Source organism: Panthera uncia (assembly GCF_023721935.1).
Source record: "Panthera uncia isolate 11264 chromosome D3 unlocalized genomic scaffold, Puncia_PCG_1.0 HiC_scaffold_8, whole genome shotgun sequence".
NCBI lineage: Eukaryota > Metazoa > Chordata > Mammalia > Carnivora > Felidae > Panthera > Panthera uncia.
The window spans coordinates 39,440,692-39,584,870 of record NW_026057586.1 but is presented as its reverse complement, the minus strand read 5'-3'; the positions used below and the strand labels follow the sequence as shown (position 1 = coordinate 39,584,870).

At 40.5% G+C, this 144,179-nt stretch overlaps 1 protein-coding gene across 1 annotated transcript; it reads right to left on the bottom strand.

Annotated features, from left to right (window-relative positions):
* Window positions 1-31,505: 31,505 nt before the first annotated feature.
* KLHL14 (kelch like family member 14) lies at window positions 31,506-134,638 on the bottom strand. The gene is made up of 8 exons (XM_049620238.1): window positions 133,632-134,638; window positions 105,860-105,981; window positions 57,613-57,702; window positions 48,919-48,997; window positions 41,837-42,027; window positions 41,597-41,755; window positions 37,481-37,638; window positions 31,506-33,760 (listed from the first exon to the last, which is right to left on the bottom strand). The coding sequence occupies exons 1-8, from the start codon at window positions 134,579-134,581 to the stop codon at window positions 33,620-33,622; spliced, it is 1,890 nt and encodes a 629-aa protein (XP_049476195.1). The 5' UTR covers window positions 134,582-134,638; the 3' UTR covers window positions 31,506-33,619.
* Window positions 134,639-144,179: the final 9,541 nt, after the last annotated feature.

The window sequence follows — 144,179 nt, the reverse complement described above, 5'->3', positions numbered from 1 at the left end:
ATTAGCCTGAGTCTGGAGGGACAGCTGACAAAAATCAGCCACATGGGTGGTCAGCCATGTCTTTGTGACCAAGGCCATTAAAAACTCTGGACACCAAGGCTCGCAAGAACTTTTCCAGTTGGCAATACCCTGTGCGTGTTGCCATGTGTTGCTAGTGAGAGAAGTTAAGTGCTGTCTGCATGACTCTACTAGGGGAGGACAACTGGAAGCTCTGTGCCTGTCTGCCCTATGAACCTTTTCCTTTTGTTGATTTTAGTCTGTGTCTTTCACTGTAACAAACTGTAATTGTTAGTATAATGGCTTTTCTGAGTTCTGTGAGTTTGAGCCAATTCTTGAACCTGATTTCTTGACCTCTGATTCTTGACCTCTGATTTCTGTTGCTGCAATCCTGAACTTCCTAAACCAATGCATCCTATGCTTCTGGCTTAAGTGACTGGATACAGTTCACCAAGAGTGGGAATTGAGAAGGAATAGACTAGGGGGAAGATGCTAACTTTGTTTCTGTGGCAGTTGGATATGTGTTTAGAGTCCAGAAACCAGGTATATTCGTTTGCTAGGGCTGTCATAACAAAATACCACATACTGGGTGGTCTTAGGCAACAGGAATTTATTTTCTCTTGTCAACGTTCTTCTGAGACAACACAGTGACTCATTTTTGTCTTTCATTTTTACTGTATAAAATAAATGAGGATTTAAGAATACTAAAAACTGCTATGATTCTTGGGTAATTTGAATCTGCTTTTATTCAGTGAAGTTGCTGCTTAAGTTTCCCCCCTTTGAGTAAGGGAAAACCTGATAAATTTGCATGGCATGCAATCCACGCACGGTTATGCTTCCTCAATATTTAGCTAGCTTTCTCTTTCTCTCTCCCCACTGCCCTGGAGCAAATGCTGAATTTTAATTTTGTAATTTTATATCTAAATTTTAGCTATAGCCCATTCACAGTTATGAATATGTGAATTCTCCCCCAAGCCCACCTCCAGAAAAGAAACATCAAAAGTCAAAACAAGCTTTATGTAAATTTGCCTTCTCAACTTTATGCACCTGAGTTAAATGAGGCTCATAAGAACGGTTGCAATTTGGTTAATGTTTTCCTCCTGACGCAGAATTTTAACTTGGAATTGTATTCCTGAAAAGGTGGTACAATTTAGGAGGCTAACAATTTAGGAGGCCATTTAAAATGATGCCTTCTCTATTAAGGATAGTAGGAGAGCTTCTTTTGGGGTATTAACTGGGCCAAAAGTTCACCAAGGTCAGGGAGCAACAAATGTCCTTGACACTGAAAAGGTCTGTTTGGAAATCCAGGAAGTATTTAAAGCCCTAGTTGTTGTTTTTAATGTTGTTAATGGGTGACAGAATGCTAATTAGTCAGATTAACTAAGTGGCTGAGTCATGCTGTAACCCTTCTCAAAAAAGAAGTGCCCATTTTGAGATGCTAAATGAGGCCATAAAGGCAGCCAACCATACCATTCTTGAAAGATAAGAGAGTACCAGTGAGGCTGTTAACATAGCAAGTGAATTAAGTTTCATGAGTGTTGTGTGTGTGTGTGTACCTGTATTTATATACCTGTATACATTAATATACATATATAGAGAGGGGATAGTTTTCATATCTAATAATCACTTAAATAAATGCTGCAATAAGCTTAGGTTTCCAAGATATTTAATCAGATCAATTTATTCTTTAAGGAAAATATATTCACAATGTTCATCTGAAATAAAAACTCTAAAACATAAAAACTGAATGATTTTCTTGAAAATCGTGCTTTTGGGATTTTCAGTAGAGGGGCCAGAATGGTGGAAGCGGGTTCTGAGGCAGGGCTGGGTCTCAGATAAGGGAATTTTAGGGGTTGGTCACACCTTCTTGGGAAGGTTACCTTTGCAAGGATTTCTTAGACTTTCTTCAGGAGAATCCAAACTACTTAATTGTTCATTTTACAGTTTGCCCCCCACCTTCTCTTAGATGTTTCGGTGGTTACCCAAACAAAAGGTCTTTAGCTAGAATTTTTTCTGGAGGCATTTGGTGGACAACCCTGAGGTCATGTTTGTTCTCCACAGGTGGGGCTAGGTTTCAGTTTTTCCTACTCCTTGCAAGGTAGGGGGGTTAACGGGACCACAAATGGAGACTTACTGATGCCTCCTGACTGGAAAAAAAAAAAAGAGGGAGAACAAAAGCGGAGCTTTGAAAGGAAGACCACGTGATCAAGTGTTCCCAATCCTCCTTGTCTACTGACAAGCAACACTGGGAAACAAATATTTTTGCTTAGGATGACCTAGGCTAAAGGTATGCTTAATAAATACTTTTCCTTCTTTTCCCCTCCATAGCTCTAGCACCCTCTTGGGAAAGGAAATGCTTTCATTTTATCAAAAGCGAGTGAGAGAAGGAGAAATCATGGAGCAAGGACATACTAGTTTGTTTGTTTTTTTCAATATTTATTTTTGAGAGAGAGAGAGAAAGAGAGAGAGAATGCGAGCTGGGTAGGGGCAGAGAGAGGGGGCAACACAGAATCTGAAGCAGGCTCCAGACTCTGAGCTGTCACCACAGAGCCCGAGGCAGGGCCTGAACCCATGGGTCTGTGAGATCATGACCTGAGCCGAAGTTGGACACTTAGCCTCCTGAAACCACCAGGTGCCCCAAGGGCATGCTAGTTTTGGTGAGAGGAAGACAATAGTGTGTGCCGTGGGAGGGCGTCTTGGTGGGAGGGCGTCCAGTAGACAGAGTGTGGTTGGCAGTGTCGACTCATTGACTTCCTGATAGGACTGGTGTGCCCCGGATCATCTTTAAGTCTCCTCTGATAGGTGGAAAATGAAGGCCTGGAGAGAAGGTGTGCACACGCCTGCAACTGGGGGCTAAAAACAAAATAAGACAAAACAAAAAACCGAACCAAACTAAACCAATTTGGCCTGCTATACTATGTGTTTCTTGTGCCATGTTAAGCCATTTGGATTCTGCTGTTTGAGGCCAACGTGATTTTGAATAAGGGAATGATATGCTCTGGTTTTAAAAAGATCATTCTAGCAGCCAGCAGAGTAAAGGAGCTGAAGCAGAGAGCACTGAGGGAGAGAGAGACGAGTGGGGAGGAAATTAATATCGCATAGGTCAGGGGTCTCTGACCACAGTGTCTGCTGGTACTCAAAGGGTGATGGCCGCCACCAGCAGCACAGAAATTCCTGGAAGCTTGTTAGAAATGCACATTCATAGGCCCTGCCCTGCCTGTGGCATCCAAATCTCTCCAGATGGGGTCCAGGAAACTTTTCGCATGCCCTCCAGTAGATTCTTAGGCACATTCAAGTTTGTGGACGTTGCTCTAAGATGCTCATGGGGAACTGCTGTGTTCTTCTCTGGTCACCTGCGTGGGCTCCTCGTTCCATCCCTGTGCTCGGGTTCCAGAGAAGTGTACTCTTCAGGGTTAACTTTCCATTCTCATGCGATGAGGGAATGCTTTTCAACGATCAGGGTTCCACTTGGAAAACCACAACTTCCGGGGAATAAATCAGGCCACCTGGGAATAGTTTAGTCTCTTTACTTGAGAGGAGTGTTTCATCAGCTTTGATTCATCAGAGGATCTGGCCTGCATAGTAATAATCATCATTTCGATGACAACCAGCATTTGTTTAAGGGGGAATGGATGATGGCAGGGTATGGAGGCCTTAAGTGTTGAGCAGCAATAACTCCTTTCTCTTTGTCTTTGTGGGCTAGGATAATACTAATCCTTCTCTTCTTCCTTCCTTCCCTCAGGGCTCTGCCTAGGCAGTAAAAAAGCAGACAGCAGCCCAGGGAGGGTGATTTCAAGGGTACTACAAAGACCTCCAGGAAGGCCTAAAATCTCTCCTGTCTGCCAGTGTTCATCATATACTGGTTACTCTGAAATTCTAGTACTTTCCTTTATTATTTAAACCCTAGTTACTTAAAATATGAATTTCCTCTGAAGAGGTTTGTAATTTTATGGTGCCTTTCAATGAATTTGAAGATGACCCCAAAATATGTGTCTTGACCTTAAAATATGCATAAACGATTATACCTACATTATATATATTATACTAATGCAAAAATAACAATAAAACATAAATGTGTACAAATTTTACATTTTTTCCCAATCCCCAGTGGATTGGGTGATAGATCCTGCTTCATAGATTCCTGCTCTAAACCTGGGAAAATCCATGGACAGGCTCCAAATGGTCAGTTGGTCCCCTGAAATTCTATGTGAAATTGATAAGCATTTTCTGGAGAGGGGTTTTCAGCTCAAAAGCTATTATATCATTACAGGTAAGGGAAAGAAGGATCTACAGATAGGATTTTGCATGGGAGTAGGAGAGAAAGACACGAATGAAAGAAATGAAGTTAATGAGAAGGTAATGCAAATTAGACATTGTCTCTGGGATTCTGACTTACCTTCTCTCACTTGACTTGCACGAGTCTTAGTGAGGTAGGCATTACTATCTCTATTTTATAAATAGGCAAACTGCGACTCAGGAAAGTTAGATGATTTCCTAAGATTAACTCTGCAGGAATGGGATGTATCTGGTTTTGTAGAGAAGGAGCAGTGGGCCCCTGGAGCTAAAGGGCTTTGAAGTGGAGAGGGGAGAGATTAAGGCCGTCACAGAGACCCTTCCCTGCTCAGGTCTCCAGGAACGTGGAGGCCCTGCACTTATCCAAAGCTAACCCCTCCAGGTATGCCATTTATTCTTCCTCCTCCTGCTTCTCCTGCGACCATCTCTCTAAAATATTCCCTCTCTCTCACTTACAGCTTCAGTCTCTCCTGTTGCACCCATGGTCTTCAACGGAGCTCACTCTCAACACAGAGGGTCAGCAAGGAGTATGGGATGTGTGGTTAAAACAAAGCCAAAGCTTCTCTAGGTGATTCTACCACATCCACCTCATTCTCTCCCCCCCAACTGCAAACTATTCTCTTTTCTCTGCATTTATTCTCCATCCTTCTGCATGTGAGCATCTTTAGCGTTCCCTATTATAAAAAAAACATTGTCAGGAAACTGACCCCATGCTTCTCTTTCTCTCAGTCTCCCTCCCCTGCATTGGATTCTTAATACTCCTAAAGCACAACCCTTTTCCTCTAACTCTGGCGCAGAAGCACCTTCCATTAAAGTGCATAGCATATAATGAGATAATTTGTTGTCTGCCTCTCTTTCTCCTTCAATAGACCATGAGGATGCGGAGTGGGATGTTGTTCGGTCTCCTTGGGCCTGACATAGTGCTGAGAATGAAGCATGGTAACACATATACAGTGAAGGAATGGCTGGACTCTATTGTTTACAGTTGCAAATCAAACTCCATAGGGTATAAGATGAACAGCTATTCTGGTTTGCCCAGAGCTGAGGTGTGGCACTCTTAGTGCTAACACTGGGCTGAGTTGGTCACCCTATGCCTTACCCTGATGCTCTAGACTCAGTGTGATCTGGCCCCCAGAGACTTTTCCAAGGTCAACTTGCGTTACTTCCTCTCAGACATCCTATGTTTCAAAAAAGAAAAGAAAACGGAATGTGTCCTGGTAGTCCCCTGAAGGTGGATCATTTGCTAAGCCTGTGATGAGAATGTGGGGCCCCCGCTGAGTAGCGTGAGAAGATGGGGTGCTACTTTGAGTGCATTTGGTTCAGGTTGCAGATGGAGGTCATGTAAGTGGAGCCGACCCAGATTGTACAGAAACTGGTATAGCTGGATGGAGTAGAGGGGAGTGTGGGATGATGAAAAAGAAAGGAGTCTGGTGTAGTGCTGGGGTTCTCAAACTGTGGTTCTTGGACCAGCAGTGCTAGCATCGCCTGGAAAATTATTAGAGATGCAGATTCTCAGTTCCTATCCCAGATCTACGGCATCAGGCATTCTGGGGTACATCCAGCAATCTGTGTTTTAATAAGCCATCCAGGGCATTGTGATGCACACACCAGTTTGAGGGCCATTGTCTGGTGAAATGGACGCCTTACCAAGAGTCAAAAAACCTGGATTGTAGCACGGTTCTCATGGATTATGAGTGAGATTATGAAGGCCCTGTTTCTCTATTAACTGAGGAGGTTGGTAGAGATCATCTCTGAACTGTCATCCTCTTTACAGAAAGTCTTTCATCATGAGTACCCAAGGATACATTAACGAAATATTCTTCGTGAAATAAAGGCTTTCACGAAAATGTGAAAGCCAGGGTATAATTCTATTGTGCCAAACCTGATCAGGACTGGGATTCAGTCTCATTATGGCTCCAAAGACTGCTTGGAGAAGACAGTGGCTGTTCTCTCTACTGTTTGGGGGAACAGAAGTACCTTTCCCCAAAAGTCTCTGACTTCCTCTTATTAACCTGTATGCACCTATAATCCTTTATCTTACTTTGTGTCAAAACATTAATTTAATTAACAATTCGACTGTCTACCCATTGCATGTCTATTGCTCTGCTGGCACGATGCTGGAGGGGTGTTGTGAACTGACTTCCGCCAATATAATCATCCACATTAAGCTTTTGGGGAAGGATATTGGCAGCCTCCATTAGCCGAAAGTTGGGAGGGTGATAGATGCCTTAGAGTAGGACAACCATGACATCAGGTTTTAAGGATGGGGCTCAGATCGAATTCTGCTGAATATACAAACATTTTTTAGCCAGGAGACACAAAAGGAGTCCTATAACCTGTTCTATGAGCTTGATAAAGTCCCAGCTCTAGGTCCCTCTGAGTGTTGCAACTGCTCCTTGCATGGATAGTTCACTAGAGGCAAAGAGGCAGTAATTTAGCAGCAGGATTCAGCTAACATTCCAGCCAGATTCAGACAAGGCGAATTCTCTGAGTCAGCAGCTGGACCCAGGACAATTTCCGAATCAAGCCTCGGGCACCGCTCCTAATTGCATAGGCTGTTGGGCTCGTTGGATTCTTACGCCCTGTTCACGCATGAGCGGGAATGCCTGTACCATATTCCGGTCGATACACACATCTTGATCACCACTCATTTCACCAATGAGAAATCATTTCTCACATCCATTACCCTAACAAAGAAAGTCTCTGGAGCTGATCAGCCTAGAGCCTCACATAGAAGGTGAGGTGTCCATTACAGTCTTTCAAATTCCGACCGCTTCCAGAATGAGTATTCTCAGGCCTCCATCCTTGCAGCTAGATGGAAACTACCTTATAAACCCTGTTTATGGGAAAGTATTTTAAAGTAAATCATAGGTCACATGCCTGGGAAATACAAAGAAAGATAGTATTACAAATTTCACTATTGTATGAAAATGATGTATTTTTAGGTCAGAAATTTCTGGTTGAAGGTTGGTAATCTCATAGGCTTCATCCTTGAATGTCTCTAAGTACATTGTGCTGTCTCTTTGTTTCTCTGCTCCATCTTTGCTGCTATCCTTGAATGCCCCACCTCCCCATAGACATTGACCTTTGTGCTCTGCCTGAGATGGTTCTGTCCCAGTCCTTTTCCTGCTAACTGCTAGTCATACTGTTCATCCTGAGATATTGTTACAGGGAGCTCTGGGCTCTCCAAATAAGCCAGGTGTTCCCCTAGGGCACCTTAACATCCTCTGCTATCTGCCTTCTGAGCAGTATGTTGTGGATCCTCTGTTAACTCCTTCTTCTTGGCCCCTAGGTCTTGAGCTCCCTGAGAGCTGGGCTAGACCTTCTTAAGTGACTGATAAGAGCAGAAGGCAGCAGACAGTGCCATATGCTTGGCAACATGCATCCTTGAGAAGTTGTCTTGGGAGGTGATAAGGTTAACCTGTGAGAGAATAATGTCTGCAGTGGAAAATACAGGACACAGTACTGTTAGGTGCTACATGTTGAGATACAGTCTGTAAGGGTCATGAGCAGTTAGGGATGGAAAAATGAAGGTGAGGCTGATAGAAAGCCAATGAAAGACATTTCAAGGATGGGGAGATGAGCCCCTGTCCTAAGTCTCCCAGTCCTAAGGGACTGTGATTCACCCACTGGGCTCCAGGGGGCCAGTCTCTGCAGGACAGTGGGGCTCCGACTGACCTCAGAGAGAGCTCTGGGCATCACCAGAACTGTGCAAGGGTGACAAACAGAGGGATGAGGGAGGAATAACAATAGCAGTTACACCAATTAAAATAGAAATGATATCAGCTGGGATCACTCAACCAATTAGCATACAATTTAGTGTAATAAGAAATCAGAGAGAGGGAGAAAGAGAGAGAATGAGAACAAGAACACATGCGCCTACCAAGAGGAAGAGAGGAAGCAAAAGACCGAAACTGCTGGATTTCAATGTTGGGTAGATCTCTCTCATTTGCCAGCAAGAATTGCCCCCAAGAAGGAAGATAACTGCTTCTCTGCCATTTTGGAGCCCAGCATATTATCTATCGGAGATTTTGACATCTTACTTAGACCTGTGTCAGTCTGATTTTAGGAAGAGTGTACATTATTTACATGAAAACAAATATGAGCATTAGGAGGCATTTTTCCCCTGCGTGCAATTCCTACTAAAGAATTTACATTCTTCTAATTTGCTGCTTTACTGCACCACTTAGTACCCGCCTGAGATGAGCACAATGTCCTCAGTGAGGAAGGTGCTGAGGAAATTTACCCTTTTTGCACTGAATCACTCGCTCTCCTCCTTGAAGCCACCAAACTCTCACTCACTTGAAATTCCCCTTCCTAAACATCTCTTTTGTTTTGTAGGTATCAGCTGATCCCCTAGTCACGATGCAGCTTTGGGTAGATGCTTGATTTTGACGTTTAATTCTGAGCTTACTGTTGCAGTATTTCTACTCTGATTGAAAATGGCCTTTGCAATAACAAATACAGAGGCATGTGTTTTATTTACGTTGCAATTGATGAATTCTTCTTTAAAATGGGGACTCTGAATGTATTTCAGCGACACACAAACATGAATACCATATGGTGAGCTGCTTCCCGCAGAGTTAGGATAAACATCATGAATAGCATTAATGTAAACCACATGTATTAGTTGTACCCACACTACCAGCTCGATACACTTATAGACCGAAACCGAACCAGGACAGTGTCTTAGAAAGCCAAGCAGTGAACTTCTGTGGGGTCTGGAGACTGTAGTGTGTTTTCCTCTAGGAAAAGGAAGACAAATCTAGTCTTGCTTTAAACACACAGGAATACTAACATCTATGCTTTTGTTTGTTGCGTTTAGATTTTTAGGAGTATGAGTGCTCCAAGAGGCAAACTTTGAAGGAGGCTTTCGATGTGATTGTGGACTTGTGTCACTCACAAATTCTATTAAAATTGAGAGAAATACAGAAAACCTTTGAAGGTCTCTCAGGCACCGTAGGCCTGTGCATTGGTAGCTGTGTTCATTGCACTCAACCTGAAAGAGTAACTCACTGGCTCATGAAGGGTTTTTGTGCTTATTGAGGACGAATTGTAGAGGCAATGCTGATCTTCATCAGGACGGAGCATAGGGCGAGGAAGAGCTGGCCGGGGTCCCATTAATGGAGACTGATCTTTGTAGCTGAGCTTTATTTTCAAATGCCAGCAGGGAGCAAACTTCTCTGCTGTGTTGCTTTTGCTCAACATTTTATGGATCTAATGTGGCTTGGCCAGATTATTATAATCTATGGGGGCTGTATCTGTTACTGCAACCTAGATTTTCTAAAGCGGGAAGTCTTCTCTGTGGTGTTTGTTCTTTCACTGTGTCTGTCTCCTGCTGGGTAAAATCCCCCACAGACATAGGGAGATGGGAATAGGATATCCCTTGCCCTCTACTGTCTATTCCTCTCTGCCTTCTTATTTATCGAGTCTCTACTACATGCCAGATGTTGTGTTGGCTGATTCCCATTGTTCCTGCATTAGCACCATCCTTGTTTTGAATTTCACCTCTTGTGTTTAGTTGCACTGTTGCCCATGGGGAGGAGGACTTCCCATCCTTTTTTCTGTTTTGGCCACCTGCTCCCACTTTCCTGTCTCTACACTAAGACCTCCCAATGTCTTGGTGATGTTAAAATTCATGTCGATCGGGCTGGCCATGAGTTACTAATTGTTGGTGCTGGGTTAAAGGTATATTGGGATCCATTATACCATATTTCTACTTTTATGTAAGCTTGAGATTTTTCATAATAAGAAGTTAAAATAATCCATGTTGAGGACCCTTCCCAAATTCTGGTTTTACAGTTCCTGAATATGATCTTTATCTTCACTTCTGGACTTCAACATCACTCAGATTATTTCTCCCTCAAGATCTCAGACCATGACATTTCCTTATCTGGACTCACTTTCCACATTCCCTTCTCCAATCCCATTCACCGACTGAATTCGTTACTGACCAACATCCAGATCTCACATCCCTTTAACACACTCAGTTCTCAAAATCCATTTGTTTTCCTTTTGGCTTTAGTTAAGTTCCTGCTCAGCCTAGTTCCCTTGGATTGGGCAATGAAATGATTCTCATAACAGCATACTTAATTCCCTACCCACCTGTCTTTATATGGCACCTGTTCTTCCAATCTTCATACCGTGGAAGCCCCACTACACATTTTTCTCTTGTTTACTTGCATAGCAAATATACCCTAGGCCACATTACCTGAGTGCAGTCTTTATGCCAGAAAATAACAAATTCCTTCAGGGAATATTTTATGAGTTGTCATCATTCTATTATTTTAACTCACATCTTAGCCATCTACAGCAGCACTGCCCACTAGAACTTTCTATGATGACTGAAATGTTCTGTGAATCTCTACTGTTCAAAAAAATGGTAGTCACAGGCCACATGTGCTGTGGGACACTTGAAAGGTGACTAGTGAGACTGAGAAACTGAAATTTCATCTTAGTACATGTTCATTGATTTAAGTTTAAATAGCCACATGTAGCTAGTGGCTACCATGCTGGACAGTGCAGCTTTAGAGCTGGGGGATTGCCCTCATTCCAGCATCATTGCTGCTACCTGGAGAGTCTTCCTGCCAAAGTGGTACGTGTCCTTCTCTCCATGGGACCAGCCCTTCTGTATTGTGCATACTTTCTCTCTCTGTGCTGCCTTTGTTGTTGTCTTTGTGATAGGCCGACTTGATACTGGGTACAAAGATTGAAAAGTCTGGGTTGTTTGCCCTTGCTCAACCCTCTCCTTCTGCCAGGCCATCTTTTATGCTTTATTTCAACACCAAATGCTTGGAACTCCATCCTTTCTTTCCTGAACCCCTGCAGTGGCCTCTGGCTAGCTTCCTGGCTGCCATTTTTGTTCCCCTACTGTCCATTCTTCATCCAGCAGGTAGAATGAATGCATTAAAATGAAATTCAGAGTTCTTCTCCTCTTGCCATTTCAGGGATGTTACAAATGGTTTAGCCCAGGGTGTTCCCCTTCTGCTCTTTTGCACAGCTAGCTTTCTATCCTTTCTCCTTAGAGAGGTCTTCTCTGACCAGGCTAAAGACCATCCTCATTTCATTGTCTCTGTTTTTTTTTTTTTTTTTTGGCCTGCCTTGTTTTTTTATTTTCTCATGTGCAGTGTTTGTTGCTGTTTTATTTGTTTAATTGTCCTCTTCTATAGAATGTCCAAGATATCAAGGATTGCAGTGGTTTTTGCTCTCTCTTCATTGGATATCTAGTATTTAACATATAATAATCACTCATAAAGAATTGTTGGGTGAATTATTGAATCATTGACATTTTCTTTTTTTTTTTTTTTAATGTTTTTTTATTTATTTTTGAGACAGAGAGAGACAGAGCATGAACGGGGGAGGGCCAGAGAGAGAGGGAGACACAGAATCCGAAGCAGGCTCCAGGCTCTGAGCTGGAGCACAGAGCCCAACACAGGGCTCGAACTCACGGACCGTGAGATCATGACCTGAGCCGAAGTCGGATGCTCAACCGACTGAGCCACCCAGGCGCCCCAAATCGTTGACATTTTCTAAGAGAGTCTGATAGGCTAGTCTCTTCCTTTTCAAAGTCTGGTCAATGGACCAGCAGCATGACACCATCTGAAATTTTGTTAGAAAGGCAGAGTTTTGTTAGAAATGCAGGCCAATTATATCACTGTATGAGTCTGAGCAGCCCTGCTCCAGCAGACTGAGAGAAAGAATGGGTGCCTCTGTGAGTGCCCTCTGTGTTCTACCCAGTAGTGGTTGTCTCTCTACGCAAGGGGAATAAGAATTTCTCCCCAACAACAAAAATGTCCAGTCTACTGACAATTCCCTGGAAGTGAGGCTGTGTTTTTCATGTCTTAGTGTGTTAGCCAGCTACATGGGCTCATCCAGGCTGGACTACAGGAGTGCTGATGAGGGAATCACGAGTTAATGTCCTGACTAGTTACTTACTGGCCATATAAGATTGGGCATATTATTACCTCTCTGTGTCTGTTTGACATGTGCATTAAAAATATAGCCAGGTGGCACAACCAGGCAATAGTATATTATTCAACACCAAAAAGAAATGGGCTCTCAATCCATGAAAAAATATGGAAGAAACATACATTAATAACTGAAAGAAGCCAGTCTGAAAAGGCTACCTACTGTGTGATTCCAACTACATGATATCCTGGAAAAGGCAAAACTATGGAGGCAGTAAAAATATCCATGATTATTAGGGTTGGGGTGGAGGCAAGGGATGAATAGATGAAGCACAGAGGATTTTTAGGGCAGTTAATATACTCTGTATGATCCATGATGGGTACATGCCATTCGTCCAAATCCATAGACTTTGCAAACACTAAGAGGGAGCCGTAATGTAAACCGTGGACTTTGAGTGATTATGAGATGTCCTTGTGGGTTCATCAATTGTAACAAATGTACCACTTTGATGAGGAGTGTTGATCATGAGGGAGACCCTGTGTGTGGCGGGTCAGTGTGGTGGGGGCAGGGGATATATGGAAAATCTATGTGCCTTCCCCTGAATTTTCCTGTGAATCTAAAACTGCTCTAAAAGTTGTTTTAATAGCAACAAACAAACTTAGCCAGCATTTATGGAGTACTTACAGTGAATGAGGCACTACACTAAATGCCTTACTTAAATTCAAACTTAATACTCACAGTGCCCTATTAGATCCCCTTTTGTGACCCTTATACTGTAGACAGAGATTTGGGGTTTAGAGATGTGGAGTACTCTGCACAAGGTCACACAGTTGGCAAATGGTTAAGTTGGAATTCTAACCTAGGAATGCCTGTCTCTAGACTCCGGTCCCCCAGTGCTATGCAGTTCTTAGATGATAGTGCTTGAGGTTCATGTGATAGCCCAGGGGAATAAAACAGTGTTTATAAATGATTAAGCCCTGTGTAAATGCTAGTTGACATAATTGGGAGCAGGGACAAATGGCCGAGTCCCTCAGCACATGGCCATCTTGTACATATGGTCCCAGACCAGGCAGGGCTCCCCTGGCTACACCCTATCTGCTGGTGTCCAGAGACCCCAGCCTCTCCTGGGGAAGTACAGCTCAATGACTGCAGGGATGTTAGTCCTCTCCCTGTGCTAGGTGAGAAGCAAAGGGAGAATTGCTGTCCTCTGGGTGCTGCACACAAGTTCAAGATTGGACCAGTGCAGGATGCTGGCTGCTCTGTTGATCTGCACCTTGTCAATGGGAGGAGAGAAACCAGCGTCAGCAACCAAAGTGCTCAGGCCCCTACAAACAAGGTCTCAAAATGCTCACTGTGTATCTATTCTATGCACTTCTGTCATCTCTGGAATCAGCCCAGTATCAAAAATTTATCCCCTTTCCACACCTGGGGAAACAAGTAGAAAGAGGTAAAATCATTTGCCTAAGGTCACGGACTTCGTCATTGCTAAGAACAAGGACCAGGCATTCAAATATTTCTATACTCCAAATTCAGAATTTTATCTAGTAGATGCTTCTGCAAAAGGAAAAAAAAAAGCTGGTGTTTCAGTTCTTTTATGCTAAGCTCCATTTCAGCGTTTCTTCTGATGTATGGCTCAAATTCTGCTTCAGTGGGTCTTGTTCAAAACTCATTTCTTTGGTGAACCAGCCTCTAATCTCATATGACCACAGGCTCTCCTTAGACCAAAGCTCCCGGACATGGTCTTTGAAAAATGACATCATAATCCTAAAAAGAAATGAAGGAAATTGAAACCAATCTTTGCGACACACTATTTTTATTTGGTTGCTTGTGCTATTTAGATGAAGAGGGTACTGGATAGGGACTATATCTTTTCCATGTTTTATACCATGCTTAATAAGTTCTCAGAATATAACAAATGTTTCACAGGCCAATGAAAAATTCCAAAGCACATAACCTACTGGGGAGGTTGTAAAATTATTCATGGCTGACACTGATGAGATCAGAGTTTTTACCCTACAGGGAGAAGACACTGTGACACCCAGAGAAGCCAGGAGTTATTCTTGGGAAAACCAGATGTGTAGAGTATTTCAATGCAAACTGTTTTCAGAAGGAATGTTAATAAGGCATATACAAGTGTACATAATAACAATGTACTAATTTATGTTACTCTAGGATCAAACTATAGTTGGTGCTGGTTATTTATCATGCGATGCACTGATTTTAATATGGATTTTATTTATTTATTTATTTATTTATTTATTTACATGTGTATTTATTTTTGAAAGAGAGGGTTAGAGAGCGGTGGGGGGCGGGGGGGGGAAGGATCTGAAGTGGGCTCTGCAAGGCTCAAACTCACAGACTGTGAGATCATGACTTGTACCAAAGTCAGACGCTCAACCAACTGAGCCACCCAGGCACTCCTTCATGTAGGTTTTAAAAGAGGACCTTTAAAATGCTATATTGCTGATCAAATGAGATAATATATGTATAGGAGAGCATATGTATATTATCTGTTATATAAATCTAAATTATTATTCCTAATGATGGAATCATTTCAGTTGTCTGAATAAGTGAATGTGCTTTGTGAAATTATTGGGAAATAAATGTGCAAAGCTGTTGGACAAATACACTTTGAAATGGAAACATCCACACTGTGTGACAGTTACGTGGGATGTTGGAGATAAGATTAGGCAGCCGATTCCCATGCCTCCACACTCTAGTGCTACTCGTCAGGTTATGTATGAAGTAATCCCTGGCAGGAGAGTCGGCCTAGATGTAATCAGAAAAATGAAATCCCTCCACTCCATAACCTGATTTTACTATTTGTGGTTGATATTGTTCATGTTCACCAATATATCTGGTGCCCTCTCCAGTCACATAGAAGATTAAATTTCCCTTGTCCCCAAAGACACAGCCGTGGAATTTGCTTTGGCCAATGACATGTGAGCAGAAGTGAATTGGGTAGAGGCGCATAAATGTTAGCGCGCTAATTTCCACACTCTGCGTTGTTCCACCGGATTGGAAGATCATGTGTTCCAGAAGGTACGAATGTAGGAAGGTGGAGCTTTGGCCAGCCCGGATTAGTGGATTGTTTCACTGAGTTTCCTCACTCAGTGTCTGAGAGAGATTCCTGAGGGTCACATTCAGCAAGTTTTGAGTGACAAATAAATTTCTGTTCTGTTAAGCCACTAAAATTTGGGGAGGGGGGTGCTTATGACAGCGACATAACACTGTCTGTTCTGTTTGCTTTTATTTCAGTTGAAAACTTTTTTGTTTTTAGATGTGGGTCTTTTTGTAACCTTTGACTTATTTTTACCATCAAGTGTTGTCTATGGACTCTTCATGGCATCTACCTTTTTGCTGAAATAAAATGACTTTTTAAAATAACATTATTATTTATGAATCTTATGAATTTCAGATGAGAGTTGAATTCAAAATATAAGAAATGCCTCTATTAAAATCCTATATGGGTAATATTCTGTAAGACATACCCAGTACCGTATTACCGTCAATGCTCCAATGCTTTATATTTCTTTTTACTGGCAAAATACAGTCTACAGTTTTCCTGTTGTCCCTAATTAAAGTAAATTTGATTTTCAGGTAACATGACATTTGTATATTTAGTAGGAATATTTTTTTTTAAATTATAGGTGTGAGTTAAAATTATATATTCTTCTGGAACTATTTTTCTTTTCTTTCTTTCTTTTTATTTGAGAGAGAGAGAGAGAGAGAGAGAGAGAGAGAGAGACTGAGCGGTGACAGGGGCAGAAGGAGAGGGAGAGGTAGGGAGAGAATCTTAAGCCTCCATGCAGGGCTTGATTTCACGACCCTGGGATCATGACCTGAGCTGAAATCAAGAGTTGGACTCTCAACCAACTGAGCCACCCAGGTGCCCCATCTCTCTTTTAAGTAGGCTGCATGCCCAATATGGGGCTCAAACTCATGATCCTGAGATCAAGTCACATGTTCAACCAACTGAGTCAGCCAGGCACCCCACTATTTTTCTTTTTAAAGGAATTATTTCCACTAAATTGCTAAATCTCAAGGTTTGCATTAATTAAAATATGCATTAATACATTCACTGTAGCTGGGATTTCAATGTTAGACCCTTTTGGATGATAAGGAAGTTGGACCAAAACTCACAGATTTGGACCAGTTTATTGCTTATAATCTACTGTCTGTTTTCTTTCAGTGAGTAATTCACATGCTAAGTAAAAACAGATTAATAAAAATTCAGGTTCCACTATATCATCAGTAGACTGGATGACTAAGATGAAAGGCTGACCCACAACAAGGGCAAAAATTTCCAATGAGATTCTGTTTATTATGTAATTTACAAAGAGTAAGAGGAGCAGAGTCTTTTCTGGGGTGTTTTTATTTGGAGACCCAGAGAAGGAAGGTAGGAGACTGTTAAGATTTTTCCTGTAGAAGAGCTCCCCTCCCATCAAACACAGAAAAGATGGGTCATTCAACAAGTCTTTCTTTCCTCCCTCCCTCCCTCCCTCCCTCCCTCCTTTCTTTCTTTCTTTTCTTTCTTTCTTTCTTTCTTTCTTTCTTTCTTTCTTTCTTCCCTTCCTTCCTTATTTCCTTCCTTATTTCCTTCCTTCCTTCCTTCCTTCCTTCTCCCTCCCTCCCTCCCTCTCTTTTTCTTTCTTGCACTTGTCAATGAGTAAGCACAATGCTATGCTCTGCACAAAACCGTGGAAGTTAATGTTGAGATTACCCAAATGGTGAAGAAATTGGTTTTATCTCGTAGTCATGATGACCAAAAGAATGGTCTTTGTCCTGATTCTGTTTACACTTTCTTCTTCCAGGTTCTGTCTCTTTTCTGCATTAGTCCTCCTTCTTATTTCTGTCCTGCTCTTTCCCCTTCCTTTTTCTTCCCAATGCAGCTCTGCCTGACATTCACTTTCATGCTCTTCCTACCTCTTAGTTTCTTGGGGGAAATAGGATGAGAAGTTTTAAACTTCTCTTTGGCAGAAAGAAGCATGCTTTCTGAGCACCCTTTCCCACCCTTTGACATAGCAGCTTGTTGGGGGATCTGAACAAATAGATATATTTTAAAAATGGGAATGATAAAACGTACCCCAGCAAAATAATTTAGCAACAGACTAGTTTATGTAAGCATATCTTACTGCTGTACACAAAGGTCTACATTACATGGTAAGAAAATTAGAAATTAAAAATTGTTCCTTCAAGATAGTATGTACAAAATAAAATGGAATAAAGAGTGATTTGCTTGAGAGCAGAATTACACCATTACCAGAAAAATTAAATTCTAAACCTTTCAGCTTTCCCTTGGGTTCATCCTGAGTACACTTGTTTCTCTTTCAGCTGATTTCTCTTTCCTGCTCAGTGTCCTCTGAGAAATCACTTTCTGCAGGTAGTTTGCTAGTACAGCCATTGATGCTCTAAGCAGGAAGTCAAAGTCAAGTGTAGAAGTTGGATTGTCAAAGATGGGGCTTGTGGATGGTCTCCAAAATTCCCCTCCAGTGTTCTTTCCAGTACATCATGTGGTCTATAATGTCTACTTGGTTTGGAATATAATTAAAAGCTTTAGCCTTCTCCACAGGTGCAGGTATGCACCCACACACAAACAACAATCTTTTGTACACACATGCACATATTCCATTACTTCAGGGTATACACATGTTCACACACACACACAGGGTGTATACACACACACACACACACACACACACACACACAGTATTTTGTTACAAGGCCTCTGTGTAGGGGCATAATTGAATCAGGCAAGGAAGGACAGAAGGTCCCGGGTGATCATAAACACTACTTTCAAAACATGGACAACCCACTTACTATTAAGTAGGATTAACATCAATTATTCAACTATTGGGTTAAGTCCCCAAATGAGAATAACTTCTATGTTTTCGCCTTTGCAGATTAGTTGCTTCACTAATGGTTTCTTTCTATCAGTTTAATATGCATCAAGATAACAGAGCAAGAATTCTCTCAGACAGCTTACATTTGGATTTAGAATGTACTATAAAAGTGTGCTTATTTTGTAAAACCTGTGTAGCATATTTCCCATTCTAGTTATACATCATTTTCACTGATGTGAAAATCAGATTATATTTCCTGAGCACAATTACCACCTGAAATTGGAGAAAGGTGGTCCAGGATTGTATTGAATGCAATGGGAAAACAAAGGGGATAAAAACATTGCCTCAAACAGAAATTTCCTCTTTTTGTGGTGGCTGGAAGGGTACTGAGGAGGACTATGGGAACACTGATAACTTTTTTAAAATTATAAAATATGTACTTGTTTAACTGATTTTTTATTATAGGAACACTAACTTATTTTCAACAACTTATTTTCATTAGAAAAGTAGCATGTATCGTATAGAAAAAAAATATAGTATATGTGCTGCTGAAGCAAGCACTAGAAAAAATATAAATAAGCACATCTAAAAACTCACCTCAGTTAAAAATATACTGGAATTAGGTATGCAGTGAAGGATTTCTACCATGTATTAAAAGTAACTCTCCTGGTGGAGGGATTGCTAGTATGGTCTCTCTTTGGAGAGATCCAAAGAGTTGCTTTCAAAGTGCTATTGAATTAGACCTCTGTGGGGCATAACTAGAAAACACTTTAAAAAGAAGAAAGAACAAAGCACAACAAAAAACTGAAAGCCTAGCAGTGAAGTACTTGGATCGTGTCTGAAATTCTTTAAAAAAATGTTTTTTAATGTTTATTTATTTTTGAGAAAGAGAGAGAGAGACAGAGTGTGAGCAGGAAAGGGGCGGAAAGAGAGGGAGACCCAGAATCTGAAGCAGGCTCCAGGCTCTGAGCTGTGAGCACAGAGCCCCACGCGGAGCTCGAACCCATGAAGCGTGAGATCATGACCTGAGCCATGGTGAGACGCTCAACTGACTGAGCCACTCAGGTGCCCCATCATGCCCCAAATTCTTTAAGCTTTTAATTTTTGCTTTAATGAAGAGATCTGGTGATGGTAGACAGCACATTGTGAGTGTCTCTGCAGCCGCACGGAGCTCTCCCAGGTCCTGATACTCAAAGAACAGACTGTGATGTCATGACAGCAGATTATCAAATAAATGTAGGTGTGTATTTGAGTTAGGATAAAATCTTTAAGATAGTTTTGTGTTATCCCTTTTTTTTTAAAGCTTTAACTGACTTTTTCAACAACTCATCCTAAACTTTCTTTCCACTTTTATTCTATCGAATGGTAAGAAAAGAAATCTAATCAACTCCAGGCAAACTTCACACCCTGGTTTTCTTACGCTATCAGATTTTTGTCAGTGAAATGTTTTATGGTGAGGTAATTGTACACTTACATGGAGTTGTAAGAAATAATGCAGAGAGATCCTGGGTAAAGTATCCTGGGTATCCTTTACCCAGTTTCCCAGCAATGGTAACATCTTGTGAAAGTAAAATATCACGGCCAGGATACTGACAATGATATAGTCGAGGTACAGAATATTTCATCACCACAAGGATCCCTCATGTTATGTTGCCCTCTCTCCTCCTTCTCCCACCTTCTCCTTAACCCCTGACAACCACTCCTCTGTTCTCTAGTCTTTAATTTGCCATTTAAAAAGTGTTCTATAAATAGATTCACATAGTACCTAACCTTTTGAGACAACTTCTTTCACTCAGCCTAATTCAGTGGAGATTTATGCAGGCTGTCACATGTACCAATAGTTCATTCCTCTTTGTTGATTCCATGGCATGGATGTACCACAGTTTATTTAACATTACCTCCTGTGAGACATTTTGGCTGTTTCCAGTACTGGGTTATTATGCATTATGATGCTGTAAACATCAACTTTCAATGAACAGAGACAACACAAAGGCTAACTTTTGTTGAACACCTAAAATATTCTAGGCAATGTTCCAGGAGCTGACCCAGTGTCTTGGTTTGCTTATGCACTTGCAGTGGTAAAACTGTAAAGATCCCAGGGAAATTGGGACACTTGGTCACCCTGTCACATCTAAGTCCAAGCAATCTCTAAAGTAATTTACAGCCATTAAATATAGAACACTGGGACTTAGTAAAATACAGTCCTCAAATAATAAGAGTACTTAAGAAGTTCATTAGCTCTCTTTAATACCACTGAGTCCCCAGGTCTTCATAAATTCCTTTTAGGGCAGCACGTTCTTTAAAGGTGCTATTTATTTATTTATTTATTTAAAGTTTATTTATTTATTTTGAGAGAGACAGAGAGAGTGCGAGCAGGGGAGGGGCAGAGAGAGAGGGAGAGAGAGAGAGAATCCCAAGTAGGCTCTGTGCTGCTGGCACAGAGCCAGACGCAGGGCTCGAACTCACGAACCATGAGATCATGACCTGAGCCAAAACCAACAGTTGGATGCTTAACTGACTGAGCCACCCTGGCATCCCAAAAGGTGCTATTTAAATGACAAAATCTGTGTTTTCTTAACCTGTACAATAGGCCAGGATTACAGAGCGCTAAATTTACTTCTTTACTTGGGAATAGAGTTACTATTTGTTGAGGTTTCTCAGGCTATTAAATACATCACCTCATTTAATTTTGACAACAAACTTTTGGAGTAGAAATTGCTATTCTCATCTGTAGATGAGGAAATTGAGGCTCAGGAGAGTGAAATAATCTACTTCAATTCACAAATAAGAGGCAAGGCAATGAACGGTGCGATTGCATTTCCTTTGCCTCTCGTGAGGCTGTATTAAAGGTGTCTCTCAACAGAGAGATCTGATGTGAGCAAGGTGTGTCTAAAACATATATGCCATGGTTCTTCAACCAGAATCCTACCTTCAGGCTTCCCCAGGTTGAGGGAAGGTATCGTTGCTCTCTGTGGTCCCTATCTCAGTGGTGACATGCATTAGGTTCTCCCAAGGATGTTCTTGCTTTCTGCTCTGGAAGCAGTGTTTTACAGCAGGCACGATAGCTTGGGGTAGGAGGTATGGATCTTAGCTTCTACTCAATCAGATGATTCCAATTTCCATGAATGTCCGAGGGGAGATGAAATGCCTCAGCACTCTCTTGCCTACAAATTCCCTTTGAAGATCTCCCTCTAATTAATTTATAGTCCTTGCTTTCAGAAGTGCTTGAAGGTTATAGTCACTGGATCAGTAAGCCTCCTTCTGAGTAAGTCCTCTGGGGATATGACACGCACATATAGAAAATGTGGTGCAGCAGCCATAAAAATGAGCCACTCAGATCCTCCCCTGTAGGGAGCATACTTGACTGACAGGCCCAGCTGCTGCACTCTGAATCTATCACTGAGTTTATGCCAGAGCTACACTTCCCACAGATTGCTTCCAGCCAATGACCAAGTGTGTCAGGGATGCTCAGCTAGGCTTGTTCCTATGAGGTGGAGAACTTTTCTACAGTAATTTTTGGCTCCAGAACTTCCCGTTGGCCTTCCTCAAAACTTAGACCTTTGCTGTGGCCGAGAATCTTCCTGCCCAGCCCTCCTTTCTTCCCTCGCTCCTTCACTGGACTGCAGTGAAGTCCTGAAGTTAGATCTGAACTGCAGTCTCAAGTCCTGTTTTCATTGGTGCTCTCCCCTTTTCCCTAATAGGCATTTACCCCAATACATCTCTTTCATGTCTACGCCTGTCTTGGTGTTTTCTTCTTAGAGAACCTAAACTAACACGTATTTGTACTAAATACCCACTGTCTTCAGTTTTGAAGATTTAGCCGAAATTTTCATTTGAAACACCAGAAGAAAATCCATTTAATATCCCCCTACATAAGCCATGGGTTCGAATTATAGAAGATTTGATTTAATGCCAGATAGCTGAAACTCAAACTTTGGGCAGGTGGGAGAGGAGGTAGATTTGAATCAACAGAACGTTTGAAGAAAAATCACTTTAGTCTAGATTCCTGGGATAATTTCGTAGGTTTCTAGCTCAGTTTACATGTCTAAATGGAAACAGAGCAGTAATAGAAAAGGATTGATTTGAGGCTCTGAGCCCAGTTATGTGACTCCTAAATTTATCTCTCTTACTAATGCCGGTCCTGAATACAATACTTCATCACTGTAAAAATAATGTTATTACTCCCATTTTGCAGATGATAAAACTAAGACTAAGAGAGAAGAATTCAACTGGCCCAAGTCAACCTAGTTAGGCAACAACAGAATCTAGATCTGGATAGGACGGTCAGTGGCTACAGTCTTGACTCTTTTCATCTAGTTAAAACTGCATCCAGTCATCTTTAAGATGTCTCCAATTATTAACTTGATGGATTTATACACTTGAAATTAAAAGATAACACTTTGTCTAAATTCATATTTTAACTGCATGGATTTTCTGTCAGCGAACAACCCTACCTTATTGGGTGATTTTAGTTTATTTTTCATTGGCTGCTTTACTGAGCTTCATCAAATGTATTTGCTTTGCAGAGCTGCAGTGGATTAATTCTGAATAAGTAATTTGGAAATGTTTTTATTCATTTCTGTGGAAACCATCTATTTGGATTTTCATATATCAAGATCATAGAGATTTGTCCCAGTCCAATTGCAATCTTAGTTACAGCAGTGCCGGCTTACATATTAAGGGCATAGATTTGCTCTGATGGCCCTTCAGAAATCTGTAATTGGTGTGGAACACTGACACTAACAGAATGTGTCTTATGAGGTCCTATGAGTTTGACTTCTGCGGATTAAAGGAATCTTTCTTGATGGAACAAGCCCTTTGGAATTTATTAACACTATCTGCCTCTCCCATTAACTACTCACTTCTCACACAATTCATTTGATCTGCTTCTCCTGGCATTTTAGAGTCAAACCTGAATCTGAGAGTCTAACTGATATTCGAAGTAATATATACCAGACATAGTCCTTGACTTTTTACCCCCAAACAGGACTTTTGTTTGTTTGTTTGTTTTTGTTTTTGTTTTGGGATGAATAATGCTTCCTTATATATTTCCTTTGTACAGAACAAGGTTCTATCTTTTTATTCTCAGGAAATGTCATCCTGTCTCCATCATTATTTTATGCCCTCCACCCCTACACTCAGTTTTGGGATTTTGGGGGGCACATGGTACCTTTTTTTCCTAAACATTACTGAGAGGGCTGTGTTTGTATGTGGGTAGATATTGGGGAACAGGCAGTGCAGACCTTCTGGAGACTAGGGACCATGTTTAAAAAAAAAAACCAATGCTGTGGGGATGGTCTAAAGATCTAAATATCATGTTAGAAATTTAAGTTGCAGATATAAATTGAGACAGCTTATAATAAATATTTAGGATCTCGTTCTCTCTCTCCCTATTTATCTATCATCTATCTTTTTTCCTGTCTCTTTCTTTCCTTTTTTCTTTCATGTTAAATAATTTTTGTACACAAATTGTTTCTTAAAACACTGATTAGTTACAATTAATTAATACTATGTAAAACCATTTATCTAATATGGCAAATATCACTAACCCAGAGGTGCTAGTCTTACCCATTTTGATGAACTTTTAAAACTCTGCTTATGTTTATATTATACCTAGTGGTATTACAGCTATACCAGCTTTCTTTTGGTATATTCTTACATTTAAATTTTATCTCTTGTAAGCGTTATGACAAACATATTCTTTTACTTAGAATAAATTTAGTCCATTTACCTTTAATGAGATTACTGATATATTTCATTTTTTATCTCCCATCTTACTATTTGCTTTTTATTTCTTCTGTTTTATATCCACTTTTCTTTCCTTTCTTGCTTTTTCTTGAATTAAATATTTTCACTATACCATTTTTCGCCTATTCATTTGTTATTTTACATTTTTTCTTTTTCTTTTGATGGTTAACCCAGAGAGACCACATGTCTCCTTGACTTATTATAAATGATTACTTTTATCTCTTCCCTAATACTGCTAGAAACTTAGAACATTTGAACTGTATTTACCATTCCTTTTTGTCTTTCAAATTATTCTTATTTTACAATTTAGTTATCTATATATTCTAAATTTCCTAAGAATTCACAATTTTTTTGTGTGGTCAACATTTATTTATAGTTACCTGCATATTTATCAATACATATGTATATTACCCATATATAAACTTTTTTCTATTCTTTTTTTCTTTCTTCTCTCTGTGCTTCATTTGGATATTTTCTTTTTTTTTAAAGTTTATTTATTTATTTTGAGAGAGAGAGAGAGTGGAGGAGTGGCAGAAAGCAAGGGAGAGAGAGAATCTCAAGCAGGTTCTCTACTGTCAGTGCAGAGTCTGATGCAGAACTCGAACTCACAAACCGTGAGATCATGACCTGAGCCGAAATCAAGAGTCAGATGTTCAACTGATTGAGCCATCCAGGCACCCCCATTTGGATATTTTCTATTAATCTTTCAGTTTACCAATCTTGTATTCTGCTATATCTAATTTGCTAATTAGAAAATTATCTAATTAACTCCATTCATTGGGTTAATTTAAGATACCGTATCTTTTTTTCTTTTCAGTTTTAGACTAGCTATTTGATTCTTTTAAAATACAGATTCTAATATTTTGGTGAATTTTCCATCCTTTCATTTATATTGTCTACATTTTCCTACATTTTCTTTAATATATTGATCAAAGTTATTAGTTTGGTAACTCAAAAATATGCATCAATAGTGCATTTATTTGTATTCTCTTTTTGTCTTTTTTGTTGTATTGATTATAGATAACATGGTCTTGTACTTTTTCTCCTGTCTAGTAATTTTTGACTTAATATTGCTTTTTTGTATAAAAGAACTGTAGTGGCTCCATATAACTTTATTTTCCATTAGGAAAAGTTTCCTCTGAACTATTTTGTGCAGACAAAGTGAAGAGGTGATTGTCTCAATTCATTCAGGAATTGAGGTTGGCTGGGGCTCATTTCAGGATTTTTTTTTTTTTAATGTGTACTGATTTTTGAGAGAGAGAGAGAGAGAGACAGAGAGAGAAAGAGAGACAGAGTGTGAGTGGGGTTGGGGCAGAGAGAAGAAGACACAGAATCCGAAGCAGGCTCCAGGCTCTGAGCTGTCAACACAGAGCCCAATGTGGGATTTGAACTCACGAACCAGGAGATCACGACCTGAGCTGAAGTTGGATGCTCAACCAACTGAGCCACCGGGCACCCTCCATTTCAGGATTTCTTAGTCTACCCTTAGTTCCTGTTCCTAGGGCAGTGTCTCCTAAGCTCTTGGCTGAGAGTCTGGTCTTTGTATCCTCAGTCTGAAGTCTGATGAAGATTCAGTTCTTTCTTCTAGTGGCTTTCGGCTTTATTTTTTAATCTTCTTGACTTGTATACCTTTAAAATTCACAAATGTCTTAAGGGAATGAGGAGTCATATATTTTAAACAGTTCTGTTTACCTGGCAAATCTTTAATTCCTAAGCACCGTGAGATTGTGGAAACTTTTTCCTGTCTTCTAAAAGTTTTTGGCCTAGTTTCCTATTCTCCTGAACTCCAAACATTTCCTGTCAAGGAAAACTGGTTGTGCGTTTAGGGTTAGGGTTGTGCCTTAGTGATAAAAGTTTTCATTTTGTCACTTCAGTTCTGTATGACAGCTAAAAGTTTGCTTGTTTCTCTTTCCCACAGTGGATTCTCTGCCTGGGCCAAGGTTGATCAACCTGTGTCCAGGACTTGAAAATGTCCCAGGGAAAAATTTTACTGGTCATCATCAGCTCACTTTAGAACACTGTTCCCCTCTTTGGAACTTTAGTTCATTTAGTCTTAATTGCTGTTAGTGTTCTCTGATGCCTCACAAAATATTTTAAAAACTTAACTGATTCATTTTTTGTTAGTTGCCACAGTGAGTGTCTTGGATACTGTGGATTACTTCATTCTATGTAAACATTAAAAGTCCTTGCCCTCACACTTTTTCATTTTCTTCATAATTTATGCCACCATTCAGTACTCTACTCTGGAGAAGATTATAATATATTTTATCTAGCAGTTTTCCATATGAAACTAAATTAGTTGTTATTTAGCATATTTTCAAGAGTTACCTCACAAGCATTAATTGAAGAAAAAAATTCAATTTATTTTATACCTGTTCTTTGGACTGACTTTATATATTCCCTCTGCCCTGTCCTTCCCTGATACCCCTAGTTGGACATAAACTCTTCCTTCCAGGAACTCTCACATCACCTTATTTATGTGTCTTTATTGCACATATATCTTGCATCATAGTTATGTATATATTCTTTATATGGCACATCACAGAGCTTTGTCCATCCCAAAAGGAATAAATGAGGAAAAAAACTGACAGCATAATACTGGAGATGCTCTCTGGTATACCAAGAGAATTATTACCTATTCATCCTCATAATTTGTGAAGAGATCCCCTAAGAAGCAATATTTGTGAATGTTTTCTGAACAGAGGCCAGAATTGCACCAGCACTATCTTATTTGTGTACCGGGGCAAAGATTTTTATAAAAGTAAGGGTTTAATGCAACTGAACAAGGGTTTTTTCATTAAAATTCTGGCTTTCACAGTCATTAAATAGAGGAAACATGGTTAATATGACAAAGGCAATTAGCTCGCCCACACTTACAAACAGAGGCCATCGTGGAGTTTGTCATAGTGAAAGCAGTCAGAATTGTCCTTGAGAAAATCATGTACAACTTACATTTTCAAGATTATGACCATAAAATTTCGGAGTCAGAAATGACTTTACTACTCCACAGATTCTAATACCTCAAAAATCAACCTCTTCCCATTTATTGAGCACAACTGTGGGCAAAACACTGTGGGGAAACACAATATTTCAGGCATTGTCCTTTCTGCACCAAGGAGATTAATTAAAACAAGGCATAAGTATGTCATATAACACCATCAATATAATAAAATATACGATGGATGCTATATGAATGTATGTATAGGTAGTAAATATTCTAAGGATTTAAAGGATATGATGACCAGCCTATGAATGGTTTAGTCAGAGACTTGAATTATATTTTCTCATCGGACATGTAGCCCCAAGGGCCTTTGGTTTTAAAGTTCTTTCTTTTCCTTTCATTTTTTTTCTTTCCTGTGAGTTGGATTAACATGGCCAATCATGTTGGAAAATAAACAAATACATTTAATATGGCACCCTATCTCAGCTGGTTTTAATAGTCTGAATTGCTTTTAAGAAGTACTTGTGAGACAAGTAAAGATCTTCCTGCCAAACTATATGAATACCATGTGTCCTGAATTGGGATGTTGGTGGCCTGAGTCCATTTGCAAGGAAAGTATAAGTTACCACAACTATTCTGGAAGAGCCTGGAGGTGGGGGGGCGGCAGGGTGGGGGGCGGGCAGCAGCATTTCTCACTAGAAATGTTACATGAAGAAAAGGAGCAGAGATGAGCTGAATAAACAAGATCTCTGGAGAGCCAGGGCTTTTATGTATTTCAAAGTGTTTGTTATAGTGAAACAATATTAGCGGTGGGAGGAACTGAACTGAAGAGTGAAATTGGTGAGAGGGAACCAGAAAGAACACGTAAGAATGCTGGTTGAGGATCCTGTGGCACCAGTACCTAAATCGAAACTTGCCAATGCTTGAATGTTCCTCTAGCATACTATGACCTTATTAAAAATTACCATAAAGACCACTTAGTCACATGGAAACAGGGTTGTGAAATGCTAAAAATTTAAGGCGTCAAGATATAAATTTAGTTGCATAGAATGCAAAATGTTAAATGAAAAAGACATGGGTAAGAGTTCAGACCCTAAAAGATAGCAATTATTGTGTTGTACGGTGGACTAAAGGTAATCTTTTTTTCCTCCTGTATTTCCCCAAATGTCCATAATTTGGTTATATTACATTGATAATTAAAGAAATATTACCTTTCTTCAATAAGTATTTTATGGCATTATGTTTTTTCAAAGGCACATTGTATATTATCTCTCCCCTCAAGGAACCCCGAATCTAGTAAAAACCTCACAAATAGTATGGAATAGATAAAGTAAGAAAGCCATAGTAAGTCAGATGAAAAATATCACACAAGACTGTTGTGATCATGAAGGCTTAATGAAAGCAGTAGAGGTTGAACGGGACCTTGAAGGACATGATTTTAATAGATAGTGTTGAGCATGAAATGGCATTCTCTGTGGAGAAAACGCACAAGCGAAAGGGCAAAGATGGAAAAGCATAGCTGTGTTTGTGGAAAAGCAAGGATTCACACTGCTTAATGGACACCGTAGTAAAGAAAAATGTGACCTAAAGGGGGGCTGAGGCCAGATTTTGAGGTATCCTGCAAGGCAAGTTGAAAAGTTGGACTTTGTCCTTGCATCCTGATAGTTGATCTGCGTATTTTACTTTGGAGTTTACCAGATGCAAAGCATTTTCACATTCTTTATCTATGATTTTCACGATAATGCTTTGAAGAAGAGATTGTATCGCCCTAAGTACAGATGACAAAGTGGAAATTGGAGAAGCTAAATGACCCTCCCAGGTCACAGAGCAAGTTCCTTTTGCCCATTCTTGCACTTCCCTGTAGTTAATTTACACCAATAATGTGGCATTTGTCATGCTGCATCACCATCAATTGTTCCCTTTCCCCTCCAGCACAGCCTCTTCATATATGGCAAATGCAGACCATTCACCTGGAGTTTCTACATGACTTCAAATGGTCGACTTAAGAAGTTTCTTTGTTGTCAGGAGAAAATGGTGGTTAGAAGATGACTATTCTATTCTAATTGATCAATTAATTAATTATTTTTAAGTAGGCTCCATGCCCAGCGGTGTGGGGCTTGAACTCATGACCCTGAGTCAAGACCGGAGCTGAGACCAAGAGTGGGAGGCTTAACTGACTAAGCCACCCATGCACTGCAGATGATGACTGTTTTAAAGCTTTGGTTTGAATCCTAGCTCCACTGCCTATCAGCTGTCTAACCTTATCAAATAGTTTACCCTTTCTGAGTATAAGTGTCCTTACCTTTAATATATGAACAATATTTACCTCATAGAACTTCTCAGAAGAATAAATGAGAAAACATGTATAAAATATCAGCATAATACCTGATTCATAATAAGCATTACGTTACTGGAAGTGTTACGTTGTTATGTTATAATATTGTTGACATAATAATTTTGAATTAATAATTAAATCCTATTTCTTTTATTCCTTTTTCCTAATTTAATTCAATCAGTTCCCAAATGTCTTGAATTTGAGTGACTTGATTGGAAGCCAGAAGCCTGCCGTCTCTCTAAATGTAGGACGACTTTGTCCTGCAGTCAAATGTTTACCTCCCCCTATCCTCCCCACCCCCTGCCTGCCTAACCCTGTGTGTCATTTTGTTGTACATGGGGGTTTGGAAGGTCAGAGAGGAAGAGTCAGCCCAATACATAAAAGCAAAACAAAACAAAACAAAACAAAACAAAACCAGAAGGGGAGGTTAGAATCAAGGATCACTTTACCTGAAGTTATATAATTCTTCTTAGACTGAGGAGTAGACAGTTCTACTGTCTACATGTTAACTCCCTCCAGTCATCTTGTTTTTAGCATTATTAGTGAGCCAAAACACTAAAGTAATATTACTCCTGCTAATGTTAAGAATCGACATTTAGTGAGTCCTTAATATATGCCGGGCAATAACCTGGAATAAAATAAGCCACTCAAACTTCAATTTGTAGAAACTTTTTTTTTAACGTTTATTTATTTTGAGGGAGAGAGAAAGCATGAGCAGGGGTGGGCAGAGAGAGAGGGAGAGAGAGAATTCCAAGCAAGCTCCATGCTCAGTGCAGAGCCCAGTTTGGGGCTCTGTCTCACCACTGTGAGATCATGAGCTGAGCCTAAATCCAGAGTTGGACACTTAACCAACGGAGCCTCCCAGGCACCAGAACACTTTTGTCTTATTCTTATGCCATTGTGTTGCATTCTTGAAGCACGTTTTTGGTATGCATCTGTAGAACTGAACCTTTTGTTATTGCACCATGCCTGAAAATGCAACAAATGTAGAATACTCCATCAAGAAACCCCATCCACTACTTGGCCCATGTTTATTGTACTAGCCAGGGCAGCCCTATACAGCTATAGCTACACAAAGCAAACATACTATTTATATTTTTTTTTTATATTGACCTTTCTGTTTCTTATTGCCATTTTATTTTCTATCACAGTTTCAACATCCTCTAGGTCAGGTGCTTCTAGGACGTCAGGCTTGATCAGTCATGATCTTCCTGCTACCTCATCTATGGGAACTCAATCTATCAAGGGATGTTTACCAAACTTATTTTAGCTCATTTGCTGTTTCATCTAAAAAATGCTTTGACCTAGAGAACCAAGTTTAATAAGAACTCTGGCATTTATAGTGATGCCTTTTGGGATATGTTCAATAAATACTTGATACTTACAATGTCAATAATGATGACAATTTTTTAAGTGATGTAAGTGTCATGCAGCTGGGAAAATATAAATTTGGCCCTAACCGGGAAGCACAAATGCAGGCACTAATTTTTAGCCTATAGACACAGCTTAACTGAAAAACCTGGTCCCTACGCTGACTCTCCCAGTTTTTGCCAGTCTAGTTATGGACTTAAGTAGGTGGTTTCATGGGATTAAGAAAAAGACAAATTTTTGTTTAACTGCCCATGATATTTGGTTAGTACTGGAGCTTTTGGGGATTCAGGCCATTTGGAAGAATCCCTACAGCAACTAGCCAATTGGCTCAGGAGAAGATGGTAACAGAGACTACCTCACAGCAAGCATGGAGAGGTGAAGATTCAGTAGACAAACACAGAAACCCCATTTCTGTTGCTTTCATGGAATACTAGGAGGGATCAAATGATCCCCAATTGTGAGTTTAGTCATCAACAAAGGTACATTTGGCTGGGAAAAATTCAAGTAGGTTCTTCTAACTTGCAGGTTTCAGGAAATAGCTTCCAACCCTTCATACCTCTTTGCCTAGAAGGTTGACCAACTTCTACCTCCAGTGACATGCCTCAGTTTCCCCTACTGTCTCCCACACCCTTTCTTTGCACTGCACTTCTTTCTCAGATTTTAAAAAATAAAACACAACTAAATACTATGTATTTAGATAATTGTTCTAATTAGCGTGTGATTCACTTATTCTTTAGAAAGTGTGACAGTGCTGTTTAATACATATGGTACTTCTAATAATTTACACAAAGAGTTATTAGATCTTAGATAACTTATGCCACTCTTGCAGTGGATAAATCAGATTCTAATCATGATTTTTTAAAAAAGCTTTTTAAGTCAGCTCTACACCCAACATAGGGCTTGAACTCACAATCCCAAGATCAAGTCACATGTTTTACTGACCGAGCCAGCCGAGCCACCCCTCTACTCATTATTTTTAACACATTTTTTCAGAAGCATTCCATAATTTTTTGCATTGTCCATACTGTATACATTTATATATTCCAGGAAGCTAAATGAACGTATAAAATGTATCAGCAGAATAAAAATATTTAGGTATTTACATATTGTAAACCTTTAAACAATTCAGTGTAGAGATTTATACATATGCCTTATAAGTAGGAGTATGAGACAGTTGAATTAGTACATAAAGTTTTTATTTAAAGTTTTCCCCTTCCAAGCAAGCTTCATTTACACATTCTAATACTGTACAAAATTTACAATCTCTGTGACTTACTTATTCACTATTCACTTCTAATAGTTTGTGCCTTTCTGAAATACAGAAAGCTTTACTTACAGTTCTCATAAATGCTCTTATTTATTTTGGCTAGAAATAAAAAATAAATGAAGAACAAGTCTAAGGAAAGTGAATATCCTTGTATAAACTGTGACTTTCAGAAGAAATGGTGACAGTTGACAAAAAAGGTTCTGAAGCAGACCTTGTTCTCTTCGTGACGTCAGCTGGGATTTTTCCCAAGTACTGTAACTTTTCTTTCCTATATATATGTTTTCAAGGAAAAAGAAATGAAAGTTGATTGCACTGAATATATATATATATTTATATATATATTTTTACAACGGATCCTTTGGATCTGAACATACAAATAAATACAAAAACAACAAAGATTGCACTTTACTGTAGAAACGGCATTGGATTCCAGTACACCCATCTATCTCGACATGCTCCACGGTGAAAGTTTATCACCAAGGCATTTTTAGTCTGTGGCTTCCCCATGTTGTTGTTTTGAATGACACTTTTGTGGAGGGATTCAACAACACCTCTGGGTAATTAAAAAACATTTTAGGCTACAATTTAGTATTAACTGTTGTTTCAGCTCTGAAGCGCTTGAAAATCAAATTCATGTTCCTTCCAGTTTTGCTCTTTTGAGTGTTCACGTTGAAAACTATCTCATGCTCTCCTGACCTTCTGCTCCTACATTCCTCATGCTTCTAAAGACAACTAGCAATTGTTCAGCTAACTGATCTCAGGCATCTTTGGTGATAACAAACAAATATGATGAGTTGAAGAATAATCAGGGTAAGTCATGTGCTTTCCTAGAGCCAAATCCAGAGCCATTTCTAGAGCCAGAGGTGAGGAAGAGGGAGACATATTTGTTAAGAGCTATAATTCGTTCTTGTGGCTCTTTTAAGTGGTGTGTTTTAGGGAAAGAGAGACAACTGGGATGGCACTTAAAAGAAATTTTTTCTTTCTTTTCATCCCTGAATTCCTGAAAGCAATCTCCCAGTTTCATCATAGGTTAAGTTTGGGTCAGACGTGTTATCCAACAGAATCTCTTCAATATTGTACGAAAACTTTGTCAGTCCTACCTTTTGAAGGAAATAACAGATGTGTTCACTACTTTTTTATATACTGTAAAAAAAAAAGACAAAACATGAGCTTCTGTGGAATGAATAGTGACATAGTATGTTTTGTCTTAATCTTTCATATAAAATTGAGGACACAAATTGTGACTGGCTAGCCTAGAGCCCACAGGGCAGAAAGCAATTGCTATGAGAGCCAACATCTTCCTCTTCTGTGATCCCGTGAGGTGCTGTAAGGGGCAGGCGGTACATGAAATGAAGTTATATAGAAACAAACATGTTCCCCTTTAATCTTATATGATTTTCTATAACTGTGTTGCCTATGGAGTCTGTGAAGGAGCCACAGGTTAGGAATATAGAATCGAGTGGCAATTTCTGTAATGCAGTGTAAGTATTTCAGTGGGTCGAATTCTGGATCGTTCATGAACACAATATCCCCAAAACTTCAACATAGGTCACATGCAGGTAGACTACAATGCACAATACTGATCTTAGGTCTGTCTGGGGCACTCTTCTGTATTGTATCTTTCTCCTTTTGAACGCTAAGATCCATATGAGGAGTTTTCGTAAAGCTGGGACAAGTTAAAACCAGTCTGAAATGGAAGAGTCTGTCACCACAGGAAGTTTGGTGTGATCCGAGTTGCAGACACAGTATCTGTTCAAGAACAGGTCTTTTTCTTTTGTCATTACTTGTAAATCATTAGAAACCAAGGGCGGGTTTCGGCAGTTGTGCCATTAGATGCACTGTTCCTAGTACAATAGTGATGTCAGCTGTCATTGTTTCCTAGAATGTGAGAGTGTTCATTCCAGGGTTCCCTGGCATTATTTGTTGTAAGGTACACAGGCGGGCAAGATAACCGGTGCGCAGGCAGGACCTGCCAGTGGCTCTGCTACATCCCCTTCCAGTTCTGTCCAGGTGCCTTTTTCCGGGCAGTAGCATATTGTGGATGATTTGTAGGCCCCCTGTAATGGCAGAGGGGGGGCGTTTAGGGAAGAATGTTCCGAGAAGTGCAATGGCAATCCTACTTCTCACATTTACATTGGAAAGAAAATGTCAATTCTCTGCTCTTGCTAAAAAGTTCCAAATGAAAGCGGTGGATTTGAAACTGTTTTTTCTACAGGCAAATCTGAGATTTGCAAGATTGCAAAATCTGTGTGTGTGTCTGTGATTAATAATAAAAGTCGAGCGCCTTCAGCACCTAGATGATCAGCAAAATCCTTTAAAATAATGGACCAAAAATTGGAATTTATCCAGCTGGTTTCAGTTAAAAAAAAATTCATCTTAGATTTTCAAATAATTTGGGTCAAACAATTTGGTCAATTTTAAATCATTGCCTCACTTTTCTGGTTTTATTTTACTACTGTAGGGAATAAGAGATAAGATTCAAAACTAGTTCAAAATAAGCCGGACAAGAGGGCTTGTCAACTTCTTTGCACATTGATTTATTTTCAAGTGGCCACATGAGAAATTAAAAAAAAAATGTCTTTAATCTCGTTTCCTTTGTCAACCTCTGGGGGTAGTGCTTGTATGACATTTCGCTTCTAAAACCAAAGTAATTTGGCTTTTAGCACAGGCAAAACCCCAAAATTCCAACCAACCTGGTCATCATTTTTTGAAAGTGTCCTCCTGGTACCTGGTTCTAAATGTGTCCACTCTTGCAGCTAGTAATGTGCACCAGTGAACAAACCCCTTATGAATATGTAGTTCAATGTATATTTGCCTACATATAACTAATACCTTTTTAAAACTCACCCCAAACATTATACAAGAACCTCGTTTGATGCAAAAGAAATAAGCTAATATTATTAATACCCCAAATTAATATTAAGAAACCAACACCTATAAATCAACAGTCATCATTTAAAAAGTGAATGTGTAGACCATAAGGCCATACGTGTCTATGTGATGTAATGTGATGTAATTCGAACTACATGGCCACCTCCTCAAGTGTTCTTAACAAAAGAGAAGAAATAAGGAGCACAATAAATTTAAAAAAGAAACAGGCTGAACTTGTGTTAAGTCCTTATGTCTAACTTCCAGTTTTAGAGGAAATATGGAGACAGAGACTGTATTAAATGATATCGCAAGGTAATCATTAGCTAATTCCAGAATGTCAGCTTTTCTCTCTAATAACTGACCCTGTTTTTTTCAACAAGTTAATGGCATGGACGAAGAAGTGGAGTGGGGTGATTTTCCAGATTGCAAGAGATGGATGAGATATAATAACCAAATACAAGTGAGGGTATTGGATTCTGACTTGAACATATCAACTTAAAATATATATATATTTAAAAAATTTTTTTAAATGTTTATTTATTATTGAAAGACAGAGAGAGACAGAGCATGAGCATGGGAGGGCCAGAGAGAGAGGGAGACACAGAATCCGAAGCAGGCTCCAGGCTCCGAGCTGTCAGCACAGAGCCTGATGTGGGGCTCGAACTCACAAACCACAAGATCATGACCTGAGCTGAAGTCGGACGCTTAACTGAGCCACTCAGGCACCCCGAAATATATATATATTTTTACAAGTGAATAGGAGAACTTTGAATGTAGAATAAGGGAATTATAGTTAATTTTGTTGGGTGAGATAACAGTGTGTTTACATAAACGAATACTTTTTTATTTTTTTAATTTTTTTTTTTTTTAACATTTATTCATCTTTGAGAGACAGAGAGAGACAGAGCATGAGTGGGGAAGGGGTAGAGAGAGGGAGACACAGAACCTGAAGCAGGATCCAGGCTCCAAGCTGTCAGCACAGAGCCCAACGTGGGGCTCGAAGTCACAAACTGTGAGATCATGACCTGAGCTGAAGTCGGACACTCAACCGACTGAGCCTCCCAGACACCCCCATAAACGAACACTTTTTTAAAGATAAATACTGAAGCGTGTAGGATGAAATACTTCAGCCAAAACTTTTTAAGGGTGAATAGATGAAGTATGCTAAAATTTTGATGGATGTTGAAGCTGGATGCTGGGTTAACAAGAGTTCATTGTACTCTCAATTTTTGTGTAACCTTGGAAATTTTCCTGATAAAGATGGGGGAAAGTGAAAAGCCATGGAAAATTATATATCCTAAAGGGAATTTGTGGATATTTAACAGGTTCAAGTGTTTATGCCTTACTGGTCAGAAACTTTTCAGACAATTCAAACAATTCAACAAACTATTCAAACAATTTCAATGCAATATTTGTAAAACCACTTCAGTATCTTTACTTTAGTTGGAAAGCCAGAATCCCAAAAGCATGGCGAGAAGAGAGAAGTAGAGACCTACTGCATTTGGGGATATAGTTGATCAGACAGCAAGACAGCTCAATAGCAACCACACCAATTCTATTTTATTACTTAAAGTAACTTACTCCTAGCATACAAGCATGATACTCTTAAAAGGTTTATGTGTGAAAATAAATTCAAAATGGATGAAAGACCTAAATGTGAGACAGGAAACCATTAAAATCCTAGAGGAGAACATAGGCAGCAACCTCTTTGACCTTGGCTAGAGCAACTTCTTACTAGACACGTCGCTAAAGGCAAGGGAAACAAAAGCAAACATGAACTATAGAGATGTCATCAAGATAAAAACTTCTGCACAGTGAAGGAAACAACAAAACTGAAAGGCAGACTATGGAATGGGAGAAGATATTTGCAAACAACATACTGATAAGAGTCAGTATCCAAAATCTATAAAGAACTTATCAAACACAACATCAAAAAAACAGACAACCCAGTTAAGAAATGGGCAGAAGATATGAATAGATCCTTATCCAAAGAAGACATCCAGATGGCTAACAGGCACATGAAAAGATGCTCAACATCACTGACCATCAGGGAAATCAAGATAAAAAACATGATGAGATATCACCTTACACCTGTCAGAATGGCTAAAATAGACAACAGGTGTTGGAGGATGCTGAGAAAGGGGAACTCTCTTGCACTGTTCATGGGAATGGAAACTGGTAGAGCCACTCTAGAGAACAGTATGGAAGTTCCTCAAAAAAGTGAAAATAGAATTACCCTATGATCCAGCTACTGCACTATTAGGTGTTTACCCAAAGGATACTAAAATACAGATTCAAAGGAGTACCTGCACTGTTTATAGCAACATTATCAACAATAACCAAACTATGGAGAAAGCCCAAATGTCCACTGACTGATGAATAAAGAAGTTGTGGTATGTATATACAATGGAATGTTACTCAGCTATCAAAAAGAATGAAATCTTCCCATTTGGAATGATGTGGATGGAGCTAGAATGTATTATGCTAAGTGAAATAAGTCGATCAGAGAAAAAGAAATACTATATGATTCACTTATATGTGGAATTTAAGAAACAAAACAGATGAACATATCGGGGTGGGGGTGGTGGAAAGAGGAGAGAGGAAAAGATACCACAGAAGACTTTTAATGATAGAGAACAAACTGAGGGTTGATTGAGGGAGGTGGGTGGGGGATGGGCTAGACGGGTGATGGGTAGTAAGGAGGACACTTGTTGTAATGAGCACTGGGTGTTGTATATACGCGATCAATCACTGAATTCTACTCCTGAAACCAATATTGCACTGTATGTTAACTAAATAAAATTTAAGTGAAAAAAAAAAAGGTTTATGTGTAGGTGGTAACATTTAGAGGGAAACACAAAGTAAGCACAAACAGAAGGAGAGGATGAGGAAATGTGGACACATACCATACTCCAGCTGTAGCCACCCACAAGGTAGATGCTGTCATCAAGCACTGCACAGCCAGGGCCACTTCGACCTTCCAAAATGGGAGTTTGGAGAATATTCCACTGGTCACCTTTTGGGTCATAGCATTCCACAAGCATTACGTCAAGGTGGGAAAAACCTAAGTGACATAGCAAAATGGAACCACATAAGAATAAACTCTCAGGGTGGCTGCCTGAGTGGCTCAGTCGGTTAAGCATCCGACTTCGGCTCAGGTCATGATCTCACGGTTGGTGAATTTGAGCCCCACATCAGGCTCTTTGCTGTCAGCACAGAGCCTGCTTCAGATCCTCTGTCCCCCTTTCTCTGCCCCTCCCCCACTCCCTCTCGCATGCTCTCTCTCTAAAATAAGTAAACATAAAAAAAATAAAAAAGAATAAACTCTCAGGGTCCCAATTCAGGGCTAGGGCTTCTCCTTCTCCTCCTCCTCCTCCTCCTTCTCCTCCTCCTCCTCCTCCTCCTCCTCCTTCATCTTCTTCTTCTTCAAGTTTATTTACTTATTTTGAGACAGAGGGAGAGCACAAGCTGGGAGGGGCAGAGAGAGAGGGAGAGAGAGAATCCCAAGCAGGCTCTACACTGTCAGCACGGATTTCCGACACATGACTTGAACTCACAAACTGTGAGATCATGACCTGAGCTGAAACCAACTGAGCCACTCAGGTGCCCCAAGGCTAGGAGTTCTTTTAAAAATAGCTCTAGGGCTACAAAATAGATAATTGTGTTTTTAAAGAGACAAAGGTATAAGTTTACTAGTGAAATAGGGAGACATGTTACGAGAGACCTAAAACAAACTCTGGGTATGTCCAATTCAGTCAAAGCAAGAATGTCTGACTCAATGTCATTGGTAAATGTTGATTACATGGGGGTATATCTTATTTTAAAATGTTTATTAAAACCTTATTTAAAAGGTTTAAAATAATTAAACGTAAGCATTTTATAGAGTGCTTACAATAAGCTGGTTGTCTTCCAAATGCTTTCTGTAGATGAATTCACTTAATTCCTCTCAACCACCCCATGAGATAGTTATGCCATTATATTCATTTTAGAGAGGAGAAAACTGAGAGCAAGAGAGAAATAATGACTTGAGTAAGTCACACAACCAGTAAGTAGATAGGCTGAGGTTTAAACTCAGGCAAACAGGCTTCTGAGCTCATATTATTACAGGCTAAACTGTATTGCTTTTCCTAAACGAATATTTAACTCTCAAAATGTTTAAAAAAATTTTTTTAATGTTTATTTATTTTTGAGAAAGAGAGAGAGAGAGAGTGTGCAAGCTGGGATGGGACAGAGAGAGGGACACAGAATCCGAAGCAGGTTCCAGGCTCTGAGCTGTCAGCACAGAGCCTGATGTGGGGCTCAAACTCACACACTGTGAGATCATAACCTGAGCCAAAGTCAGATGCTTAACCAACTCAGCCACCCAGGTGCCCAATCAAACTGTTTTAATTAAATGATGTTCAGAATCTTTTACCTTTTTCAACAGTTTATGTTTATAAGCAACTATGATGAAGTGAATAGTTTCCAATATCTACTAAGGATCAAGGTTGAGTAGGGGGCTAACTTTCACTGAGGGCTTCTTCTCTCACCTCTGATGAAGTTTTTCAGTGACTGGGGCAGTAAGTGGGTTGCAGAGAACAACTTAAATTCTTAGACTCCACTGGAGCCCTGCCTTTAATTTAGAAAGTCAAAAATCTGGAGGGGGAGTGCTTCCTGGTCACTGAACAGACCAAATCCTTGATAATGTTTTTCTTCTCTTTACATGTGTGCAATGGATATTTGCTAGCTGACAATTACAATGCGTACACTCAATCAAAATCAACCTACTGGACTCTTCAAAGTAATTAAAAAGATAGACCAAAAAGTAGAATAATTTTCATTCTTGAAGAAGCGGACAAATTATTTCAGGCCACTAACTTCTTACATAAAATAAATCACATAGATTTGAGAACAGTAGAGTGAAGGATTTACTGGAATTCTGTGGTATATTCCTTTCCTGTAAGATTATTGATGATAATTTCTGAAGCATGGATAATTGGAATGAGGACTGGGGAAAATTTCCAGTTCTGAAGTTCTAGTGGCATCATAGGAGGATACGTATGCCTTCTTGGTGCCCGCTACACATATGACATATGTTGATGATAAGCCTCAAAAACTATAAGGAAAAGATAATTACCCCTCTTTTATAGACATGGGATTAAGTGTCTTGAGTAAGACCACACAACCACAAGTGCATAACTGGAACCCAGATCCATACCCTTCTCTCTACACCATAATGCCTTCCTGAGTTGACCTAACTTTGATGTGTGTGTGTTCGCATTTAGGTTGTCATTACCCTGTGCAAGTATAACCTCAAATATTAAAGCTTCCTAGAATGTGGGGCAACTGGGTGGCTCAGTTTGTTGAGCATCTGACTCTTGATTGCGGCTCAGGTCATAGTCTCATGGTTCATGGGGTGGAGCCCCATGTTGAGCTCTGTGCTGACAGTGTGGAGCCTGCTTAGGATTCTCTGTCTCCCTCTCTCTCTCTGCCCCTCCTTCACTCGCATTCTCTCTCTCTCTCTCAAAACTAAATAAACATTTTTTAAAAATTCCTAGAATGTTTAGTCATCATTATGCAAAATAAATTAGTAGAAATCACATTTTAATGTAGAAAGCTACAAAGTTAATACTGCATACAAATATTTTGATGAGAAGGAATGGTGTATGGCTTGAGATGAAAGAGAAGCAATGAAAGAAAAAAGAATAAAAAGGGAAAAGTTGCAGCAGCAAAGGTAATCAATCCCTTCCCACTGGGGAGAGTACAAAGGTGAGCAGCATAGACTAGGTAGGGTATTGACGTTTCTGATTGAATACGAACTTGGAAATATTTACATAAAAATTACACCTGTGTGGTCTTTATTATGTTAGGGGTATATATGTATTGGGAGAACCAGAAAGGAATGTCTACATCTATCATTTTTTAGATGGTTGTATGATGGAAAAATAAATGCCTAGAAGGCCTTATCTACCATACTTGGATGGCCTGTTTCACATTTGGTTCAATTTCAAGGATCATGGCAGGTCAGAGCTAGAGGAGATTTTAGAGATCATCTATACCAGTTTCTTCATTTTTAGGTAAGAAAACTGAGGCCCAATGCAGTTCAGGGATCTTAACAACACAGTTCTCTCTGCTTTCCTGTCAAATTCAGTGTGATATGCACGTAGATAGTTACAGACATGCACGTAAACTACAAAAAGTTGTAGTCAGGGGCACCTGGGTGGCTCAGTGGGTTAAGCATCCGATGTGGGCTCAGGTCATGATCTACAGTTCGTGAGATCGAGCCCCACGTTGGGCTCTGTACTGACAACTCAGAGCCTGGAGCCTGATTTAGATTTTGTGTCTTCCTCTCTCTCTCTGCCCCTCCCCCACTTGCGTGCTCACTTTCTCTCTCTCTCTCTCTCAAATGAATAAACTAAAAAAAAAAGGTGGTAGTTATACCGATATATGGAGAGGAGAGGAGCCCAAACAAAACTCTAAAAATATCATGTGGTTTTTTTTTTTTTTTTTATTAAAAAAGCAAGTAGAATTTGAGAAGCATAGGTTTGGTGTTCAACTCTTAAAAGAAATAATTCCAAATTTAGACATGAAATTCTACTAAATGTTTTCTTTAAGAAAAATCACGTATTAGCTTCTTTGTGCAGCTATGGCTGAAGTTCTTTATGATCACTACAAAAAACAATTTTCTGGAAAAAATTTATTGCTATAACTTCGGAGATAGGGAATAATTTATTTTACTGAATTCATTGTTACAACAAATTGTTTGTGCTTTCAGTTATTAATGTTTCCGTTTTTTACTTTCTGTTGACATCATTATTCATTTCTTTAATGTGTGTGGTAACTTAAAAATAATCCTATCTGCAGAGGAGCCAAAATAAATGCCTGCCCAAGGGTACAGCTAATTTACACAGAGTAGATTTTATTTGGTCAACATGTTTTTTACTTGGTTAACTATGATTATCTAACGAGAAACCCCCTTAGCAAGAAACATGAGATGCAAATGATATTGTGATTTAAAAAAAAAAAAAAAGAAAGAAAAAGACCTTTCAAATGATTTCCTCCAATTGCATACAAGCGATCATTCATTACAGCCAAAGTGTGGATGGCGCGTTTTGTGTTCATATCTTGTTTTCGAGCCCAGACATCCATTACAGGGTCATAGCAATATAGCCATGGGACATACTCTCCATTGTGTACACCCCCTGTGAATTAAACATATACATACAAGTCAAGAAAGTGCCTTGGAACTGAAGTTTGGAACAGAAAGTGGAGGAATGACTTGCCTGAAATGTATATCTTCCCATTGTGCACTGCTCCTGCGTGAGCAGCCAGAGGCTGGGGCAAAGAGGACACATAACGCCATTCGTTCGTTTCTAGGTTATAGCTCTCCACGCTGGACAAATAGCCGGTTTCGTTCCTTCCACCAATAACGTATAAATGCTTGTCCAACCGACATGCATAGAAACTGGCTCTTCTACAATGAAAACAACAACCCACCATAAATCACAAAAGGGGCTCCGTCAGTTAGGGAAAAGAAGGTACATCCCGCCCTAGAAAGGGTTGCAGAAATTTGGAAATAACACACACAGCTCCCTTCTAAATCTGAGACCTTTACAGTAATTGTACGCATTGCCTGTTCTGGTTAGCAATTTCATATTAAAGTAACAGTAGAGGAGAAAGTCACCAACCCTGTTTCAGCTTCTTTTATCTTGCTTTTTTATACACTGTTAAAGTGTTCACTAATGTTTGGGATATTTGGTACCTTGTACAGATATCACAGCTTAGTAAGACAAAGTGAAAAATGAGGTAGATAATGTAACAATAATAAATTATCTTGACATTCACTTTTTTCATGGTCCTTCAAGGGTCATTGTTCCCAATTTATAAGAGAACTACATCATCAAAATTTTTCTTCAATTATCATTTTTTTTCTTCCCAGTACTACCACAAATAGAGAAACTTTTGTGAACTGAATAGAGTGCTGAAATTTTGTTCTTATACAAACTAATCGTAGGAATTTCACTGATAGAGCTTTTAGTGTTGTTTCTTACAAAGCTACAGGATATTTTTTAGTCTCTTTTCAAGAGAGGCAATTCATTAAATTATCCCATTATGCCTTCAAAGATAAAAGACACAAGCTGTGTTGAAAGGGAGACCAATCCTGAGGTAGACCATAAAATAAGAGTGAGATATTGAGGACCTGAAGTAGAGTTTTATGGAAGACACAGAAGAGCTGAGCAAAAGATATTTTAAAGGACGATGTAAGACTCAGTAACTAGTAAGACATGAGAGCTGAGGGAGAATAAATGTTCAAAGGGGACCTGAAAATTTGGAGTTAGGATGACTAGGTTGATATATTAAGCAAGTCCTTAACCCTTTGCTTCTTTTTTTCTCATTGATGCTACTGGAATAATACACTTTATAAGGATACGATATGAATAAGTACGATTGTTAAGTGCCAGGCCCCTCAGAGAATATAATTTATGTTTGATAAATGTATGGTCTTCATAAAAATAAGGGCCAAGACTCTTGGGCAATGTCAGTAGCAAGATCAAGAGTCCTAAAGATTTTTATCAGGAGATTTTCCAAGTTGTGTTTACAAAGTGCCAAAACCTCTAGGAAGCAGGAGACAGCGTCTTGATTAACAGTTTGGTCTCTGGAACAGATTGCGTGGCTACATGACTTATTGGATGTGTGACCTTTGACACATTAGTTAACCCCTCTCAGCCTCAGGTTGCTCATTTGTAACAAGGGGATGCTAATGGTACCTTTTTTTACAGGGTTATTTGCAAATGCATATGTAAAGTGCTGTCATAGTGTCCAGCTTTTTGTTCATGTGTCAGAACCATCAGTTACCATGATCCAGGTAAAAATGTTATTAAAAATCAGCCATCAAGATGTTTGCATATAAACTTTGCCTAGCCATATTTTAAATGACAGTGAAATTTTTTAATGTTTGTGTAGGTGATTTATTACCAGTAGGTATGGTATATGTTATAGATGTTGATGTATTCAGTTTTATTTTTTTCTAGCTTTTTTGAGGCATAATTGGCAAATAAAGTTGTAATATATTTAAAGTCACAATGCAATAATTTGATATATAGATACATTGTGGAAGGATTCCCACAATCAAGTTAATTAACACATGTATCACCTCACATAGCTATTTTTTTTGTTTTTTTTGTTTTTTTTGTTTTTTGTTTTTGTTTTTTGTTTTTTTGTTTTTTTTTTGGTTTTCTACTCTCTTAGCAAATTTCAAGTATACACTACAATATGAACTATAGTCACTATGTTATATATTAGATACACAGAACTTCTGCATCTTATAATTGAAAGTTTATACCTTTTGACCAGCCTCTCCTCATTTCCCTCATCTCCTGGCCCCTAGCAACCACCATCCATTGTTTCTTTAAGTTTGACTTTTTTCTTTTTTTTTTTTTTTTTCCAGATTCTACATATAAGTAACTGTGTTTCTCTTTCTCTGTTTGGTTTATTTCACTTTGCAAAACGACCCTTAATTTCATCCACGTGGTCACAAATGGCAGGATTTCCTTCTGTTATGGCTAAATAATACTCCATTGTAAAGATATGCCCCCTTTTCTTTATCTATTCATCTGATGACAGACACTTAGGTTGTTTCTATATCTTGGCTTTTGTGAATAATGGTGCAATGAACATGAGAGTGCAGATACCTCTTCAAGATATTGATTTCATTTTTTTTGGATATAAAACAGAAGTGGGATTGGTGGATCATATGGTTTTTATTTTTTTTAATAGTCCTGAAAATCATGGATAATTTTAGAGCAAAATTTTGGCTCTGTTTGTATTTTTTCCTGTATTTTCCTGATGCTTTTGAAAGAAATATGTGCTGTGGAAAATTCAGAAGGACGATGAAGAACAGGAATGATGGAAAAAGAGGAAGGAGGAAAGGAGGAAGGAAAATAAAGAGTAGGTGTGGCAGATTTCATAGAGTGAGTCTGGTTAACCTGGGTCTTCCGAGCGGTTCATGAAGCTCTGAAATTGTAATAAAATTGTAATAAAATGTTGCATATATAGGTCTTGCACGTATGCATTGTTTGGAGAATATGTTTGGAGAAAGGTATTAGGAAGAAGCTTTTTAATCAGATTAATCCTTAATCTAAAATTTTTGAGATTTCCTGTTACAGAGAAGTAAAACCCATTTAAATATAAAATCAGACTAAAAACAGTTGCAAAATTAAGTGCCTGCAGATGTCCATTGCTTCCTTCTATTTATCTAACCAGATTTCAATTGCTTTCTCATTGAATAAGATAGGTCAAGGTTGTCTTAATAGTGGTTTTACCTTCTCAGTTAAAATGTGTCATTGAAAAGCCTGACATTCTATAAAAATAGGCAAAAGTAACAGATATTTCTTCGCGCCGACACAATCCCTCTTCCATATGATGATTCTATAACAAGTTTTAGAGCCTCTGAAATAATTAATTTACCAATCCTACTAACGGGCCATCTTTAAATAATTTGGACTGTGCGGGCCGTAAGGTGTTCAGTTCTTCTATGCGCGAGATACTGGTCTACAAGAGAAAATGCCTGCTAGTCATGACAAGTATGAAAACCCTCCACCAAATAAGTGTAGATAATGGAGAATAAGAGCAAAATCTCCTGGTAGTAGTGTGCACTCCTTTCATCTAGTCTAAATTTCAGTTTTCTCACTTTTTTCTATCCTGGTTCCTTCCTTCCTTACTGACACTGAGTGAGCCTGTCAGAACTTGCTGTCTTTCTAGCCAAGATTTTCTTAATTTGATGCTTCGTGTGTACTCCTAGCTTTATCCACACAGTGTCACTGTTAGGATCTAAATGGAAAAAAAAAAAAAAATCAGTAGGTTCCGCTTCCTGACTAAAACTGCATTTTTATGTAGAAACTCCAATAGTGAAGATTCTGAGCCTATGACTTATTCCCTTGCATGTCCAAAGTGAGAATTCATGAGATACATTATAGGAACACTGGATAGTTAATGGTCTGTCAGCAACTGTGAACATTTGCTCCAGGCTAAAATTTTACCATACCAGGTCTCTCTTGGGAGTGCTCCCTGCCCCTCCTCCCCACATGAAGAGCACACATAATTAGGCTATTTGGGTGTTTTGTTTTGGTTTTTCTTTGGAAAGTAAGTTCAAGATTACTGAAAATTTTTAAATGGGATTACACTACTTGTATTGCAAGTTGTTCATCTCCCCCTCCTCCACCCCTCCTCCCCCAATGCCAGAGGCAATAATAGTCAATGTATTGTGAGAAGTTAAAAAAGACTACCAGTTGCTGGTAGTCAACTTCCACAAACACATTGTGAACACTGCATATTGTACAGGTCTTTCCTAGTTCTTTCTGACCCTTTGGATGGTCAGTTTATATTCTAGAGCATGAGATTGAATTACTATAACCTTAGCTTGAAATCTTGACTTTCACCATCATGTTAAAAACAACAAAAGATTTTTTCAGACAGAATATTGTCTCACACTGTTTCTTAAGGCTTGTAGTAACCATTAAAATTTGGAAACATTTTTTATGTATTGCTTCTAGCTTTTGTCTTACTCTGTGAAATATAAGCTTTGTTGTCCGTGCTTTCCAAACTGCTTTTTCTTTTTCTTTTCTTTCTTTTTTTTTTTTTTTTCTAGACTAGCTAGGGGTAAGAGCTCCAGATGAATCACACCTACAATGTTTACTTTTATTGAAGAAAAATGTAAAGTTACCAAAGCATTTCTATTGATCTTAGTTTTAATTTTTACCCTCTTCTTTTTCCTGAAGAATCAAATCCTACATCTGAGACCACAACAACTCAGTAGCATTACATTTAAGCGTGTATTTTCCTGTAATCATTTCACAGATAGTAGGGATGCATTTTATGAGTCGGTTGAGTAAGCTTAGAAGCAGTGTGCCCATTTCCCTGCTGAACTGGGGGATAGTCTGCGCTTTGATTATAGCACTCCTTTAGAAGCTCTGATGAGGTGAGATATCCTAAGAATCTGTCCAGCCGGCTCGAAGAGTGGGTTATCCCAGAGGTGGTTTTCAACAGGCTTCTATTATTCTCGGTTTGGTAACTTCTCAGCAGTTTGGTACCAAGAATGGAAGGAGGGAGGTGGGGGAACTTCTGGTGAGCCTGATTCATGATCTATACAATGTACAATTAATTCAATTAAATGTTTCAAGAAACTTCAGATCTGAAGGGTGTCTCATATATATATTTTTTCTTTTTTTCTTCTTCTTTGTGTGCTCACCAATTAAGCCATGATGGTAACTGACTGTATTTGCTACTTAGAATGGAGGCTTGGCAATGACAGAAAAATTTCATTTTAGGTTATGGATTGTTGCCAGGGTCAACCAACCCATAGGAGATAGGGAGCTAGAAGATTGACTGGGCATTTGTGAGATCTGCCTTTTCCCACTCAGCTCTGTAAGGAGCTCTTTATTTGGTCTATCGAGTTGATTGTTCTAAATCTAAAAAAAAACTTCTTTTACTAGGGACCTGACATGATATACCATAATGACTTAGAAAGAAACGTTAAACAGTCCATCCTGTCAACGGTGGCTGCCGGGCGCCGACAGACCATGGCAGGTCTTTTTATCAGGTCAATGAGCTGCTAAAAATTGTCTAAGTAGGACCCTGCCATGATAGGCCATAGTGCCTCAGAGGAAGTCATTATAGAATATCAAGTAAACAATACACATTTAAAAAAATTACTAATTAGGTTTTGCAGCAATACTTCTCATCCTTAGGGGCTCTAGAGTGAGATAATTGACCGCGACGTGAGTTATGCCTCCCAAAAGGAAGGCGTGAAGGTTAATTATCGTGGTGTGCAGCCCCCCAGCAAAGGGGACCGCGGTGATGAGATGCTGACATTTCCAATAGATTATTGATATTCATTTTTAAAATATGTTTCTTAAAGAAAACTTTTTGGAATGGTTTTGATTAAAGGGTAGAGTGATGCAGCCACAATAAGAGCAACCAGGAAATAACCCCAAAGGGAGAGAAACAAGGTGCAGTGGAGAGGACATCAGGCGGCTTTTATGCAGGCACGTATGCACGAGAGGAGGACTGAGAACTTTGTCTGGATATTAACTGACTTAGAATCATTTCTTCAGGTACCTTGGAACTGCACATTCCCAAAAGTGTCTGTGGTTCTTACATTGTGCCTCATCGTTTCCAGTGTATAGCTTTTAGTCTCCCGAAAGAGGGTTTTAATATTTTTATAGAGAAGAGAGGGTTAGATAGGGAGCTTTCTCATACCGTAGATTCATACTGTCCTGCTGCAGGAATGCACATTTTTGAATAAATGATATTATCCGAAAACTTATTTTTAACTTGGAATTTATGAAGGACCCCATTGGATCTTAGTGATGTAATTCAATCTAATCGAATGTTTATAAACAAGATGTTAAGGTGACGAGTCGTGAGGGAAACAGGAAAGAAAGTTATTTCTTAAATACTTCAGTTGAGAAGAAGCAATAGGTTGCAGCTTATTGCAATTATATCGGATACTTTGCTCAAGAGGATGCTGAAGTATTATTTGAAAAGAATCAAGGGCTCAGAATTTAGCATGAGAATTTGCATATGCATATTAAAGTGTGGCCTTATGTAGGTAACAACCAGGAGAGGCAAAATATAGTATAAATATAGTATAAATATATAGTATTTAAATAAATACTATATAAATATAGTATAGTATATATATAGTATATATATAGTATATATAGTATATATATAGTATAGTATATAAATAAATTTATAGTATAAATATAGTTAGTAGTCACTCGTCCCTTGGCCGCTAGGAGACTGGGGTGAGATGAGCACCAAATATGTAAAAAACTGAGATGATACTTTGCAAAACTCTTTTTTTTTTTTTTAAAGCTAGCAAATGACCTGTTCTTGAATGTATAATGGGAGGATAGTTGAGAAGGCAAATGTACAAGATTTGAGTTAGTGAGACTTGAAAATTTAAGACTGAAATTTCTGCATCAAAATGCATACCATTGTAAGAATGGTGGGTTTTTTTTTTTCCAATTATAGGATTTAAATATATTATCACCAAGAAAAGTGGGATAGGCAGTGAGATTTTAGCTCCACTTGCCAACAAACCAAAGTAATATAATAATGGAAGACAATCATACATTTTTTCCTCTTCCTACATTAGGACCAATAATTGATTTACTTGATTAGTTTTCCCCATTGAGTTAACAAAGGAGTTATTCCAAATGGGCCAGGCCAAATTTTGTATTTTGACTCGTATGTCTTTCCTTGGCTCCATTTAGCATAATTTGTGATAGGAAACCATTCAGCATCTATGCTTCCTGTAAAGTAGCCACAAATGTTTCAGACATAAGAAACAAACACTTACCTTTCTTGCATGGGTGGAAGTTGTATCCAGCTATTAAATCGAGGATCATATCGACTGACAAAATTTGTACTGTGTTTTCCTGTAAAAATATATGTGAGACATTTAAAACTTAGTTTCCTTTGTTGTTTTGCACATCTAATAGTGTTTGTAAGATGTGTCTGTTTTCAGGTTTAACACACACATGAATTAAGTAGGGGGACTAGTTAGCCCAGTCTGAGAAGCAGTAGGTCAGTAGAAGAATAAATGTGCCACCTCAAATATTTTTCCTTTTTCTTCTTTTCCACTCCATCTTCTCTTTCTTTCATTTTTTGGAATGAGTCAGAACAAAACTAAATCAGCCATTATGATAAAAGCAAGTATGTTTACCAAACCAGTTTTACCACAAAGTTAGGGGGAAATTTTCTGAATTTTGGTATTTTTGTGTTTTAAAAATAGGAACTTATTGTCTGTAAATAATCAGTTCCAGAGACTTTTTAAAAAGTTTTTTTTTTTTACATTTATTTATTTTTGAGAGACAGCATGAGCAGAGGAGGGGCAGAGAGAGAGGGAGACACAGAATCAGAAGCAGGCTCCCGTCTCTGAGCTGTCAGCACAGAGCCTGATGTGGGGCTCGAACCCATGAACCATGAGATCATGACCTGAGCCGAAGTTGGACACTTGACTGACTGAGCCACCCAGGCACCCCTGTTCTAGAGACTAACTTGTGTAATATCTGTGGTTAGATCCTTTTTTTTTTTTTTAAATGATCCAAGAACCTAGCAGTGGTTCTTGGGGAGTGGTTCTTAGCCCTCTCCCCATGGAAATAACAGCAATCACTTCAGTGAGAGTTTGCATTAGGAAATCAGTTTTAGTCCATTCACGTCATGTAAGTTCTGTGTGTGTGTATTTGGGGGAAGCATGGTTGCAGGTACATGTGCTGAAGTGGGAAACATGAGTCCTCATAGCTGGTGAACCAGCTTTTCCCCTCTGTTGTGCCTAGGAAGCACAGCAGTGCCTTTAAGGTATTAAAATGAATCCTATTTTACATATAGATTGACACCAAAGCAAGAAATGGAAATGAAAGACTGTATTCCATTTTCTGTGTAGCACCTGAGATGACAATCATCTATAACACTTGAAGTGTTAACTCTGAAAATGTTTTTGTTCATATATGTAAAACTAAACATTGAAATACAGGTACTAAACTTCACCACAGGAATAAACAGATAAGAGAGAGAGTGTGTGTGTGTGTGTGTGTGTGTGTGTACATGCTTGTGTCTATCCAACACAATTATTAATTGCATAAATATATTTTGAGCATTTATTGTATGTCTTATGTGCTCCAGGTTCTGAGAATATATTGGTGAACAAAAAAGGAAAAGTCCCTGTTCTTGTAAATGAATAAAGAAATATATATTTTCAAGTAGAGACGAATGTTATAAAGCAAGGATTGATAGGGGGCAGGCTAGTTTAAATAGAATGGTTACCTGCCTACAGATGTTCTCTGCAGAATGAGCCTCTCACACAGTGGGCTTGGTGAGTAGGAAGTCCCAGGGGTTGGCCATGAGTTCAAATCCAGCAAGAATACTGGGGTGACTTAGACAGAAGTCAGAAGCATATCAAGGACCAGAACACAGTGTGCCTTGTGGACTGGTGCAGGATTGTGTCTTCTGTTATAAGAATAGTAGGAAGTCGTTGGAGGGTTTTGAGCAAATAAAAAACATGGCCTAATTTATCTCTTACAAAGATCACTCTGGCTATTGTGTGAAGAACAGACTGTAAAGGGGCCACTCTGAAAGCAAGGGAGCTATCAGGAGGCCATTATAAAAGTCAAGGCAAGGGGTGCCTGGGTGGCTCAGTCGGTTGAGCGGCCGACTTCGGCTCAGGTCATGATCTCGCGGTCCATGAGTTCGAGGCCAACGTCGGGCTCTGTACTGACCGCTCAGAGCCTGGAGCCTGTTTCAGATTCTGTGTCTCCCTCTCTCTCTGACCCGCCCCGTTCATGCTCTGTCTCTGTCTCAAAAATAAATAAACGTTAAAAAAAATTAAAAAAAAAAAAGTCAAGGCAAGAGCTGATGGAGGCTTGAATGAAGGTGGAGGCATTAAGATATGTTGGGATCTATTGTATGGGCAGTGCCGATAAAATTTTCAGATAGACTGAGTATTGGTATGAGAAAAAGTAAGCAATTAAGGATGGCTGCCAGATGTTGAGCCTGAGTAACTAGATGGAAGGCCATGAAATTTGCTGAAGTACGGAAGACCAGGCAAGAGGAATTTGAGGATTAGGAAGAGAAACCATTAGTTCTGTTGTGGACTTAACCTTGAGAGACCTATAGGGTCTCAAAGTAGAAGTATATGGTAGGCCACTAGCTCAATGAGGCTGCAGATGCAAATTTTGGAGCCATTAGTCTAGAGATATTATTTAAAATCATAGAACAAAATAAAACCCTTTAGACAGAGGGTATGGGCATGGAAAATAAGAGTCCTGAGAAAGAGCCCTGGAGTACAAGAAGAAAAACCAGCAAAGGAAAGGAATTGTCAGAGACAGGAGCGAAAAGTATGATATTTTGGAAGCCATGTCAAATAGTACTTCAAAAAGAGGAGCGAACAACTGACAATTGACCATAGTATTTGGCAACATGGAGGCTGATGGTAGTCTTGACAAGATTGACTAAGATCTAAGAAAACAGATGCAAGAGGAAGGCAATGCTTCTTAGGATTTTGCCACGGGAAGGAGTAGATTATAGCTGGAGGATGCAGCATCAAAAGTAGGTTTTTTTGGTAGTTTGATTGTATTTTTAAGTCCAGAAATACTGGAAAGTCCTTGAGGGACAAGGCAAGAGGGAATGAGAAATAGGTCTTAGGTTGAAGCAGAAACAAAAATAGGAGGGAAGATAAAATACATGGGTAGCAACGGTGGGAAGTGAACAGATTTGGTAGTAGCAAGATGAAGATTTTATCTTCTGATTGCTTCTATTTTCTTTGAATTAAGAGGCAAGGCCATCAGCTGAGAGTGCAGAGAGAGGTTTTGGAGAAAGAGGCATTTGAAGAGAGAGAAAGTGTGAGAGAGTTAACCTGGAGGGTGGAAGAGTATATTGACCAGGGAAGTTTAGTGGAGTTGGCCAGTAGTGAGCATGGTTCATTAGCAGCCAGTGTGGCTCTGTGGTTTTCTACATCCACATTTAGTTGCTCAGGAGAGGGAAGAGGTGGAAGGGAGTTGAGTTTAACCAGGGCCAGGGCTTTACCAGGAGAGTATAATGAAAGGAGAGGTGGATGCAAGGACTGCAGGTATACGTGCTAAGGTGATCATAGGAATGGGCACTAGACTATAAACCCAGTAAGGAGGGAGGTAAGGACATCAGAGGATGATGGACAGTGAAAAACTAGTAGGGTAGAGTGAAGGAGGTGTCATTTCCAGGATAACTGTGGCTAGCTGCCACATGAGAGAGCAGAAGGTAAAAAAAAAACCCTGAAGATATTCTTTACAGTGGTGGGTTTTAAGGTTATGGGAGTGACAATAAAGAGATAGTAGAAAAGCTACCTGCCTCCAATAATAAGAAGTTCTGGGCTCAGGTGGTGGAGCCATGCAGTCCCCATTAGAGAGGGTGGCTGGGAAAAGAGTATTCTCAGAAGATAGCCAGGTTTTGATTAGAAAAGAATGGAAGCGATCATTAAGAGGAGAGTTGAAGGATTCTGAGGATTTTGTGGACGTGATATTATGAGTTCTAAGGATCTTGTGAGAGTCTGGATAGTGTGATTGGATGGTAAATTAAGTTTGATTTGGAGGTGTACAGAAAGAGTTAAGAGTTCCAGGAGTGAGAATGACCCCCAAAATTTGGATTCCACAAAGAGAGGCTCCAGCTCAAGGAAGAATTATGTCTAGAGTTGGTTTCTAAGGGAGTTTTTGCAGAATTTGTAATCACTTTATTCTAGAAAAAAATATTCTTAGTAGGTTTCAAGGTTCCAAAAGAATCTGAAGATAAATGCTGTTAATAGGAATGTAGAGCATACCCCCCATATATAAGAATGTTTCTTTTTGAAGTTTGGTTTAGAATTTCCACTTAGAGGAAGACATCTGCCTCCTTTTATTTTATTTATTTTTATTTTTATTATTTTTTTTTAATGTTTTATTTATTTTTAAGACAGAGACAGCCACAGCATGAGTGGGGATGGGCAGAGAGAGAGGGAGACACAGAATCTGAAGCAGGCTCCAGGCTCTGAACTGTCAGCACAGAGCCCGACGCGGGGCTCGAACTCACGGACCATGAGATCGTGACCTGAGCCGAAGTCGGACGCTTAACCGACTGAGCCACCCAGGCGCCCCGACATCTGCCTCCTTTTAGCAATGGGGCAGAGTGCCTTCACATGCTGAGCAGTGGTGGCAGAAATTAGCAATTGTGCTTTGGTTGTATTGGTAGTGGCCTTCACTCAGAGAAAAGGCTAAGCAAGGACTGGTGTGATATGGATGTGGATGTGGATGAAGAATTTCCAGGGGCAGAGTCATTGGTGTGAAGGAGAGGTAAGGATGGAGGACTGGGGACAGAAAAAAAAGGAAGGCATTCTGGAGATGGCAAAGGATGTGGTGAGGGGTAATGAACCTCAGATGAAATGAATGTGGTAGAGTGAGGAAGGTGAGCTCAAAAGAAATTACTTGTTCCTTCTTATGGCTTCTATTGGACTCTACCAGCAGCTTAAGAATTTTTGGTTACTTCACTCCTTTAGTTCCTTCTCATCTTTTCTACTTTTTCCTAATTCTTCCCCCAATTCTTCTCTTTTTTGTGGTGATGCCCTGTCACCAGACAGGTTTGTTGACTACCCCTTAGGTGATAGGTAAAATGGAGCATGGGTGGCAGTTTTCAGACATGGGGGAAAAAGAAGGAGGGGGGAGGGAAGGAAGTTCCCTACAGGCAGTGTTTTTGGGAGCCAATCATCAGTAAGTGACAAATGTAAATTGGTTTTCTGTAAGCTGGGGCAGTGAGAGGATAGATGCATATGTATTAAAATATTATAATGCATTCCTATCACTAATGATGTGAAGGGAGTTAATAGGAGTTAATATCTCTAGCTGAGTAGAAAAAAAAATGGGAGCACCTGGGTGGCTCAGTCAGTTAAGTGTCAGACTCTTGATTTCGGCTCAAGTCATGATATCACGGTTCGTGATTTTGAGCTCTGCACTGATAGTGTAGAGCCTGCTTGGGATTCTCTCTCTCTTCACCTCTCTGCCCCTACCCACCCCTCTCAGAATAAGTAAACTTAAAAACGTATGTATCCTGCTTAAACTTCTAGTAACTAATATGTTTTATGATTTCAAATTGTCTTGTAATTAAGACAATAGATAAATGAAATTATATTTGTATTTTATGAGTACATATGTGTTTTATGAGCATGTGTTAAATTTAACAATTTTGAATTTCATTCAAAGACATGCATCTCAGGCACCATTTTTGTAAGAACTAAAGTTTAACTTAAGATTTCATCTTTGGAACTGACATATCCAGAATATTTGAATTCATGGATTTTTAATTTTTCCTCCCTGATAGCAATGAAATTAAAGCATGTTATATATTATCATCGGATTGTTACTCTTTATAAATTTTGGTATTAACTGCTTACTTTTTAATTGCAAAATGTATTATAGTAAGAAAATCCCATTTTTTTGAGATGATTGAGCCCCTTCGTGGTTCTCTAAATCAGAAGTGATGAAGATTCTTTGAGAATAAGGGCCCTTTCCACTGCAATACAACACTGACTTTATTTCAAAATATCAAAGGCAAAAACGTGATTGTTATTTAATATTAAACAAAATCCGTATGTTTGCGTGAAGGGCAATTGTCGTGCAATATGGCTCTGGAGTCAGACAGACCTACACTGGAATCAGCCCATCTTCGTTCAAACTGTACGTGCTGGCCAGTTATTTCCCCTCTTCAGGCTTAGACTCCTCATAGTAAAACTAGAAGAATCATGGGACAGACCTCTTGGGATGGTTGTGAGACTCGGTAAAATGGTGCAGGTGAGTGCTTAGCAAATTTCTGGGAAATAATTAGTACTCAACAAATACTACTGCTAATGGTTTAAAAAGAAAAAAAAGAAAAAGAAGAAAGAGTTGGCTATGGTTGACCAGACGGTTGTCGTCCAGGTTGCTCATTGTCACCGCCGTTCCCTCTCTGGAGAACCGCTCTCAGCTGTACAGGCCGTGTCCCTGCCTGCCCTCCTCCCTGATGTGGGGGGAAGGCCCCCGCCAATGACTGAATGATTGACGGGAAGACTTGCCCGCTTGCCTCCTGATGTGACCAATTCTCTGTTTAGGGGAGCCAAATCAGTGGTTCATCAGCATTTGCCCAGCTCTATACAAGTGACTTCACATGCCACACATGGCAGGGACAGAATGACTCAACTTTGCAGGTAGGACTCCCACAGCTCTAAAAGGGGGTCTTACAGACACAGAGTTAGCTGCTAGGCCCATATTGAGAGTAAACATAAAATTAAAATGCAGTAATGAAAGTTTTACTAAAATTCAATTCTGAGTCTCCTAGTGGCTAAAGCAAAAAAGGAGGGACACGGTAAACCATACAAATGCATTAGTGGTAATTTTCAAAAGCACACAGTGACTCAGTGTTGTGGTCTGGCAAGATTTTGTCACATGGGTCTCCACATGGGACACGCCGAGTGGTGAGTGACAGATGTCCCTGCAGTAAATGCGATGCTGTGTTTTCTACAGTATTTTGTCACAGCATATTCACTGAGGCCTTTAAAATGAATTCCTGTTCATCTCAGGCGTGGGGGGAAGCAAGTCACTGAAGTCCAATGGCACAGTTTTGTGGGACTCTGAATTAGTTCAGAGATAACACCTGGACTCTCCAGCCTAGAGGAAGGAATATGTCCATGATGCTATTCCTTATCGCCCCACCCAACCTCTCAGCTGTGTTTGATAGAAAGTTGAACAGTAAGCAGTTATAGGTTATTTTGAGGAGGAGAGAGCATAACCCGGGGAGCAGGTTTTCTGTGTTGCTGAAAAAGTCTGTCTTAGAGGAATGGGAAGTTCATAGTGTTTTGTGAAAACTAAATGGTTGCACCAAGACTGGTACCTTTTAATTTCATTTCATTTCATTTCATTTCATTTCATTTCATTTCATTATTTTATTTTACTTTATTTTTATTTTTTGAGAGACAGAGAGAGAGAGAGAGGGAGCAAGTGTGCGAGGGGCAGAGAAAGAGAGAGAAGTGGGGCTCCCCCAAAGTGGGGCTCGTGTTCACCTGAAGCAGGGCTTCGATGTGGGACTCGAACTCACGAACCGTGAGATCGTGACCTGAGCCAAAATCAGATGCTTAACCCACTGAGCCACACAGGCACCCAAGACTGGCATTTTAAAAGAGACCTACAGGAACTGGGAAGGGAGATGGGCTAAGAGAACAGTGTCACCAGAAAGAGGACTATGCAGCCTTCTCTTGTCATGTGTTCATTTTAATCTGGCCTTCAAAAAGAATGTTCTGTAGATACTTTGCTTAGATAAACCTGATGGCTGTGCACTGTTGACTTACAAAGACTCTATTCAGTTCAAATTACGTTGGAGGGAGAACAGGTGAAATAGCAATGGGGAGTTACAGTGGATTGTATATATGCCAGTGGTGTTTTCGGGGCGGGGAACACGTCAAGCCTGTCATTGCAAAGGTAAGTTAGAGGAGAGATATTAAATATCATTTTTGCTCCTGTTCTAAACCTGTGTCTCACAAAGCCCAGGAACTGTCCTCTTTGGATAGGAACCAACAAAGCTGCAGGTTTTGGGAAAGAACGTCCTGCTCTCTTCAAAGAAATGTTCTTGGAGGGTGGCCGGGTTGTTTTCCTTTAAGATTTTCTAGAGTGAACAGATGTAACAATTTTCTATAATTTGCCTTGGTGCAGATGCTGAAAGAGAGCATTCACAATAAAATATATGCAGTATACGTAATTTCACTTGGATGTTCTGGGGTTTTAAAGTAAAAATGTGTACCTGCAAGCTGTTTTACGGTTTCTCAGTCATAATAATCTCTGTTACACAGAAGGCTACAACTGCAACCCCTCCTTCACGTGCAGGAGTTCCAAAAATATCTTGATAATTTTGCGTATTCGGCAAGGCACGGTGTTCTCCCTGGGCTGGCTTGGGAGCGGTGCTAAACGTGTTCAATTTCTCTTTGCGAGGAATTTATCAAGTAACCACATCCACAGGGAGGATGGTGGATAGTCTTCGAAAGGAGCCCCAACTAGAATGGGTCTCAAGTAAGAAATGCTGCAAGAGACCTTGAGCTGTGAAGTTCACTTCAGTTCGGACTGCACATGACGCTTATCTACTGAAACTGCGTTATTACACTGATAAAACGGGAGGAAAGTGGTGGAGAAGGTGGTGAGAATTCTTAATAGCTGCAGCTTGCTACCTGCCTCTGGGGAGTCTGTGCTTATGTTTGTGACGTTCCTCAGGGGACGGATAAGGAGAGGGGCCGGGGCGTCACTGCAAAGCCAAATCCCCAGACGGTCCATGAGCGAATGCTCCACTGCGCGCGTCCTCTGCCAGCTCAACGGTTGACCCTCCCTCCAATCGTCAGCCCAATTTACCGACTGCTTCGTGTGTCCCTGCGCACAGAAGTGCATTTCCCACAGTAATCACAAAACAGGCTGCCACCAGTGCCTTCCACGACGCACATGCTCGTTGCGCACCTACTATTGAGCAGTTCAATAGTTACCATTGGGGTTCCATTGGTCCTCTCCACCCAGCACAAACAAGAAGTTTTCTACCTCCACAACGCAGTGGTGGGCGCTGTTGTACGGCATAACTGGAATGGAGGGGGGAGAAAAGAAAAGACACATGAAATTCTCCACCTTAGGACTTGAGACCTTGGCTCACTAGTTATTTGCTTCCACCAAAGGGTGTCAAATGTGAGAGTAAGTCGGAAGGAAGAAGACAGCAGCAGCCACAGAGCGGGACACCCGCCGGTCTCCAGTGGTTCAGCCGTGTGTTCACAGCAATTTCAAACCCAGCCCCTTTTGATTAATTTTACATAATGTTATTCCACAAATTAGTCAAGAACAACCTGTCTTGCGGCTTTCGAGTCTTAAGTTGTCCTCACCTGCCCGATGATGGGGATCGCATTCTAAAGCAATGACTGATAGTCCCAAATGGTCAGGGCTGGGGGTTACTTCTTGGAAGAAATAACCCTGCACGCGCTTGGAGCCGTTAAGATGCTCTGCCCAAACTTGGTTTGCTGGCAATCTTTCCATAAACAGACTCAGGGTGCTTGGTAGCTTTCTATTCCACAGCAATGAGCAAGCTGAATTTCCATACAGTTTTAAGTTTTTAAATTAAGGTCCTGCTGATTTAATGCCTTCTCCAAATGTATACGCTTAATTTCCTGTACAATGTCATTAGCAGCACAATCACACATTTTCTATCTATCTGCTTAGGAGCTCTTCTGTAACGAAGATAAAAACTGTCAGGAACATCACAAATATCCATCCGTTCCCCTGGTCTCACCCTTCGCCCTGCCCCAATGTGGTTGGTGTCAGGAGGGGGGTGTTATTCAGAAACCCACCAAAGCCCCGGTTGCTCTGTGTTTGTTCTCATTTACATTTTCTTTTGGGAGACACACACAGTATGAATAGGACAGCCCTGTCACCCCATGTGCTGTGCAGTGTTGGTGGCTGCTATTGTAATATCATATGGCAAATGTAAACTCGAGCAGAATTAGTTATCACATCACATGCAGTGGTTTGGACCCAGTGACACCCAGTAGGAAAAATGATGTCCTTGTTCGGCTCATCATATGGGCACCTTAAATCTAGGTGAGGACAAATGGGGAGGTGATGTGCATGTTCAGGCAGAGAACTTATTGCTTGACACGGATCAACAGAGCACTTAAGAAACCAGTGCAGTGGGAAATCAATATGAGTCAGGGCCAGCTCTTCCTCTGTGCTCTTTTGCCAATGCCGAAAGAGACAGAGCCTATCCTAGACCCAACTTATTTGGGATGATATATGTCTCTCATTTCATTTTGTGTTTATCATCTTTTCTTTTTCTCAGAATGCACTTATGCTGGCTAACATATGTAAATAAAATTAACAAGGGACAGGCACAGCTTCGAAATCTATAACACAGCTTCGGAAAGAGCGAATCAGATCATTTAAGCTTCTTACTAAAGGATTTAAGGTGTTTGGGCTGTTTTATGAGTTATTTATTTTTTACTGTGCGTATTCATTGTTTTTAAACTTATATTTCTAATGCTAGAGGCCTTGGTATGGAAACCCCTGAATTCTGGGACAATGTAGAAATTGGATGTGCTATGGATTTGTGCGGTCTATTAATTAGGTCATTGACGTAGGGAGTCATCTTGGGGATGCCCTTTTGCCCCTCAACCCTCAGTTATCTCTTTGGAAAATGCTTTTAACCACATAGCTCTGCAGAGATACCATACAGTTTCTCAGAATCTACTCGGACAGAATATATGTTGAGTTCACTGACCAACTAAAATCAAATACATTTTGAACACCTTTTTTTTTTTTTTTTTAAACTAAACATCATTGTTTGGATTATGATGCTGGTTCCAGAATAGCAAATAGCAAACTATGCTGCTCATATATGATGTATATTGTGTATATTGTGAACAGTCTGGTGCCACTCCAGTTCACCATCATGTCAGCTGGGCAGTGTAAACTCACAGCATGGGTTATCATCTGCATGTGTCTATTCACATGGGACCTGAGGATAGGAATAGGGCCATTGACTATAACCAATGACTTTATGACTGCCACTCTTTCAATATTTAAATTTTTGGTCAGTTCAAGCCCTAAATCTTATAAAAATGAAAAACTGCATTATCATCTGTTTAACCAGAAGTCCTGCTTGATAATGAAGCACAATCTCTGAAAATATAACAACACTTGTGTTTTGTTCTTGCCATTTATTTGCTCCCATGCAGGCAAGCAGAAATTAAGTGAAGGAAATAATACATGATTTATTCTTAAGCCTCTTTCTCATTTGATTACCCCTATTGTTATGCTTTATGCAAACAAATGAAACTATTGCACTAAACTAACTATTGGAACCTTCAAAATAAGAGAGAAGGTCTTTGCAGTCCTAATATAAAGGCTGTTGAAGGCATCCTCATTTTTTACTCTTGTTTTTAAACCTTGTATGCTGTATTTCTTGGCTGCGTATTTTAGTACTCTCGTTCCTGAATTATTGTCTTTTCTAAATTATTACCGTGAATCGAGGCTATAAATACACACAAATAACTCTTTGAAATTATTCTGAATGTGAAACGTTCCAAATTTATTAGAAAAAATCTATATTAAATCAATGTTTGAGTTTTGTAAAAGACCTCATTTGACTTCGGATTAAACCTGAAGGAAAGCAAAATAAATAGGGCAGTAAGCATGAGCAAACATCTGTTTAAAATGGCGCTGGTACTGCACGTATTTGATTACTTTTTGAATAACAAGGGATACATGCATGACCCTTTCCAGATTTCTCGAGAGGTGGACACCAGCCTCGCCCTCACAAGCAGGAATTGGAGGAGAAGTTTGTACTCATGTTCATATACAGCCCAGTGCGAGTTTTTAGCGTGTCAGTCAGTGAGTTAGAGGGAAAGGGTAAAGAGAAGCTAATCAGGATGAAATGAGATTAAAGGCTGTCTAATTTTACAGCAACTGTGATCCATCAGCCACTGTGAAAGTGACAGTGGAAATGAATGATGGAGACAGACAGGTGGGGCTGTACATTTCACTGATTTATCCTCAAATGCACTGGGCCTTATTTTATTGAGTGAACATGACCGCATTTATCATGACTGTCATCTAAACCCACTTCCCTCCATTTAAAAAGGTCACTTTACTCGGAGGGAGTAGGAGAGAGGCACTTTCAAATCAAATTTAAAATCTCATAACACGTGTTTATAAGGCCCTTTGTGAGAATTCTAAACTTTATTAAACAAACTCGAAATGCCAGAAGGAAAAGGAAGGAAAAAAAGTCAGAAAACTGAAAAAGAAGAAACCTTTGGTCACCTGAAGGGATACGTTCATTTAGTCTCTAAATTGGAAGCAATTTGTATCATTTTCCCCTTTCCCGCTCCAAACACGTGATACTCTATTCTAGTCTGGGGAGTTAAATAAAACATTTACATTTAGTATTTTTAATTAAGAAAGTAGGAAGCAGGTAGTACTATAAAATTAACTTGGAGAGGATATTAAGTCACAGTATTTACTCTGCAGAATGATTAATCATCACCCACACAGTAGATGTTAGCAATTGTTACAAGCTGTCACAATTTACTTATGTACCTGTTAATTGTTTCCCCATAATTTTAAGGCCATAAAAAAAAAATCTCAGTTACACAGATTCTTTTACCCTTCCCTGTACCAGTGCAATAAAATGTCCTGGAGTGTTATGTACAGAGTTGGTCTTCGTGGATATGAAAATGGAGAGTCAAACCCTCAGAGTATTTCGTGTTACCTTTCATAATACTAACCACCATTTACCAAACATTTACCATGTGCCAGGCATGGTTCAGGTGCTATAGATATAGATAAAGAAATGAAATATGTCATGATATTCATGTATAGTTACCTATATTGTATCTCCGAAAATGTAACACTTGTGTTTTGTTTTTGCCATTCCCTTGTGTCCACTCAGGCAAGCAGAAATTAGGTAAATGAAATAATATCTGATATTATAATGCATGATAAAATATAATGCCTGATAAAATGTACCAATATTTTATTTACTGATATCTTTGATTTAATAAAACTAACTCCAAGGGAGGTATTACTCATTCACTTTATGAAAAATACTGAGGCCTTGAGAGGTTAAGTCACTTGTTGAAGGTCATACTCAGCTAATGAACAGCACAGAGAGAATCCAAACACAGGGATAACTGGATCCCAACCCACGTTCTTGTCCATTTCACTCTACTGATTTTCAATAGGTATGTTCATCCAACCAGCAAGTAATTACTGAGTACCTGCGTGTTCAATGATGGTGTTCCTGAAATTTCTGCATAATTTTTTGCATTGAATCATGTCTTAAAAGTTTATTATTTTCATATTGGAAGGAACCCTTAATTAGAGCAAGTGGATACTCCTACAAAATTTTCTTTTTATAAATCCAGATATTCAAATAGTTGGTTTTCTTAAAATAAGATATCGTTGTTTCATAAAGCCAGGAAAACACTGAACAAGTTAGCCAGTTAAGGATTGGTAGAGTCTACTGGCAGAGAGCTTTCATTTTTTTAAAAAACAATGAGGTCATAGTTTAACCCTGTAAGCAGGCACACAGGCCCTTTTCCTGACATGCAAAACATGTAGGGGGCTTGTATTTATGAAGGTCTTATTCTGTTAAGAGATCCACACTACTCTGTTTTCTCACATATATGTCAAAGCAATATATATCTCTTCCAGCAGAAAGTATAGGTATCATTCTTAACCACAGATGGTCATGAACATCCAAAGAAGAGATTGCACATGGCTAAGCCAAGTTTAAAGGATTGCTAAATAAATAGTTACTGAATGCTTATCATTTTGCTGTAACATTTATGGGGGCCTTGGTTTTCTGTTGGCCTCAAAAATATAGACTTGCAAAACTGTCAACTATGACATACTTCTTAGGTAAAAAAAAAATTAATGCCCATGGTAAAAATACAATCTTATAAAAAGTAAAGATATGCAGGACCAGTAAGTTTTCCTCCTATGCCTGTGCTTCCGGTTTTCAGTTCCTACCCAGAGAGACTATCACCATTACTATGTTCTTGGATTTTCCTTTCAGAGAGTTTATATAGATAGGAGTCATTTCCTTTAATACAATGGACATACTGTTTAGTACCCTTCTTTTTGCACTCAAGAATGCATTCACTTACTCTTTCTCTGCCAATCAAATATTTGTCCAGCTGCTACTCTATGCCAGGCAATGTCCTACCTGCTGGGGTGGTCGTAGCGGAAAACAGCATCAAGGAACATGCTAGTCAGGGGAAGCACATAGTGAACAAGTACACAAATAAACAGACACTTTTGTTTCAAATGATAGGTGCAATGAAGACAAGTAACGCAGGGTCAGAAGAGAGAGAGTGACAGGGTGGGGGGATGGTGATAGTGGTTAAGGAAGGCCTTTGTGAGGAGACTTTTGACTCATCTCAAACTGCCTGAGGAGAGCCAGGAAACCATGCAGGGTAAAGGTGCAGGAATAACAAACACAAAGGCCTTGAGGCATGGGCGTGGAATGATTCCAGAACACAAGACCAGATCAGAGAGGCATTCAGTAACTATTTATTTAGCAATCCTATAAACTTGGTTTAGCCTTATGGTATCTCTTCTTTGGATGTTCATGAAAATCTGTGGTTGAGAATGATACCTACTTTGTACTGGAAGAGATAGATATTGCTTTGACATATATGTGAGAAAACAGAGTAGTGTGGATCTCTTAACAGATCAGACCAAGATGAGGTCTAGGTGGGAGACCAAGGGCAGGCCAGGTGCAAGGATGCAGGCCTCCTCTGAAGAGAATACTTGGGTTGTCCACCACTGGATTCTTTTTTTTTTTTTTTTAATGGCCGCACAGTGTTCCGTTTGATGGGGATCCTATAATGTATTCCATTCTTAATTCATTCACCAAGCATTTATTCAACATTCATTATGTGCAGACACTTTTCTGGTTGCTGATAATGCAGCAGGGAACTAAGCTCGCATAGAGCTTACATTACAGGGGAAAGAAGTATGTAAACAAATACATAATGAACAGGAACACGGCCAAATGAAAATAGATGACATCAGGAGAAAGAAAATGGGATGATGTGTTACAGAAGGAGTGCCTGGTTATTGTTCCACCCGGGGTGGCTGGGGAATGGCATTTAAGATAGAGTATGAAGGGTGACAGGGAGGTGCCACTCTAAAACAAGGGCCAGGAGTCCATGCAGAGACCCCGAAGCACAAATGAGCTGGATGTGCCTGAGAGGCCCACGGAAGCCTCTGTGTCTGGAACTCTGAGGTTATGGGATGGAGTCAGGAGGCAGGCAGAGGCTGGGTAGATAGGTCTTCATAGGCCAAGGTAAGTGGTGTGGATTTCATTCTTAGCATGATGGAAAGGCATTGGGGGGTGGGGGCGGTTTAAGCAGCTGAATGACATAATCTGGTGTATGTTTATAAACATTACTCTGGCTCCTGTAGATATGGGAGTGAAAGAGGGGAAAGAGGGAGACTGGGTAGGGCACCCTGTCTGTCACTGGGGTGAGAGATGACAGACACCTGATTGGGAAGCAGTGCTAGGGATGGAGAGAAGGGACATGTATTGAAGGGTTTTGCTCCAATGGTGCCCTGCTATGTCCTTGTAGGACACAGCATGCATACACAGGAGTTCATCTGTAGGATTGATTTTCTTCCATGGAAATTTCTGGGCCAAACTATGGCTGCATTTTAGATTTTGTTGGATATTGTTACACTGTACCCTTTTTACATTTGTATCTTTGCCAATATGGTAGGTGAACAATTGATACCAAGTTAAAATGTAAATATGTACATATTTCATTATGCTAGAGGTTGAACATCTTTTCATAAATTTAAAATCTGTTTTTCATATATTATTTTTTCTGTTGAGTTTTCCATTTCATGATATCAGAATTTATGTTACTTATAATTATGTGATTTGTGTTTTTGATGTGTTCTTTTCTATGGAGCTATCTAGACTGGCAAAATAAATGATATTCTGGAAGGATGATGTTGCTAGAATATATATTTGTAAAATATTTATTCCTTGAAGCAAATTCAAATAGCAATTACATGCTGTTGAAAACAAATACAACATAAAAGAAAGACGCCCCACTTTAATAATATTGAATGAATATTCCTTCCTTGCCATAGGATTATATAGGAATTTTTAAAAACAATTTCTTCAACTTTATCATAAATGGAATTGGGAAACATAAATAATTTAAAAACTTATTAGTTTAATCCTACCCTCTGTGAAGACTTAGCAACTTGGCCAATGACTCCCTGGTGACAGAGACAGATACATAATAAAACATCTTGGATGAAGCAGGTGTTTGATAGATACTATTGAATAAATAATCCACATAAAAGGCTCTATTACTTTTTTTTATGTCCTATTTGGACTGTTCTATTTCTGTAAACTACCAACAGTAGTTTGTGAATTTGGGGAACACTTGATCACTGTGGACAACTAATCTGGAAAATTAAGCCCCGTAAGAAGTCTACATGGTCTGAGTTCAGTGGTGAGTGGGTCGATGCTCTGAATTAACCCAAAGGTTACCAACACTTTCTCCCTCATCCCCAACTTGTTCTGCACACCCTGAGCCAGGATCCCATAGTCCCATAGGAAACAAAATTATTGGAGTGAGTTATTTATATTTATATATTTTTTTTTTCTGAAAAAAGTACATGTGTATTAGGTTTTGGAAGTTGTGCAGGAACCAAGAGAGGCTGTTTTCAGTTCAAAATTATAGCTCAGGTAAGAGTTTTCCTGACAGTGAGCATTGCTTTGTTACTTCCCGTACCTTGCAACGATGGTGCTAAACGCATGCCTTTATTGTACACTTGACAAGTCATGACACAGTATATTAAAACTGCCTGTCTTTTGTTTGTTACCACTAAAGGATCTGTGAGCAACTTGAGGCCAGACTGTGTCATCTTTATAGCTTTATGCCCAATACATAGTACCCAGGCATTGCCATAGCTTTTATACCTAATACATTAATTAGAAATGCTGGTTAATCAATAAATGTTAGCAGCATGAATGAATGGATGCTAACTAAAGGAGATGGTGAAATTTACTTCTTTGGTGGATGTGAAAAATGTGAGTCCCAGAAGATGTGGAGGAGAGAGGGGTTGAAGGAAGAAAGGGAAGAGAGAGAGGAAGAGGTGCCTTAGATGACTTTTGGAAGAGATGTCACCCTATAAGCAATACTTATGTTTTACACAAAGAAGGTTTGTAAGTTCCTCAAAAACTGTGACATACTTCTTTAGGAGCTATCATAGATTTAATTGTGCCAAGGTCAAAGGTTTTCAATAAATCCTTGTTGATTTACGGTTTTAGTTCTGAGCTCTGGGGACACACTAACAACCAGCTTAAAATAAGACTTCTATTATCTATTTAAGCAAAACTGACTTTCAAAGCCTTATTTTTATTTTAATTAGAATATTTTCACTAATTTGTTCCTAAATCATGACTGTGTTTTACCATATCAACTATTCAATTTTGGATACTTCCTGGCATGTTAGTTAGAAATTAAATGTAGTTTGATTTTCTCCTTTTGGAAAATAAAAATATCTTTGGGAATAAAAGTTGCAATCTCTTCCAATAGTTTTGTGGGTTTTTTTTTTTCTGCTTTATAAAGTATCGTGTTTTCAGGGACAGGTTGATGAAACATGTGTGTGCCTTGATGTTTACCCCTTCCTATGAGCCAATGCAATGGTTTCCTGATATTATCTTTCGGGGGGGGGGGGGGGCGGGGAGTGAGAAATTGCATTTTTCATTCTACACCTAAAAAGTCTCACTAAAAAATTAGTAAGCTCTTTAAATGAATTAAAGTAGCAGAGCACCACATATTATTTCAAGCTGTGAAAATAAGACCTTTGATGAAAATCAAGGGAGCCGCAACTAATTACTTTGGACAGTATGACAATAGGGTAGCAAATATGATTGTCAAATAATTTGAAGTCTTTTAGATGATGGCCCCCTTGTCCCAAATTACTGAGGGCAGGAGGAAGGGAATGGGTGTGGTCCGTATGATGAGGATTTACAAAGAAGAGTGTTTTTGGTGTAGATCACATAAACTCAATATTGGAAAGTGAGCACTAGTGGTTCGCATTAAAACCCATGAGATATCAAGATCACTTGTCGATCAACTATTTTTTCGTTGATTTGATTCAAAAACATGTATTAAAGAACTAATAGTCATTGTGCTAAACTCTGGGACGCCATTCCTGTATTCCAGATCTCACAGTGTAAGAGAACATATGAACAGGGAAACAGGACACACGGTGCTCTTGGAGAAGAGCAATAGAAGTTCCAGGGAGGAAATGACTAAAACTTCAGGGAGAAAGAGAGGCTTAAGCTAAATCATAAGGCTAAAAATGCATTTTCCAAGTTGTCACAGCAGCCAAAGTCATTGTCAGAAAAAGGAAGATCGATTCAAGACATATTTATTGAGCTCTTCCCATGTGCCAGAACCTGGACTAGACACCGGTGACGTTATTTTTATTTTTGTTAGAGTATTTTATAAAAACTGATTATTAAAATTAGATCAATTTCCAAATTGAGGAAACGTGTTTGGGGAATGTGGGAACAAATAAAAGGGATGGGCCATTATCTGTGCTGTCTTTTTAGGCAGCTGTCCTATGGCCCAACTCAGATTCCCTCTGCAGCACTCTCTCCTTAGACAACCGGCAGTAATGGTCTCTGCTCTAATTAAGTCTCTCCCAACATTTGCAGTCACCTGCTAGTTCCAGAAGCAGTTGGTAGGATTATCAGAACAGCCAACAATACTTTTGTTTCTTGCAGACCATCCTTCACTGCATTTGCTCTTGTGTTATTATGCTATTGCACTTATTTGACTTCAAAGGAAATTTCACTGCAAGGATTCAGAAGGATTTGCTATACATTCCTTCCATGGCCATTTCATGGTGTGTGTCTGTGTACATTCATACCAGGTTGTGTGTGTCAAATCTGGGAAATACTAGGGCAGTTGAGCCTAGCAGTGACAATTACACAAAGTCAATAGCCTATGACACACAAAAGAAATTAAAGTGCAGCCCATGGTCTTAGGAGATGAGCCCAAGTTGGGTGGTATTTGCCATGGAAAGGCACCTAGAACTGTCTTGAGAAAGTTCTGAAATCTGTATTTCTGGGGAAAAGTGGAGAATTGTAACAGTGTGGATCTAAAGAGAGAGACCGGTAGGGAAAAACTATGAATACTGAAGTTGCCTTTTCACCTTTTTTTGGCACCATTTTTTACTGGCAAAACTAGACAGTCATTGGATGCTAAGTGATATTTACTTATAAATATATTTATGAATGTGCATGAATATTTGGCACTTTTCCTGTCTTGGAATTTAGGCTGATACCCTAAGGCTGAAGCTAATCTAAAGATATATTCCAGGCCATCTATGCAGGACTAAACTTGTTCTGTCTGGTTACATGTGTATATACACACACACACATGCACACAGACACACACATGCACACTTGGACACCCCTATTTAGCCTGCATGTACAATGAAGTGGAAGACTGTTAGCAAGTGGGGAGTTTTCCTTGAGAGAATGTTGTGGGAATTTGTGGGAACCTTGGACATTTTCCATCTGCAGGAGAACAGAATACTCCTTCCTCCCACCTCCACCCCAAACACAAATCAAAGACTGGTGGAAGATTCTTGGGCCAGATGTTTCTTTGTCTCTTGGGGTTTGGCAGGCACAAGGAGAAGTCTGAAGGCAAGAAGCTGGTAGGAGCCATCTGGGATGGGAATGTGGAGGGAGAGAGCTGGGTCAGAAGGGGCCTGCATTTGTGGATTTGGTGGGGCAACAGTACCTACTACCTGCCTGCGCACTGAGCTGGTGCTTGGGAAGCTTGCTTGGCTAAAATTGCCATGCAAGGATCCAAGAATATTAATTTCCAGGTCAAGGTGACCCTAATAGAAGCTGTGTGGTGGACAGCTCATGGTATAGTGGAAAGTCTTCAGAAAGAGGTTTATAACAGAACCCATAAAGACAGCTCATCAAAAACAAAGTCAGCTTAAAGCATTTGTCTCCTGAAAGCCAAGTTCTAAAAACACTAGGCAAATAAGAGCTTTTCTCCCTGTGCCTTCCCCTCTGCCAGATCTATTCCTGGTAGAACCAGGTTACTCAGGATGGCCGAGTTTTCCTCCAGGGCTGGTCAGCCTTTCTCACCCTCATGGCAACGCTGGTACAGGAAAGGGCTAACCCAGCAGGCCTGAGACTGCTACCCATAGAAAAGCCTGGCCTTTCTTAGAAAAGTTGACCTTTGGCTGATATCAGGGAATTTAGATTTTAGAGTTGTTCCCACTACCTTAACTAAGAGTGGCTATTTGTGCCCAAATTGAAAAACAAAGTGGTTTATCCTTAACACCTGCCTTTTTTCTGGGAGTATGGAATTTTGGACGTCTAGCTGACCAGCACTGAGTCTCTAATGAGCTTCACTGGTAGACAACATTTCACCGTATTACTGTAATTGGATGCTGGAGGAAATAAGTGTGTCCAGGGGGACTCTACTGGGAGAGGACTCTTGGAAGCTTGCACCTGGTTTCCTCCAGACTTTGCCACGTGCACCTTTTTCCTTTGCTGGTTTTGCTTTATATGTTTTCACTGTAATAAATCCCAGCTGTGGGTACAACTATATGCTGACCCTGTTAGTTCTTCTAGTGAATCACTGAACCCAGTGTATTGAAATCTCTAATACAATAGGAGACACAGAATCTTCAAGTGTATTTAATGAATAAGGTTTTGATTTAACATCCGGTATAACTGAGGAGGCTTTAAGAATGTCTTGGGGCGCCTGGGTGGCTCAGTCGGTTGAGTGTCCGACTTCAGCTCAGGTCATGATCTCATGGTTCGTGAGTTCGAGCCCCGCGTTGGGCTCTGTACTGCCAGCTCGGAGCCTGGAGCCTGCTTCGGATTCTGTGTCTCCCTCTCTCTCTGACCCTCCCCCGTTCATGCTCTGTCTCTCTCTCTCTCAAAAATAAATAAACATTCAAAAAAAAAAAAAAAAAAAGAATGTCCCGAGGTTGAAGCCCCAGGGAGGGGTGTGACATCCAACAGAGAGGTTTTGAAAAATCAGTGGTTGGGAAAAATCAAGTTGCTTTTAGTGAAGTTCTTTCAATAAACTGATTACGGATGCATATGTTTATGACAAGACTGCTTCTGGACTTCTGAGGAACCCTCTTGGCTGGAGAGTCATGGGTTCCATATTTCCTCTGGTTGGAATCAATGTGTAAATCTCTCCTGAGGATCTACTAGTGGCCAAGTCTGTCCTGTCAGAGGTGCTAGAGGATTTGTCAAATTGACACTGCATAGACATATTTGAGACCACTTGGAAGGAATAATGCAGTGGTGAAGGAGCTTTATGTCAAAGAAATCTGAAGAGGGAAGAAGTCCCTGAGCCTCGGCTTAGGTGGTGATGTGCTTCTGCCTTCCATGTCTCTCTAGCCATCACTTCCTTCTACATCTTCACAGGGTGCCTTTCATATCTTAAAAAAAAATCCAGAAATGGGGCACCTGGGTGGCTTGGTTGGGTAAGCATTTGACTCTTTTTTTTTTTTTTTAATTTTTTTTTTCAACGTTTTTTATTTATTTTTGGGACAGAGAGAGACAGAGCATGAACGGGGGAGGGGCAGAGAGAGAGGGAGACACAGAATCGGAAACAGGCTCCAAGCTCCGAGCCATCAGCCCAGAGCCTGACGCGGGGCTCGAACTCACGGACGGCGAGATCGTGACCTGGCTGAAGTCGGACGCTTAACCGACTGCGCCACCCAGGCGCCCCAGCATTTGACTCTTGATTTTGGCTCAGATCATAATCTCATGGTTTGTGAGTTTGAGCCCCATGTCGGGCTCCTTGCTGACAGCCTGGAGCCTGCTTGGGATTCTCTCTCTCCCTCTCTCTCTCTCTTTCTCCATCCCTCCCCTACTTACACGTATGCGTGCATGTGTGCTCTCTCCCACGATAAATAAACTTAAAAAAAAAAGAAAAAAACCAGAAAATGCAAACTTCTTTCATCCTGCTGGCCCTTCCAGCTCTCCTTAGAGCAACCCAACTCCCTGGACCACAAAGCTGGTGAATGAACACAGTGAATGATTGGTCCCATGTTGGTCCCACGACTCAGCCAGTCCCTTCAGAGGGGTTTTCGAACTGGAGCTGACAAGAGGAAACCTTTTCTTACTGACCACGGATCCTGGAGCTGCTTGTGGCAACAGAGAAGCAGTTCTGAACAAACGAGCTTGTGCAGTGAGGAGAAAAGAGACTTACAGAGAAAGAATCCTGATAAGATGTCAAAGTTTTGTTTCTGAGTCGTGTGTAAGGCCATGTGCTGCCCTGCCCTCCTGGTGATGTGGACCCATGTGGTCTCTTTCCCCTGGGCTTTTCCAGTATCCTCCTGCCTCCCTGCTTTTGCTGTTGTTCCTTTTTGGCTTAGTCTTTCCAGAACACTCACAATTATCCTTCCATCTGAGTCAAGTCAGATGATGACACTCATTTCTATTCGGTCTTTTCTTTACATCTTGTCACCCTTAGAATAAACGTTCAAGTTTTCAGAATGGCCTACAAGGACCATATGGCCTGGCTGCTGGCCACCTTCCTAACCTTCTTTTCTCTCACTCTCCCCTCCCAGGGGTGCTCCAGCCATACTGGCTTCTATGTGGTCTCCCCACCCCCACAAACACGTTCCTGTTTGAGGGCCTTTGCACTCTGTTCTCTCTGCCTCTATGTTCTTCCTTTGTGTATTCTCATGGCTCGCTCTGTCACTTTATTCAGGTGACTGCTAGAAAGAAAGACCTTCCCTGACAATCCCATTACAAAAGGACTCCCTTGCTGTTCACCACTTCTTTACCCCGCTGTAATGATCCTGATAGCACTCGATAATGCCTACCGCGATATAGGTTTTTTGTTTGTTTATAAACCATTTCTATACTAACAAGTAGGCCTTATACTAATATACTAGCTGCATGCTGCATGACTGTCATACTCATCACCAAATCCCCTATGCCTAGAACAATGTCTGGCACATTGTAGGCACCCGGTAAATATTTGTTGATGATGAAATAGTTTAAGTTATGTTGAACTGTATTTCTGTGACTCACAACCAATACTTCTAAATTTCAGATGGAGAATGTAAAGCAATATGGTTAAGGTGAAATAGTAATTCAATAAGCATGTGGCTTTAGCTACTAGGTTCAGTAGTGGAGACTTATGTGCAATTTACGTCTTAAAAGGGAAGATGGTACATTGTCACGGAGATCTAGGTTTTATCTCATTTAACCGTGTGAGCTTAGGTGGCTTGATTTCTCCATCAGTAAGATGTAGATTATAATATCTACCTCAAAGGGCTATGGTAAGGATTCAATTAAGTTGGATAACTTACGTAAAGCACCAGGCTCATTATCAACAAGCTATAAAAGTTAGTTCTTTTATTGTCCCCTTTCCACTACCAAGTATTTGTACATTGTTTAATTTTACAAAAGACAAAGCATTTCCAGACAAGCAAAATTCCATTACTTGTGATATTAGCTACCTAATAAAAGTATGGACTTGTTAAAGCATAGATTTGATATAGAATTGACTTAAAATGTAGTTTTGACATATGGGAGTCAGAATGTGTGGTTCCCAGAAGACCACATCTGGATATGTGGATAGGATGAAGTGGTCCAGGTCTCCACATTTTCAAGAGTCATATCGGTGGTGCTTACAGTGGTTTAAACTAACTTCCTAAAAACACACAGTGCATGAGGGTAAGAGATTTCAGTTAGTTTTTACTTAACATGTATCACACACCTACTATGTGCTGTGTGTGAAACAGAGAAGAACATGAGCACAGACCCTGATCACACCCATCAGAGGAAAAATTTACACACATATGTACATTTAGTGCAAAGCAGACTATAGTTAATGATATGACAGAGGTCCAAAATTCAGGGAAAGACAAGACAAATGAAGAGTAATTATTTTAGTTGTCCTGGGAAATTATTTCAGTTGTCCTGGAAAATCCACGCAGGTGGACGTGTATTGGTTCTGTGCAGGAAGAATGGGAAATGAACCGGTGCAGAGGGGCTCAAGGAATTCCAGTCAATGCCATCTGTGTGCAGAGAGGCATGGTGGCTGGGGAACCGTTAGGCAGTTTTGTGTGGCTAGAGTGTAAAGTTTGAGCAGCAGTGGGATGTCAAGTTGAAAACTTAGCAAGAGACAAGGTCATAGAGTTCCTCAAATACCAAAGAGTCTACCACTCTTACCAGGGAAGCACGGAAGGTTTAGGGAGGGGAGTAAAGCCTGAAGTGTGTGAACAGGTAATAGATCCTCTCTTTCAATCTTGCTAACATCCTTGCCTCACTTGGGTATATATCTGCTAAAATAAAAACAGCCATCATCTTAAAGCTCATAAATCCAACGAAAGAGAGAAGGTTCTATAGGGGAAAAAACATGAAGAGTAGGAACACTTTCAAGTGTCTACCCAAGGAAAAGTAAAACATAACCACGTGTAAAGGCTAAGAGGCAAAGCGAGACATCAAAAGAAAAAAAGAAAGACCACTAACGATATAAGCATTATTTGTGGAGAAAGATGGGGCAAGAAAATTTTTACACAATCCAGGAGAAGAAGAGAGGAAATAGTTCTAATAATTAAGAAACTAGGCATAACGGTAAGCAAGGTTGTCATTCAAACACTACTTCCAAATTGGATTTGCATTATCTTTCCCCTCATGTTGATACAATAGGGAGTAATATTACATCTACCCTACAGAATGATGACTGCTTTGTGCATTGTGACCCAACAAAGTTTGAATCACTATTTAGCTCTGACTCTTCACTAAAATAGCTAATGAATTGTCCTCTTTCCTCAGAAGGAATATCTCAGCATCAAAGATTAATAGAAAGGCTAAATCCATTAAGCCCACCTCCTTCTCACTGTCCTTTGGAGCCCGTACCCCTCATGTCTGCACCTCCCCCCTGACTCAGCTTAGACTTCATTGCTCATCTCCATAGTCATTTTCTGGCTTATGTACTCAACTCTCTTGTTCATACTTGCGGTGCCAAACCAGATCTTGGTTATGTCCAGCCCTATGTCAACACCCACACAACTGAATGTGACTGGAGATATTTATACCACCACGTGAACAGTCCTCATTTTATTAATTAATTTATTTTTTTCTTTGCTTAATTCACCCTTCATCTTAGAAACTTAAAAAAGATATACAGGAAGGGTATGTAAAAGGAGAGGCCTCCTTTCCCCTTCCCCCAACCCTCCCTCTCCAGGGGTGGTATCCAGACCAGCCCTCCCACCATCCATTTTCAAACTTATACATAAATAAGAGGCCAGGTTTGGGTTTGTTTCTTTTAGTAACCAAAACCATGCTATATATATTGTTCTTCAATGTGCTTGTTGAAGATGTTCCCAACCCAGCACACTCCTTTTTTTTTTTTTTTACTTTTTTTAATGTTTATTTATTTAGAGAGAGAGAGTGTATGAGCAAGGGTGAAGCAGAGAGAGAAAGGAACAGAGAGAGTTAGAGAGAGAGAGAATCCCAAGCAGGCTCCTTGCTGTCAGCACAGAGCCCGACTTGGGGCTTGATCTCATGAACTGTGAGATCATGACCTGAGCCGAAATCAGGAGTCAGATGCCTAACCCACTGGGCCACCCAGGCGCCCTTCCCAACCCAACACACTCCTTTCATCCATTACATGTTCCCCAAAATTTGTGTCACCATTTGGGTTGCTTCACTCTGTGGTTTAAATTATCCCCACTTTTCTGCACACATTTAAGTACAGGGGCTGGAATCTGAGGGAGAGTCTCAGTTTGAGTCTCTGTTGATCTGAGGTGAAGGCATGTTGACTTGGCGTTAAGTAGGTGGCAGGCAGTGCACGCTGACTTGGGCAGGAGGGTGGCTGGACTGTAGATTTGGGACCGATAGGCTGATGGCACCATGTGTGACAGGGAAGTGGCTGGTTTTGCTCTGGGTTTAGAACCGGCCTTATTTTATATATATATAGATATATACACACATATCTATATCTATATATATAAGTTTTTATTTAAAACATTTATATATATAAATAAAACTTGTTTATATATATAAAAGTTTTATTTAAGTTTTTATTTATTTCATGAGAGACAGAGGGAGTGAGTGGGGGAGGGGCAGAGATCGAAGGAGATAGTGAATCTCAGGCAGACTCCACACAGTCAGCATGGAGCCCTACAGGGGTGGGGGGTTCATATTCACAAATCCAAGAGTTGGATGCTTAACTGACTGAGCCACCCAGGTGCCCCAGAACAGACCTCATTTTAAATTCATGATATTGTTGCCTGAAATTCCTACCATGTTTCTCTAGACTATTCATGATCTCATTCTTTTAAGTCAAGGGTTCACAAACTATGGCCCTTGTGCCAAATCTGGCCTACAGCCTCTTATTGTAAATAAAGTTTATTGAAACACAGTCACACCCATCAGTTTATATATTGTCTATGGTGGCTTTCATGTTGCAATGGCAGAGGTGAATAGTTGTGACAGCTACCTAACGGCCTGCAGATGATAAAATATTTACTCTCTTGCCCTTTACAGAAAAAGTTTTCTGACCTCTGTCCTAAATGATGATTGCACATCGTGTTCTCTCTCCAACTCTTTAACATCTGCTCCTTGACTTGCTTTTAGCTGATAACCTTGTTTTCTATTTCGCTAAGAAAATAGAAACATTTAGAAAAGAACTCCCACAGGCTCCCAGCATCATACCTACCAAATTACCTATACACTGCCTTTGCTTTTGTTTCCTTTTGTTATTAAGGATGGATGGGCTGTCGCTGCTCCTTTCTAAAGTCAAGCCCTCTATTCGTGTAGTGAGTTCCATTCTCTCTCAACTACTCAAGGATATTTTCCCAGCAACATTATCATGTCTCATATCATCGGTCTTTTCCTGTTTATCAGATCTCTCCTAGCAGCAGAGAAACATGCTGGTAAATTGCCACCTTAAAAATTTTCCTTGGATCAGTATCCTCTTCTTCCTACCCATCCCATTTCTCTGTTTCTCTTTACATAAACAGTCCCTGAAAGAGTTGTCTTTACTCAAAGTTTCCAATTTCCCCCTTCCATGTCTACTTAAACACTTTCCAGTTAGGCTTTTAGCTTCATCATTCCCCTGAAACAGCAGTTGTTGCGTTAACATCCAGGGCTCATCTCACAAGATCGATCTGCAGCATCTGACACAGTAGATCACTGCCTCTTCCCCATGTATCCTCCTGGGAGACTATTCTCTCTGGATCCTCCTTCTACCCTCTCTGCCATTCTTTGGTCCTACTCCTTACTGCTTCCTTCTCATCTTAGTGTGTAAACGTTGGCATGCCCCAAAAGTATGCCCTTTAAATCTCCTCTCACCTCTACCCATACTCACTACCTCGGTGGTCTTCCAGCCACATGACTTTAGAGCTCCACGTGGGTATCAGATGGGCTCTCCAACGTCACACGCTCCCAAACAAATCCCTGGTTTTCCCCTCCAAACACTCTGCTTTCCAACTAAGTCAATGTCAACTCTGTCCTTCTACTTGCTCAGGTCAAAAAACTAAGTGCACATTTTTGGCTTCTTTCTCTCATATTATGTTTGATAAAATACAGTATTTATTCCCCTTGGGATTAAAAATATCCGTTTAGACTTTTTCTTTGCCTACTCACAAATAGATAAAGGTGGATCATGACATATATGCTTTTCTAATCTGCTCTTTTTCACCGTGAATATATGGTAAACTATTTTCATTTCAAAAAATATAGATCTTCATTAATAGTTTTTAATAAACTATTGGTAAATGGTAAACTAATGGTAAGCTATTGGGGGGGGGACAAATAAATTAAAATTTATTCGGGGCGCCTGGGTGGCGCAGTCGGTTAAGCGTCCGACTTCAGCCAGGTCACGATCTCGCGGTCCCGTGAGTTCGAGCCCCGCGTCGGGCTCTGGGCTGATGGCTCGGAGCCTGGAGCCTGTATCCGATTCTGTGTCTCCCTCTCTCTCTGCCCCTCCCCCGTTCATGCTCTGTCTCTCTCTGTCCCAAAAATAAATAAAAAACGTTGAAAAAAAATTTTTTTTAAAAATTAAAAAAAAAAATAAAAAAAATAAAATTTATTCAACAATCCCTGTCAAGCAGAAGTTTGAGCCCAGTTAATTGCTGTGATAAACAACACTGAAGTGACTATCTTTGAACATGAATAATTATCTCCTTAGAACAAATTTTTAGAAGTAGGACTGCTGAAATCAGGACCATTATATGTCTTTAAAAAATCTATCTTTTTAATGTAAATTACATATAAATATAAATATTTTTTCAAGGTCCCTAGGTGAGAGTGATATACCTGTATTTATTGATGAAAATTGTATAACACCATAAGCAATTGATAATTTAGTAATGCTCTTTTACTAATTACATTTGAATTGCAATTATGAATCCAATGTATGTAGATGACATCACAGATTCAGTCTACAGAGAAAAGCCTTGTGAGGTGAATTCAAGGACCCTCTGCAATGATTCCGTGGCTCTCCAGGAGTTCACAGACTGGCAACCACAGCTTTGGTTGATGATGATTTAGACACACAATTCATTTAGCATATGATCACAAATGGAACCTATTTCCTCTTTCATCCAAGTTGCTTACTTCATGCTGTAACAAAGTATTACAGGAGTAATATTAATTCCAGTACTAAGCAGGCAAGAAAAAGTTCTCATTAAAGCAGAGTAATTATAGATACATATCGGAGTAAAGTAGGATTTTAACTGTGGGCTATTTAAATTAACTTCCTAGATTGAATCTTTTTATGTGCGGTGAGGGCTTCCCCCTGGAATTCACGGCAACCACTTCGGTGTTCTTCAGGCTCTCGGAAATGCTGAAGAACTGCCTGTCAATTGCCATGGCTGCACTCACTGCTGCTTCCTGCTCAAACTCCCCTTCCTTCGACTGTTGCAATTTTGAGCGGAGCCACTAGATGGCGTACACTGTTCTTTGCTTGCCCCCCAGAAAACGCACCAAGAACTATGCTCAGATATGGGGCTCTAAGTAAGGCCAACAAAACAAAGAGGGAAACTACAACAGTAAGCTGACAATGCAGAGAAAATTCTGGCGTTCAGAGTAATCCATCTTTAAACTTCATACACCTCAGTGCTGAAGGTAATGTGGTTTATTTCCTCTTTCAGAAACTCACAAGGACAAATAGCAGTGATACTCTATGGTAATAGTATTAAAAGGGGATATTAAAAGTAGGCCAGATTCTCCAATAATTAAAAGATCTGCAGATAAGTCCTGCGATGTTTATGTGGCACAGATGTAATGAATTAGAATTTACTGCTGTCCTTTGGTCTCCAAGAAACTTTGATCCATGCATCAGTATAAACTCGTATTTCTGTATATGGTGTACACATGGTTGGGGAAATGATCTGATTTTCTTTGCTTTTTAGGGAATAAATCCATACAACATTTTTAAATGGTAAATTTCTGTAAGAAGCAAACTTTTTAGAGAAAGTGAAGGAATAAATAAAGTCCTTTGCCTTACCTTAAAATTCTCTCTTGGGCTTTTACAAATACACAGGCATTTAACTATGGATGACATTTTTTTTTAAGTAGCTTCAATATTTATTTTACTCTTTTAAAAAATATGTTTATTTATTTATTTTGAGAAGGGGGAGGGGCAGAGAGAGAAGGAGGGCAAGAACCCAAGCAGGCTCCACACTGCCAGTAGAGCTGACAGAGCTCCTGATGTGGGGCTCGAACACAAGAACCATGAGATCATGACTTGAGCTGAAATCAAAAGTCAGGGGCTTAACCGACTGAGCCACCCAGGCGCCCCTCCTTTACTCTTTATTGAATTCATTAAAAAAATTTTTTTTAATGTTTACTTATTTTTGTGAGAGAGAGACAGAATGGGAATGGGGGAAAGGCAGAGAGAGAGGGGGAGACACAGAGTCCAAAGCAGGCTCCAGGCTCTGAGCTGTTAGCACGGAGCCCCACGTGGGGCTTGAACCCATGAACCGTGAGATCATGACCTGAGCCAAAGTCGAGCGCTCAACTGACTGAGCCACCTAGGCGCCCCTATTGAATCCATTTTTTAAAAATAGTAAATTGCTTTCAGTTAGGAAGCAAACATTCTAGGGGCGCTTGGGTGGCTCGGTCGGTTAAGCCCCCGACTCTTGATCTCAACTCAAGTCATGGTCTTGCAGGTTTGCGAGGTCTGCACTGTTAGCGTGGAGCCTGCTTGTGATTCTTTCCCCCTCTTTCTGCCCCTCCCCCGCTCACGCTCTCACTCAAAATAAATAAACAGACTTAAAAAAAAGAAGCAAACATTTTCGTGAAGAAAACAAACAGGGTTGCTGGGGAGGAGGTGGGTAGGGAGATGGGCGAAATGGGTGATGGGCAGTAAGGAGGACACTTGCGATGAGCACTGGGTGTTGGTATGTAAGTGATGAATCCCTAAATTCTACTCCTGAAACCAGTATTACACTATATGTTAGCTAACTGGAATTTAAATGAAAACTTAAAATATTAAAAAAAAGAAAGAGTAAAAAAAAAGTCCTCCCCCTCACCTTAAAATACTCTCTCAGATTTTTACAAATAACACATCCATTTAAACTATGTTTGATCCTTTTCTCATTAAGTAGTTTCAACATATCTCCTACTCTTTCTTGTCGTATTAACCTAGGTCCTCTATGAATTATAGCTCCTCATCTCAGTAGCAGTTAACTTTCTGAATCGTTAATAGTCACAGATGACTATAGCAAATCAGTAGGGGCATCCTTTGTGGGGAAAATAGTCTTCAAACCAATCAGGGCCCCTGAGCTGACAAGAGCTGCTCAAAGTTCATTTCTTCCACACCGTAATGAGATGAAAAAAAACGTCTATAGGTGGATCTTCACTTGGAAAATCTAAAAAGTCAGTGAAATTACTAAAAGGCCTTAATGGTGCTTCTGAAAACAGATACTAATTTTATGTTCTCATCTTTTGAATTACAGTCATCTGACATTTAGAAGTAATTTTAAGGAAAATTTTTTTATTAGCTGAGAGACGAGATTTCTTGGACTATAATGATAAACGATGACTGTATTTTAGGAATATGGTCAACTCATGATTATTCAGTGACCGGTGGTCTGGTTCATATATTATTCCAGTATTATTATTTCTTCTGTTACCTCCTTTCAGCCTGTCCTTTGGTCATTTAATTCTTCAGAGAGTGGGTAAAGCCAAAGGGCAGTGGTAAATGCAAATAAATTGATCATGTATTAGCCATGAAAGGCTTTGCTCTTGGGCGGGGGTGTGTGGTGAAAGAATAGGATGATAAGGTTAACATTTTATAAACTGTGAAGTTTTTAGTTTGCTGGAATTTTAACAATCAATTTTAGACTTTTATTTCATATAATTAATATTTAGAAATTGTTTTTTCATGTTGTTTTGTATCTAGTTTGTACTTTAATTTGTTTTAAATATTACTTTTATAGATATGAACCTTTTACATTATAACTCCTGGAAGCTTTAGGTCTAATTTATTATTTACATATAGTTTGTCCCGCTGTCCTCATCTGCCAGTCTATGCTGGGCCTATAAGAGAAAAATCAACTCAGATTGAGATTGAAATGTCCTCTCTCTCCAAACTGGCCTTCCCTGTTGATGGTCAAGGTATTGGACCAATAACTCCAAAACCTCTTATGCATCGTGTTGCATATACGAGTCATAGTAAATGGAGTAGAGTGAATATTTTGGTTCTATTTGGCCCACTTTTAGTGCATGGAAAACTGTTATGAAAAGTTCCTGTCACTGTTGTAGTCTTAAGGAAATAATAATCTGTTACAACTGCAGTTTGATGATAGATTTCAGTAACTGGAAAGAAAACATGTGGAAGTGAGAAGGACAAGGGGAAGAAATTCCTCATGGTGGCCTGAAATTTAGGCATTACAGTTCATGGTTCCTCATATAGCCAGAGGATGAATTACAGAATTAGTCTATGGGATTCAGACAAAACACTTCAGACCAAACAAAGGGCTATTACAAGACTCCTAACTGTACTTCCTTTACTCCTGAAAACTTGGTATTCATTCATTCCTCCATTCATGTATTCAACAGATAGCTCTTTATTGAGCCCTACTCTATATGCATTGGACGCACATAATCCTATTTTCTTAGAGTTGAGTAATTAATTCTCTTTTGCCTCCATCTCTTCTCCCTTTCAGATCTCAGTGATGCTATTTGCTTAATGCTGACTTCAGAATTTGTATTTCTAGCACTCTCTTCTCTGTCATATAGACCAATTCCAATCCTCTCTGGATACCTCCCCTTGAATATCTCCCAGTCTTTAATTCTCCCATTCTTCATTGATATATTCACCAAAAATGTATTGAACATCTGTAATTGTACAGGCACAGGTCTGGATATGATAAATATAGACACCACAACATGGATGTTCAAGACCGCACTGATTTTCCTGTAAACTTGCATCTTCTTGGTTTCTTCCTCTTTTGACCAAAGGCCATCAGCTCAATTTGAGCAAGCCCCACCATCTCTTATCTCCTATTGCCCAGCATTACCAAATGATGTTTAACTCTATTTATAAAATGAGTTCTAATTTTACCATTCTTTCATTGTTTCCATAGCCATTGCTGTAAATCAGGCCCTTATTATGTCCTGCTTGGGTTATGCATAAATGATTAGCTTGTCTCCAATCTTCCTTTTCCAATTCGCCCCAATTAGCTTTTAAAATACAGGTTTAATTATGTTATTTCCCTGCTCAAAGATTTTTGGTGATTCCCCACTGACTGTAGAATAAGATCTAAATGGTTTCCACTTGACCCTTTACACCTGTTCTCAACCCACCTTTCAGCAGTTCCCAACTCTTTGCGGTTTCCTCAATTTAAAATGAAGTGTCACACACCTTTGTTCATGTTGTTCTCCCTCTGGCCAGAATAAGAACTCATCACCTTTGCAGGTTACTTGACAGTTTACAAGGGACTTTCCCAGGCACCTTCTGTGAGGTAACGCAGGGATTATTTTCTAGAATTTAAAATGGGAAGAACTGAGACAATGAACACGTAAATCGTTTACTGAGGGTCATATGATTAGCAAGAAAGCCCGGATACTAAACATCAATGGACACTAGCACCAAAACAAAAACAAAAACAAAAACAAAAACAAAACCAGATTAGATTCAGGTGTAGCATTTTACTGAACAGAATGAATTTGGAATATAGGTTTCCATCAGTTTTTGGTGTCAGGTATTTTATCTAAGAGCTTCTTTTACACAGAAAGCCAATTCTCACATTCCATACTATATCTTTGGATTTATTACACTAATCAGAGCTAAAAAATAGTTTCAGTATTTTATAGTCACTTTAATGAGCTCCCCTCTATTTTCATCTTTGTGTATTTTTACAGTGACATAGATATAGTTTAGCTATAGTTTAGCTAAACATTCCTATAATTTAGCTTTCTTGAACATTTTGTAAAGATAGCACTTGCCAGTTTCATCAAAATTGATAATACCTGGTGCTACAATTTGTTGGAAACACACTATTTCAACAAATATTTAGCTAGTACCTGTTTTGTGCAACTATGGTAGGCACTTAGTGCACAGTCCATAGGAAAGAACACATTTTCAAAGCTTGCCCACAATTTTTGAACTTGAACTATAAATAAGATATCTGTATCCCTTAGGTCCCTGTTCAAAGATCTGGATAAATGAGATATTTATGTCTTCATTAACAACTATAAGCCCTTTGGGGCCTCACTATATAACATTATATATATGAGTATATACGTATATAACATCATATACAAATGTATGCATGTGTGTGTGTCTGTGTGTGTGTATGTGCGCGTAGCTCAAACAATTTGATGTAACGCTCCTCCAGATTGATCACTGTATAAATAAGATGTGAAGGTAAAACCGGCTTTGATGTCTGTGAGTTTATTGGCTGCCGGGGTTGCTTAAGCTGCTATTGTTGTTCAGGCACTACTCACTCATTTCTTCAGTAATCACTACATGTGCTTGACATGTGGCTGTCAGATAAATAAGGCACAATATTCTTGCTTTCAAAATAGGAAGGCAGATATCTAAACAATGACAACACAAAACAATAAGCTTCCTAAGGTAAGTGTGGGCAGCGTTCTGTGACAACACAGAGGAGACAGCAATTATTTGTCAGAGGTAGATCAGGGGTGACTCTGGCACATGGTCAGAAGGAGGTGCAGGGCCAAGTAGTTGTGACTCTGTGTGCTCCCTTAACACCCTGTACTTCCTTGTATCTTGGCCTATCATATTATATAGAACTATTTCACTGTGTTTCGTATGAAGATTGTGGAGACTTTCAGAATATGGTGTCTTATTTGTATCCCAAATTCCTAGCACAAAGCTTGAAATGCTGGAACAAGTGTTGCACAAATTATGTGTGGAATTAGAACTGAAGAGCATCCGATGCAGAAGAGAGAGCAGGAGCGACGGCCTGGGTGTCAGAAGGATGACATTTCAGGGGTCTGCATGTAGTCTGGAAAAGCTGGAGGAAAAGGTGTGGGATGGGAGAAAGAACAGAAGTGAATCTGGGAAGGCAGGATTTAGAAGCTGTGGCGAGGAGGTAGATTTCACCGTGTGTATTCTGGGGATTCATCAAAGATTTTATACGAGGGACTGACAACGTGAGTGGAGAGCAAGAGATGGGTTAAAACAGAAGATAATGATGGCAGTGCTTATTCGCAGGATGAAGGAGGGCTTAGAGGAGAGGGACAGGTCAGGGATGAAACTTCAGTTTTCAGGTTGGGGAGACGAAGATGCCATTTACTGCAAGAGAGAACAGCAAAGATGAGTCTGAAGGCAAGACAATGGTTCGAAGGCCAAGTGGAGATGCTCAGGAGGCAGGTGGAAATACAGTCTGGGAAGGAAACAGAGCTTAGTAGTCTGTCACCATCTAGTACGGATGCCACAGAGCAGGAAGGGTGCTCAGGATGAGAAGAGGGCTGGCATGATGTTTTGCCAAACACTAGTACTTAAAGGGTAACTAGGAAAGAGGCATCTAGGAAGGTACCCTAGACATTGCATTCTTCCCAAAGCTACATTTTCAGAGTAAGAAGATGACTTAGCCAGATAGATGCAACCTTCACTGAGGCGAAGGATATATTAGAAGTGCAGAATGGATACTCTGTGGACCAGAACTCATGGCCAAATAAAACCCTCCTTGTTCTTCGTGATTTCAATACCAGGCCCACCAAGCTTCCTCACATATTAGCAATTTAAAAATTGTCATTCCCGGGGCGCCTGGGCGGCTCAGTCGGTTAAGGGTGTGACTTCAGCTCAGGTCATGATCTCGCAGTTCCTGAGTTCGAGCCCCGCATTGGGCTCTGTGCTAAAAACAGCTCAGAGCCTGAAGCAGCTTCAGATTCTGCGTCTCCCTCTCTCTCTGTCCTTCCCCCATTCATGCTCTGTCTCTGTCTCTGTCTCTCTGTCTCTCTCAAAAATACATTTAAAATGTTAAAAAAAATTTAAAAATGTCCTTCCTTTCCTATTCCTCAAGTTCTTCTCCTTTCCTTTGGAAACACGGGTACTTTAAGATGATCTTCTTCATATTGGTTTTACTACATGGAAACACGGGAGACGGGTGATGGCACATTGGCAAGGTGAACGGTAGGGTTGTGGAGAACAGAGTGTGTTCTCTAAAGCGAGGGCTCTTTGCCCCCACGTTGGCCAGAGCTGGGGCTCTGAGGCTGGTGAGTTTTGAGCCACTCTGACAGTTACATCCTCAATTCCATGCCTCTAGACATTTTGGTAACATTTGTGGGCAGGGGACAACAAAAGTGGCCAAGTCCATATTTAAAGTCCTATTCACAGAAAACTTGGGCATTTCTCAGTAGTCTGATGTGGCGCCCACCTTTGGGAAGTTTTGGAGAGATCTAGGGTGCAGCAGCTCTGTGCCAGCCCTGACGCCCTGTGCCGTGCATCACAAGAACGGGTAGAGCTAAAAGGTAAAAGGTAAGCTTTTATCCCTATGTAAGGGATAAAAGAAAGGAAAAGAATGACTTTCAAACTAGATCTTTATTGAAGTTAATAATACTCATTAAGAATGATTCGTTATTGACATCTACATTCACTGAGCATTTGTTCAGACTTGAGTCCCGTAACATTTACATTTTTACCTGTTTTTTGGTCCACTCGGGGAAGGCCTCCTCTCCCCCAACCTTGACATATTTGTTTTAAATGGCTAATTAATCAAGCTCTTCTTTTTCCCATGACTGGGCTTCCTCAGTTACCAATCTAAAAATCTTTATGTGGTGAAAAATGTTAGAACGCTTCATTCTCACCCAAGTTTGGGGAAGCCTTCTCCAGTAGCCTCTGTCTTCAGATCACAGGCACAGTGAACTCACTTGCCTGACTCACCCATTGAAATCCGCAATTACGCATCTGACCTTGAAAGATAGACGGCGGCGTGACTCTCCCATAGGACCCTCCCAGGAATGGCTTTTCCTTCGGCATTTAGTGACAATCAGGAGGCCCCAGCTCAAACCTACGCTGTCCCTCAGACACATGGTGCCTTTTCTTTATCAGAAACAGAGCCTCCAGTCTAACATGATAGAACGACAATGACAAAAAAAAAAAAAAGAGAGAGAGAGAAAAGTGTAAAGGAACCTGGGGAAATGGAAAGAAGCAATACAGTAGCAGAGCTGTGCTCTGTAAATAAGGGACCCACAGAGCCCTACAGGAATCCACACTGTTGAAGACAGCGGTCTCAGGTCTCACGACAAACACCAATAGTGCTTTCTGATAAAGGTGAGTCAGACCACGAATTTTTACTTTGTAACTTTAAGATGTGAAAAGCACAATGCTGTACCATGCAGAATGTCTTCGATTTGCAAAGAGAATCATAGGGAAAAAGAAAAAGTAATTCATCTTTTAGAAGTCAAACAAACATTCACGGTTACTCTTACTGTGAGCGACGGGCCTGGGATAATACTGGTTACAGGCTTGAGCTGTTAGTTGTTCCTGGTGGACAGGCTTGGTGGTGTCGTTTCGCTGTCCCTTTGTTACCTGCCTCCACTCCAGATTGTTAATTTGGTAGTGAGCCAGTTAGATCCAGGAGAAACTATAAACCAGCTCAGGTTTAAAGGAACTTGGGTAAGCCAAAGTAGATATTACAGTTCCAGAGAGCTGAAAGTGTATCTGCATTTTGCCATTTTCAATCATCAAGTTTGGTGGTAAAAAAAAGGCAGCTTATGAACAGCGGGGGGGGGGGGGGGGGGGGCTCTTCTGATTGTCCCTGCAGATCCGCCCCCCACTCCCAGTTCTTCAAAGGGCTGATGGTACTACGCACATCTAGGGCCTCCCTCTCCTCTGGCTTCTGCCCGGATTCAGTTTCAGAAGACTAAGGGGAGGAGGAGAGGAAGGTCAGGGTATTTCTTCCCCTGGCTTCCTTCCTGTGGGTCAGTGTGGGCCGCTTCCCTTGTTTGAATGAAGGTCCTGTTAGATGATCTTCTCAGCACAGCCCCTCTGTCCCTGGTTCTAACTTCTCCCTCTCCTTGCCTTTTTCAGGCCTGGGTGGGAACAGTGCCCCACCGTATTGGCACCAGGGTGTGGGAAAGAGGGGTGTTCCTTCTTAGCCCTTGCCCATGTCTCTCCAAGAAGCTCTTATATCTGCTTCCTGTTGGAACCCTGTGTCATTCGTCAAGTATGCTTCAGCTTTGGTAGGGCATCTTGTGAGTTCTCAGGTCTGCATTGTTTGCAACAAGGAGTTAATTATTTTCCATTCAAAATGGCTCAAGTGAGTTAAAGGCTTTTGATACATACTTTACTAAATAATCCAGTTGGAAAAAAAAATACCATGTTAGAAAGAGATCAAATAATGTCAGTTACAGGTCAAAGAACTCCTAATAAGGTTTCATAGAACATGGCTTAATGGAAAGAACACTGAACTAAATTAGGTCAGAAGCCATGGGTTTGAGTCACAAAGTCATCAATTATTGCATGACCTTGACAAGTCACTTAACCACTCCGAACTTTAATTTCCCCATATGTCAAACAGTAATAATAATGCCTGACCTGTTTATCCCACATGGTTATTATGGGGGACCCAATGAATGGCAGACTGGAAAGTGCTTTACAAATGTGAGGACTGGATAGAGATATTACCCAGGGTTGTTACGAGAATAAAATGCATCCAATAGATACACTTGTAAAGTTCCATTATCCTGGAGAGCCCTTAATACATGTCTACCTTTATCCTTAAAATAGTACCGACACGATGAAGGCAGTAGTGTTGAGTTTAAGAGGTAGAGGCCACTGCTTCGGGGGGACCTGGGTGGCTCAGTCGGTTAAACGTCTGACTTTTGATTTCGGTTCAGGTCGTGATCTCATGGTTCGTGAGATAGGGCCTTGCGCCTGGCTCTGTGCAAACAGCATGGAGCCTGATTGGGATTTTTCTCTCTTCCTCTCTCTCTGTTTTTACCCCGCTCATGTGTGTGCGTGTGCTCATGCTCTCCTTCCCTCCCCCCACCTCTCTCAAAATAAATAAATGAACTTAAAAAAAAAGACAGCTGCTTGGGTTCATAATCTGGCTACACCCTGAACTTTCGCTCAAACCCATGAACTGTGAAATCTGAGCCAAAATCAGGAGTTGGGTGCCCAGCCAACCGAGCTACCCAGGCGCCCTGACCCTCATTAATAAATGGAGAAAGTAATGATCTCAACCTCACATCGTTACTCTGAGTATTTAATGAGATAATCCATGTTAGGCATGCAGCACACTGTGTTACACAAACAAGTTCTCCATCTATGTTAGCTTCAAGCCGTGGAGCATCTCAGTGAAGACAGTGTCATACAGTGGTTAAGCATCCAGATTTTGAAGTAAAAAATTTGTACCTTGGAATATTAACTATAATTTTCAACAAGTTATTTAGTCATCCAAAGCCTTTGTTTCCTGAATCCTTATCAGGGTAGTTGTCTCTGCCTTAAAATGTGATCTAAATAAGAAGATGTATGTAATCTGTTCAACACGGTGCTGGGCACATAATAAATGCTCATTAAAATGTTCATTATCGTTTTGGTGTTGCTAAAATCAAAACTCTCTTCCTTATCCTTTTCTCCTTTACTTCTTTTGCATAGATAGTCTGCAAAGAGGCTGGTTTTCATAACAGATACTTGCAAGTTCAAAGACAGAATAAAGACAAGCAAAAAATATAACCGTATACATGCTGGACATGTCCTTGAGAGGCCGACACTGTGTCAGCCTAAGCAGTATACGACTTTCTGGAGGACCCCATGGCTACTGAGTCAATGTTTAGCTACTTTGGGGACTGGCCTGTGGCCCTGGCAAGCGTGAGAGTTAATCCCCTGATGCAACATTTGCCCAGTGTCTGTTGGCTATGTCCGGTGAGCCAGGCAGGGGAGTGGAGCGAGTCAACAAGGTAGATGGAATGTCTGCCCTCCTGGTGCTGGAGGAGAAAGTATCTCATTCATGTTCACAACAGAGTCTGTCTCCAAAGTTAAAGAGGAAGATCACAAAATATTCCCTGGGAGTCAGTATGGCTTGTGACTTAAGAGCATGATCTCTGGACCAAGACTACTTGAGTTTGAATCTTGGCTTTGCTTCTTACTCAGGGCATCGAACAAGTTATTTTATCTCTTAACGCCTTGGTTCCTCTTCTATAAAATGGGAGTCGTGATAGATCTTGCACCATGGGATTGTCGTGAGGGTTAGATGAGCTAATGCATGTAAAGGGTTTTGCCAGTGTCATAAATGTTAGTTATGAGACCGTAAGTATTGTTTTACTACCGAGAGGTGTGAATGATGAATAAAATAAATAGATCCTTAGATTAGAGTGCAAAGGTTGGCAAATTAAGGGCTGCGGGTCAAATCTAGCTCTTCCCCTAGTTTTATAAATAAAGTTTTCCCAGAACACAGCCACACATATTCATTTATGTATTGTCTATGGCTACTTTCATGCAACAATAGCAGAGCTGAGTAGTTGTGACAGAGACCTCATGGCTGCAAAACCCAGAAGATTTACTATTTGGCCCTTTACAGAAAAAGTTGGCTGACCCCTGGGTAGACAACTTCTAACAATATTTCTTCTCAAAAGGAAAAGGTGCCTCAGGAATTTTTTATTCTGGGAAACGTGTTTATTTTCATGTGTTTGCATTCTGGCAAGTGACACATTATACACTGCAAACAAGTGAAACTCAGAAGACCTCAGAAGGTACTGCTCTGTGCCCTCCCTGCCTCCATCAGTTCTGCTTAAGGAAGCAACATGCATGAGGATGATGCTACTAACCTACTTTCAGCAGAATAAATGTCCTGTTATTTTCCAGTAGTGTTAATGGATTTGCACTGTTCCATCTCTCTTTCAGTGGGCTGGCATTACCAGCGGTCACATATGCCCCTATGAAGCCGGTGGGGCACAGCTTGTGGCTTGGGAAAAGAATTCCTTCTGTATGAGGCCAGCTGGGCTGTAAAGAGAATTAGACTCTTATCCTTGGTTTTCCTCCAACCATGATAGACTAGGGATTGGCCATTATATTTGTAAGTGACTACAGTTTACTTGGTAAAAAGAACAAAAGTTGCTTCTTAAAAAGATATGTATTTGACGTTTCTGTTTTCTTTTTGAAAACGGAGTCTGGGAAACGTCACAGTTTTTCAAAGGTCAAGAAAGGTTACTCTGTCCAGTGAAAGTGCTTGGTAGTGCTACCCTTCTGGCCTCATCTTGTCCTCGGGTCTACCAAAGCTTTTCAGTTCAGGGCTGAGACCAGCTGGCGATGAAACCCTAATGCTGCGGTTAGCAAATGAACTGGACAGTAGAAATATATATACACAAAATATGAGAACCATCTTGGATTATTTTCTGAATTAGATCTAGAAACCCACTAACATGTATTTGTTACAAACACAATGGAAGATATCCGACCTTGCGAATTAAAAAAAATTTTTTTTTAATGTTTATTTATTTTTGAGACCGAGAAAGACAAAGCATGAGTGGAGGAGGGGTAGAGAGAGAAAGGGAGACACAAAATCCGAAGCAGGCTCCAGGCTCTGAGCTGTCAGCACAGATCCCGATGCGGGGCTCGAACCCATGAGCTGTGAGATCCATGACCTCAGCCAAAGTCGGACACCCAACCGACTGAGCCATCCAGGCGCCCCCCCACCTTGAATTTAATAATAAGATTGAAAGCACAAAACCATTACACTTCTCCTTAATTCATCTGCACATAGATCTTTTGATTATCACTCAGGTGGGAAAAAGGACTTGGGTTTTTGACAAGAATAAAGACAAAAAAGGAAGCTCTATCATTTTTTTTTTTTAAATGGAAGCTCTAAAGTGGAAGAAGTAATTTAATCCTAGGAAATATTTATGCACACACAAGAGCAGCTACTGGTATTTGGTAAACTTAGTGATTACAGTAATGAAATACTTCCAACAAATTTATGGACGGACAGGGAACAAAGATCTGAGATTTACCGATACACTACAGACGAAGGAGGCCCTCTGTGTCACTAATACAAGATAAAACAGACAAGCAAGGAAGCATACATGCACAGTTTTTCCCTCGTTAGCAAATCATGTGTCGGCACACAGATCTTACACGGATCTTTCTGCAAGTGAGGAGGTACACACAAAGCAATGGCAGGAGTTGCAAGTCCCTTAGAAGGGGAGATCACCTCATTTCTAGGATGATGTTCCCCTAAGAATAACTCAATCCAACATTCTTTAATTAATAACAAAGGAAATACTGGAAAGTTCAACAAATAGATATGCATGATATCAATTATATTAATATATTCAATTTGTGCAGAGAACATTCCATTCTATTCTGCATAAAATGCTGAAGTGACCCGTCCAGTGTTGCTTCACCTTGAACTTTTTTTTATGATATGCACTTGGCTATTACTTGAGTAATGAGAAACAGAAGAGTGCAGACTCTCGAGCTTTATACGGGTACACATTTTGGCTCTGCCATTTACCATCTGTGTGATCTTGAGCGAATTACTTGATGTCTCTGTGCCTCCATTTCTTCATCTCAAGTAGGGATCATCATGGCGCCTAATACCATAGTGGTGCTGTAAGAATTAAATGAATAAATGCAAGTGAAGTGACTAGGATGTGTGCCTTCCACACAGTCAGTGTCTAACAGCTGTCTGTCTGGTTGTATGTTTTCCTTACGTGTATCGTTTGCTAGGGGTTGTGAGGTAATTGTGTCTCCTGATAAGATATTTTTAAATCCTAACCCCCAGGACCTGTGAACATAAACTTATTTGGAAATAGGGTCTTTGTGAATGTAATCAAGTTAAGATCGGGTCAGACTGAATTAGGGTGGGTCCTAGAGACAATGACAGCTGTTTTTATGAAGGAAAGGGAAGAAAGATTTGGATACAGAGGAGTGTCACGAGGAAGGAATCTGTGTAAAGACAAAACAGAGATTAAAGTGATGGAAGCTACAAACCAAGGAATACTGAGGATTTCCAGGAGCCACCAGAAGCCAGGAAGAAGCAAGGAAGCATTCTCCCCCACAGTCTTTGCAGGGACCCGTGGCTCTGCTGATACCTTGATTTTAGACCTCTAGCCTCCAGCAATGTGAGAGGGTACCTTTTTTGTCAGTTTAAAAAAAAAATTTTAATGTCTATTTATTTTTGAGAGAGAGCAGGGGGAGGGACACACACACACACACACACACACACACACTCACACACAGCATCTGAACCAGTCTCCAGGCTCCGAGCTGTCAGCACAGAACTCGACACGGGGCTCGAACTCATGAACCACAAGATCATGATCTGAGCTTAAGTCAGATGCTTAACCAACTGAGCCACCCAGGAGCCCCCAAATTTTGTTGTTTTAAGTCACCTAGTTTTTGGTATTTTGTGACGGCAGCTCCAGGAAATGAATACACCAGACTTGGAGAGAATGTGAAATTAAAAGGTGAAACTCTAGTACCTAGAAAAGAGCTCACATGTGGTTCATTGGGTGTTCTCTGGATTTACTTATTTCACGGGGTCACCTATTTTTTTCTTTGCACAGAGGGTACTAGGTTTGGGCCAGCAAGGTTGGGGTGGCAGACAGCTCTCCAAAGTAAAGCTGGGTATCACAAAGCTGTCATCTAGAGCTTGCTGTTGGTGCAGAAGCCACTTACTATGGGAGGTGACTTAAATGTAAATTTATTAAAATTCGATAAAATTGGAAACTCATCTTCTCTGTTTTAGCCAATGTGTAAAGTGCTCAATAGCCACATGTGGCTAGTGGCTGGTGTATTGGACTTTGATGTTAGAAAGAACGTTTCCATCACTGCATTAAATTCTATTGGATAGCACTAGATGATATTTTTGTTGTTTAAGATTATTTAGGAGGTAGTAAAACAAGCATACAGGTTATGTAGCAAAAAGGAAAGTGGCAGGGGCGCCTGGGTGGCTCCGTCGGTTAAGCCTCCAATTTAGGCTCAGGTCACGATCTCACGGTCCATGAGTTCCAGCCCCACGTCGGGCTCTATGCCGACAGCTCAAAGCCTGCAGCCTGCTTCGGATTCTGTGTCTCCCTCTCTCTCTCTGTCCCTCCCTGGCTCATGCTCTATCTCTCTCTGTCTCTCAAAATTAAATAAATGTTAAAAAAAAAAAAAAAAGGAAAGTAGCATACTCTTGTAATAAGGGTAAACAACTCCATCATTTATTAAGGAAAAAAAGAAAAAGTGAATATGGTAAAATTGATACTTGGGCCGCTGTTCACAAGGCAAGTCTCACTTGTTGAATGAGCTATTGTTTCCTTCATAAAGTCACTTATGTCACTGCTTTTCTGTAACTTAGACAAAGGGTATCGTTTAGACTGAAAATTGGTGTAGCCGAAAACTATCCTATATCCAATGCCAGGCATCGCCAAGGCAAGGTATGGCCTGTTTTGATCTTCATCTCTGGTTGAGATACACCTTGTATCAAATTGGTTAATATTTTGGTCCCTTAATACTGTGAAGGAAGTAAATGCCATAAGGCGACAAATGAGATCAAAATCTGTGAGCCACAGTCTCTCTCCTCCTCTTCAGATCTAATCATACAGATGAATAAATTGCTATAAAAATACCAAAACTAAAACTAAAAACAATGACTGAATCATTTTTTTTAAATCTCATGTACTCTGTGTTCAGGTAGCAAGAAATTTAATTCCAGTCAGACCAGTCTCCTGTGATTTTTTTTTTCCTTTTCATCTAAGATATTTTTAATGCTCAGAGGCATTATAATAGAAAAGCATGTATTTTTGCTTGGTTTATACCCATCATCCTTACCATTACAACAAGACAAAAGCATTAAAGTAAAATTAATCATGTCAAAAGATTTTAGCAAAAACAAGTGAGACCATGCATAAAGCATCGCTTTGTCTAGTGTGAAGTCATGCTCTGATTAAAAACATATAATGAAAGCAAAAGCGATACATCATTGCCTTAGCAGTAGGGTTTTCTGAAAGTGCTTTGCGGTTCTCGACATAAAAATGTGGGAAGATTTTGGTCTTTGAAATTCACAATGATTATTGTTCTAGCTAAATAACTGGAGTTCAATCTTATTTTTTTTTGAAAGAAATTAAGACTTAATGATGAAACAAGGTATGCCAGTAGGATTAATAATTAGCACCCACTATAAGGAGCAATTGTTTGCCTTGGCATCCAGACACAGAGGTAAGAACATGTCTGCTCAACAGTCCCCTTTCGGCAAAACCATTGTTGAACCCAGCTAAATGTGGCCAGGCTCTTAAGGTATCTTCTAGGAAGCATGACTGTTCCATCAAAAGCAATATAATTAGCAAGTACAAAGGTGTGGTCAGAGAGTGATCATTTGTATATGACACACAAAACCAATTTCTAACTGGCCACAGAGTCATGAAATACACATTTACTTCCTAACTCCAGCACAAAGTGATCTTGAGAATCTGAAAAGAAACAGTTTGCTTATTTGCACTTTGCCTTAATTACTGCTTTATTTTGATGGAGGTATTTGCATAGAATAATCACTCACCCCAATTATCTTTCCATTTTTTGTTGTAATTTTGAAAGTCATTTTAATCCTTTTTTTTAATGAGTTCTCTTTAAATGACAAAAACCATTCTGATCTATGGGAATTCTGTGGATCAATGCAATTTTTATCTATATACATGTTTGCATATCTATATTATAGTTGTGTAGTAGTTTACATATAACAAGCAGTAGAAATAGTTAAAATTACATAAACTCAGACATAATTAAACTATTTGAGGGGAGTCAAAATTTTATTTATTATTATTATTATTATTATTATTTTAATGTTTATTTTTGAGAGAGAGAGAGACAGAATGTGAGCGAGGGAGGGCCAGAAAGGGAGGGAGCCACAGAATCCAAAGCAGGCTCCAGTTTCCCAGCTGTCAGCAAAGAGCCTGAAGTGGGGCTTGAACCCACAAACCGCGAAATCATGACCTGAGCCAAAGTCAGACACTCAACTGACATAGCCACTCAGGTGCCCTGAGGGGAGTCAAAATTTTAAAAATTCCACCCCAGGGGCACCTGGGTGGCTCAGTTAGTTAAGCGTCCAACTTTGGCTCAGGCCATGATCTCGCAGTCTATGAGTTCAAGCCCCACCTTGGGCTCTATGCTGACACCTCAGAGCCTGAAGCCTGGTTCAGATTCTGTGTCTTCCTCTCTCTCTGCCCCTCTCCCACTCGTACTCTCTCTCTGTCAAAAATAAATAAACATTAAAAAAAATAAAGATGATAAAAATTCTATCCCAAATGCATTGTAATATTTGGGACTTATTTATTTATTTACTTACTTACTTATTTATAATACCTTTCTTACCAAAAAAATTTTTAAATGCTTATTTATTTTTGAGAGAGAGAGAGAGAGAGAGCACGAGTGAGCAGGGAGGGGCAGAGAGAGAGGGAGACACAAAATCCAAAGTAGGATCCAGGCTCTGAGCTGTCAACACAGAGCCCAATGTGGGGCTCGAACTCATGAACCGCGAGATCAACTGAGCCGAAGTTAGATGCTCAACTGACTGAGCCACCCAGGTGCCCCTCTTTCTTTTTTTAAAAGTTTATTTATTTATTTTGAGAGACACACAGAGAGAGCAGGGGAGGGGCAGAGAGAGAGGGAGAGAGAGAGAATCCCAAGCAGGTTCTGCACTGCCAGGGTGGGAGCTTGACGTGGGGCCTGAACTCAAAACCATGAGATCACAAGCTGAGCTGAAATGAAGAGTTGGACGCTTAACTGACTGAGCCACCCAGGTACCCCTGGAATGTATTTTTAAACATTTCCTTTAATACAGAGGTGTCTAATCTTCTGTGAATAAATATCAGTCCTGTCTGCAAAGTCACACTGATGCAGGAACAGATAGAAAGATGCATGAAGCAGCTCTCTCTTCTAACTCATCACTGTTCACAGAAGGAACGAGGATAGTTTGCATGTGACAAGAGGGGTTCAAATATTCACTGAACATAGGGTGCATGGTTTGTAATCATCAGGGATATTGAAGAAATATTTTGATAATCCTGAGAGCTTGGGAGGATTATATTTTTCCACCCACTTTGAAGTTAGGTGTGGCCAAGTGACTTATTTTGCCAATAAAATGTGCTAAATTCAGAGCAGGAGCTTAAAGAGTCCGTACGAAATTGTCCTCTCTCTTGCCATGGCAACAGCGACAAGTTGAATCATGGAGCTATCATGAGCCTGAGAACTGGAATAAGAAGTGCAACAGAGATTCCAGCAAACCTACCAGAGACAGGTGTCTCGAAGAGAAATGAGCCAGTGAGATTTTGGGATTGTCGTTATGACTCCCTAGTCTAGCCTAACGTCGGGTTTGCTATCAAGAAGGCCCACAGTGGCTGATGACAATGAAGTTGAGACTGGAGGGTGGAAAGATGAAAATGCGTGTTATGGCATGGAAAACCACTTGGTAAAACGGCTGTTTGGTCTTATTTAGATAGCTGATTCGTTATTTAATAATCTTTCACCTCTGGGCGCCTGGGTGGCTCAGTCGTTAAGCGTCAGACTTCGGCTCTGGTCATGATCTCACAGTTTGTGAGTTCAGGTCCCACATCGGGTGAGCATAAGCCCCACTTTGGGTGAGTTTGTGCCCTGCTTTGGGTGAATACAAGCCCCAGCTGAGCCCCACTTCTCTCTCTCTTTCTCTCTCTCTCTCTCTGCCCCCCCCTCTCTTTTGCCCCCCCCCCCCCCCCCCCCCCCAAAAATCTTCCACTTCCAAGGCTGGAAAACAGAATGTTCACAATGTTCACAATTGTTTACTGTTGGTAGCACTTGGCAAGATCTACAAAAAAAGAGGTGATCTCACCAACAAAATTGGCTTATTTATTTATTTAAAGTTTATTTATTTTGAGAGAGGGAGAGAAAGAATCCCAAATAGGTTCTGTGCTGTTAGCACAGAGCCTGACGTGGGGCTCAATCTCAGGAATCGTGAGATCATGACCTGAGCTGAGACCATGAGGCAGACGCTTAACTGACGGAACCACACAGGCACCCCCAAATTGGCCCATTTATAAGCAGGATTAAGGAAATGGAGTCCAGAAATTTAGGAGTGTGCAGCATTGAAAGAAGTAATTTTTTAAAAAATCTCATCTGGTAAGAGCTTTTGGTTTTGTGTATCATACACAAAATGAAGTGAATCTTGAGCAAAAAGTTAAAGATATGGTTTTCACAGTAATTTCACCACATTAGAGTATCTCAGAAGAAAGTTTGAGTGAAGGGCGAGATCCCCAGTAAATTCTTTTAACTCAGGGAAAAGAATAAAAAGGGAGCTTTCCCATTAAAGACTGATAAATATACAAATAGAGTATTAGAGTGTGTGTGTGTATGTGTTTGTGTGTGTGTGTGTGTGTGTGTGTGCATGGATGTGTGAAAAAGAGAGGAAAAATGAAAATTGAAAAAAAAAGAAGGAAAAAGCAATCTAAGAAGTATATCGGAAAAGAACTGTGGGCATGGTCACTGGCCATGGAGTGGATGTAAACATAAGAAGATAGCTAAGTTTACTAGGGAATTAACTGCCAAAAGAGCCACCAGCCTGGATTAAAAGAGGCTGTGACAATTAGAGACTTAAAATAACCACTGTCACCTAAATGTCCACAGACATGAAAGATACTTAAAAACTCTTCGGCTTCCAGGAAGAGCATAGTCTCAGGTTCACTTCAGATATGTCCAAGGAAGATAATGGAAAAAGATAATGGGATCTCCCATAAGATGGAACCAGGGGCTGTGGGGGACAAAGGACAAGGAACAGAACTAGGGAGGTCCCTAATCAAGGAACACAAACTTGGACAGGCACCCTTCAAAATGTCTGTTTGGTGGGATTGCTAAATTGTGATGCTCTTTCCAAATGAAGATGTTGACTGTGCTGATCCTGTTCCTAATCCATCACTGTGCACGATGTGGGAGGAGACTAGATAATTTGATTTTTTAGTTTGTTTCCAGATCCAGATCAAGAACAAATGAACCTGATATTGAGATGATTGTCCATCACCCAGAGATCATCACTGAGCTTGATGATTTAGGGTGATCTCCCCTTGTGGGGAGGAGTGAGTGTGCTTCCAGCATGGCAAGGAGGGTACATGGAATATTTAATGTCCAGTAGGACAGATTATAGTGGACACATTGCATTGTTCACCAGGTACTTGGATTCTCTTCTTCCTGAACCCTGGTACGATTGCACTTCCCTGCCCACTTAAAATGGGGCGTGGTCTTGAGACCTAGCATAAATGCTAAATGTCACTTTTAATTGCCAATGCAAGACACTGCAGCACATTCTTCCCCCATTGCATTGATGACAGAAATACACGTTAAGATGCAGCCCCATATGCCTGGATCCTTAATGACTGATGAACAGTTGCTCTCTGCCAACCCGTGTTGGACACATAGCATGAGTGAGAAATAAATTTTTTGTTGAGATCTTGGAGTTGTTTCTTACCACAGCGTAATCTAGTCCATCTTGATTGACACACATCGTTTCATGCTAGAAATAGAAATTTCATTCGGAATCAAAGGTGTATCTTCTTTCTCAAACCCTTGATGAAACACAAGATTCAACCTTTTGGCTTCCTCTGTTTGATTATATGCAAAACTAACTAAATAGACTAAAAATTTATTAAGGAACAGCTATCTTCCAGATACTGAGCCTAGAGCTTGATTTCTATGATTTGACTTAATTCTCACAATAACTCTAAAAAGGTGGGTATAATTATATTCACTTTGCAGATGAGAAGGATCAGAGTGAAAGCAGCATTCCAAGATCTCACAGTCAGCAAATGTCTGGGGGTATATTTCAATTCAGATCTATCTGTCCTGAAAGATGTCACTCTGTGGTGTGCGTTTCGTTCTTTCATTTTTGATACTGCTTCAAAGACAGAGTGAAAATGTTAAGAAACCTGAATTGAATTATGGCTTGTCCAGTAATATGAAATGCAAATTTTCATAATTTGCAGTTTAGTCCATAAACCAAGATAATATTCTTAACCTCTAGGAGTAGAATATTCATTCAATTAACCTATACTAGTTTTAGTCTCTGAATGAGGTACTACGACAAGTACGTTGGATCCATTTAGATTTTCACGGGTGAAATGGGTCAGCACAGATTAAATCTCATTCATCTGCTTGGGCTCTTGACTAATGGCACTTGTTGGTGAGACAGATTGGTGTGGTACATGAGGCAGCACTGTTTGATGGAAATACAAAGGCCAGTGTTCTCTTCCTCATCCTGCCACTAAATCATCGTGTGACTCTGGGTATGACACCTTCTCTCTTTCAGTCACTTAAAGTAAAAGCCAAATTTGTGAACCTGCCATAGAAGTGCCTCCATGGTCTGGTTTCTGCTAATGTCTTTTGCCATATGTCATATGTTTCTCCCCTTCACTCTTTGATTTCAGCCATGCATCTTCTTTCTGTGGGGTCTAAGTACTTACTATTAATTTATCATTAACTAACTTGGAACAATCTTCTTTTCACATCTTTACCTGGCTAACTCTGTCTCATCCTTCAGTTCTTAGCTCAAATGCCTCTTCTTTGGTGACATTCTCTAGGAAAGCTAAACTAAATCAGCTGTCTCTATTACAGATCTTATACACCTTTTACACCTTTACGCTCTTCCTTCAGAACACTATCACATTTTATTATTATATATTGCTATCTGGGATTATTATTATTTTCTATAAATTAAAAAAAATAATTTTTTTTTTGAGAAAAGGAAGAGAGAGAAAGAGAGAGCACGAGTCGGGGAGGGACAGAGTGAGAGGGAGACACAGAATCCGAAGTAGGCTCCAGGCTCTGAGTTGTCAGCACAGAGCCCGACGCGGGGCTCGAACTCACGAACCGTGAGATCATGACCTGAGTCGAAGCTGGACCCTCAGCTGACTGAGCCACCCAGGCGCCCCTATCTGGGTTTATTATTAATACTGCCCCCCCCACCCCCCGCACCACCAAAATCTAGGATTGGTGTGATAATATTTGCTTTGACTCAGCACTGTTTTCTCTGTATTGAGAACAATGCCTGCTGCATAGAAGATCTCAATTACATTTGTTGAATGAATGAAATTAATGTGTAAAATGAGAGGGCTGGGCAAGGAGATCATCTAATCTTTTAGTATTCACATTCATTGGCTTGCCAGACTTAGTCTGCAATTTGCCTAGGAATGACACAGAACAAATTTAAGCAGCCCATGTGACTCATACCTCCTTTCTACCAGACTCAGTAGCAAATACTACAGCTTGTGTGCAAAGAAAGCATCAAAATTATTTGTACACATGCTGTTCTCTGGAGAAAAAGCAATTGCTATATTCAAGGGAGGTATAAACCAGAAATAAAGTCAACTAGTTTTTCCAGGCACCCAACTTCCTTGAAATACAGTATTTTGGAGTGACCATCACACATATTTTTTTTAAAAAAAATCTATGAAAAATCCACTAATGCACTGGGGCATGAATACACAGTAGCAAATAATTCAAGATATATAGCAATGTGCAGCCAAGTATCTCAAATTAGAATTGAGCTCATTGAAGGTAAAATTAGATGCTAACATATTTAAAAAGTCCAAACACAATTCTCTCTCCTTCTTCTTGTCCAGAGTCATGGAAACAGCCACTCCATGAACTGAAATAAGTTCCAAGCTAAGAGATAACTGCCATGCTATTATATAAAGTCTTTAGATCACTACGTTTTCACTAACACTGAAAACTAAAATTAGAAGAGTATTTCTCCTCAGTTCTTGCTTCTTAAACCTATCTTAACAATTCCTTGAAATAGTCCCATATAATATGATTCGTGGTTAACCCTCCAGCCCCACCATATACTTTCCTAGCCTCAGACTCTCCAAAAGATGCATAAATTCATTTCAGTTTCTAGAAGGCACCAACTCTCTCTTGCCTTTTGGCATTCCTAGTCCTAGACCCTCCTACTAAAATACCTCCTCATCCACTTCTTTGCCTTAATAATTCCTACCCATTTTTTCAACTTCACAGAAAGTCATTTTGAGGAAATCTTCCCTAACCTCTCTCTCCTCTTTATTTATTTTATTATTTTTTTAAACACTTATTTATTTATTTATTTTTTTAACGTTTATTTTATTTTTGAGACAGAGAGAGACAGAGCATGAACGGGGGAAGGTCAGAGAGAGGGAGACACAGCATCTGAAACAGGCTCCAGGCTCTGAGCTGTCAGCACAGAGCCTGACGCGGGGCTCGAACTCACGGACCACGAGATCATGACCTGAGCCGAAGTCGGCCGCTTAACCGACTGAGCCACCCAGGCGCCCCAACACTTATTTATTTTTTTATTTTTTATTTTTTATTTTTTAACGTTTTTATTTTTGAGACAGAGAGAGAGCATGAACGGGGGAGGGTCAGAGAGAGGGAGACACAGAATCTGAAACAGGCTCCAGGCTCTGAGCTGTCAGCACAGAGCCCAACGCGGGGCTTGAACTCACGGACCACGAGATCATGACCTGAGCCGAAGTCGGCCGCTTAACCAACTGAGCCACCCAGGCGCCCCAACACTTATTTATTTTTAAGAGACAGAGAGAGACAGAGTGTGAGTGGGGGAGGGACAGAGAGAGAGGGAGACACAGAATCCGAAGCAGGCTCCAGGCTCTGAGCTGTCAGCACAGAGTCTGACATGGGGCTCAAACCCACTAACCGTGAGATCATAACCTGAGTTGAAGTCAGACGCTCAACTGATTGTGCCACCCAGGTGCCCCATCCTCTCCTCTTTAGACTAAGAGCCCCTTCTGTGTTCTTCTCTAGCACCTTGAGGGTTCCTTCTCTATCCCTTAGCACACTCTATTATAATTGTCTCCTTAGGTTCTCCAGAGATTATCTTATCTACATTGTATCCTCCCACCCAGCACAGAGTGGGTATTTAATAATTGCTTGTTACATGAAGGAACAAAGTCTGTAAACAAGTCTAAATTCTTCCCAGACAGCTTCAGAGTCCTTCTGGAAGCACCTAATTGTTTTCTGAGGTTCTTCTGCAATGAGAAATGCACTACCTATAGAGTCTACCTACCTGTCTAGAAATGAAATGAAATGAAATAAAATTAAATACTTTGTGGGGTTTGGGTCTAAAGATAATGTAAATAAAGGAAACCCACAGGTATAAAACCCTCAATTTAACTTACTTTTTATTTCTTGCTAAATAAATAATCATAAGAAATGAATATTAGCTTTTGACTAACTTGACTTTCCCTCCAACACATCCTCGAAGAACAGAAATAAACTGAGGTCAAGAAACAGAAGGGCTAAGGAAAGAAGTCCAGATGAAAGTATCAATACACAGGTTTACGATTTTCTGAAAAATCAGCAATTATTGGATATTGGATATGATCAACCCTGTGTTTATCTTTTGGGACTGAAGTTCAATGTCTTTTATAAAATTTGTTTTCTTGGTACTATTCCTTCAACCTTTATGGAAAGTATAGTTAGCCTCTGATCTTTGTGACGTTCCTAAAATTAATCGCTGACACCCTGCCCAGGGCCGCCCCTGTGTGGATGGAATCAAGTTCAGTGTCCTCCAGGGATCAGAGGAGACAACCGAGGAAACCTGGGCACAGGGGTTTCTTTTATTTCCTGTGACTAAAAAACACAAGGCCCCAAAGCCTTGCATTACCAGGTAGAGTCCAGAGCTGCAAATCAACTGAAAAGGAGGGGGCAGAATACGCATTTCTTCCTACCTCTGACAAAGGGAACCCAGGGGCCGAAAGAACAAAGAAACCTTGCTAACTTAATTCTTCTAATTTTCATTCTAACGTTATGAAAGGGGAGTCGTCTTTGACACATGGAAGGACGGATCTTTGTTTTGAACTCCTTTCCTTCTCGTTGCTTACAGAAGGCACCTAATAAGTAGACTCTCTCATCCGAAATGTAGGAAAAAGGAAGCCAGTCCCCAGGAAACAGCTTTCCCCACCAGTGAAGGACTTGGCCAATGAAGACAAATAAAATAGACGGCTCCTTAGTGCTGTCTCTCAGGGTGGGGGTGGGGGAATGCAAACCACTTCTACATGTGGGCTTCATAAAAACTTTGATCTGTAAGCAATGTGCTATCAAAAGTACAGAGTAACCACAAGAATTATTTTGTGTGATCTCTGCACCAAGGATTTGGGGCCTGCAAAGTACAGGAGGCATGTTTTTTTGCACTGGCCATTTTAGTATTCATGTCTCCTGTACTGCTTTCTAATAAGTTAAGAATGAAACGGGAGACTGCGTGCAGGAGTGAGAAATGCAGGAAGAGCAGAACTGTAAAATAAAAATGAACGAAAGTGCCTCTCAACCTCCCGTCCGTTATTAACAATCAAGAGGACAACAATGCCAAGTTTACTGTTACTACTTAACATTTTGCACTGACAAAGGGACTTTATAGTCATTTTTGCCCGTTATTTCTCGATACTTTTTTAAGAGAGACCACGGAGGTCTGTCACCATTCTCAACATTAATTATATAATGCTATATTAAATGATTTTTCCGAAGGGGAGGATAAAAACGCAATCTGTGCCAGCATGTTCCCAAAAAACAGTCCTTTCAGCGAGAATAATTGTTCCCTTTGCTGTTCAGGTAGACCAGACCGCTGACTGGCTGATGGTTGGATTTTGTTTTCTTTATGTTCTGTAGATCCACTCTCTCACTTTTACTCACCCCTCCTCCATTCAACTTATTATTTGTGCACCCCTTCAACTGTGATTCTAAAACGTAACATAACAGGGTGAGAAAAGAGAGAGAGGATGACTGCCTTTCCTCTTAATTCTTCTTTGTTATATAATTCATGTAAGCCGTATGGCTCCCACAGCGGTGGTCATGCTCCTGTCTGTGGAATGGCATCTTTCTCAAAGGAGCGTATTTGGGAGACAGGCTGAGAAATGTGTGCTCGAGCCAAGTGGGCGAAGGAGTCTTAAGATTCAGAGGCTTTGGCTAACCTCGAGTTTGCTAGTTAAGCTTGTTAGTTTGTTTGTATGGAGACAGCCATTTAATAAATAAGCAGACCCCAAACCAGGCACCGTCTCCTAGCCTTAATTGTCATCCTGGTCCCCCTGCCAGAAGCTTCAGCAGTTCATCTGGGTCAAAAGAATGTCAGTGGGCAGCTTTGAAATCCATAATGCTTCATTGGATTTGGGGAGAATGTGGATTTTTGGTTTTTTTACTCCAGTGAGAAACATTTCTTCCTTTATTGTTAGATGGCCCAAATAGTGTGGAAATCTTTCAGTGACCTGACTTATTTATTAGTCAAATAAGATGCCTGAATTAAAAAATACAGACCAACAGCAGAAATCATCCAGGTAAGCTGTCTATATCTCTCCAACCAACCTGAAAAATATGCCCTCACTTGGGGCCATGTGGTCACAGCCCAACAGGTAATAAACTCTATTTTTTAAAGTACAGGTTCCAGTGAAATGAAGAGTGTAAGTGGAGTAGACATTATTTCAGAACTAGGAGTGTGCCTGACTGTAGAAAAAAGGTTCAAGGTCTTGGAGTATGCTCCCGTTATAAGACGTCTATACATTAATGTCTTTGTTTCCTTCCACATCAAACCTGGTGAATGGAGTCAACAGATAGATACCCATTTATCTTTACTTCTTGGTCTGTGGATTGCCACATCCAACATATGAAAACCATGGAAGACGGGCTCCTGACTCGGGGGCAGCGGGTCCGAGTGTTGTATCTGTGGCAGTGCAATTTGTCTCTCCTCTGCATGGAGAGCCTGAGTTGACCGATACCTCTAGGGTACAAAACTATACACAATCCTTGTGCTAATATTGGTAGTGATGTTACAATACTAGTCATGATACCTGCAATTTGTGGAGCTCACACAATGTCAGATGACTTATAAACACTTTATTTTAAAAATACTCAAATGGTGCTGACAAGAATGAAGAAGCCATGAATTGGGATATTTACATGCCTCGCTCAAGATCATAGACATGGGTTTGAATCAGGTCTGACAGATTCAAGTTCATGCCTTCTTACCAGTTCCTTCTAAGTAAAAAGCTAAATCAGGCAACGTGAAAGCTTTGAGTAGGGTGACCTTATGTTTCAATGTATACCTATTGTCCCATCAGTAGGTCCCCATTTCATGCTCTAAAGTGTCCCAGTTTGGAGAATAAATTGGATGACCACCCTGTCTCCGAACAAGGTTTAAAATGAATGTAAGACTTTTCTTAGGTATTACTCATGATGCTTTAGTGAATCTTTTTGCCTTTAATGAAGGGCTTCAAACCAATAACAAATTGGACCTTGCCTGGTGTGTCTGGGAAAACAGACGGATTTGTGAACGAGTGTCACTTATTACTTGTGATATCCTTTTGCCTCTATCTCCGTCTGTCATCGCTCTTCAAAAATCTTTGTCTTTCCTTCTTCTCTCCTCCCCCTAGTATCCGTGTCTTATGCTGCCTAGACTTCCTCTATTGATCAAGTGTCAGACAATTGATTCTTTGGTTTTACTTTAAAAATACCGGTCGGTCACTCGTTGTTAACAGTACTTTTGTCAAAAAGAGAATAAAAACCATTTGAAGACATCTCTAACTTCTTTTTCTTTCTTCCTTCTCCTTAAGCTTGCGGCTATTATCCCCTCACTTCTTTACTATCACCGTGGTGGATAGGCGTCCAGGGAGCTTCCGCGTTGTGCTCGCGGACGCTACTGTAGTTTCGCTGGGATAAGCCAGCTCCGAAATGTATTATTTCAAGCACCACCTCACATGTCTGTGCTCCTCTTCTGCTCTTATGGGCAAACTGTTGTCCTGTTTCTATTCTTTTAAAGGGCTTTAGTAAGAGGAAAGGAACTGATTTAAAAAAAAAAAAAAACAAGCTGATAAAATATATAACTGCTTCAAAGACACAACGCTGTAAGAAAATCTAACTTTTTCTTTTGGCGGTTTTAAATGTATGGCTTTGATTTATGGATCAAAATTACTCATTTATTATTTTATCTATACAGCTCTGGGCAATTTTGACAGTTAAAATTTAGTTTTATTGACCAGTGCAGCCACTGTGCCCACGAGGGGCCTGGTGCACACAGCCTGCTGCACTCAAGAAATGATGATTTTTGATTCCATGACTGAGTCAGATTGGGAATCATAACCAATATAACAATAAGTTCCAAATCTCAGTGCCCAAGGCAAGAGGTTTGCTGTAAAACACAATCACCCTGTAAGGAGGGGAGGAAGAGAATCTTGGGCCGAAGTCTGCGAGCACAATTTAATGCAGCTGGGACAGGCCCTGGGTATCTGTCCACCCAAACCGTGGAGCAACAGAAGGGAGTGCTTCTCTAAGACCCAGTTCCACAGACTAAAGATTAACGAGCAGAAATGCTTAAAAGGCAAAATGCATGTTAGTTACATAGAAATGAACTAAACAACCATCAGGATATGAGAAAATTTAGTGCTATTCACCAACCTTTCACTTTTCAAGAAACCATAAAAAAAAAAAAAGGTTAAAAAAGAAAAGAAAAGAAAAAAGAACGGAAGAATTTCTTTTGGAACATCTCAGTTACTACCCCCTCTCTGTCACAGAAACACAAACTCGTGCAGTGGTTTTAGGCCAGTTTAATTTAGGCCTATTCCACGACCAAATTGGCCACCTCTGCAATGTTAATTTAGTCTTTTACTCTAAATCCCCTGGGATACATAAACAGACCTCCAAAGGGTAACAAATCAATAAAATGTCTAATTTGATTAACCACGTTTTCGCATCCATCAGGACAGCTCTGCGCGGAAATAAATAGGTGGGTAAATGAATAAAGAAGGGCACTCACTTGTGAGTATTTTCCATGTCTTCTTGTCATCATCATAGTACTGGACCAAATTGCTGGGGAGCCGGTCCGGCCCGGGAGGCAACCCTCCAACCAGTAACAGCATTTTCTTGTTAGAGCGAATTCTTCACCCAAAACAAAAGAGGAGATGGAGAACCACATTATTGTAGAGCCTCTTTAGTGGCAACGAAATCATAACCATCAAAAGAATGTTCCTTGCTTGCAGATTTCTATTTCATTTTTTCCTGTTTCTTTTCCCATTCATGTTTCAACAATTTTTTTTTTTGAACCAAGCAGAAAAATGATCAGAAGAGCAGCATATCCCCATACTCATGGAATAATAAGCTCCCTTTATGCAATTTGTTAGAGGTTCATTCTAGAACGACCTTTTTCTTATATTATCCCTTTAAATCATCACTCTTTACAGCTGAGTACACATGAAATGCTCTGGAGTTGTACTAAGGTTAAGCATTAAAGTTGCATGTCAAAAATCGTATTAGTCAAAATCATTATTATAAGCCATTCTCCACTCAAAGAACCTTGAAAAAATTAAGGTTATGCAGAGAGTTTGTGAGCCAACTCTTTAATCACCCAGGGAACTTCCAATACCAGTTTGGTACAATTAGTAGCACGGGGCTAACTGGGGTAGGTTAACGGGTATCGAGGAGACATTTTGTTTATTTAATTTAGCTGAGACTTCTGCCTTCATCTCCTTCCCAGCGCCCCCTCCCTCCCCAGCCTCCCCCCGCCCCCCACCCCATCCCTGGGCACCACTGGCGACACAGCAGCACCAATTGGTAAAAATGAGACTGTGAGGTTGTTTTGAGCCTCCCCAGAGTGGAGCCCTGCCAATGCTTGCCACTGATCCAGCGGCATGAACCTGCTCGACTGTGCAAAGTCACTCTAATTCCCTCCCTCTGTTTTTCTACCTTCTCCCCCAGGGGGCAACCACTGAAAGGAGTGACTACCCACCCATCAAGAGCTGGCAATTCGCTGCTATTAACCGTGACTGTGATTCCCAGTCTGCCTGGCAGTTCCTGAGAACAGGCCTGCAACGTCTCATATGCAGTAAAAGCTATAAGATGCACCCTGGCCGGCACACTCGACCTGATGGATGTGCGATCCTCAGGAAGGGTAATGGATTGAGCACACTTGCGATTGGAGCAGGGAGGGGAGGCCCAGACCCCCACAAGGGGCCTGCTGATTTAACGGTCGCTTTACATATAATTGAACTTTTCATTTACCTGAAAGGCTGAAGGTGGTGGTGGCAGAAAGGGAACAACCATGACTGAAGGAAAACGTCAATAAATATGAGAGGGTTCCCCTTAAATATGATCACAACCCGCGGTGGTGGCTCTGAATCTATTATTACATATTCAGCCTGTCGTTCTGATTCAAGGACGCTTGGCAAAGTACGCCCTTGTGGAGAAGCACTGTTTGTTGGTTAAGAACCTAACATTCGGAGAGTTAACTTAATACAGTTAATGACATTTCCATGTGAAGGAAGGGAACAAGAGAATTCCTTTAATGAAACTCTGGTGCCATTGAATGCATTGTATATGCCTCAGTAGAAAAAAATACCTTCTGGAGAAACTCCTATCGGGGAATCGTGGATAGTAAGTATAGCCATACTTACAGAAGAATGCATACTGTGATAGCAGCTTGCAATATTAATTTTGTCACAAACAAAGAAAACCCCTCACTTCTTTGAATTCACAGTACTTTGAAACTGTACCCATATGCCTTATAGACTGTAGTTGTGAAACAAAAACAGAATATGATAGCAAAGAGCTCCATACTTTGAGGATTTCAGTGATCGGGGTGGTTGGTAAGAGGGGTTATGGGAACTCAGTGCAGTAAGTACCTTTCTTTTATTTTGAAATGAGAACATACATGACTGATGTGCTATATAATCTCTTAAATGCATGGTTACAGAACTATTATAAGAGGATTTTATTATTGTAGTTTTTGGGTCCAAATAATCAGCCAGCCTGTGAGTATAAGAGGAATCAAGATGAGAGCAGATACTCTTTTTTAGGTTGCTATCAGTTACCACGTGTCGACATTGCTGTTCAACTGGAAGGCACCATTCTGTGGTTTTCACGATGTGACACGCCTACCTGCTGCCAGACCTCTGGTGGTGGCAGATAGACCACTATCTACGGTTAGATGTAAGAGGAAAGGACTCAGTGAGGTGGTAGTGTGACCAAAGCAATATAATTAAATTTCCGTTATGATATTTAAATAAAGGTACTCCTTTTAAAATGTGTTTCACGAATGACACATGGAGATAAATGAATGGCTTACACTCATTTGTAAGGTTGTTTCATTAATTGATAAAGCCCGCCTCCCTGGACCAATCCACATTGGTGATTTTCAACAGCGATTTAGATGGACCATCTCTGCAGACGAGGAGGGGATCTAGAGTCTTTGTTCTCTCTGCCTAAAGAGACGCTTGCTGCCATCTGTCCCCCGAGAACTGGCCTGAGACTACCGATCCTAAGCCACTGAATAGCTGGCAAATGACAACAACCCTCACCCCCGCCAACGATGACACGATTCAAAGCTAGCACAGCAGCAGCGACGGCCTCCACAGAAACTAAGACGAATCTCTAAATCAGCCAGCCTCCGCAGGGAATGTGACCAGGAATTCCTCGGAAGGAAAGGAAATCCCACCTACCCTCAGCGGCTGTGTGTTTCCTGTGAAGGCGAAGTGTTTGAAGTTCATCATGCGCAGCCTTCTTAGTGAGTGAAGACACATTTTAAATCCCGAATCACTACATTCATATCATCATCTATTTCACTTATTTTGGCATTGCGCTTGGAGCATCTTGTTTCTAAAGCTTGTCGTCACTCACTTCTCCAAACCAGTATCGATATTATTTAAGTCTAAACAAAGTTTAAAACTCTACCTGGTGAGGGTGAATCACACAGAAGCCAAAAATAGGATAAAGCGTGTGAGAAGTAACCGAGTGCAGAAGAAGGAACACATAGACTAACAAAACACGTTGGAGTGGTTCCTCACCATTTTCTCCATTGACTGTCAAAACAGCCTTACGTCCCAGATAGAGCTCCATTTTACAGGGAGGTGAGAAAGTTCCCACAGTCAAAGCATACACTGTGTTGAGACCTAGGCCTTCATATGCTACCACGCCTGTGATCTTTTTACAATTCAAATTTGGTTTTTTTTTAATTTTTATTTTACCATAACTTCTGACTAAGACCCAGATGACCTGGATTCTAGGGCTAATTTTGCCATTCGACAGAGTAACTTTGTATAAATGACTTGGCTTTTTGGAGCCTCTGGTTTCTCATAATAGATGAATAGTATCTGACTTGCCTCTTGAAGGGATTGCCATGAGGATTATCCAAAATGAAGTGAAAAGTTCTACGTAAACTCTAAGGGAAGTGATTATTGATCTGTAGATATTGGCAACACAACGTGGGCTTCATTTCAACATACCAAGCCCGATTAAATAGTTAAAAAAGAAAAATAATATTTTTCTCTGATATTCTTGTTGAGCTCATGTATATAAATACAAGCTAATGAAGAGGACTTCACTACCCAGCTGTTATCTTATGTGTTCTTAGAAAATTATCACTTTAATTACATTGGATATCTTTTGAGCCTTGTTATGAGAAAATATACATTTGGACAGTACATAAAACTGAACCTTTCTGGATCCAAATAAAGGACCCTAATAGAGATCACTCTACATTTCTTATTTCATAAGAATAAAACAAATGAGACAAACCATCACATATTTTACTTTGATTTAAATGCAATGTCAACTATTCAATTACTCCTAGAAAGTAATACACGTGAATAATTCCTGTGGAAAAGCTTCCATTCTTTTTACAATGTGCAATTATAATAGTGACAATGACAATAATGACAGATAATAATGCATGTGTATTGGATATTGAAACCTCTGATTATCATGCTATTTATTTGATGTGTGTGAACTTCAATTTGAAAACACCATGATAAAAAAGATACCTTGTGAACCAGAGAAGTAAAATTAGGAGAATCTGAATTAACTTGCTGAAGGGGGTTTCAATTACTCTTTTCTAAATAATTCCAACCTTACAGGTTTCATTTTAGATTAGCAAAATCTACAAATGTAGCCCTTTTGCAGTGATTAGAGTTCCTTCATATGGCTACCTGTATACCTGTTAGAAGCCCTTTATATAGGGAACCAATTTAGCCAAAATTAATATGTTCTCTTCAAATTTGTTAATATTTTTAAAATACATGTACTCCTTTTTACTCTTCAACTTGACACCACCTAGATCAAACTAATGTGTTTAAAAGACATGGAATTAGAGACAAAGAGCTTAGTATGTCATGATTAATATTATTTCGATGCCTTTGATTTGGGCTCCTAGATTCTTGCATAGAAAAATATAAGGTTAAAAAGGCAATGGAATTTGAAGGTCCCCTTTGTTCCATCTCAGTAATTGCCCAACATTTACCATGTGTCATATTTGTGTGTGTGTGTGTGTGTGTGTGTGTGTGTGTGAGTGTGTGTGTGTATACGCATGTGCTCGCGCGCATATGTAGTTTGGTTACGGGGATGAATGATTGAAGGATGACCTAAAACCTCCTGGTGTAAACAAATTTTTCATCATACTGGTGCTGTAAGTACAGTAAAGTGTCATTTATTTATATTTCAGTGATTTGGAACTTTAATTATTGGGAAACAGGCCAGATAAAGTTTACCTTTCCATGATACATGAAAAAAGTTTTCATGAACTAAATTGCAAGAAGAATTTTAACCTGTTTAACAACTCAGGAGGTCTGCTGGCATTTTAGAGCTACCTATGTCCATTTAGACCAAATTCATTTTACAGACTACAAATCTTTCTCATTTATGTGGTAAAGAAAATATTCTATAATCTTCTAAGACTCATTAAATGAGGGAGTTAGAAGACAACTTTGAAGTAATCTAGTTCAGTGATCCCCAAGCCTGGTGAGTCACCAGAATCATCTGAGGGAATTATAAGATTTAGATTCTTGATATGGATTCTCCAGGCTCCACTCCCAGAGATGATGATTCAATTGGGATGAGGCCTTAAAAATCAGTAATGTTTCACAGTCTTCCAATTGATTTAACTAATGTAGAGCCAGATTTGAGGTCACTGATTTGGTCCTGCTCTCTACCTAAAGTAGAAATCTTTTCAGTAGTATTTTTTTTTTGTAGGTAATTATTCTTATCAATTATGCGATTTATTTTATTGTTTACAAAATTTTAATGTTTATTTTTGAAAGAGAGAGAGAGAGAGAAAGAGAGAGAGAGAGAGAGAGACAGCGAGTGGGGGAGGGGCAGAGAGAGAGGGAGACACAGGATCTGAAGCAGGCTCTGGGATTTGAACCCTCAGTACAGAGCCGGATGCGGGGCTGGAACTCATTAACCTGTGAGATCATGACCTGAGCTGAAGGCAGATGCTCAGCCGACTGAGCCAGGAGCCTCTCAATTACGCAATTTATAACAAAATGGACCTTAGTTTTTCAAAACTGCTTTATTGTGGAAAGATGGCAGACAGTTGTGTTAAATATCTGTTTTTCTCCTTATGCTGAGCTGAAAATCTACCCAAGTCTTTTAGAGAAAAAAGAGCAAGCACTTGTGTCTGTTCTGGCAGGCTTCAAATATTGCAAGATAGTTGCCATAGGTCTTTTCTTTTCCGTGTTAAAAATCCTCCTTTCTTTCTGAGAAAGTTTCCGTTTTCCCTAGCATCACACTCACCTCCTTAAAATATCTCTGCACCATCATTGTCCCCTTTGAAATATGTGATCAGAATTGTATACAATATAACAAATGTGGTATGTGATATGATGTATACATATGCATATATATAAAAATACATGCTATAAGGTTTTCTAAAATTACAGTAGTCTTTTAGCAGCCACAGTGCAGTGGTGGATTCCTGTTAAGCTTCCAGAGGATTACAAATATAAAAATTTTTTTAAAACCAAGAGTTTTCGGGGCGCCTGGGTGGCTCAGTCGGTTGAGCGGCCGACTACGGCTCAGGTCACGATCTCGCGGTCCGTGAGTTCGAGCCCCGCGTCGGGCTCTGTGCTGACAGCTCAGAGCCTGGAGCCTGCTTCCGATTCTGTGTCTCCCTCTCTCTCTGCCCCTCCCCTGTTCATGCTCTGTCTCTCTCTGTCTCAAAAACGTTAAAAAAAATTTTTTTTAAATAAAATAAAATAAAACCAAGAGTTTTCAAGTCAGGTTTTTCCTATCCTATATTTCTTCTAGTTAAATATTTTAAACATCAACATGTGATTATTTTTTAATGTTTTTGTATCTTCTACTGATTTAGGTATTTTGTTTCAATTCACTTATTTTTTTTAATTAAAAAATGTTTATTTATTTTTGAGACAGAGAGAGAGAGAGAGAGAGAGAGAGAGAGAGAGAACATGAGTGGGGGAAGGGCAGAGAGAGAGGGAGACACCAAACTTGAAGTGGAGTCCAAACCTGGAGCTGTCAGCACAGGACCCCACGTGGGGCTCGAACTCACTAACTATGAAACCATGACCTGAGCTGAAGTCAGATGTTTAACCAACTGAGCCACCCACGCATCCTTGTTTCAATTCCCTTATTACTTAGCAGTTATTAATTGAGTTTGTACTATGTTCCAGGTACCATTCTAAACACTAGAGCTAATGATGGGAATAAGAGGTATAAATTCCTTGTTCCTCATGGCACTTACTTCCATCCTAGAGGGAACATCTATTGAAAATATCATGGTTCTTGAAGTAGAGAGCCTGGTTGTTAAGGGCATAAGCCTTACAACTTGGGCGAGACCCCTGGTTTCAGTTCTTTCAAGAAGAGTGACCTTGGGCTGTTTTCCCCTTTTAACCTTATTTATAAAAGAGTGATAACAACAGACGTGAGGCATAGTTTTTTTTTTTTTTTCAGGAATAAATTAAACAATATATGCACAACATTTATAAAGTGCTAGATAAATTCTATCATTACCATCCTCCTCTTCTTCCTCATCACCATCATCATCAGTATTAGCTATTTCTTTGTGTAACTTGCAGATTTGACAAGGTAGTGTGGCCTATGTCCCCATCCAAGTTTTATTACTTAAAAATAATAGTGTTGTATTTCTTTTGTTCAGGTGTTTTAATTATCGTAACTTGTTCACAATACTAACTCATTGGGGTTTTACTCTGGAGTTCCTCATATATAGCCTTTAGGAGTATATAGTTTTTTTTTTTTTTTTTTTTTTTTTGAAACAGAGATTTGATGGAAAAACTAGGCAGTTATGAAGTAGCAAAGTAAACTGGGATAGATGATCATCTTCCCATCCTCTTAAGGCCAACTTAGTTTTAATTTAAGAGTCAGTCACACATGAATTTAAATTCTCTTTCTACCACTTCATAGGTTCATACCCTTGGGTAATTTCAATCTCTTTACACCTCAGTTGCTTCATCTGTAAAGTGGGGGTGCTGTGAGGGTTAAGTGTAATGGGAAAATAAATGGTTGTGAATAAAATCACCTTCTAGAGCCAGTCCCTTTAACAAATGAAAAGTACTTTGTGCTGCTGATGCCTTGAAATAAGTGTCTCTGCATAGTGAAGGAAGAGAAAAACTGATACCTCTAACATAATCCAGTAGGGAGAGGCTGGAGAAGATTGGAAGAAGTTATGACTCATTCCCATTACTTTCCAATTTCAATGGACTTTACTAAACCTATGATGGCTTGGTATTTTCTACTAGCAGGGAGAAAGGACAATTTCGCATCTGGTGGTACAGCAGGGATGTATAGTGGTGGGTCTGGAAGGCAGGAAAAGCCAGAATGAGGCAAGCCCCCAGGGATTCACAGAAGTGACGATGGTTTTGGGTTTCCACCGGCCATGAGATTGGTGGGGTTTCCAACAATTTTACCAGATCTGGGAAGCCACCAGCTGACATTTGGTTCACATGTGGAAAATATTTATGTCGTTCCCATGGTAATCAATTGATTAATGATAACAATTATTATTATGCATAATTATTAACTTTACAAATCACTCATGTGAAAATCAATCATTGGCATTTGACTTTTTCTTATATTGCTTAGAAGCCTTTCAGAAACCATAGGTTGTGCTGTTTATAAATAGCCAGAATCTTTACTGCATAAGCAAGTTTCACAAAAATATAAAACCACTGGGCTTCCTACAGTGGTGTGGATCCAGATCTCATTAACAAATTCAACCTGCTCACCCTTTGGTCTGCCATCTCTCTTTGTTAAAGATGTCACCAAGCCCTATCAAAGTCACCAGTTAAAAATTTTTTTTTTGATGTTTATTTATTTTTGAGGGAGAGAGAGAGAGAGAGAGAGAGAGAGAGAGAGAATCTGAAGCAGGCTCCAGGCTCTGAGCTGTGAGCACAGAGCCCCTGGCAGGGCTTGAACCCATGAACTGTGAGATCATGACCTGAGCCAAGGGCGATGCTTAACCAACTGAGCCACCCAGGCGCACCTCAAGTTACCAAGTTTTATGATAATCGTGACCCTTCTGCCATTTTCTTGCTATAGTCGATCTTTTGCCAAGTCCTATAGATTCTAGAGCCGTAAAGTTTCTTCGGCCTGTGTCTTCATCCCAGTCAGACCACTGTTAGTCTGATTCAGCTGGGTCGGCTTTCTCCCGAGCTGATGTAGCAGTGGTGTCTCTCCTTTCTGCACTCCCATTGTATCTCCCCTCAAATTTGAATAAATTTGTCAAATTAATTTCACCAAAGCCTGATGTTAGCTATCAACCACTTCAGTCTTCTTTTGAAAAACTATCAAACAATTCCCCATTACCTATCATCTACAGGGGGCACATTTCCCCCACATTGTAACTTCCCTTTTCTCTCTCACAGGTAAATGCCTTCCCTGAGATTCTTTTCAGGGATAAAAGAGTTTCTGAGTTAAGGTCTGAAAAAAACTTGAAAGAGGAATTTCAGCTGGAAATTGCTTAGACCATGGGGAAAAGTAAGCAGAGGAAGATCCGGAGTGATTGGCCAGGAGGAGACTTTGAAAATCAGCTAGCCTTCCCTAAACTTCCAGCTAGAACGGTCCCCAAAAGTCCCCAGAGGACAGCTGCTACCCTTTTCTTAAATTTTTCCAGAGAAGTAAACTCCCTTGAGAATTTGTTCCAGCTGATTTGCTGTTGTATTTAGGTTTCTTTATCATAGCTGTTCTTGGTAATTACACAGCAGCTTTCATCGGAAGAGCCTTTAAATAGACCTGATAATGCCTCTCTGAGGTAGGTAAACACAAAGTATCATTATCCCCATTTAACAGACGAAAGAATAGAGGAAAAAGGGCTTGGGCATCTTTTCCAGTGCCTCGGGAGGGGTTTTATTTCCTCTATTTCACAGAGGAAGTGTCTCTAGGGTTTTCTCACACCACCCTTCTGTGATTCTCAGGGTCAAGTGTAATTGAAAATGCCTTAGCTTCCCATCTTCTGACATTGGTGCTGCCCCTCTTCCTACCACTGTGAGTCTGGCTGCATGATGACAGGGGACTGGTCAGTTGTACACATTATTCAGTTTTTCTAAGATGGAAGTAACTTTAAGATTTGCTTGATCATATCATAAAGACAATTCATGCTTGCTGAGAAAAATTCTGTCTATATTTATAAGCAAAAAGGACTTAGTATCTAATAGGTGGTCAATAAATACTTCTTGTGTGAATGAGAAAATGATAAATTAAAGAATGAATGGGTGAAAAGTCACTGGTAATCCCACCTTTGAGATACATATCATTACAGATTCTTTATCATCTTTTTTCCCCCTCTCATCTGTTTTAACTTCCAGTCAGTGAGTGGTGAGGACATGAGAAGGCAAAAGGGGATGAGGAAAAGTCATGTTTCTGAACTATAAGGTGGGAGAGTCAGAGAGTAATACTTTGGGGGGCAGTCTTATTAACAAACACCCAGATCTAACCTGCCACCATTACTCTGCATTGCCCCAAACCCTTTTGTTTTTTATGCCTACTTGCACATGTCCAAATAATCAGTCTTACCGTTACCACACATCCATGAGTGTTAGTGGATACCTCTTTCTCTTTGTTCTTTGAGATTATTATTGTCTCATAGAAGGGGAGCTACCCCGATAGAGAAATGTTACCAAATTTCAGTTATTAGCACAATATTGAACCTTCATATTTGCTATCTTCACACACTGATATTATTTAATATTTTATTTAAAACTGCTCACTAAAAAAAAGAAAAACAAAAAACAAAAAACAAAAAACATAAAACTGCTCACTTAAAAAAATGTTTAATACCATTCTACTCTAACGTTCCCAGGGCTGGTTGCTCCCAGAGTCACCTGGGAAAGCTTTTACAAAGTATCAAGAACGGGGGCAACCTCTCAGAGATTCTGGTTTAACAACCCAGGGTGGGACCCAGCACTGGTTTTTGTCTGTTTGTTTTTTAAAGCTTTCTGTGGGATTCAATTGCACGGGTAATACTGAGAATTACTGCTCTAAGTAATTGTATTTATGAATTATGGGCTTCATGGGTTAATTGTTTATTTCTAATACATGCTCAAATGTAGTAATACCTCAAAAATAAATAAACATTTAAAAATTTTTAGAAACGGGGGCACCTGGGTGGCTCAGTCGGTTAAGCATCCGACTTCGGCTCAGGTCATGACCTCACGGTTCGTGGGTTCGAGCCCCGCGTCGGGCTCTGTGCTGACAGCTTAGGGCCTGGAGCCTGCTTCAGATTCTGTGTCTCCCTCTCTCACTGTCCCTCTCCTGCTCATGCTCTGTGTGTGTGTCTCTCTCAAAAATAAATACACATTAAAAAAAATTGAAACGCAGTATTACCTAACTTGCTACGAGAAATTTAGAAAGGGCTTTTTGTGTACCGTCTGAAATTGCCTCACGTCCTCCCAGTGGTAGGTCATCATAGTTGAGGACACGCTATAATGAATGGAAGAAACCGGGACTTTAAAATTTGAATCTCTAAACATTGGGTTACATTCCACCCCTGCCAATAGTTACGTGTTTGGCCGTGAGAAGATCGACCTCTTTGCCGACTACGGCTTTGCACTTCGCCATCCCAGATGACCACCTTCACGCTCCTCACCTCAGCCCCTGTAGCTCGCCAGGGTCTCCCCCAATTCTTCCCTGGCACGTACGAATTCCGGGTGAGTTGGGAATGTGACCATGTCTTCCTGTGTGTGGACGGGGTAGTTTGCTCGTGCCTTTGCCTCTTTCCTCTGGAACCCAACCTGTAGACTGGTTAATGGTGGTAGAGGTAGACAAAAAGCGTTCATCTGAACCCATGAAATGCAGGCCTCCCCGGGGCTTAGCTCATAAGCCTGAAGGGCCAGAACAGGGCCATGTTTACGCTGTACAGAGCACTTCACACTCCATCCTTGGTCCTTTGCTTCACGAGGGACCGTGGCTTCTGGCCAACTTGACACCCGCTGCATGCCCTGCCCTGCTCCTTCCACACCTCCCAGATTAAAGCTTCCTTTAGCAACTAGAAGCAGCTGAATATCTTCTTTGCTTGATTACCTATATAATCCCTAATTCTAATACCTAGTACTTAGTGCCTTTCTTCTGAAGAGCATAAATTGCAATGGAAATGGCATCTCATTAATCCTCCTCGCATCCCTGTGAGGAAGTTGAGTGGCAAGTATTACCTCCTAGACTAATCCTCGTGCCTGCGCGTGGGACACCGGGTCTCACTGCTCACTAGCACAGATGCTTGCTACCGAACGAGCTGGCAGGGACAACCAACGTTTGTGTGATAGGAGAAAGCTCTTCTCCTTGTTCAAAGGAGAAGTGGTTCTATGCAGCCTGTCACAGAGGAGCCATTCGAGCCCTGTGTAGCTCGGTGACAGGGGGAGATAGAGCATTACTCACGCTAGTGATGGACTCATAAGTAATGCCTGCTCTTAAACTCCTAATAAAGCTCAATTTTTAGACTCTGCTGCCTCCTGAGAACCAGTCTCATTATTGAGACTTCTCTTTCTTTCTTTCTCTCTCCAGCCCATCTGGCCCGCTTTTTGAAGAGATAAAGTGACTTCCTGACCTGAGGAAACTGGTACCTGCTTGCTGCCCAAGAAGAAGTGCAGAAAGACACAAGGACACTGTTGAAAATTCACGTTCAGGATATAACAGACCTGGCTACAATTCCTTGTCTCTGAGAGTCTGGCACGCAATGGTCAAAACAAATAGATTAACAAAATCAGCATTCCGAAGGAATCAGCTTTCCAGTGATGCTGAGGGGGACCATGGCTAGATCCTACCTCATGATCTAGAGCCTGATTTTATCCATTACTCTAACTCCAGGGAGAGATTTCTCTTGGGGAAGCTAGGAAGCTTGTTCTGAGGAACTGGAGCCAGCCTCCCGCCAAGTGGGCTGTTTCCAGTTGGAGAGTCACTGCAGGAGTGGCCATACAGGAAGACAGTGAGAAAAGTTAGTTAGGAACCGAATATATTACTCCAGGCTTCTCTTGGAATATTCATGGCAACACATAGGTGTCCATCTTCAATTCAAGAAAAGGGAGTTTCGGCTGATACCTTCTAAATGGGCCCAGAATTTGAGTTTAGGGGAAGCATAATTCTATGAGACCATCCTGGGGTTAAGACAAATGAAGACGGTTGCCCTTACTTTTGGGTAGACACATAGCAAGGGACTGAGGCAGGCCCGGGGTGTGTGTGTGTGTGTGTGTGTGTGTGTGTCCTGTGGAGACAATGAGGTGTGGCTTGTGGGATCCAGCTTAGGGACACCCTGCTGCTGTGGGTAAAATAGGAATCTCTTATCCTCCTCCTCTTTTCCTCTCCCTCCCTGTGGGGAGCCAGTTCTTTCTGTTCTTTGCTGCTTCACCAACCCTGGAGGGCCTAATGCTAAAGTAAACCCTAGCTCCAGGGCTCTGTGAGGCTGAGAGACTCTCCAGCGTTCCCCCTGCCAAGGGCATCTGTGTGGAAGGCTCACAGACCCTCCCAGTCGGCCAATGCATGACACTGCCCTCTTCAGTTATCAGATTTTCGCCAGGCGGAAACAAATTATCTTGGGAAAATTGACCACATTCTCTAAAACTGAATTGTGAACACTGTACTGTGTGGCTTGAATTATTCTGAAAATTCTCTGGTGCAGTAGGTACCCCAGTCTCATCATGAGGACATAAATCCCTTAGAGTCTGGTAATTCCAATAACTTTCTCTATCACTCATTTCCCCTCTCCTCATGTTAGTTTACCAGAGTACTTTGAATTTTGCAACACATTTCCCTCAGACGTATCTTTCAGTAAATTACTGTTCGCATTTTCTCCCTTCTTCTATGATAGATATGTAGCAAATTGGAAAACAGAAGCAATTTTTTGTTTAGTCTTAGGATTTTCGAAGTGTGGTCCAAAAACCACCAGTAGCAAAACCACCTGGGATGTTGCTAAATATGTAGGTTCCTGGGTCCACATTCCTGATCAGTTCATGAAGAATCTCTGAGGTAGGGCTAGGGAAGATATATTTATTTAAAAATCTCTATTGGTGATTCTTAAGAGAACCACTGACTCACACAAGACTTTCTGAGGTCGAGGAAAGAGGATATTTTTCTCTTATAAAGGCTTTGTATTGCTGGAAGAGCTATTAATATATTGCTGACTTGGATCACTGCTCAATTGCCTATATAACTTTGCCGTACAGACTTAGTTGAAAAGTAACAATTCAGTTAGCTTCCCTAACCTGTTTTCAGATGCCTGTATCCTATCACTGGCTCTTGTTATAAACCGAATTGTTTCTGCCAAATTTATATGTTGAAGGTCTAACCCCCAATGTGACAGTACTTGAAGACAGGGTCTTTGGGAGGTAATTAAGGTTAAATGAGGTCATAAGGATAGGGCACTAATCCGATAGGACTGATGTCCTTATAAGAAGAGGAAGAGACACCAGAAATCTCTGTCCCACTCTCTCTGCGGGTACACCCACAGAAAAGGCCATGTGAGAACATGGTGAGAAGGCTGCTGTCGGTAAACCAGGAAGAGAGGCATCACCAGAAACCAATCCTCCCGGCAACTTGACCTCGGACTTCCAGCCTTACAGAACTATGAGAAAACAAAGTCCTGTTATTAAGCCACCCAGTCTGTGTGGCAGCTCAACCAGGCTAATACAGACTTCCTTACAACCGTCCAACCAACAGGACCACAGGGCAGAAGAGACCAATGAGGCTCACACTCACTTTTGGGAACTAAGCCTTGAGAAGGGGCCTTCTATGGTCAAACTTGCACAACTACCTCGAGAAAGGATTTTTCTAATTTCACCACAAAATAACTATACCTTATAGCAGCCTACCAGCTACACTCTATATGGAGAATTTGGAATATGGGGAGGCAGGCTCCTTATCTAGTCCTGTTTGGTGCCCAAGCACCATACATACGCAGTAAATGTTAATGGATAACAATGTTCCAGTAGAGGAAGGGCAGCTAGTAGGGATAATAACAGATACGGCTAATGGAGAGAAGTGATTCGTATAAGCTTTTGTGGCAGACTCTAATTAGTGCCTATAAAGCCATAGACACGAATTTCTTTGTGCTTTCAGAAATTCTAAATGCTTCTTATGCTCTGAGACTCTATAGTTTCCTTGCCATAAAAAAGGTGAAACATTTTCCAGAAAAATCTTTCAGAGTTGAGAATTATTCTTTCTAGGTCAAAAAGACTGCTGTTTTCTGGAACTCGGGCTCTCGGTTTGACTAGGCTGATGGAAGGCTTGAGGGGCTCCTGTCTGTACAGGGGGTGCTTCTTCCCTGGAATAGAGTTTTACTTAGACTACCTGCTGCTGGTTTAGTTTGCTGTGTCCTAAGTCTGGAGAAATCACAAGCCTTGAGTTCATGGGAGTGCATTACAGCGATGTTGACATATTTCCATTTTGCTTCATCTGCTTTTGTCTCTTCCCAAATGTTTACTCTCAGAATGTCTGAGTGACAGCTGAAGTTTGTTAGGCTTCTAAGGATACTGAAGTGACTGCCTAGAATGAGTACCTTCTCTCCGTGAGTAAGACCTCCACAGACGGAAGAAGATGCCTGCCTTCTAAACACACACACGAGTGACCGATTTGAAGAGGTTACCTGCTTTCTTGGGATCTGTTGGCAGTGCATACTAAAAACGGTAAAGTTATCATATTTTCTGAAAACACTTTGTCCCCTTGACTATCCAGCTAAAGAAATCCACGTTAAAATTCCTACCACTTTGCACCCAGATCTGTGATGGCCTGGAGTCTTCTTTGTTATGTAATGGAGACACAAACCTTTACAGAAAGCAAAAATTTGATTGCTGAAACAGATTCATAATCAAAATAGAAACCGTCCACCCAGAAGCATAAACACTCAGTTTAGGAAACAATGTGCTGAACATACTTCCGTATCCACACGCTCAAAGCAACAGTTAGTGCAGTAACATACCTAACCTACTGAGAGTAGTAAACGTAATTTCTTGTCAAGAGTACCAGGTATTTTTTGTCCCCGAGGAAAACTGCCAGGAGACTGTAGCAAAGGAAGATGGAAGAGGACAAGTTACTCTCATGCTGAATTTAGCTTTTCCACGTCAGAAACTGCCTCGGTGATGTGTGTAGTGAAGCCCTCAGCTGAAACCCAGCCATGACTGAAAATTCTGGGCTGTACTAGTTCCTGCCGATCCCCAGAAGGGACACTTTTGCCTCCCCTTCCAATGGAGAGCACTTGTTTTGCAGTTTTGTTTTCTTTTTACATATGTCTTCTTCTTCTGCAGTGGCTCTTCTGCATTAGCATTGTCTTGGCAACCAAAAAATTTCACTTCATGTCATTGTCTCGGCAACCAAAGAGTTTCCCACGTTTCCCTAAAATAGCTATTGTGTAAACAGAGTTTGAATAAAAATGTCTTATGTACCTCTAAGAAAATTTAAATAAATAAATAAAGTACGTAACAGTTTTTGAACACATTTTTGCTTCACCAAGTCCAAACTATCGGTTGAGAAATACAATGCCTAAGTAAATATAAAGCCAAAATCATCACACGAAGAAGAAAACAAACAACAAAGTCAACCGCAGATATTTTCTCCTGTCGTACCCAACACCAGGAGTTTTAGTAATAGACATATGTGTCATACCAGCTTATCTTGAGAGTTTTCCACTGTACGTCAGGTCAGCATGCATTTTCTTTGCATTCTCATCGGCTGCAACACCCAATTCCTGCAGAAGGTGAGCCCTGGGGGTGATGCAGGAGCCCTAAGAAACACTACTAAAGATGCTTCAAAGGCTCATAACTCAATAAGAAGGAGACAACCCAGCTAAAAAATGGCCAAAGGGTTTGAATAGACATTTTTCAAAACAAAAGGAACATGTGGCCAATATGCATGTGAAAAGAGGCTCAACATTGTTAGCCATTAGGGAGATGCAGACCACAGTGAGCTAGAACTTCACAGCCACAAGGACAGCTATGGTCAAGAAGATGACAACAAGCATTGGTGAGGCTGTGGAGAAATTGGAAGCTTTACACACCGTTGGTGAGAATGCAAAGTGGCACGGCTGCTTTGGAAAACAACCTGACAGCTCCCCAAAAGGTGAAACATTTGTTCCTTGTTTTCTAAATAGCATATGAGCACTTCCACTCCCCAGTATACATATATATACACATCTATAAGAAATGGAAACATAGGTCCATACACAAACTTGTACATAAATTGCCCATAGCAGCATTATTTATAACAGCAAAAAGTGGAAACAACTCAAATGCCCACCAACTGATGGGTGAATAAAATGTGTTATAACCATACAATGAAATACTATTCAGCCATAAAAAGGAATGGAGTACTATTACGTGCTTCAATGTGGATGAACTTTGAAAACATTTTGCTACATGAAAGAAGCTGGTCGAAAAGACCACATATTGTGTGATTCCACTTATTGGAAGTGTCCAGAAAAGCAATACTATGGATCTCCGGAGCCAAGAAAGTGGATTGATGGTTGTCTAGGGCTGAGGGGAGCAGGAGAGAGATGGGAGCTGATTGCTAACAGATATAGGGTCTTTTGGAGGGGGGTGATAAATGTTCTAAAATTAATTATGGTGATGGCTGCACAACTCCAAAACTACTGGGTTTTACACTTCAAATGAACAGATTGTATGCTATGTAAATTACATCTCAAGAAAGCCATTTGACATGAATCCACCATGGTTTTTCTAATGTTTCCAATTGCTGACATGGATGGATGACGAGGACAGAGCAGACTCCAAGCCTGGCCTAAGCTCTGTAGTTCACTCGAAGGTGGATAAAACGGACATTTTAGCAGAAACCTTATCACTATCAGAGCAACACTTGGGATTCATGCCATGAGAATCCAGCTCTAGAAAGAACATATCGTATGGAATTAGGAGTCCTAACAAGTAAACAGAAGAGCAAATTAGATATAAATAGAACTACTCTTGTGAAAATAAAATCTATCAATTATTAAGTGTTCATAGCCAGGCACTATGTTTAGTGTTGTACCTACATTCTTCCAACATTCAGAATTGTCCAGATGAAGTGGGTGTTAGTGTGTAAACTTTATAGGTAAGCAATCTGAAAACAAGTAAATTACCTAAAGAAAGCCAGCTTATAAGTGGTCCAGGTAGGATCTGACCCACGTCTGTGTGACTTTTGGGTCTTAATTGCTATGCCATAGAACTGTTTAAGATATTTGCATTATAACATAGCCATTTCATTGGTACCTCCTCTTATGCCATACTCTCTCCCTTATTCATATATGTGTATTTCCTAGCTTTACTTTCTAGTCCCTACCTACAAATGTCATTTTGGAGTGAACACTCAGGAAAACCTTCAAATAGGGAGATTACAGGGAATGCCACTGACAGTCGCGGTGTAGTTGTCATAGTTACCAATCCACCCAATTGGTCTTTGCTACGAGGCACACACTTCTGCCTCTATATAATACACCAATATTGGCTGGGTTCCATCACAGTATCACTGAACCCTGTTAATGCATACGAAGTAGAAAGTGCTGAGGTTCTAGTGTGCATAGTAAAGCATTAAAGTTTTTCCTTCAAAGTTTCCCTCTTGGACTCACAGGTATTACATTCTCTCTTCTAATCCCTTCCATTTGCCCAGGACGTTCTGGTGTGGTTGGTCTTGAGAGGTGCTGAAAATCAGGGCCACACAGCGGTCTGCTGCTTTGTTCTAAGCGGGATTTACAAACACGGTTATTTTCTTTTGGTGAAAAACTGATTCTCCCAACCCAGTAATTCCTCACTCAGAGCCAGACTGTGAGTTGTTGACTGAGCTGCATCCACTCCCACATACAAAATAGAACTTCCGCTGCTAAAAACACATGTCCAAAATCTCTGTACAGAAAAACTTAAAGCTGCCAGCCAGCAATACGCACTCTGGCTGTGGATACGCACACAGACACGTACACACATCCATCTATCCGCATTTTTCCACAATGCTTTTACATTTGCAAGGACTCTTTCTTCTCTAATATTGGTGCTGTCTCTCTTCCTCCTCCTCTCCATTTCACCGGCCTCGCCTGTCTTCAGAGGCACCTGAAGGCACATAAGGCAGGGAAGTGAAACCGACTGTAATTCTTCAGTTCACTTCTCTGCAGCCTCCAGTGAGCCAGTCTCCATACGGTGGCCCAGCTGAGCTCTGAGGAAGTTCAGAGTCCCTGCGCAGGTGCAATTTACCAACCGCTCACAGGCGCGCTGGGAGCCCAGGACCTGACATATGCATGTGAGGGGCTCAGGGACAGCAGAAAACGAAGCCTCCAAGCTTGACTTTATGAGATTAAAAAGAAAGCGGACTCTCCTCTATGAATGGAAGAAACCAAAGGCTTTTATACCTAAAAAGGCCATCATTTTCCCTTTGAAGAATTATATATAAATTACTGAGAGTAATCAGAAAGTCTAATCTTCCCACTTCCTTCTGATGCCCTTGTGTTCACCTTCGGGTTCCCTCTACTTCATTCTTCTGGTCTTAAGAGTCTCTGACTAATTCTGTGCTCCAGTGAAATCACAGATATGTTCGAGAGGTTTCTTGACAGGCAAAAATGTATTCGAGTAAATTTTGCTTAATGTATCTTTTAAAATTAGTAAGTTAATTTTAAAGAGCATTTTCTGTTTATGTATAACACACATATGTGTGTTACATGTATGCACATATACACATATGTATATATACACACATATATCTATATCTATATCTATATATCTATATATCTATGTTTTTGTTTGTTTGTTTGTTTGTTTGTTTTCCTTCATTGTTTCAGCCTATCTTCACCAAAACCCTGGCAGGTAGAACTATAATTATTAACCCATTTTACTGATGTGGGGTTCAGCTAAAGTGGAGCTAGGACACATATTTAGGTTTATGACTTCAAAGGCAGTGTTTCCACCATATTATCGCTTATTGTCTCAGTTCAAATTAACAACAACAACAACAACAAAAAAAAACCATGCTGATTTTTTCCACTGTGGAATTCAGCCATGTACTTGATAATTCTTGACAGGTCCTTCCTCTATGATTTGGACAATACTTCCCACATAACCCCTAGCCACACCCACTTTCTTTCTGTCTCTGGAAGGTACCAAACTTTTCTCTGCCTGGTGATCATGTCTGTTCTCTTCTCCCAGCACGTTCTTTCCCTGGGAGGCACACCTTGCCTTCCTCCAGACCCGTCACTCTGGATATCTTATCTTTCAAGGCTCATCTTAAACTTCTTTGTAGAGAAAGTCTTCTGTGGCCACCCCGATGAGGTTATAGCACTTGGTTATGTTGTCCCACTACATGGCAGTTGGCTACTCTATAGCATGTATTACCGGTATGACTGATTTATGTAATTCTTTATTCATTTTCCTTACACTGTAAACTACACAGAGTCAGCAATATGCCAATACCTACTTGGGGGATAGTCCACATCAGAACTTCTTGTTGGTGGTTTATTGCAACGCGTGATCCCAAGTTCCCACTGTCGGGGTGGGTTGGTCATAGGCATGGGTTTAGAAAAGCTGCCCAAGGTTGTGAAGGTCCCCTCGCTTCTCAGGTCTCCTGCCAGTTCCAATCATACTGAATTATTAAGATGATTTTCCAAAGAATGCGCTATATTTTCATCTCCTCCTTTGGCATAACAGATTGTCCCCTTTGAACTCTGACACTTCTGAAACTACTGCATTAACTAGCACAAGAACACAGAGGTTTTTGTTTTTAAGTAGGCTCCATGCCCAATGTGGGGCTTGAACTCATGACCCTGAGATCAAGAGTTGGATGCTCTACCAACTGAACCACTCATGCACCCAAAGAACACAGAGTTTTTAATAAAATGTCTTGATTAACTCAGATTACAAATATATGATTACTGAACTGAACTGAATCATAGGAGTGAAATACCACGATTGACCTTTTTTTCTTGGGGAAACATTCTTTTTTTGTTTCTTTTAAGGACTGACTTTTTTCTTTTCAATGGAACACCATCTATAACCTTGTAAACTATATAAGTTGGGTATGTAGTGACTTAAATGCTTCTAAATTTGTACTTCTTTGTCCAAAAAATATTGAACACTTACTTACTCTCCAAGCTCTAGAATTTCCTTGCCCATCTTTCTATACTGCTAGTCCTCTTTTTCTTTCTTTTTCAGATGCTTTATCTTTTAATAATTTCTTTGATTTCCCATATTGCCTTATATTTTCCTTGCTGCTTCTTTTTCTTCTTTTTCACTTCCCTAGGATTTATTTTCTCTCTTTGCATCATAAATATTCACAACTTTCATTTCCCCACTATTGTAGGCTTTCTATACTACCTTTCTGCCTTAATTCTGATGTTGCAAATAGTCCTAACCCTATTTTCATTAATATTATTTGTGACTAGATAGACTGTTTTAATATTCACAGTGAAACAGACATATTCACTGGTTCATCTGTGTTACAACTGAGAGTCCTTCTTCTGGTTAAACTCATTCTCCTGCCTATATCATAATAGTGTTTCTTTTTTTAAAGAAATCATCATTAGTAATTCATGCATCATGAATTATCTTGGAAGTTAATGGAAAGGACATAACAATGAATATATTTTCTGAAAGTGAATGACAGAAGGTATAAACATTTATGGCATAACAATTGTTAAAATGGTTTTCTTGAAACAAAATATAAACAGAATAAATTTCCAATTAGAGTAATCTTATTTTATGTTATTAGAATATACAGGCTTTTTTTTTTTTTTTTTATAATTCTGGCTTCTACCTGTTGTATTCATCACCTATAAGTATCACCAGTGTGAATAGCTCTCTATTGTCCTCACAGAAACAAAGCGATACCACTCTAGTACTCAGTGCACAGAAACCTAGAGGAAAAAACCTCTTGGTTCTAATTCAAGCACCTAGGCTTTGTTTTAGTTTGTTCCATTTTCACAGTTATTTTTCATAGTTAAATTTAAAGTTCTTATATTTATTGATTTATTTAAAATATATTGGCTCATTGTATTTTTAGTACGTTCGTTTCATAGTGATAAATCCCAGCAACCCCATTACATAGCTTTTTAATCTCAGAACTGATAATTAGGTATGGTAGACCGATGGTAAAGGATTTCGGCTTTCCAATATATTCCTCTCACTCCTTTTCATTGTTTGGGTGGGTTGAAGAAGCATTAGGAAGTTGTAACTTTTAATCTCTTCTGTGGTGTGATAAAACAAAGCTATGGAAGGCTTGGATTAGAGTTTGCTTTCTGTCCAAGCCATATTTATAATATACACTCATAACAAGGGAGTATTCTTCAGATGATGATGACTGACTTCCAACTCAACCCTATCTAGATAATTAGACAAAATTATCTAGCCTCAATTCTGAGCCTCAATTTTCTAATAGCTAAAAAGATGAAAAGAATGTTACAAGGACTAGAAAGAATGTAAGTAATATGTCAAACTCATGGTAGGTACTCAATAATGATAGCTACTATCACTGTTGGTAAACAGCAGTGTGTGTGTGTGTGTGTGTGTGTGTGTGTGTCTAATAATCTTCAAAACAACCTTCATTTTTAGTTCAGCATCGGCTTTGTCAATTCACACTTAACTGAACCAAATCCTAAGTGTTCACTTCAATTATATTTAAGGCCAATATCAATTCCAATTGAACTCATTTCTAGATCAAGGTCAGGCGCTTGATCTACTGAGGGAGACAGACACATGAACCAAACCTACAAACCTACAACAGTGCTTCTTCAGAGGTTAGTCATTTTCGAGAAGGCAGGGAGGTTCTATAGACATACTCAATGCAGTAAATTCACTCCAAAGTCAAGAGTCCTGACACCACTTACCATTTGATCAAAGCAGCTGGAGATCTGGGATGGCACTTAGAGAAATAATTGTTCATGTACTCATTTATGTGCCTTGATTAGCCTGCTGGATATGTGCACGTCAATCTGAGCAATGTGTTAAATGTATCTAATTTCCTACTGGAAATCATTTAACTATCATATAAATGATATTTAAACCTCTTCTGAATAATGACTATATTAGTTGGTTCTATATATAATATGCTTGATAAAAATGAGCAGCTCATTCACTTTTTAAATTAATTACTATTTACCTTCTTAAGATTGCTACTTAAATTCTTAAGTTTTATTATGGAAAATTGAAACTAATTTGGCATTGGTAGAATTATTGAGACTTGTATTCTTTCCAAGCAGAGAAAGAAAGATCAGTTGGATTCTTTCCACTAGGAGAAGGACAAAATTTTGTGTCCATTTTGGTCACTGATGTATCCCAGGTGCCTAAGACAGAGGTTTCTAACTATGACTCACAGAGCAAATCCAGCCTGCCTCCTGTTTCTAAATAGCCTCCCCTCCACTCCCCCTGCCCGCCAAATGGTTTTTACATTTTTAAATGGTGGGGAAAATATTTTAAAAAGAAGAATATTTCTTAAGATGTGAAAATGATATGAAATTTCAGTGCCCACAAGTGACATTCTAATGTAACACAGCAATGCCCATTCATTTACATATTGTCGTTGGCTGTTTTGTGCTACAAGGGAAGAGTGGAGTAGCTTCAACAAAGATCGTGTGACTTCCAAAGCCAAAAATAATTACTGTTTGGTCTTTTACAGAAAAAAAAAATTCTGACCCTAGAACTAGAACAGCATCTTTCTTTAATTTTTTAAAAAGTCAGATATATTAATACTTAACCCTCACATGTTTCTTTCCACAAGGAAAGTCTTGAGTCTATGTATAACTCTAAGAATGATCACTAGATCATATCCTTGCATGGAGAGGCTCATAGCAAGAAGCAGAACACTGTGGATGAGAACAGTGCCATAGTGCCAGGGCTCAGACTTTGGCTCCATCACTTACCAGCTGTGCAAGCCTGGGCAAAATGCTTAACTTCTCTGTGTCTCAGTTTATCCATCTATAGAATGAGGTTAATTATGGTACCCATCCCTTAGGGCTGTTTTGAGCATTAAATAAGTTCATGTTTGTAAAAGGCTTAGAACGTCCTCGGGTATGAAGTGGCTGTTGTAAATAAAGGAACTTTTTTTTTTTCTTACTGTACTTTTAAGTTAAGAAAATAGAGATACTTAGAAATTAGCTAAGGTAATGAGTGAACCTCAACATGTTCATAAATATGGAATAAATACAAGTATGAATTAAAATTTAAACATGTCCACTTTTTGTCAGTAAATCCTCTAAGCCAATACAACACATTAATATCTACTCTAATTGCCTTTTGATTGTAGGATATAACTATTTGGCTCCCATACCTGTGGTATAATTTTGTAATCAATGGTCCTGTTTCACATAATAAACAAATTGTGTTCTGAATGGTTGAGTAACTTCTGATACAAAAATCTAACTACCTAACAACTTCTAATTCGAGGGCATCAAATTGATATAAAAGGAAGTAACAATTTAGAGAATACATGGATAAAAGATTAGTTTGCTTTGCTCAGGTTGTTTTTCAGGCCTTATGAGGAGACCCAATCGAAAATATTGTCCTACATTTAAAGAGACACTTTTTAAGCACCAAAGCCAGGAATCAAAACTGTGTATTAGGAAAGCTAATGGCTTTTTAATCATTACAAGTCATTTTAGCCAATAGATAATTGTCCTTCTGATGTTTAAATAGATTTTCAAATTAATTTATGTGAAATCTTTAAATAGACTTTTTTAGAGAGTGAAATCTTTATAAGGTAGGCTTCTGTCTTCTATAAAATATAATCTCTGAAAAAGCACACTTCAGTACAGGACTGTAAAAGGGACTGTAATAGCTGATGGTTAAATGTTTTACAAAATATGGTTATTTTCACTAATGCTTTTCTATGACAGGTGTTTTCCTGTAGGTTCAATAGGCTTTTGTTATGTGCGTTAGTAATGTAGATTGAGGAACACACTGGTGAAGTGGGACACTGAAGCTTTCTTATTTTATAATCTTAATTCTTTCAACTTTCAATGAGCATTTACTTATACATTGTGTGAGATGCAATGAAAATGTGAACAGGAAGGTAATGAATGCAGTCCAAATTGACTTATTTGAACGACTACTAAATTATGCATTCAATTTTTAAAAATACAAGGAAAAAAGAAACTTTGGGGATTACTTAAGCTGAACTTAGACTATATGTCTTCTGATATTTACTTTTTAATGCCTTAAACATTGCATATTATGTCACTTATTAAATTAAATTTTCATGCTTTAGAAGCTTTCAATAATGACTTTCCCAGAAACTTTTTCAAGAACTTATTTCTTAAGTTTTATATTTCTTGAAAAAAAAAAACAAAAAGAAAACAAGAAATAAGACTTCAAATGTCTTAAGTTTTGTCTACCCAAGTCCTTTTCTCTTAAATTAGTTATGCATATATTTGCATATCAGATAATAAGTCTCTTATTTTTAATTTATCATTCTCAATGCTTAACTTGCTAAGATAAAATACAAATTTGAGCATAAATGGCATATTTGGAAAGACTAAGCAACTAAAACAAAGGTTAAACATTAATTTGGGTATTTATAAGGTCTGTAGGCTTGGGTTGCTTTATTTTTCTAGATGTAATAAAAATTCAAAATTACTTAATAATCTTTAAAAATAGTAAAAATATTGTTATTACACTAATAGCCTTACTTTCTATAGAGAAAACGTATTCTTAAACAAGTAAATTCTTTGTGAAGTCATTCTATTTCCTTATATTTTGTACTTTTTCTAACAGAGGAGTCAATTTTAATTTTTCAACTCCTTGCCTAAATTTGAGGATTTCTTTCATATTTAGACCTTAAAAAATTTAGGTGGATAAAAAGTAATAAATATTGTGCATCTCTAGTCAATTGTTTTCAATAAGAGTGATGCGTTTGCAAAAGCAATTGTTCAACACATTTATCCTTCTGTTAAACTACATGTAAGTCTAAGAGAACATTTTTATATTATGCTGACGCTATAATAGATGGGCCAATGTGATACTATTGGTCGCAACTTACAGCATCTTTGCCTACATTAAAGTTAAGATCCTGATGGGTAGTCTTACATTCTTTCTGCGCATTAAAATTAGAATAATGTAATTAATCCCGAAAAATTAAAATGCCAGTTATCAATAATGGAACAAAATCGAAATTGTATTACTTTGAGATCATCAATAGGCTCACATGAACTGTTTTCTTCTCTGCGTCTTCCGCTTTTAAGGAAAAATACAGTTTTTCTTCCTACCGCAGAAGTATCAGATTCTTGCAGCATCCATGACACTTGTAAGCATTTAGTGGTCAGACGCCACTACATATCCTTCAAATGATATGGCCCAGTGAAGCTGGAAGGTGTCGTCACGGAGCCGGGAAGCCTGCTATCTTAGCCACCCGCCAGGGCAGAGCCAGCAGGCCCCAGCTGGTTACTGAAGCCAGGCTAAGGTGGAAAATGGATTTTGCATTTTGACAGTCAACTGTCCTAACACTGGACCCTGGAAGATACTTATTAGACAGAAGTGCATCAAGGGCTTGAGAAATTCTTTATGAGATCAGATCTGTAATGCTCCTATCCTCCAATCATTCTTAAAACAAGTTAAGTCTTGATCTTATTATCCCTCTGGATTTTACATGCTTTTAAAAATATGAACAAATACATGTTCAGGACTATAGCTGTGTTGTCTGTGAATTCTTTGAATATGTATAATATATGCTAAATTAAGTATACTTGTAGGTCATTTAGAAGTGATAAAAGTTAAGATTACAGAATATTAATCAGCAGTGCCCATTGGTGTGGTGACATCTGCCCATCACATTAAGTTTTGATCTTTAGACGAATGAAGAACTCTTACAAAATAAAAATACATTTCATGTTCTTGTCCATAGTTAGACTCCTGTGCTCACTATTCAAGTACCCAAGGGTTTGGGTTCTTGCTTGTGTTATTGTCCTACTGTCATTTCTTGACACATTTCATTAACTCATCTCTCACAAATACTAGAAAATCAACTTAGAAGGTTTCTAAGTCCAAGGTTTCCCATACCCCTGTGGGCCTCACCTGAACCCCAGTGCTGTCTAAACTGTCTTCCTTCTCTTAAAACGTTTCTAGACGTTTTAGAAACATCCTGACTAAAAATAAATATTTAATTCCATAAAACTGCACATAGTGACCCCCCTCCCCTTTAGATATCCTTCGGAATGAGAAAATGCCATGATGGATTTTTAAACCATGTAACACTTTGCTGGATTAGGCTGGGGTAGCCTGACATCTGAAATCATGATATTTTATCATGAGAAACTGAGACGATACTGCTTCTCTTTTCTAAAAAGAGAAAGAAACCCTCTGCTAGGGCTCACTAAAAGGGGTTTTAAAATTGGAGCCAACGAAACACCACGACTGTCAATGCCTACAGTTAAAACAAACCAACAGACAACTCAGCAACATTTTAAGCAGGCGTTATTTCTCTCTCCCCTTTGATGTGAAGCCCTGTTTACAGCACACACAGACACACTGCAAAGAGCAACAACAAGTCCCCAACTTCTTTGTGACTTCAGAGCAGGCACAAGGACCTAACTGGAGCCAGATGACAGCCAGTTTTCAGCTCTTTCCCAGTTTCCAGCTGTTTCCCCTTAGAGATGGGAGCTACAAGGCATGATTCACTCTGACACCCTGCAACCTCTTGCTTTGCTCTCCTTTAAAAGTGAAAAGGAAGGGCTTTCCACAAGGTAGAAAAGTTTGCCTGGATAGGTGATGCCAGAATTTCCAATAGTGACCCTAATAGACAAAACCCTTGGGAGCTCTAACTTCCAAAGGGAGCAGACCTCAGTCACTAAACAACAACAACAACAACAACAACAACAACAACAGCAGCAAACCTTGAGTGTCTGACAGAAAGAATGAAAGCTCTCCTCATGGAGCATCCCCAGGGCGCTCGTGCTCACCCAAGGCAGGGAAGAGGCAGAGTGGGCTGGGGACTTGTCATTGCAGGATCCTTTTCCTTAAGCAAGCTCATTTTGAGATTTGGAGGGAGGATTGGTTAGAGAGGGTTGCAAAGCTGCACTTCTAACTGCCCCGGCCTGTGGCCCCACCTGCCTGTCAATTTCAGTCCACAAGTCCCGCATTTCTTGCTCTGGGGATGTTGAGAGAACACAGGCTTTCTAGCGCTCAGGGATGCTCTCAGGCCAGTTCCCTGCTGACCTTTAATGGACTCAGAAATCAACTTTCCCCACAGTCTAAATTGTTTGTTTGCGTTTGTTTTCAGCTTGCCGGAGCCTCCCACACAGCCCACCCCTCTCCCCCTCCCCTCTGCCCCCTCCCCTCCCTCCGGCCTTTCGTGCTCACCAACTCCCCCCCACCCCCCACCCGCCCCTCGTCCTCCTCTTTGTTGTCTCCTACCTGCTGGCCAGGCTCTGCCTGCAGTGCTGCCTGAAGGGCATCAGGTGGTAGTTCATGGCGTCCAGCAGCAGCTTCTGGCAGACCGGGTCGGTGCGCATGAAATCCACTGACTGGACCCGCTCCACCAGCTCCGGGGCCGGGATGAGCGCGAAGCGGAGGCGCTTCATGAGGTCGGGCGCGTACTGCATGCGGGTCTCGCGGTCGTGCTCCAGCCACAGCACGGACATCTGGAAGAGCGCCAGCTCCGACTCCACGGGGGGCGGCAGCGAGTCCAGCAGGGCGCGCATCTCCTCGAAGTTGAGCAGCAGCACATCCTCCACCAGGTACTTGTTGGCCAGCTTCTTGGTCTCCTCCAGGCCGTGCAGCGCGGCGATCTTGCACACCTGCTTGTAGTTCTGCACCGAGATCTGGTCGTTGAGGAACTGCACGCAGAGCTTGGTGACCTGGGGGATGTGCAAGATCTTGCTGACCGACAGCACCTCCTCCACCGTGTCCAGGGAGAGGGTCACGTTGGCCGTGTAGAGGTACTCGAGCACCAGGCGCAGCCCGATGGACGAGCAGCCCTGCAGCACCAGGTTGTTGATGGCCCGGGGACTGGTCAGCAGCTTGTCGTCGGGGGAGGAGGAAGGAGTCCCGGGCTCCTCCTGCGGCGGCGGCGGCTGCTGCTGTGGCGGCTGCTGCTGCGGCTGCTGCTGCTGCTGGTCCTTGGGGGCCCCCAGGCCGTCCTGGCCGCCGACCCCTCCCCCGAGAGGGGGGTGGCTGGAGAAGAGCGATCGGAAGTACTGCGAGCAGGAGGCCAGCACGGCCTTGTGGCAGTGGAACTGCTGGCCCTGGGCCGTCAGGGTCACGTCGCAAAACAGCTGCTTCCTCCACAGCAGGTTGAGGCCGTGCAGCAGGTTGTCGCTGTGGCTGGGGTCGAAGGTGGAGGTCCTGTCCCCGGATCTGGACATGGCGAGCTGACTCGGCGCACCTGGCTTTAAACCCTCCTCCAACCTGGCACACAGGGGTGGGGGATGGGAGGGAGGGGAGAAGGGTAGTGGAGGGGGTGGGGTGTGGTCAGGGTGGGGAAGGGTGTGGAGGGGAGGGGAGGGTGAAGAACAACAATCAGTGCTCAGCTCGGCTCCTGCCCGGCGCGCCCCAGGACCCAGACCCTAGGAGTAAGGTCGGAAGGCAAGGAATCCGTGAGCGCCACCAAATGGGCCCTGTCTGGGGTCGGGGCGCGGGTTCAGCTCCCTGCTACTCCTCTCGCCACCGCCCACACACTTCGTCCCTCACTTTCCTAAAACCACCCCGGCTCGGCTCTTGGCAGCGACAGCGGTGGCAGCAGCGACGGCAAAGTGGCGGAGGCCGAGACACCTCGTGGGCTTGTGTCCATGCCGGGCCTGAGGAAGGGAGAGGCCGGGGAGTGGGGACCAGGGGGTTCCCCGAGAGCGCAGAGGCGACCGTCGGCGGAGGTTCCAGGTCAACTTGTGCCTGCAGCTTTGCTCTTCGCAGTTGGTCCAGTTGGGGGGGGGGGGGAGCGAAGGGGACCCGATAAGCGTGCGGGTGGGCGATTCTCAGCCCTCCGAAAGCTGGGAACCCCTTCGATTATCCGTGCTGCCCCGAGAAACTCCTAGGCTAACAGTGTGAGGTAGCAGATAAAGCCCTTTCTTCTCCCGGGAAAGTGCAGCGGAGCGCGGTGAGGACCAGCTCAGTGGACTCGGCAGAGGCGGGAGCTGTCCTTATCAATTCTAGCTCATTTCCCTCACCCCGGCCCTGCCTGCTTCCCTGCTTCGCAAACTGTTGGCTTCCCCGTCACCGCTCAGTTTTGCTCATTTTCCAGAGACGCCTTCAGACCTGGCAGGAGAATCCTTTCAGCCCCCCCACCCCCGGCCTCCTCTCTCCCGCCCCCCCCCACTCCCCCCGCATCTCAAAGCGCGGAAGTTCAGACGTGTATCTCCCCTTCCCTCGCGGGGCGGCACCGGGGAAGGCGAGGAGGGAGCCGGTGGGGCCACTGGGGCGGCTTTAGAGCCGGAGCCCGGAGGCCCGGAGGGATTCACGTGAAAGGCTGCGTCTCCCAGGGCAGCAGGAACACAGGCTTTAACTCCAGTAACTGTGAGAAGTTCAAGTTAACTGGCAGGTGTTGGGGGAGGGGGTGGGAGCTGGCCAACGTTGGGGGTGGGGTGGGGTGGGGTAGGGGGTGGAGGTTCCGTGCGGGGTCTCCGCATCCCACCCCGCGTCGCCGCGCGAAGCCGCAGCTTCCTTCCGAGCCCCTCCGTACAAGCCCCAGCGGCCCCCCACTCGGGCACCCCCACTCTCCTGGCCCTGGAACTACTTCTGTAAAAAAAAGTCTGAGCCGCCCGCATCCAGGCGGAGGACGGCAGGCCGGGGGAGGCGAGGCGAAATCGATCCGCCAGGTCCTTAACCTGTAATTGCACCTTCCAGGGCCGAGCAGAAAGGGACCCTCTGCCCACATCCCGCCCGCGCGCCCGCCCGCCCGGGAGAGCCGCCGCCGCCGCCGCCGCCGCCCGGCTCCGAGGGATCCCGCCGGACCTGCCCCTTCCACTGCGGCTCACTCTCTGCCCTGCCTGGCGCCAGTCCTGGATCGCCGGCTTCCTATTTATACCACACTGGGCTCCTCTCGACTCACTTTACCATCCCGTTCCAGGTGGACCCTAACCTCCCTCGAGCTCCCTCCCCCGGCAGGACCCCCTCCCCCAACGGCCCCCCAAAGCTCGGGCTTTCCTGAAACATCTCCCAGAGTCTCTCCCTTTAACTGGACCCGGTCATACCTCTCTTTCGCTCTCCCCGCTTCGTTGTCTCGCTCCCCCCCCCCCCCCCCCCCGCCCCATTTTCCTCTTCCCCTTCCTTCTTGCTCTCCTCCTTTGCCTTTCCCCCTCATCTGCTTATTTCTTGCCATAGGAGTTTTATTCTTTATGAGCGTTTGCCACACAACCCCCCCACCCCCACCCCGAAACACTCCCTCCCCGTCCCTTCCCCCGCCAACAACCCAAAAGACAGAACAAAATACACACAAGGCAGACACAAGGCCAGAAACTTACCTGCTTTCAACCAGCTGCAAAGTCAAGGCTCACTTAAGCTCCCCCCCAAAAATCAATTGTCCTTCCTTTTTAAAGGTTTGCTCTCTCCTTGGGAGGGGGAAAACACCTTCTGGATCCCAACTCCAGGCAATCACTCTTTACAATTTATTTTGTCGTACATCATTTGATCACCATGAATTAGCAACAGCAAGAAAATGTAGGAGAGGGAGAAAAGAGAGAAAGAGAGAGGGAGAGAGAGGGAGAGGGAGAGAGAGAGAGGGAGCAGAGCTTTCTGCAAGAGAAGAAGAAGAAAAAATGTACGTGTGACAAATTATGCTACCAAGAAACAACACATCATTATCCTTGGGCCTGGGGCTCAGTGAGTCGTAACGAGAGTAATAGGAAATCCACGGTTGGGGAGAGAAACGGTCGTGCTTGGCCAGTAGAGAGAGACCATACAGGGGGATGGATGCTGGAGAGACTCGCAAAATTATGGCTCAAGGCTATTGTAAAAATTGTCGAGCGTAAATGACTGCGATTTCAAACATCTTTGGAAGAAAGAAGGGGAAAAAGCGAGCCCCCCCTTCCTCCCTCTCCCTCTCTCTCCCTCTCTCTTCTCTCTCTCTATAAAGAACCGTCAAGTTTTAGTGCGCATTGCTAATTAGTCAATTTCTCTCTGCCTTCACAGGCTGGCGACTTCGCTGCTGAGCTGAAACTGCTAATTTCTGTGACCAGCTTTTTTCTTAGCTGTGATCTGGATGAATGAGTAGCTGTCTCACAGAGATGACAAAAATAAACTCTAATCCCCCCAAAAATTTCCACTACATCTTTCTCATGCATAGATTTATGATCTTCAAGCGCTCTGTGCAATATGCAAACTTTTTTTTGTGTCTGTATATATGCTGTTGTTTCCAGATTTCACTACATTGGTATGCTGCTCCCCCACCCCCACCCCCACCCCCACCCCATGAAATGCAGAAACCGTCTGATCTCAAAGTATGCCAGGATGCCACTTTCTAGTGTCTTGATATTTGGGGTTTGTGTCTGATTTGAAAGACACTAGCCCTCGCCTAAGAGGTGAGTGGCTGAGTGTACAGACTGGGGGGGGGGGCGTGGGGTGGGGAAATTAGAGCGAGTAGGACGGAATACAGGACAGCCCTTCTCTTTACGTGTGTTTCCCTGTACTATTCAAGCTTTCTGATCTTGTTGGAAAACATATTTTCTCTATTATTTTGTCTGGTTAAGCAACCATCTCGGAACTTCTGTGTCAGCTCTTCAACAGATAAGGGTTCAGAAGTCACATTTTTTTTTAATTGAAAGATTATCATATTGTCAGATACGTCTTTCAATTAGGAGTGTTTGATTTCCAGGAGCTAGAGAGTCAAGTGCTAGGAAGCCCAGCTGCAATTTCACAAATGTAACCTTTAAACTTTGGACCTCATCTGGTATATAAGGATGACCACATAAAGCTCACATTTTTGACCCTGCTTAGCATGCAGAACGAAGCCCGGAATGATTCTGGAATTTCAGCTGTACGGGAGATTCATGTGTATTTTGGTAGAGGACACGTTCTCTAGACTCATTTCATGATGTATTGCGCCCTTACATTTATAGCCCTGCATTTTGGTTGTCAATGGGGGTTGGGGTTGGAGGTGTCCAAGAAAGAAAGAAGGGGGGTGGGGGGAAGAAGAAGAAGAAGAAGAAGAAGAAGAAGGAGGCATGCCCTTGAATAAAAGGAACATGAAAGAAAGCTGGATATGAGTTAAATTGAGTTTTCTTTGCCATTAAAGATATGAATATGATTCATTCTAATTCATATGTGCTCTGATTAGTAAACTTATTAAAATACACATCAGGGCACCACTGAAAGGCTGTCTTTCCACCTTCCCTTTTGATTTGTGAGAGATGGAAAGAAACCTGCTTAAGTGGGGGGGGGGGAGAAACTGAAAATTCTTTGGTTTAGAAATAGGGAATTCCCCATTTAGAATAATAAACATTAACGTGCATGTGGGATATTTGCTCTTCAATAAATGAAGAAAGATCCAACTGAAGAATTTTACTCCTCACAAAGACCCTTTTCCATCAAGGTCCTAGGTTGTCTGAGAGTAAGATACTTTATTCAGATCTTGTTGAGATGCTGCATTTGATATTCGTATGCATAACAAAAAGCTCAAATACAAGGTAAAATAATAGAAAAGGATTTTTTGTTTAGAGCAGGGAAAAGAAAGAGAATAGATTATCCAAATATTCTGGCCCTACTATTTGTTTTGAATTTTTCCTTTTTTAATTTCCCCTATTTAGGTCCTGAACAAGAAGATTGTGTAAATGTAATATACAGTCTTTTTGTTGATGGGGGGGGGGTGGGGTCTGTGTCATTAGCAATTAAAGCTATCAAGTATGTGGAGTATCACCAAATTCTCATACATTGAAAGTATAATTTGTATAGTATGCTTTTGATGTTTATCTTGTATGAGCTTCCATTAAAGTATTTGGAACTAAATTCAAAGGTCAATAAGAGTATTGATCATTAAGCTATTGCCATCTTTCCATTTTATCAAAAAGGAAGTAAGATGTGCTTTGTAGATCTCTAAATATCTTGATTTTGAATTTATATGTATTTTTTACTGATAAGATATGTTGATCACTAGTTATGATTACAAGGATCTTTGCTGCTCCCAAACAATATGAAAGGGACATTTCAAAATTTTTAACTATCTATAATTTTGATGCCTATTTAACAACCAGAGTGGAAGGGGAAAAGAAGAATTGGGGTTCTTGCAATTCTAAAGCAGCTGTTGAAATCAGTGGCTAGTCTGTTTTCTCCTGGGTTTTAAAGTTACACAATTTGAGAATGTTTAAAATTTCAGGGAAAAAATTACAATTGTGGCCGTTTTGTAAGCAATTAAAAATAATGTTGATAATAAAAAATCTCTTCATAATCTGTGTGTAAACTAGCATATCCATCATGTAAGGCTCACACCTCCAATATCTTGCACTGGCTCTGAATGCAATTGTTGCAGAACTCACAAATGATATGACACTATTTACAATAAATCCTGTTATGAAAGATTCAATTTGCAGCAATCAGATGCTAGCTACTAAGCGATTGTAAGTATTTGAATTTTATCCTACTTCGCTGTTCAACGTACAGCAATTGCATCTGTGTGTTTGATCTGTCCTGCTGAGCACTATCAGCCGTTTGCTTCTCTGCCACTATTGTTTTTAAAATGGCAGGAAGGACGTGACTAGTCAAGAGCACTCAGCAGGATGGATTTCACATGGCATAAGAGAAGCCGGAATTGTCTTATCAAAAAAAAAAAAAAAAAAAAAAAAAAAACTAAATATGATCACGTAGTCATGTAATTCAAGCAGTCTTCATACTTCGGCAGAATTATCAAAATTATTCATCGGTGAATCTGCATTGAAACCACGTACAGTGGAGAGATTCTGAAGCTAGTGCCACTGAGCGGTCCACTAGAGCAGCCACCAGCTCTGAGCAGTCTGGTCAGCCTTCAGGGTGGCAGGGACCCCGGCGAATCAGTGGGTCTGGTTGCTTAGGACCATCTCGCTGGACTGGATGAACTTAAGATTCTCTTCAGAACAGTTCCAGAAGTCTTTCGCTGCTTCACATGAAGGGGCAGCCACACCGAAACCTTATTTTCCTCATTCTTGACTCTTCTGCTTAAGATGTATGATTATCACCAAGTTATATAAACATCACAGCCTGGCGTCTCCTGTGTTTCTTTGGCTTCGTAAATACTACTTCCTGTGGCCTGACCTTTCTGATTGCCACCATTTGTAAAATGGATGAGGGGAAAAATTTTCCATTTTTACCATAAAACTGAACGAAGAAGGACCTCCTAGATCCCCGAAGCCAGGGAGAGGCATGACCCAGACAAAAATCATAAGTTTCTATTTTACATCGTGAGTAGATATGGCCAGAAATATCACAAAACCATCAGCATCAAGAAACTTATTGAAGAACAACAACAAAAAATAATAATAAATAACTGAAGTAGAAGTAAAAGATAAGAAATGGTGCTGTTGGCTAGCATTTAGTCAAAAGTCAATGGTTTACTGTTGCCCCAGGGTCAAGCCCAGCTCCTCGGCCAGTGTTCCAGGTTCCTAGGCTCCTGTTCTAGCTCTTCTGGGAAGTCTGCCGTTAGCTGCTTTCTGAATACATCCCGCTTTCATACCACATGTTTACGTTGCATCCCTACGGGAAGCCTTGGTTCTCTACATATAGAAATCCTACCTATTTCACAAGATTAAACTCATTCCTTTCCACACTGAAACTCTTCTTGGAAACCTTGAACAGAATGATCATAGCTAATTCTTACTGAACTCATTACTTGTTTGGTGCACACTAGCCGAAATCCTTTAGATGTTTTATTTTCTTAATCCTTTTGCTAATCCCATGACAGAGTATGGTAGATGGTAAGAATGATTCCAACTCTTCATCCTTCCTGGTATAAATACCCGATTATAAGGTGGCTTTGCTGTTCTCCCCATCAAGAGTGAAGTCTATTTCCTCACTCCTTGAATGTGAGCTGGCCTTAGGACTTGTTTGATCAATAGAATGTGCCAGAAGTGACTGTGTGTCAGTTCCAAGTCTGAGCCTCAAAAGGCCTTGTATGCTTCAACTTGCCCTCTTTGAGTCCTGCCAGCTGCCATGTGAAAAGTCCACGTTAGCCTGGTGGCAGATGAGATCCCATGTGGTCCCAGCTGACCTGATGACTGAACTCAGAATGTATGAATGAGCCAGCCAAGATAGGGGAACCAATATAGCCGAAATTTACTGACACGCAGAACTCTTAAGGAAATAAATGGCTGTTGTTTGAAGCCATTCATTTTTGGGGTGACTTGTTCCATAGTAAAGTTAGCTAATAAAGAAAGGTATCATTATTTTAATCTTACCAATGAGCAAAAGGAAGTGCAGAGAAATCAAGTAAAATTTTCAGGGCCATACAGCTTTTTAAAGGTAGGGCCAAGATCCAAACCAGTACAACCTGACTCCAGAGATTAACCATTCTGCTACACTAGCCACAAAAGAAGTGCCTGCCTTCTATGAACGTCATTCGTTTATTCACCAAGCATATGCTAAGCATTTATTATATACCAGACAATGTGCTGAACATCGAAGATACAATGAGGACTAAAACTGCATCCTTGCCCTCAAGGGGCTAACATTCCAATGGAGGAGACAGGCAGGTAAATTAGACACAGCATGTGAATAATTACAAGGTGATAATTGCTCTAATAAGGGTATGTGTAATGAACTACTGGAGCAGAAAGAACAGGCTCCTACCTTCCTTATAGAACTTATTACCTGTAATACTCTTTTGACATTTATTATTTACTGCTTTGCATTGTTAGCTGCTTGTTTAGGTAAATATATTTTAGGATGTCAACTAGATTATAAGCTTCTAGAGGAGAAAAAGCCTTGTATCTGACAAAATCTCCCATGGTCCATAGCTCCGTACCTTGTCCATAATAGTTATTCAATAAATATATTGATGGACTATGAAAGATGAATTTTCAAATTTATCAGGGGAACAGCAGAAAGAACAAGGATGTATTTTATAATCAGGGACTGTACTGGGCATTTAACTAAAGTGACGTTACTCAATTTCTTGATTTTACTCATCTACTGCCTAAAAATTAATAAAATCTTCATAACATTGTGAAGTAAACATTTATTGTTCATAGCACATAGATAAGAGTCTGATAGAACCTTATGAATGTTTCCTTCAAATCCTTCACTTACGGCAACCATCACCAACAGAGTGCTCTAAAAATTTGAAGAGAATAGGTACTTTTTTGGAAATACTGATTAAACTAGTAAACAAAGGTAGCAGAGAGCCATGATTCTCAGCCTGCATTCCGGAAGGAGACCACTGACATTTGAATCCCAGCTTTGCAATACTTCCCTTCTTTGGACTTTGGATAAATAACATTTCTCTGCCCAGTCTCTGCATCTGAGAATGGGAATAATTATAGTGCTCTCTCCTAGGGTTTTATAATGCTTAAAATTTTGGAAATATTTGTAAACGTGCTTAGAACAGTACTAGATACCTAGTGAGCACCATGTCAATGTTTGCTGCATAAAAATACACATATGTAGCTAACGACTTCTTAGCTTTCCTTTTATTTTTTTCTTTTCTGCACATTATATCTAGTCCTCAACAAATATGGGACAGAAGGAATAAAGAAATCTATATTTCTCAGGTTTGCAATAATCCATAATGCTGTTGAAGAGATAACTCGCCACTTTAACAAAAGAACCATGTTTTTGTTTTTGTTTTTGTTTTTTTACTTTGTTCTTTAGATATTTTGTGTTTCAGTTTGTTTTCCTATAGTTTTAAAAACCACCATTCTTTTACCTTGGGAAACATTTGGTCTTTGATGTATGTGTCTTGGGTAACTGAGATTCTAAAAATGAAGGACATTTATTATTAATAATGGTTTAACGATAGGTTGCCAAATATATATCTGACTCTGAAAAGTGCCTTTTTGGCAACAGGCCTTCATGCCAACGACTGAGCAGAGAGAGGATGTTGTTGGGCTACAGCTTTTGTCTTTGACATTACTTGTGACCCTGGACAAATCACTTTTATTCTCCAGGTTTCAGTTTCCCCATATTTGGGGAAAAAGAGGATTTTATTCATTTAACTAGTATGAAGCTGCACTGAGACAAGATTAGAGTGAACATTTCCCAAAGACCAATTGGGAATTTTCTTCGTGACTTGTAGAGTAAGATGAAGGTTTAAACAATACAAGAAGAAAAAAAAAATTCTTCTTCCCCTGAAAACTGGTCGGAGGCTTGAAGTCAGAGTATTTACTCAGTCATCTTTGTACAAATAGTCAGATACAAACACATAAAAAATTGGAAGGATTTTGAGTATATCAACAGAGACACTCACAAATAAATTATTTTATATACATCAAAGTTTTTGAGGAGTTGGGTTTAAGGGAAAGTATTTGCTTTACTATGGAAATGCCATATTCTGAATGATGAGTAAAGGAAGGCCTGGAAATCATTCCCTGTTAGCAAGACAATGCGTCTTTATCACGAAGGGTTGTCACCCAAATTTGCAAATTATCCTAACCACCTTCTCCACCCTCAAAGTTTTCTTTATTTGTGGCATTTTTTTTGTGCTCTTACTAATTCTTAAAAATAAAAATACGTATTGCTGTGTTGGAATATTCACCAGCTCACTGAAATTTTTTATAGTTAAATAGAAGGATGTAAGTTTGTTAGTCAAATACTTCGATGCTTTTTTTAAATTAAAAATTTTTCATTTTATTTTTGTTTTTTTGAGAGAGAGAGAGAGCGCGAGCATGAGCCGGGAGCGGGAGCCAGAGGCGAGGCTCAATGCGAGGGATATGACACTCCATGATGTGGGGCTCGATCCCAGGACTCTAGGATCAGGACCTGAGCTGAAATCAGTAGTCGTGTGCTCAACCGACTGAGCCAACCATGCCCCCCAAATACCTATGTGCTTAATCAGTAAATATTATTGTATCA

Excerpts from the sequence above, each read along its gene's own strand:
- KLHL14 (XM_049620238.1), bottom strand. The coding sequence starts at position 134,581 with ATGTCCAGATCCGGGGACAGGACCTCCACCTTCGACCCCAGCCACAGC. Across the intron at positions 57,703-105,859 it reads GACATGGAAAATACTCACAA|TTATGCCGTACAACAGCGCC; the intron begins GTGAGTGCCCTT and ends CCTCCATTCCAG. Across the intron at positions 42,028-48,918 it reads CTTCCACCCATGCAAGAAAG|AAGAGCCAGTTTCTATGCAT; the intron begins GTAAGTGTTTGT and ends TTTTCATTGTAG.